This window comes from Aquarana catesbeiana, linkage group LG08, assembly GCF_042186555.1.
Source record: "Aquarana catesbeiana isolate 2022-GZ linkage group LG08, ASM4218655v1, whole genome shotgun sequence".
Taxonomy (NCBI): domain Eukaryota; kingdom Metazoa; phylum Chordata; class Amphibia; order Anura; family Ranidae; genus Aquarana; species Aquarana catesbeiana.
The window spans coordinates 131,217,283-131,361,461 of record NC_133331.1 but is presented as its reverse complement, the minus strand read 5'-3'; the positions used below and the strand labels follow the sequence as shown (position 1 = coordinate 131,361,461).

General features: G+C 43.1%; 2 protein-coding genes across 7 annotated transcripts; one reads left to right on the top strand and one right to left on the bottom strand.

Annotated features, from left to right (window-relative positions):
* The first annotated feature begins 50,205 nt into the window (after window positions 1-50,205).
* On the top strand, window positions 50,206-100,137 carry ANKRD1 (ankyrin repeat domain 1). 2 transcript variants are annotated; one of them, XM_073596399.1, is made up of 9 exons: window positions 50,206-50,479; window positions 51,879-52,055; window positions 53,292-53,429; window positions 53,513-53,620; window positions 55,839-55,937; window positions 56,520-56,618; window positions 59,511-59,609; window positions 61,479-61,577; window positions 100,049-100,137. In XM_073596399.1, exons 1-9 carry the CDS (start codon window positions 50,456-50,458, stop codon window positions 100,052-100,054), a joined length of 849 nt encoding a protein of 282 aa, XP_073452500.1. In that variant the 5' UTR covers window positions 50,206-50,455; the 3' UTR covers window positions 100,055-100,137. The 2 variants fall into 2 exon arrangements, with proteins under 2 accessions (XP_073452500.1, XP_073452499.1); XM_073596398.1 differs by lacking the exon at window positions 100,049-100,137 and adding an exon at window positions 65,915-68,422.
* Window positions 68,281-130,762, bottom strand: RPP30 (ribonuclease P/MRP subunit p30). 5 transcript variants are annotated; one of them, XM_073596401.1, is made up of 13 exons: window positions 130,612-130,691; window positions 125,386-125,494; window positions 122,179-122,261; window positions 118,850-118,905; window positions 113,262-113,318; window positions 108,183-108,257; window positions 101,442-101,513; window positions 100,454-100,543; window positions 99,716-99,832; window positions 96,190-96,219; window positions 95,782-95,819; window positions 79,636-79,715; window positions 68,281-69,159 (listed from the first exon to the last, which is right to left on the bottom strand). In XM_073596401.1, the coding sequence occupies exons 3-13, from the start codon at window positions 122,258-122,260 to the stop codon at window positions 69,050-69,052; spliced, it is 807 nt and encodes a 268-aa protein (XP_073452502.1). In that variant the 5' UTR covers window position 122,261; window positions 125,386-125,494; window positions 130,612-130,691; the 3' UTR covers window positions 68,281-69,049. The 5 variants fall into 5 exon arrangements, with proteins under 5 accessions (XP_073452502.1, XP_073452503.1, XP_073452506.1 ...); XM_073596402.1 differs by having other exon boundaries at window positions 125,408-125,494; XM_073596405.1 differs by lacking the exon at window positions 125,386-125,494 and having other exon boundaries at window positions 79,598-79,715; window positions 130,612-130,761.
* Window positions 130,763-144,179: the final 13,417 nt, after the last annotated feature.

The window sequence follows — 144,179 nt, the reverse complement described above, 5'->3', positions numbered from 1 at the left end:
CCCCGTACACACTGTTGGATTTTCCGATGGAAAATGTCCGATCGGAGTGTGTTGTCGGAAATTCCGATCGTGTGTGGGCTCCATCGGACATTTTCCATCGGATTTTCAGACACACAAAGTTTGAGAGCAGGCTATAAAATTTTCCGACAACAAAATCCGATCGCGTCAATTCCGACCGTGTGTGGCCTGTTCCGACGCACAAAGTGCCACGCATGCTCAGAAGAAATTCCGACACGGAACAGCTCGGTCTGGTAAACTTAGCGTTCGCAATGGATACAGCACTTTCGTCACTAGCAATGTGAAAAATGTTTTAATACAGCGCACTCTCTTCTTCTTTATAATGTGAGAAGAATTAAGTAGTTTTGCTGCTCATATTCACACACACTTCTCACAAACTTATTTCTTTATTATTTATCGGGATTCCTTTAATATATTTTGATTTGTCACATCTGACAAAAATATGTTTGTGTTGTTTTTTTTTTTTTTTTTTTTTTAAAGGCAGATTTATTTTTTATTTTAGGTTTGTATTTTTTCAAAGGCTGATCTTTGTGTTATTTTATTTTTAGTTTTACTCCAGAATATTTTTGTGTGTGTTTTGTGTGTCAAGTTACCACAACACCATTGATATCTTGTATTATTTAATCTCAAGGAGATTGTTTGGTGTTGGTGTCCCTTGTTAATTTCACATTGTATTTTTGAAATGTACCTGAATCCTCACAAACAAACTGTTCTTTTTGAAGGAAAACACACATAGGCAAGTAGAATTAAAACCAAAAATCCTTTATTAAGGGATCAGAACCAAACAAAGAGGGAGGCAACGCTGGATAAACAGGAGAAATTAGCGAAGCCTTGGACCCCCAGGGCAGACATCAATTCTTGAACATCAAATTGGTGGCCAGAGGAGTCCATATGTAAGGAAGTGCAGTCTGGTCCAGAAGTCCCAGAGATCTGGAAAGCAGCAGATGACATTTGTGTCCCCAGGCTGTGGTACCACAAGAGGCTGCATCTTTTGGCCGACCAGACTGAACCCATGGCCATCACTTTCTGGTCTTCCTTCCACGCTTCCTTCCTGGCTGTGGCTCTGCTGTTGGAGATGTGGCAGGAGGAGGAGTAGGACCTGGAGGAGGAGGAGGACTAGTAGGACCTGGAGGAGAAGGAGGAGGAGGAGGAGGACCTGGAGGAGGAGGAGGACCATGTGTGAGGTCACAAAGGTGGGTATCAGATGTTATTTGGGCCCTCAAACCCTTATTGAGAGCCTCCAAAATTAATGACTCACACATGAGTTGTTGGCCCTCCTCCATCCGCTGCATTTTACAGGCAATTATGCCAGCAAAGTCCTCCTCCACAGTGTGTGGTGCTCCCAGGGCCTCTGTAGCCTTCCAAAAGAGGCCTATGGCAGCCTCCTCTAGGGTACTCCTCTTCCTGCCACTTTCTCTTTGCAGGTGGATGGGAGGGACCGGCATATCAGGCAGCCTGCTCGGCCCGGCCACCTCCTGGCTGAGACTTCCCTGTGTATGAAAAAGGGACATGGTTTAATGTTTTGCATCATCAATCACAATCCTAAATGAGTACTCCAAACTAACATCTAGTTAACATCATTGATTGGACAACCTGAAATATTTAGAGGAATGCTATACCTGGCTCAATCTGGGCTCCTCCACATGTTGTTGCCTGGAAGGCCCAGGTTGGGCATCAGAAGCCTCAGCTGGGGAGGAAGGAAGCGTGGAAGGAAGACTGGAGAGTGATGACCTGGGTTCAGTCTGGCCTGCCAGAAAATGCAGCCTGTCATAGTACCACATCCTGGGGACATAGATGTCATCTGCTGCTCCGTATCTCTGCAAATCCTGGACTTTCTGGCGCTCCCTTACATATGTGCTCCTCAGGCCACCAATTAGGATCCTCAAATATGTGATGTCTGCCGTGGGGATCACCTGCTTCACAATTTCCAACAATTGGTCCAGCGCTGCCTTCCTCTTTGTTTGGTTCCTATAATGTGGGTGGTTGATCTCCCACAGACAAGGCAGCTCCCTGAACATGTCAATGAATATTGCCATGAAGTCTGTATCATTCAAGATATCCATTTTAACTGCAAGACACAACACAAGACAAACCCTAATGTCAGCCAAAACTCTCCTAATCTTGTTACAATATAGGCCTCAATCTAGAAGCAGTATAGGCCCAAGTTTGTCTCTTACCTTCGTTATTACGATCGGCGCCTCCAATGCTCCTTCCTCCGCTCACAGATAGTACGTAATACGCACGCGTGTTGCGCTTTATACACACTGCGCATGCGTGTAACTCCGCCTGCCCCTGACGTTCTTTCTAGTCTATTCCCCGCCCCTTTTTGTTCGGCGCAGTGGGTGAAGAGCACATGGCGGAGTCAGAGCAGGTGCGTGCTAACTATAGCAACGAGGAGGAGGAAAGCCCGGATCCGGAAATGTCCCGATACAGAAGGAGACGATTTAAGGCCACAAATATGTCCTTTGGTGAGATGTTGGAGATGGTGGACATCCTGAAGAAGGCCGACTCTGACGGAAAGTATGGACCTTACCCCAACCCCAATATCAGAAAGGCCAAGATCATGGCGAAAGTGGTCAAGAGTCTGCACCGGAATTTCGGGGTACGTCGATCGAAAGATTAAGAGAGCGGACCTGAAATTAAGAGAGCCCGAGCAGTACCGAAAGATCCGGAGAGTGCTGCAAAAAAGTAAGTAGTTGTGCTGTGTTCCTATTCTTTTTGTCTTTATTACGTTTGTGCTGCTCCATATGCTTTTCTTAAGTGTTGTACAGTTTAAAATTGCAACTTTAATGTTCATGGGCCCATTATTCGTTCCTATCAAACATTTTTCTTTCGACCTATAAAACACCATTGTTTAGGCCATTTGCATTTGCCCACATTTTTTAGGGCCTACTTGTATGAAAAATATTTGGTTGTGTAGATGGGTTTGTTACTAGAATTAAATGCAAACTAGATTCTGTGTAAGGAGAGGACACTCAGCAGCTGTTTTCACATCTGGACGCTGGAGCACTAGTGTGGGACACAAGAACACCCTTTTTATTGTACACCACTTCCAAGCAATGTTTCATCTTTATATTTCGGCCATCAAATATCTGTGTGCTAATTATACCATTTTTGTTTTACATAGGGGAGAAAAGACTCGGAGCACACCCCTCATCCGAGGAGACCAGAGACCCCCCACCTCTGGAAGAAGGGGAAATACCCCCAACCCAAGCTGAGCAGGAGGAGGAAGAAGATGTGGTGGAAATTGACACCACAACAGGTGAGTGTCTGCGACCACAGGCTCAGGTAAGAGATGGATGCCGGCAGATTTTTGATACCTGTTTTTGTTTGGTTTCTCTATTTTTAGGTGATCGTGATGTTGTGGATCGAGATCCTTTCACATCAGAAAGTGCCCAGATTCTGATCGGGGAGATCATGGGGTGTAATTTAGAATTGGAAAACCTCAAGAAAAAAATCAATGATGTTTGATCAATGAAAAAATAATAACATCATTGATGTTTTGGGGCGAATTTAAAACCCCACAAAATCACTTTGTTTTTTTGTGTGCTACAATCTTAAAAATGTTTTAGCGATGTTTAGAAAAGCCAAATTTGGAGGATGCACACAGTGTGCCAACATGTGCTATCTGCCATCACGGGAGATCAATGGACGCGTTTTGGGGGTGCAACCCCTTCCTCAATAATAAAGTAGCTGTGAGGAAGGGGTTGCTCCCCCAAAACACGTCCCTTGATCCCCCGTGATGGCAGCTAGCACATGTTGACATTCGTAAATTGGTGTGCATCTTCCAAATTTGGCTTTTCAAGGGGTGACTTCACCCCATCTGAACGCAATATCAAAAACAGTTCCTAAATACTCATGTCTGATATTGCCTTCAAGTTTTACCATATGTGAACTTTGTAAGTTCAAGATTTTTGTCTTTATTGTTGGTTTTATCCATGCCTGTTTTATTTTAAATGGACATTTCTATTTTTGATAATGCCACCCCAAAAATTGTTATACAACAAACATGTTGGTTTGTTTTAAAAACCTTTTCTAAATGCACATGTGATTGTGCAGGTATTAAAAAGATTGTTAATCAAGAATGTGTGGATTATTGTCTCAACATTGTACAACACTTTTGTGGTGATGTAATTGCTGTTTTCTGTGAAAATGGGGGTTATTTCCTAAGGGCAAATCCTCTTTGCACTACAAGTGCAGTTTCAGTGCAGTTTCAAGTGCACTTGTAGTGCAAAGTGTCTACGCCTTTAGTAAATAACACCCAACAGTGATTTGTATAAAAGGTTACACAATCACGCCATTTTCAGGACTCCCCACATTGCTGTCAGGGTCAGCTAAAACAAACACAAGCAGTAAATGTCACCAAACATTAGCTTTTTTTTTTTTTATTTGATAAAGGCTTCACAAATTGTCTGGCATATTGATGGCCCCCATACCCGCAAAGAACTCAAGGTATCTTAACCGGATATCACGGGCACTCAGGGAGGGCAAGCCAGGACGGCCACTTTCAAGCGCCGTCAGGGTTGTATCATGTAGAATTCCGGCCTCAGGCCCAACTGAGCCAGCATAGTTGGCAGAATGTTGGCGTAAAAAGTTATGTAGAACAAAGCACGCCAGGATTATATGATTAAGTTTATACTCCGCCATATGGATGGGTGTCAGAAATAGGCAGAACCAGCTGGCCATGATTCCAAATGTGTTCTCCACCACTTTTCTGGCTCTGGCCAGCCGGTAATTAAAAACCCTCTGTTCCGGGGTGAGGGTCCTCATCGGGAATGGCTGCATAAGATGGTCCCTCAGCGCAAATGCTTCATCCGCAACGAGGACGAATGGGAGTTCTTCCACATTGTCTTCTGGAGGTGGCAAGTCCAAGCTGCCATTCTGGAGACGCCTATAAAACTCCGTCTGGGCGATGACTCCACCATCGGACATCTGGCCATTCTTCCCCACGTCCACATACAAGAAGTCGTAATTAGCCGACACCACCGCCAACATCACAATACTATTGAACCCCTTATAGTTGAAATAGTATGACCCCGAGTTGGGTGGTGGGACGATGTGGACGTGTTTCCCATCAATTGCCCCTCCGCAGTTAGGAAAGTCCCACCGCTGGGCAAAGTGGGAGGCCACAGTCTGCCATTCCTGTGGCGTGAAAGGAAACTGTTGAGGAAAACAAAAAAAATTAGTATTTTTGCACATAAACATGGCAAGCAGATTAGACACAAACATTCTTGGCCAACATCCAGATAACATTTATTAAGGGGAATTTTACAACACCAAAGTATAAGATACACCTATCATATCCCCCCCCCTCTCATGGGCCATTTCTAACATTATAGGGGGGGGGATCTTGGACAGGTAACCCTCTCCACTTCATTGAGAGATGAATGCCTAAATACAGGGTATTACTTGGAACAGCCCCTTCTTAGTTACACTATTGGCAGCCCACTGGACAGGTAAGAAGTGTCATAATACAAAGATATACATACACACTGTACACATTTGAACACATTTGGACATTCTGCTATTACCTATCAAGATAATAATAGGATACAAAAACTTTAAACAGTACCATTTCAAAGTATACAGGCAGGCCCTTGCACTACATGCTTTGGGTAATTCATCCATACATCTGACCACAAAAGAGATGGGTATAGTGTGTATGGGTTTGGCAAAGTCAGCAGATAGGTGATTGAGGATAGATAGAGAATTGGGATCAGCTGACTTAGCAGCTGGGGGGAGGGAGGGTTAATAAAAATGATTTGGGGACACCACAAAAAAAATGCCTCTGGCACTCTGCCTGAATTGAAAGCACAAATCACATTTCAAAACATTTTAGGGGGTGTTTGGGGTAAAACACTACTATGGAGCTGATAAAATACATTGTTAAGTGACTACATGAGGTGAATATAGGGCAGGAGAGCATGCTGGGGAGGTTATTGAAGGCAAATATGTATGAAGGACAAAAAAATAATTGCAGAAAAATCCAGCATGCATGAGAACAAAGGGGACATTCCCAGCATATTACAATCATGGTAATTAGGGAATGAGGAAAGAAAAACAATATATTATCAAACATTCAATACAATAAAATGTGATATTAAAGGATAAAAATCTTACCTTCATATACTCCTTCTGTAGGACCTGGATGATGGCAGAACAGGTCTCTGGGATAATGATACCCAGAGCCTGGGTGGAGATTCCTGTCGAGAACTTGAGGTCCTGCAGGCTTCTCCCTGTCGCCAAGTACCGCAGGGTATCGACGAGCCTCTGCTCCGCAGTGTTGGCTTGCCTCATGCAGGTATCCTGCCTGCTGACATAGGGGGTCAGCAAAGCCAGCAGACGGTGAAATATGGGGTCCGTCATCCTGAGAAAGTTCCTGAAATCATCAGGATTATTCTCACGGATCTCACGGAGCAAAGGCATATGAGAGAACCGGTCACGCTGAAGCAACCAATTCTTGGTCCATGAACTCCTCCCCACCCTGTTCATGGACTGGACTTGTGCCAAGGTCAGGACCCCAACACCAAGCCCCCGCACAGCACGAACTCTACGAGGAGTACGTATAGGAAACATGGCTAGAAAATGGTCGGCTGCTCAGAATGAAGTAACAGAACGCACTGAAGAACAGCAAGGCCTGTGAAGAGCGACCTGAAAAACAGTAACGAACGAACAAGAACACAATGACTAATTAAAGTCACGCGGAACTTGCTTGCATGCACTGAAGAGCAGATACAAACCCACAAGCACAAACTGAACCGCAGAAAACGATCTGAAAGCCACGAGCCACGAAAAAGCGCGAATCGTCTCTCACCAAACTTTTACTAACACGAGATTAGCAAAAGGAGCCCAAAGGGTGTCGCGCTTGGTTCTGAACTGGCCTTTTCTAGTCTCGTCATACGTGGTTGACGTCACCGCGTTGTTGGCGATCGGAAATTCCGACAACTTTGTGCAACCGTGTGTACGCAAAACAAGTTTGAGCCAACATCCGTCGGAAAAAATCCTAGGATTTTGTTGTCGGAATGTTCGATCAATGTCCGACCGTGTGTACGGGGCATTACACATGTTTGCTGTGTCCCCCACATGGCTTCTCGCACACTGCAAACAGAACTTCTTATGGCTTTCTTTCAACAATGACTTTCTACTTGCCACCCTTTCATAAAGGCCAGATTTGTGGAGTGCACGATTAATAGTTTTCTTGTGGGCAGATTCTCCCACCTGAGCTGTGGATCTCTGCAGCTGCTTCAGAGTTACCATGGGCCTCTTGGCTGCTTCTCTGATTAATGCTCTCCTTGCCCGGCCTGTCCGTTTAGGTGGATGGCCATGTCTTGTAGGTTTGCAGTTTTGCCATATTCTTTCCATTTTTGGATGATGGATTGAACAGTGCTCCATGAGATGTTCAAAGCTTGGGGTATTTTTTTAAAACCTAACCCTGCTTTATCCCTGACCTGTCTGGAGTGTTCCTTGGCCTTCATGATGCTGTTTGTTCACTAAGGTTCTCTAAAAAAACTCTGAGGGCTTCACAGAACAGCTGTATATACTGAGATTAAATTACACACAGGTGGACTTTATTTACTAATTAGGTGTCTTCTGAAGGCAATTGGTTCTACTAGATTTTAGTTAGGGGAATCAGAGTAAAGGGTGCAAATACAAATGCACACCACGCTTTTCAGATATTTATTTGTAAAAATATTAGAATTTATCATTTTCCTTCCACTTCACAATTATGTGGCACTTTGTGTTGGTCTATCACATAAAATCCCATTAAAATACATTTAAGTTTTTGGTTGTAACATGACAAAATGTGGAAAATTTTCACGGGGTGTGAATACTTTTTCAAGGCACTGTAATGTAAAAGACAATACAGATGCTATCCATGTGTTCTCCCGGAGTCTAGACTTGGTGCAGATGCTGACGATGACATCTGTGCTAATGAACATTTGCCAAAGCTGATGGGAAAAATAATAATTGTCAGTATAGCTGACTTGGTAACAGTGTAGACCATGTGTAGAATCTGTCCATGCAGTTAAAGTGTATAAAAAAGCAATTTTTTGTTTGTTTTCACTGATATTGCTGTCAGTGTCCCAGCTGGGTAAATTCACGGCTCTATTTGTCCTCTGACCACTGTCACAGAGACAGAAGGTGAGGAGAAATTTACTACAGAAAACCAAAACAGTATGACATTAGTTACATGCTCTACTTACTTAATCTTAAGCCTAAATGCTCATGAACGTAAACACAGATGTGTCTAAAAATATGCTGAAGAATTAGGTGTTCATGGTACTGAATAATAGAGGTTTCAGGAATTATCTTGTGCCAGGCACCACTGGATAAAATTCTGGTAACCATCACCAATACTGCTCTGTGGACATTATTACAACATTTTCTCCCTTGTCCAACAGTTTTAGAACTGTCCCACCTATGGTTTAAATTTGTAATTGCTTGTCTCTGTTGACTTGTCAAGTTATCTTGTATTTATCAAAAAATTCCTATTTGGAAAATCAGTACAGACTTTCCTAGCAAAATGGCAGGATTTTGGGAGGGGAGGATGGAAGCATGGTTGACTTCCTTTGAACTTATTTGGTTTCTTTCGCCATGTTTGTTCCAAAATCTATATATACTCATTCTCCTCTGACAAGTTCCCCTCCTCATTTGGGTCCCTCAAGGCTCTGTATTCTCTTTTAAATAAATCCTTCCATTCCAAGATCATCCCTCCCAATGGTAGATTATACTTATTGCGTATGCATTTTAATAATTTTCTTACAAACAAGTTTTTAGAACTGTAAAATAATCCATATTGGTCTCAGGACAGGCAGTTGGTCCCTTGGATATGACCTGATATTCCTGTTCTATGAACTGTAGGGGAGTTAAATTGGTGATCTGGTGATATTGGTGATACTCTTTTTAATAGGCACCTTAAAGCGGAACTACACTGTATCTGAGCACCACAAACCAAAAACCCTATTTAATTCATTTTTGTTATTCAAAGCAAACTCACTCATCCTGGGCCGTATTTAACATGCGGTAAAAGGGGCAGCTGCCATGGGCCCAGTCATTGTTTTGGGGCTCAAACAGCTAAGCTGCCCCTTGAGCCTGTGCTGCCTGCAAATAGTGGATAAGTTAATTTGGCAATCACTCAGGAGATGAGGGTGGAATTGAATGCTAGACATGTGCAATTCATTTAGTTCCGAATAAATTTTTTAACGAATTTTGACAAATCCGTTAATTCGTAAATGTTTGATTAATGAAAACCCGCTTAACAAATTTTTCCAAATATTCGTAAATTCGAATATTCGAAAATTTGTAAATTTGAATAAAAATATGAATATTGGGGAATTCAAAAAAAAAACTCGTAAGTTTGAAAAAAATTGTAAATATGGAAATTCAAAAAAAATCATACATTTGAAAAAAATCGTAAATTCGAAAAAAATTGTAAATTCGGGAATTTAAAAAAAAATTGTAAATTCGAAAAAAATCGTAAATTCGGGAATTCGAAAAAAATCGGAAATTCTAAACCTCGAAAATTCTAATAAGTCTGAAATAATAACTAACTAATAACAACTTAACTATTACTAGCCATTAAATTATAGGTATTGGAATTTACTTTCAAATTTGGCTGTTAGTGAACGTAACGAATACGAATTTATCCGAAGTTACGAATTATCCAAAATAAAGAATGCCGCATCTAAACCAATGGAACTAACTAATTAATAATAAATATAATAATAATAAAAACGTTTTATTATTATTAATTTGTTCCGTTCGATTTGTTTAGATGCGACATTCGTTATTTTGTATAATTCGTAACTTCAGATAAATTCGTATTCGTTACGTTCACTAAGTACCATATTTGAAAGGAGATTCCAATACCTATAATTTATAATGTAAGTTCACCTTAGAAAACCTTAGAAAACTCTGTGAGGTGAACTTACTCAGGTCCCCCTTCTCGCCACTCCCCCCCCCCCCCCGGTCACGCTGACCTGGACGGCCGCAATATCCAGTGGTCCTGATGCGGTATATCTACGTCAGGAGTCTGGGGCTTAGAAATCCTCTCTGCAGCCATGCGTCGTCTGCATAGCTGACAGGACAGGCTATGCGGCTGCTGATTGGTCGGCGCTGCCCATGTGACGACACTGACCAATTAGAATGCTCCAAAACGTCCCCTTGACGGGGGAGATTTTGGACATTCAGCTCAGGGGATTTCTAAGCCCCGACCACCTGACGCGGATATAACGGGGCTCAGAACCGGAGATTGCGGTGGTCCAGGTCAACGGGGCGAGGAGGGGGACCTGAGTAAGTTCACCTTACAGAGTTTTCTGTAAAGGTGAACTTACCCTTTAATAGTTAATAATAGTTAAGTTATCATTAGTTGGTTATTATATAAGATTTTAGAATTTCCGGGTTTTCGAATTTACGAATTTCCAATTTTTTTCGAATTTCCATTTTTTTACGTATTTCGGGGTTTTTTTTCAAAATTTTTTCAAATTTCAGATCTTTTTAGAATTTTTTCCAATTTCCGATTATACAATTTTTTTCAAATATACAAATTTTTTCAAATTTAGGAATTTTTTCAAATTTACGAATTGCGATCCTAACGAATGACACAAAAAGGAAAAAAAAACAAAAAACGAATGAAACGAAAAACACATTTTACAGCAGTGCACATGTCTATTGAATATTGCTGGTGAATGGTTTAGTGTTATGTCTGCAGCCTGTGCGGTGATTGGCAGCTTGGTAAGGTAAACCTTGTCCTTGGAGAGCACCAGTCAGTCCCGGGCACAGTCACACCAACCCCTCTCCCTCACCATGTACAATAAGCTGCAGACCATAGGCCCACTGAAGAACTGCGCCGGAGGGTTTAACGAGGACACTCTTAAGGTGAGACCACGGGGGGAAGGGGGGGATCTAAGTGTCTGAGAAGGAAGAAGAGGGGGTCCTGTGAAATGATGGGGGTAGTATGGGGAAGGGGTCCTGTGTAATGATGGGTAGTATGGGGAAGGGGGTCCTGTGTAATGATGGGGATAGTATGGGGAAGGGGGTCCTGTATAATGATGGGGGTAGTATGAGGGAGGGGATCCTGTGTAATGATGGGGTTGTATGGGGAAGGAGATCCTGTGTAATATGACAGCTTAATTGCATAGGATAGTCAAGAAAATGTTTGCACAGTGTCCAATCAATATTAAAGACAGCCCTGCACCGACCCATCCATGTCTCCATGTTTAATTTTGCTGAGAAATTACTTTGACAAACAGCCCCTAGCATTTCTGACTGCAGCCATTTTGAGTAAGGGAAGATGACTCATGTACCATTTACTTCCTGGAATCCATCTGCCCTTATCTCAGGCATACAGTCAGGAGGGTGTGCTTAGCTCAGTAAACCCCTCCTTCCCTCCTGAGGAGTTCTGGGATATGTGACATTAAACAGGAAGTAACTGGATATGGAAGGCATTAAGGTAAGCAGAAAGTCTGGCCTATAGATTGAAATTGTATACCTCTACCTCTGATATTATTCTACCTTGAAGGTGAAAGCTCCCGTTATTTAGACAAAAGAGTGCATTGCCCATATCACCGCACATATCAATACGGAGTGTTGGTTATGTGTTTACAGTTTGGGACACTCACCGTAAAATCCATTTCTCTGAGTTCAGCAACAGACACAGCGCTCCATTAATCTTGACTATAGGGTTATATCGCCCTCTGCAGTAGTAGGACTAGGCAGAACGAAAAACAAAAACTTGGCTATGCCCATGGGCCATCCTCAGCTGGTATATAACCCCCTCCCTGCTATAGGCATTCAGTTTAGTAGCATGCAGTATTAGAAGTATCAAAACTCCATAGAGGGGTTGGTGCTGTGTCCGTCGATTAACTCAGAGAAATGGATTTTATGGGGAGTACAAAAATCCTATTTTCTCTTTAGTTCATTGACTGACACAGCGCTCCATTAATCTTGACCATAGGGACGTCCAAAAACAATGCCAAAGGGAAATGAGGGGTGGGGAAAATAACCCAAGGCTAAACACAAGTGCTCCAACTAGGTCACAGGAGCTCAACCAGGACACACGAGCCCCATCTGAAATAAAAATTTTAAGAAAAACACCCCTCAAGAGGAAACAGTCCCTCTTAAACAGCAGCCTGCAAAACCTTGCTATCAAAAGAAGCATCCGCCGATGCCAAAATATCTACTTTGTAGAATTTGGTGAAAGTATGCACTGACGACCAAGTGGCCCCTTGCAAACCTGAGATATTGACACTTGATGACGGAAGGCTCAAGAAGTACTAATCGCCCGAGTAGAATGTGCCATGAAAGGGAAAGGAGAAACCCGACCTTAATCAGAATAGGCCTGAGTCACCGTCTTTCTGATCCATCTGGAGATGGAAGCCAAAGAAGCGGCCAGCCCATTTCTTGGTCCTTGTGTAACCACAAAAAGCGAGTCTGACCTCCGAAAAGGACTCCGTGGCTGCCAGATACAACCGAATTGCTGGAACCACATTCAAGGCATGCAAAGCAAATTCCTTGGGATGAGCCGGCTTGGGACATAAGGAAGGCAACACAATGTCCTCATTCAAAAAGAAGTCTGAGACAACTTTAGGTAGGAACGATGGACAGGGATGAAGAACCACCTTATCTCTGTGGACCACCAAATACGTAGTACGACAGGATAATGCCGCCAACTCCAACACCCTACAGGCCGATGTAATAACCACCAAAAATGCCACCTTCTGGGACAACGTAGGCAGGGGAATCTCACCGAATATTCTAAAATGGAGGTTTCTGGGGAACCGAGAGCACTAAGTTTAAATCCCACAGCGGCAAAAGAGAGCGCACAGGCGGAGCCACATGTCAAATTCCCTGAATGAAGGTACGAACTAAAGAGTGTGTGGCTAGGGGTTGCCCTTGATGGTACCTTCTGCTCAATGCCCCATTGAAAGTACGCCAAGATCCGAGCCACAGAAAAGGAGAGAGGATGAGTGCCAATTGACTCACACCAAGAATTGTATGCTTTCCATGTACGATGGTATATCTTGCTAGAAGTCGAGTTCCTCGCCTTCAACATAGTAGGGATCACTGATCCAGACAAACCTCTATCCCTCAATACCTGTCTTTCAACAGCCAAGCCATCAAAACCAGTGACTGTAAAGCAGGATGGAAGCTCAACCCTTGGGACAACTGGTCCTCTCTAAGAGGTATCCCCCCGAGGGACATTTATGGCCACCAGAATGACCAGAAAACCTTCGCCCTCGATCCTTCACAACAACCGCAGAAGCAGCATGAGAAGAGGATGGTATTGGCCCCACGGTGGCACTAGGACGGAATTACCTTTTACCTATTACCTTTTGTACCACCACCCCCTCCTTTTAGAATGTAAGCTCTACGAGCAGGGCCCTCCTGTTCCTTCTGTATTGAACTGTACTGTAATTGTGCTGTCCCCCCCTCTACATTGTAAACCTGTGTAAACATGTGTAAACTGTTGGCGCTATATAAGTCATGTATAATAATAATAGGACGAATGCTGTGTCTACCAGAGGAACCCGTGACCTCACCACGAACCTCGGTATCTTCCTGTTGAACCAAAACTGCTGAAAGAGCCAGCCTGTGCAAATGGAACTACCTTAAAAGGTGGACACCACCAGGCCCAGAACCTGTATGCAAGTCGGGAGAGAAGACTGTCTGCGTGACAGCAGCCGGCGAATCGCGGCCTGTGGTTCCCGAATTCTGACCAGAAGAAGGACCTGCCTGGTCAACATTAAATCCAGAGTCAGACCTAGGTGATTCAATTTCCTGGACAGGGATAGGGGGGACTTTGGGTAGTTTGGACGTCACCCAAACCTTTGCAGGAATTATATCGGCACAAGGAGACTCAGGGCTTAAAAACTTTGAGATGGATGAAACCTGCCCCCAGTTCCTTGGTACCCCCAAAAGGATCCCCTTGATGCACATGAAGGAGGTCCACGAAGCCGGAAACCAGCGAAGATGTCCCCCAACCCCAGTTATGGGTGAGGGCAGACCTTCACCCTGAAAGGGTCTTGTCTGCGGGACCGGAGAAGCCAGCTCTAGGCTTAGCAGACCAAGGTTGTTTGGAACCTCCCGGGGAAGACTTGAAAGATCTATTTCCCTTATCTGCAGTCCCGAAACCACAAAATATTTTTTTATGGGCTGATAAGGAGGGCCCACGTTTGCGACGAGGCTCCTTTCCTAGACTGTGGCAGGAAAGGGCCGTGAGACCCTTGATGATGTCACTCAAAATAACCCCAAACAGGCGATCGCCTTGAAAGGGCAGATCGATGAGAGCTTTCTTGGAGGCTTGGTCTGCAGACCAATTCTTAAGTCACAGTAGGCGCCTAATCACTACCGCTGAAATAGAGAGCTTGGACAGAAAGGGAGCCGCATGCAAAGCTGTATCACAAATAAACTGCAGCCCCTGGACCAACTGGTCTGCCAGATGAATGTAAGCAGAGGGAACCTGCTCATTCCCCAGACCCTGGCACAAAAGCTTGGCCCATTCAGTTAGGGTCTGAGACACCAGGGCCGAAGCCAGGACCGGTCGCAATGCCGAACCTGCCATACTAAACATGCTGCGTGCCACCGACTCCGCTTTCCTATCACCCCGGTCTTTAAAGGACGGGGAATCCTCTACTGGGATCATGGTTGCTCTATTCAACCTGGAAACAGGAGGGTCCATTTTTTAAGTGATTCCTCAAAAGGGTAACGTACTGCAAACATTTGGGGACCACAAAAGGTTTCTTTGTTGCCCCCACTCCTTATAGACAAATTTGTCAAAATAGGGAAGATAAGGAAACACCTTAGCTGTACGAGTCGTCTTGTGTGTACCAAAAGGGACAGCCACGTCCGTGGCCAGATTAGCCACATCCTCCACTTTTAAAGTCTCACACACTGCAGTAACAAGTGCGTCCAGCAGCGTTTTCACATTCATTGCTGCGACCGTGGAGGAGTCATCCTCCCTATCGGATGGATCAGGGAATGTGGTATCAAGTCCCACTGGACGGGCCACGTCCACAGCGGCACCAGATTCAGAATCAGATGAGACAGACTGAGCAGGAGAAGGCAGAGGACGCTTCCTGCTAGGCCTTTGCCCACACACCACCGTCAATGCATTAATGGGAAGCTAGGGTTCCGAGGGACCTGACGCCTACATGAGGGGGTCAGTGGGGGAGATGTGATCCTGAGGCTTCATAAGGATAAGGGAGACCCTGCAGCAACAAAAACATTTTGGCATCACTATGGACCCTCCACACTCAGGACAATAGACCCTTGCTAGCAGAGAGAGCGACTCCCAAGGACTCACCACTACCAAGCCAGAGGAGCGCTGTATATTCAGAATCATCAGCTCGCCATGTGTGCCCATACAGTCCACTATATCCAGGAGAGGAGAAAGAGGAAAAGGAGAGGAGGAAGAGGAAAAGGAGAGGGAGAAGCCCAGGCACCATCCCGCAGCTCCGCCTGCCTGCAGCGTCATGCCAGACCAATGCAAAATGGCCACCGTGACGTCACAGACTACAAAAACATGGCCACCGGCCCAGAGACCATACCAAAGGAAAGTGACCACCCCCGTTGCCGGAGACAAAAGCTACAACAAAATGGCCACCATGCCCCCCTGAGGCTCCCTAGGGAAAAACAAATGGCAGAGAAGCTGGCAGCAGGGGACAGCCCTGCGCCCTCTGCACTGGGACTACACTACCCAACAGTCTCCCAGACAAAGGTACTGCACCCCACACAAACCCCCCAGGGAACATCCACAGAGAGGGGATGAATAAAAAGGGGGGAACCCCAGATTAACTGAGGGATCTAGGATGGGACAAGAACCTACAGGCAGGTCCACCCATCCCTGGAAAGTACCCGCGTCCACCCCACCCCACACAAAGGAGGAGAGGGGGGACTGTACTTACCACTCCATAGATGTCAGAAACCATGAATCAGAAGTACAGTTAAATTACACTTGTTTAATAATAATAAAAAAAGGTAAACAGAGTAAACGTAGTCAAAAATAGCCAGAGTTCAGGAACCAGAATGGATAGTCAGACAAGCCAAAATGTCAGGGAGCCAGAGATGAGCTTAGTAGAACAGCAAGCAGGATCTGGAGCCAGAAGGAATGTCAGCCAAGCAAGTCTTTAACAGGAACACAGGAGAGCGTCTCTCGAGACGTGACCAAGGCGAAGGCAGAGATCATCAGGACTGGACGTCTTAAGTAGGCAGGAGTGGCAAGCAGGATATCATCAACAGGTGAGTCACTGTGGAGAGATAGGAGCTGGCAATTAGCCGACAGCTGAGCGGCCAGCTTTGAGTGGCCAGCTGAGCCCAGCCCTGACAATAGATGTGGGTGTCGCTCCAGACAGAACCCCTTGCCACCGAAGTGGGAGGCTGTCAGACAGGGGGACGCTGTGACTCGGACCAGAGCCTGGTTGTATGCAACCCTGCGAGAGAGAGCGATATACAGTGGGGCAAAAAAGTATTTAGTCAGCCACCAATTGTGCAAGTTATCCCACTTAAAAAGATGAGAGAGGCCTGTAATTGTCATCAGAGGTATACCTCAACTATGAGAGACAAAATGTGGAAAGAAATCCAGACAATCACATTGTCTGATTTTTTAAAGAATTTATTTGCAAATTATGGTGGAAAATAATCTCCCTCGATCTGGGGCTCCACGCAAGATCTCACCCCGTGGGGTCAAAATGATCACAAGAACGGTGAGCAAAAATCCCAGAACCACATGGGGGACCTAGTGAATGACCTGCAGAGAGCTGGGACCAACGTAACAAAGGCTACCATCAGTAACACACGACGCTGTCAGGGACTCAGATCCTACAGTGCCAAACGTGTACCCCTGCTTAAGCCAGTACATGTCCGGGCCCGTCTGAGGTTTGCTAGAGAGCATTTGGATGATCCAGAAGAGGATTGGGAGAATGTCATATGGTCAGATGAAATCAAAGTAGAACTGTTTGGTAGAAACACAACTCGTCGTGTTTGGAGGAGAGAGAATGCTGAGCTGCAACCAAAGAACACCATACCTACTGTGAAGCATGGGGGTGACAACATCATGCTTTGGGGCTGTTTCTCTGCAAAGGGAACAGGACGACTGAGATTTTGAGTGCAAACTTCGTCCCATCAAAAAGGGCATTGAAGATGAATCGTGGCTGGGTCTTTCAGCATGACAATGTTCCCAAACACACCGCCCGGGCAACGGAGAAGTGGCTTTGTAAGAAACATTTCAAGGTCCTGGAGTGGCCTTGCCAGTCGCCAGATCTCAACCCCATAGAAAACCTTTGGAGGGAGTTGAAAGTCTGTGTTGCCCAGCGACAGCCCCAAAACATCACTGCTCTGGAGGAGATCTGCTTGGAGGAATGGGCCAACATACCAGCAACAGTGTGTGACAACCTTGTGAAGACCTACAGAAAACATTTGACCTCTGTCATTGCCAACAAAGGATATATAACAAAGTATTGAGATGAACTTTTGATATTGACCAAATACTTATTTTCCACCATAATTTGCAAATAAATTCTTTCAAAAATCAGACAATGTGATTGTCTGGATTTGTTTCCACATCTTGTCTCTCATAGTTGACGTATACCTATGATGACAACCACAGGCCTCTCTCATCTTTTTAAGTGGGAGAACTTGCACAAATGGTGGCTGACTAAATACTTTTTTGCCCCACTGTAATCCTATAGTCACTATTAATGGAGCTCTGTGTCCTTCGATGAACTAAAGAGAAAATTGACTACCGCCTGTGTAAGGGGACAGTAATTCCAATTCAATCCAGGACTAGTTATTGGAGCTCCAATATGGATGGTAATTGCTATACCAAAGAGACATTCAACTTTAAAATGGATAAGTCAGCTTGGAATGTGTTAGTACACTATAGTGCACCTGGTTTCTTACATAGTATCATTGTCAGTATGGTTGCAATTTTGTACCCCTGTGCAATATCTGGATCATACTGTATACATATACCGTATGTCTTGTCACATTGGGGGACCGGATAGGTCTTGCACAATTAAGTACAACGTTATATCATAAGGGCATGAAGGCAGGGAAGATTTGTTTGAATTGGTTTCAAATGTATAGTGTGCAACGTAAGTTAATTTGATCTAGGCTAATAATAAAATAATAATTTTAATCTAATTTGTATATAAGTAGCCAAAACATGGAAATGCTCACTTTTCGGAGATCGTTTGTAAAGTGTCAGATTTAGGGTCTGCATGGATCCATCTCGGCAGGGTCTGGATATTGGCTGACCAAGCCTGAATCAACCATGCCTTCAGAAGAAGGTCATCCAATATCCCACTGTCAAAGCAGAGCATGAACAGGAGCAAGCACCTTGGAAAACCCAAGGTGCAGTGGACAGGCCCAAGAAAGGGCAACACTTATGAAAGGAGTGAGAACCTCCAGCAAAACAATGCAAGAAATGTAGAAGTGCTAGAAAACATGGGGACATTCAGTAGGCATTCCACAAGTTTTACAGAGCTACAAAGTCCCCCATATGGTGACAAATTGACTGACCTAGCATGTCTGAAAGTGCTGGGGTTAGTAGTGAGGGGAGGCCTTCCCAGGACTCAGGTTAGCCTAGAACAGCTAATGTAATAAATATGGTATGCCTATAGACAAATCCTCAAGTACCAACTCATCCGAAGAGATACTGTACAACTTCACCTTGACTTCAGCTAAACAGAAGCTGCAGGAGTAGAGGATGAGTCAGACTGATCGCAATTCACACAAAGGTTGCCAACAAGGCAAGCTATTGCACCACAGAGATAGCCAACAGTATATATATATATATACACACACACACACACACACACACACACACACAAAATTGTGCTCATAAGTTTACATACACTAGCAGATTTTATGATTTTTTTGGCCATTTTTCAGAGAATATGAATGATAACACAAAAACTTTTCTTTCACTCATGGTTAGTGTTTGGCTGAAGCCATTTATTATCAATCAACTGTGTTTACTACTCTTTTTAAATCATAATGGCAACAGAAACTACCCAAATGACCCTGATCAAAAGTTTATCTACCCTGGTGATTTTGGCCTGATAACATGCACGTAAGTTGACACAAAGGGGTTTGAATGACTATTAAAGGTAACCATCCTTACATGTGATCTGTTTGCTTGTAATTAGTATGTGTGTATAAAAGGTCAACGAGTTTCTGGACTCCTGAAAGACGCTTGCATCTTTCAACCAGTGCTGCACTGACGTTTCTGGATTGTGAGTCACGGGGAAAGCAAAAGATTTGTCAAAGAATCTGCGGGAAAAAGTAGTTGAACTGTATAAAACAGGAAAGAGATATAATAAGATATCCAAGGAATTGAGAATGCCAATCAGCAGTGTTCAAACTCTAATCAAGAAGTGGAAAATGAGGGGTTCTGTTGAAACCAAACCACGGTCAGGTAGACCAACTAAAATTTCAGCCACAACTGCCAGGAAAATTGTTCGGGATTCAAAGAAAAATCCACAAATAACTTCAGGTGAAATGAAGGACTCTCTGAAAACATGTGGTGTGGCTTTTTCAAGATGCACAATAAGGAGGCCTTGAAGAAAGATGGGCTGCATGGTCGAGTCGCCAAAAGAAAGCCATTGCTATGCAAATGCCACAAAGTATCCGGCTTATAATACGCCAAACAGCACAGAGACAAGCCTCAAACCTTCTGGCACAAAGTCATCTGGAGTGATGAGACCAAAATTGAGCTTTTTTGGCCACAACCATAAACACTACATTTGGAGAGACGTCAACAAGGCCTGTGATGAAAGGTACACCATTCCTACTGTGAAACACGGAGGTGGATCGCTGATGTTTTGGGAATGTGTGAGCTACAAAGGCACAGGAAATTTGTTCAAAATTGTTGGAAAGATGAATGCAGTATGTCATCAAAAAATACTGGAGGACATTTGCATTCATCAGCCAGGAACCTGTGCATGGGACATACTTGGACATTCCAACATGACAATGATCCAAAACACAAGGCCAAGTCGACCTGTCATTGGCTACAGCAGAATAAAGTGAAGGTTCTGGAGTGGCCATCTCAGTCTCCTGACCTCAATATCATTGAGCCACTCTGGGGAGATCGCAAACGTGCAATTCATGCAAGACAGTCCAAGAATTTACAGGAACTGGAGGCTTTTTGTCAAGAGGAATGAGCAGCTTTACCATCTGAAAAGATAAAGAGCCTCATCCACAAATACCACCAAAGACTTCAAGCTGTCAATGATGTTAAAGGGGGCAATACATGTATTAAGAACTGGGGTATGTAAACTTTTGATCAGGGTCATTGGGTAGTTTCTGTTGCCATTATGATTTAAAAAGAGTAATGTTGATTAATCATAAAATGGCTTCAGCCAAACACTAACCATGAGTGAAAGAAAAGTTTTTGTGTTATCATTCATATTCTCTGAAAAATGGCCACGACAAGAAATCATAAATTTTGCCAGGGTATGTAAACTTATGAGCACAATTGTGTGTGTGTGTGTATATATATATATATATATATATATATATATATATATATTAGACCACACCAACAAGGTGGTGTCCAGCTGAGGGATAGATGACCGAGGCCCTTCATACAAAGACTGCCATGACCACGGCACCACAGACTGTACTACAACACCCCGTAAGCGAGTTGGCAACAAAAAGGTGACTCAAGGACCAATGGCAGAACTGAAGGTAAATGGCCTGGCACGGTTCATCGTAGGCCAGCATACAAACAGTATGCAAGTTACATAGTATCAACAAGGGTTACAGACACACCACCTTAGGCCATCACACAAAAAAGTAAGAAAGGCAGACATAATCTGCAAGGGTAGTTTATGGACCAACTACTGACTGGGGGGAGTGAAAGGCCATTTGTGGCTGAGGCACCCTGGGTGGTCATGCAAAACAGTATGTAGGTGAAACTGTACTCGCATGATACACTCACTGACCCTCCAAAACAAGAGGGTCAAGAGCCGTTGTGACTAGGTCACCATGGGCCACAAACAGTGTGCATGAGAGACATTGCCAGCAAGAGCTACTGATGGATCATCCATGAGGTAGATGGAATTAAAGATCACCTGTGACGACTTCACCATGGGCCACTGTGAGGACAGTATACCAGTGGGATGGAACCACCAAAGTCACTCACAGGGTATTTCAGAGCAGCAGGGGTTAATGGCCTTTAGTGACTCACTCACTTCTGTACAAATGATATACATAAAATAACTATATGAACATGAGATACTCACAGGCCCCTACAAAGTAGTAGGGGTAATGACCATGCGTAGCCAAGTCAGTACAGGCCGCTGTGCAAACAGCATATACAAATAGAGATAACTGACAAGGGTCACTTCATAAACCACAAAGAGCAGCAGGGTTAGTGGTCATGCAAGACTAGGTTACCATAGGCCACTGTACATAGTATAGTATAGTATAGGATAGGATAGTATAGTATTGTATACAGTGAGACGTTACCCACAAAGGTTACTCACAAACTGCTGCATAGCAGTACATTTGTCCCACTAACTATACCTCAGACGATGCTAGCTTATTCTTTTTTGGAAAGGGTGCATTAGCTTATCCTGTTACCATATACCAAGGTGCTTTGAGCAGTCATTACTCATGAATTAGTAAAAGTGTGCGTCATTTACTGGGCATAGGACATGCAACATGTGATGTTACAGTAGGTGTTCCTTTACATTCCTCTCTCCAGTGAACAGCCCCTGCTGCTTCCAACATTGGAACAGTCCCAAGACCAGCAGCTGTAGCCATACAGTATGTAGAGCATGTTAAACTATGTAACTCTAGAACAAAGTTTAAAGATTACACCTGTAGTAAGAAACATTTCATGTCTTCTCTATATATGTACAGCATTTCAGCAGGTAGGACATGTCAGTAAAAACCATTACTCACACTAGTGACCTACTGGGCTCTAAATAGCTAATGAATAGCCCAGATATGATGCAACAAGGCAATTATGACCAGCAGTGCCAAAACAAATGCATCTTTGTCCAAGGATATTTTAGGCCCTGGGACAATAGCATTTCATTATTTAAAATTGTTACGTTTTTACAGACACATGCTATTTTGTCCCTTCTTGTTGTTAGAACGTTTTAAAGTTGCCAAAGCAACTGAAAACACCTAAGACTGATTTTAAATTTTTAAATTAAATTTTATATATATATATATATATATATATATATATATATATATATATATATATATATATATATATATATATATATATATGTCACATGAATACTGTATTAATATATATATATATATATATATATATATATATATATATACACACACACACACACACACACACAGTTGTGCTCATAAGTTTACATACCCTGGCAGAATTTATGATTTCTTGGCCATTTTTCAGAGAATATGTATGAATAACACAAAAACTTTTCTTTCACTCATGGTTAGTGTTTGGCTGAAGCCATTTATTATCAATCAACTGTGTTTACTCTTTTTAAATCATAATGGCAACATAAACTACCCAAATGACTCTGATCAAAAGTTTACATACCCCAGTTCTTAATACTATATATTGCCCCCTTTAAAATCAATGACAGCTTGAAGTCTTTGGTGGTATTTGTGGATGAGGCTCTTTATCTTCTCAGATGGTAAAGATGCCCATTCCTCTTGGTAAAAAGCCTTAGTTCCTGTAAATTCTTGGGCTGTCTTGCATGATCTGCACGTTTCGAGATCTCCCCAGAGTGGCTCAATGATAGTGAGGTCAGGAGACTGAGATGGCCACTCCAGAACCTTCAATTTATTCTGCTGTAGCCAATGACAGGTCGACTTGGCCTTGTGTTTTGGATCATTGTCATGTTGGAATGTCCAAGTACGTCCCATGCGCAGTTTCCTGGCTGATGAATGCAAATGTTCCTCCAGTATTTTTTGATAACATACTGCATTCACTTTGCCAACAATTTTGTCCAAATTTCCTGTGCCTTTGTAGCTCACACATCCCCAAAACATGTGATCCACCTCTGTACCTTTCATCATAGGCCTTGTTGACTCCTCTCCAAACGTAGCGTTTATGGTTGTGGCCAAAAAGCTCAATTTTGGTCTCATCACTCAAATGACTTTGTGCCAAAAGGTTTGAGGCTTGTCTCTGTGCTCAATAAAACAAAGGTACGGTATATACTCCAGTATAAGCCGAGTTTTTCAGCACATTTTTTTGTGCTGAGAGTGCCCACCACGGCTTATACTCGAGTCAAGCACTTTTCTGGTGCAAAGAATGACATTTTCCGAACCAACTTTGGGGCCCCGTATCTCGGGGCCATTTGGTGCTAGGAACTCCTTTGGATATGTTGTAGTGCTAGTTCAACTGGATTTGCACACCAAATTTGGGGTTCCTAGCACCAAGTAGCCCCGAGATACGGGGCCCCAAATTTGGTTCGGAAAATGTAATTCTCTGCTGCAGAAAAGTGCTTGACATTTTCCAAACTGAATTTGGGGTCCCATATCTCGGGGCCACGTAGTGCTAGGAACCCCAAATTTAGTGTACAAACCCAGTGGAACTATCACTACAACATATCCAAAGCTGGGGTTCCTAGAACCAAGTGGCCCCAAGATATGGGGCTGCAAATTCGGTTCAGAAAATGTCATTCTCTGCTGCAGAAAACTGCTTGACATTTTCGGAAACGACTTTGGGGCCCCGTATCTTGAGGCCACTTGGTGCTAGGAACCCCTTTGGATATGTTGTAGTGCTAGTTCAACTGGGTTTGCACACCAAATTTGGGGTTCCTAGCACCAAGTGGCCCCGAGATATGGGGCCCCAAAGTCGGTCAACTGTGTCCATCTGCAGCAATGTCATTTCGGGACCCTTTGGGTCCAGAGACCCCAAATTTTGGCTGCAGCTAGGCGGCATCTAGGAACCCTCAACTACCGAGTTTGAAGTTCGAGGGACCTATGGCTGCAAATAGGCACAGTGAGGCATGCAAATGGGCACAGTGAGGCTGCAAATGGGCACAGTGAGGCTGCAAATGGGCATTGTTGACCCTCTTTTCCACTTACAGTAGCTGCACATTTCTCACCCTAGGCTTATACTCGAGTCAATAAGTTTTCCCAGTTGTTTGTGGTAAAATTAGGTGGGTCAGCTTATACTCGAGTATATACGGTAGGTGCAGCGCATAAAATTCAATATAAAGTAAGAAAAAGTTGAATCCAGATGGAAAATCTCCAATCACCGGACAGAAGGAAATAACAGGATCCCTCGTGAAGAAAGTGGGAAAGTGCTTCCAATGTTAAGTGACAATTCCTCCACCAAATAACCCCAGATACGCTTACCAGAAATGGTGGACCTCCCTATCACAGAAGGTCAGAAGTGCGTGTATCCCCACAGGGATGTTGCAAACCTCCCATAAGGCTTGAGTGGTCCTTGATCCCAGTATGTGGAGCTCCTGTCCAGCAGTGAAATCCAGTAACAGAAGAGGAGACTTCCAAAGGCCGGTGTAAATGATGGTAAAGAGCAGGGGTCTTCAAACTACGGCCCTCCAGTTGTTCAGGAACTACAATTCCCATCATGCCTAGTCATGTCTGTGAATGTCAGAGTTTTACAATGCCTCATGGGACGTGTAGTTCTGCAACAGCTGGAGGGCCGTAGTTTGAGGATCCCTGGTAAAGAGCATTCCAAAAAAAACAAAGGCAATACTCTACGTGTACTCCGTTTATTTAAGCAAAGATGAGAGTAAAAATACAGTGCTAGCTAGCGCAATCCATAAAACAGTAAAATGTAATATAAAATGATCCACAGTTCAGCAGCATAGAGGTGGCAGCAGGTGACGTCCGCAGAACAAGCTCCGCCCCCCATATGCGGCGTTACGTCCCAACTGGACTTCGTCAGCAAGGGGTGGAGCTAGGAGTCACTCAGCAGCTTATGTAGAGCCGCTGGTGTCTGCAAGGAAGGCCGTGAGACCGGAAGTTAAAATACTTCTAAAAACGGACAATTCACCTAGCGGGAACACCAGCGAAAATTAAATAAACAATAAATAAAAAAAAATAAAATATGAATAGGATACCTGGTTGGCAATACTAAATTACAATATAAACGGACAATACATACCCGTGGCCATCTCTATGAAAATCTAAAAGGCAAAACCACAATACACCAATATGGGACCAAAACAAGAAATGTATACAGACAAACAATATGCATGTGTATATGAAATATGATACCAGTATTATTTATCTGATATGAAACAGTTGAGGTCAAATTCAACATTTAACCCCCTCGGGACCCCAACCTTGGTTTCATGAATCCACAGGGATTCACGTTGACTCAACTGCCTAATATAATTACCTCCTCTCCAATGCTTATTTACTTTTTCTAGACCCCAGAATTGCAAGCATCTCGGGTCCTGGTTATGGAAAATTATAAAGTGCTTGGAGACATTGTGTGATACAAGACCCTTTTTAATGTTGTTAACATGTTCGCCTATCTGGACACCCATTGGTCGAGACATTCTCCCACATATTGGGTGCGCAATCGCATTGTAGCATGTAGACAACTCCTACTATATCACATGTAATGAGATTTTTTATTGTATATTTCTTGTTGGTGGCCGAGGCAATGAATTCTTTCCTCCTTTTGAGATTATGTTTACACTTGTACCTAATATTTGATCTCTTTTCAGAATTTCCCAATGTTTGGCGTATTGTAAGCAGGATATTTTGTGGCATTTGCGTAGTAATGGCTTTCTTCTGGCGACTGGACAATGCAGCCCATCTTTCTTCAAGTGCCTCCTTATCCTTAACTCAGAGAGTCCTGTATTTCACCTGAAGTTATTTGTGGGTTTTCCTTTGCATCCCGAACAATTTTCTTGGCAGTTGTGGCTGAAATTTAAGTTGGTCTAACTGACCGTGGTTTGGTTTCAACAGAACCCCTCATTTTCCACTTTTTTTTAAAATTGTTTATTTATAACAATTATAAGACATCGCATCATGGGATACAAAAGGTAAGACATTTCAACTTCTAAAAATACAGAACAATATATAAATAAACCAATAGAGCTTAACAAAGATACAAATATGGGTAAGTAAAAGCGACTTCCATCATTTGATCAGCTGAGCAAAATTTCCATACCGTATCATAAATCAAACTTAATTTAGAAAATTATGTGCTAAATTAGAACATAAAGATGAAGGATATTCAGATTCAGGTTACTGGGGGGGCTCATAAGGTTGCATGGTTATCGGATTCAAGAGGGTATACTGAATCATCCCAGGCCATATCTTATCAAATAAGGGTAAGTTACCACAATCTTTGCAGTCAGATGTTCCATCCTATGGATATCGGCTACAATAGAAAGAAAGTGGTGGAAGGTAGGAGGGGAGGTAGAGAGCCAATTCCTAGGAATGGCTCTTTTCGCTGCCAAATGTATAAAGGACCCATGTTTCTGTGATGCTTTATGCTGTGTACACACGACCGGACTTTTCGCCCGGACTGGTCCGACGGAACAAATCCGTCGGACAATCCGACCATGTGTGGGCTTCATCGGACATTTTCTGTCGAAAGTCAGACGGACTTTAGATTTGGAACATGTTTCAAATCTTTCCGACGGACTCGAGTACGGTCGAAAAATCCGTTCGTCTGTATGCTAGTCCGACGGACAAAAAAGGACGCAAGGGCAGCTATTGGCTACTGGCATTGAACTTCCTTATTCTAGCCCCTTCGTATGCCATCACATTCAAACCAACGGACTTTCGAACGACTTTAGTCCGTTCGTGTGTGGGCAAGTCCGGTCGTTCGAAAGTCCGTAGTAACTCCGTCGAAAGTCTGTCCGAAAGACCGTCGGACCTTTGATGCTGAAAAGTCTGCTCGTGTGTACGCGGCATTAGAGACACCCAGGATAGGAAGGCCTAAGAGGAAGTGTATAGGATTCAATTGAATGGGTTTAGAAAATAATTTTTGTAAAAGATTCTGAATCTCAGTCCAATAAGGGCTAATGACAGGGCACTCCCAAAAGATATGAAAATGAGAGCCCACAGACTTACCACACCTCCAGCATAGATTAGAAATAGTGGGGTTACGGGCGTGTAGTAAGTCAGGGGTTCTATACCAAAAAAATAGTATCTCAATGGCAGTTTCCTTCTGCGCTACACATCGTGAGATTTTTGATGACGATTCCCATATTTTTCCCCAATCTAATAATGATATTGGCCGGTGCAATATTTGGGACCATTTTTTCATGTAATTATATGTGGAATCCGTTAGAAGGGGAATCTCATGTAATATTTTATATATGGATGAGATCAATTTGGGTTCATAAGGGCCATTGCACATAAAATCTCAAAATCTGTGGGCTTCTCCAGAGATAGTGAGGGCGAGTTAGTAAGGAAAATATGTTTAAATTGTATGTATCAGAACAAGGATGCAGGGAGTTCATGTTTTGGTTCTAAATCTGGGAAGGACAGGCGTTTACATGTAACCAGGTGTACCAGATGTCGCAACTGAAAAATCCTCGCTTGAGTCCATGGAAGTGTTCGCAAGTAGGACAAGTAGGACAATGATCGGGGCTAGACAAAGGGATCTCAATTGGGGCATAAATTTAGTTGAGGAAGGCCATAACATATAGCAAGGATGTACTGGGACAGTGATCCCTATTTTAATTTCAGCCCATCTATTTGGAGCTTTCCTAGAAATCCAGAAAGTCAGTACCCTGAGGTGAGATGCATAATAGTACTTAAAGAGGAGTTCCACCCGAGGTCCAGTAAAAAAAAAAAAAAAAAAAATTAAAAGTCAGCAGCTACAAATACTGCAGCTGCTGACTTTTAATTGGACACTTACCTGTCCCAGGGTCGAGCGATGCGGGGGATCAAAGCTCCGCTCGTCTCCCCCTCCGTTCGGCGGTGCCGGCATTGCAACTGTGGGCGCCGGGCTGTGGCTTCACAGCCTGGCACCCACTGCGCATGTGCGAGCGGCGCTGCGCGCCGTGATTGGCCGCTCAGTCACCTGGGACCTGTAATGGGTCCCAGATGATTGACAGGAGGGAGGGAGCAGAGCTGAGCCCTTCCAGTGCCGAGGGGGAAGTGATGTCACCAGAAGAGGCAGACTACGGGGGACCACCTAGCAGCAGGCATTTAGAGGTAAGTAAAAAAAAAAAAAAAAATATCCAAATTTTTTTTTTATTTTTTAAAAAAAATTTTCATGTAGTTTTTTTTTTTGGGGTGGAACCCCACTTTAATGATATCTGGAGCAGCCAGACTATCTTTAGTTCTAAGAGCAAATACTACTGAACGAGCAATCCTATGGGAGGCATTATTCCATACGAAATTAAGGGATTTTCTCTGGAGGCTCTTCAGTTGTGACGTTGGCACCAGGATTGGCAAAGTTTTAAATAAGTACAGTAATTTGGGTAGAATCGACATTTTGAGAACATTGATTCTGCCAAGGAGAGAGATAGGGAGAGAGGACCAGAGGTTCAGGAGTCTTATTTCTGCAAACATAGGGGGAAAATTGGCTTGATAAAGAGAGGAATACGAGGGGGTGAGATGGATGCCTAGGTATTTTAGCGTAGATGAGCACTATCGATATCTAAACCTGCCTTGTAAGGAGCTGAGCAAGTCTGTGGTGATGTTGATAGGTAGGGCTTCCGTTTTGGAGTGGTTAATTTTAAAAATTGACAGAGAGCCAAAGGTGGATAAAGTGTCGTGTAGGAAAGGCAAAGAGATGTCAGGATGGGTGAGAGTCAGTAAGATGTCGTCAGCAAAAAGTGACAGTTTATAGTCCTGTTGTCGCAGCGGGACCCCCCGGATATCAGCAAAGGACACCCCTGTCTGGTGCCATACTAAGGGTGAACCGCTGCAACATATAGGAGGACATCTGAACCTGAGAGGTGGGGTGAGAATACAGGCCTTGTAGGGCCTGTACAAAGGGGCCCGAGAATCCATATCTAGCAAGGACCGCGAACATAAATGGCCAGCTTAAACGGTCGACAGCTTTTTGTGCATCTAAGCTTAAAACAATAGCGGGTTGTTTAGTTTTAGTCAATAAGTCTATCAGGTCTATGGATCTTCTCGTGTTGTCCCCTGCATGTCTTGTTGGGACAAACCCCACTTGGTCTTTATGGATCAAAGTTGTCAGTAGGGGTGAGAGTCTATTGGCTAATATTTCAGTAAAGATCTTATAGTCCAAATTTAATAAAGCAATGGGGCGGTAGTTGTCTGTCAGTGCGGGATCTTTACCCGGTTTAGGGATGACTGTTATATGTGCATGTAAAAATTGTGAGTATGGGATAGCACCCTTAAGGAGAGAGGAATATGGGGACTGTAAATAGGGGGTTAGAGTCGGGGAGAAGGTTTTGTAATAAATGTAAGGGAGACAATCCAGGCCTGGAGGTTTGTGAGCCAGCAAATTTTTGATCACCTCTGCTATCTCCTCTGTGGTGATTGGGGCGTTAAGCGTAGAGACTTGTTCAGTGGACAATTTGGGTAATTTAAGGGAGGACATGAAATCATCAAACTTCGACTGTGAGAATTGGGAAGTCAAGTCAGAGCTTAAGCAATTATACAGCTGTTTATAGAAGTCACCAAATACCTTAGATATATCTCAATATGTACCCTGTTTCCTTGAAAATAAGACCTAGCGTGATTGTCAGTGATGGCTGCAATATAAGCCCTACCCCCCAAATAAGCCCTATCCTGTTTCCCCGAAAATAAGCCCTACCCTGAAAATTAGACCTACAAGGACTTTAACTAGGGCTTATTTGGGGGGTAGGGCTTATATTGCAGCCATCACCGACAATCACGCTAGGTCTTATTTTCGGGGAAACAGGGTAGGGGTACCATCTAACTGCATCAAGTGGTCAGGTATGGACAATAAGGGACGTGGTTTTAGTGTATTGACTAGTATCCGTTGTGGCTTATTTGCAAATTCATAAAGTTTTTGCCTGGCCCACAACATAGATTTGGAAATTCTATTCATATCAGATGATTTAATACTATTCTGGATTGAGGTTACAGCTCTCAATCTTTCCACCAGTAAGTGCATCTCCGCAGTCTGCAATTGAGCAACAAGGTAAATTTTTAATTGGGCAGAATCTTGTTTCAGTCGAGAGCCTGTAGATATGCACTCACCTCTGAAAAAAGCCTTATGGGCTTCCCACAAGGTGGAAATTTCCGCAGATGACCCATCAATTAACTGAAAAAAATCAGTCAATTTCTATTGCAAGTGAGCTTGGGATACCGGATTTCTGATCAGGGATTCGTTAAGACTCCAGTGGCATGTCTTGGGGTTTGGAGCCGTCAAAACAAAGTCGAGTTCAATGGGCGCATGGTCCGACCAAGTGATGGGATTTATCTCCGAGGAGACTACATAAGGGAGAAGAGGGCCCGTAACGAAAAAATGATCTAATCTAGAATATAGCTTATGGGGGGGGGGAGTAAAACGTATAACTCCTCTGGGTGGGATGTCTTACCCTCTAGGTGTCAAAAAGGTTATGTGATCTAGTTAATTTATGAAAAGAAGCAGATAGCTTCTGAGTAGCGATCCGTGGGGTGTCTTGGAATAAGGCTCGCCTATCCTTGGTCGGGGACATGCATACATTGAATTTGCCTCCCAAAAATTATGAAAGGCTGAGAAAAGGAGTGCAACTTCTCAAAAACAGTTGTAAGGAAACTGATTTGTCCTACACTTGGAGCATATATGTTAGTCAAAGTGAAATTGGTGTTCAGGTGACTACAATTCAGGAGTACGAACCGACCATGGGGGTCTTAATAGGATGAAAGAACCCGGATCGGGCAGGTTCGTTTGATGAGGATTGCCACACCTGCCTTACCAGATGGGTCTGAGGCCATAGGAAAGTGTTTGGAAGCAAACTTGAATGATCCACCGGGTTTGAAGTGAGTCTACTGAATCATAATCACCTTTGCGTTGTCATTTTCCACTTCTTGATTAGAGTTTGAACACTGCTGATTGGCATTCTCAATTCCTTGGATATCTTTTTATATCCCTTTCCTGTTTTATACAGTTCAACTACCTTTTCCCACGGATCCTTTGACAATTCTTTTGCTTTCCCCATGACTCAGAATCCAGAAATGTCAGTGCAGCACTGGATGAAAGATGCAAAGTTCTATCAGGAGTCCAGAAACTCATTGACCTTTTATACACACATACTAATTACAAGCAAACAGATGTCAAATCACATGCCAAATCGGCAACAATGGCACCGTCCTAATCAGTACGACGAGGCACCAATTTCCAAAAGTAGTTTCTGTACTACTTTTGGCGATTTTGGTGTGTGATTTCCATTGACATCTGTGCAGAAACCTGAACAGATGTCTCTGAAATCGCCACCAAAATCGGGACTGACATGCGGGAATTAAATCGTGTGAATTCAGTTGAACTCGCACGATTTCATTCCCGCAGTCAGTGTGAACCAAGGCTTAATGTGAGATGCTACACAAGAGATTTTCAGAAGTGTGATAAAGTGATCAATTTCCCACAATGCTGCAGTTAAGGTATGTGGCAGAAATTATTTTAGAGATTGATTGCCACCTAGGAGATTACTCGTTCAACAATTGAAAAATTTAGGAAATTCAATCACCCAACAATCTCTTGCCTACAAGAGCGATTTGTGAAAGATTTTTTTTCAGTCCGAGGTTAAAAATCACCTGTGTGTGGCCCTAGCCTGAGATCAAAACAAAGCGACTAAATGGGAATATTCTCAAGTCAAGAAAGTTATTTGCCAATTTATTCACAGGAAAAATTAAGATTGTAAGACCAAAATATATCATGTATGGCCTGTTTAAGGTGGGAGGTCTCTGGCTCAGTAGTAACCCACACATTACTAACATTTTTAGAGCTGCAGCAGAGGCCTTGGACCACCTTAAAGGATAAGTCCACCTTTTGTAACATGTTACACCCATATTCAGGTGCATATACAGATGCACCAGCCCCCACACCTCTTCGATCCCCAATCTTGACAGTGAGTGGGGGATCTTCTCCCCCCACTCACTGTCACAATTAAAAAAAAAATGGTTGTGTGGGGCTCTGCCCACCCGACTGTGTCATTCATTCACAGTGTTCTGTGAATATGAAAACTACAAGTACAGACAGCCCTTGCGGCTGTTGGCTTGTAGTTTCCAATGAACTGCCAGGGCACTGTTGAGCGCTCTAGGTAGTTCATTGAGCTTCCTGCCAGTGTGTAACTATCTGCCCGTATTGAAGGTATGGCCAGACAGCTACACAGACAGTCTGCAGGACTGTGGCATTATGCATTATGCAATGTTTTACAGGTTCCTAACATAAAAAAAATAGTAAATGGATTATTTTACCTGTAAAAAAAAAAATGTGCATTTATTATAATTTTTTTTGTAAAGGTGAACTTATCCTTTAACTCCACACCTGATTGCGTCCTTGTTAGTAGGTCTGAGATTAAGAGTTGCATAAAGGTAGTCAGACATCAGAGGGTGGCTGGAAGCAAAGGCATGATTCCACTGAGGGGCACTAATGCCCACTAAGGGGCACATTGTCAGTAAAGAATTAAAAAACGAACATAACTCAACTATAAGTTGGTGCTTTCTTTTATTACCATGCACTGTCAATTATAACAAATAAAATCAGGGTGGGTGTGGGAGCCTCTCCTCTCTCAGGTAAGTAACCACTGATCACCACTGTAAGGAAGAAGGGGATACTTCTCCTTTGCAGCCCAAAGTAAGAGGGCCCTGGTCCTTTACACGGACTACTCTCATAGTACATACGTTGCAAAGTGAGCGAAGAAGTCCAGTTGCTACTTCCCATGACACACTTCAGCCATTATATGGAAAACAGCAGCATGGTGACCAGGAAAGACTGGAGACTATGAAGACAAATACAATTAAACTTTTTTTTTCTACTTAAAGTGGAGTTCCACCCACTTTTACAACTATTCAGCATCCCTCACTAAACTGTGCACTGTAAACAAATTGGATATTTTTTAATTTTTTTTCTCAGCACCTACTGTATATCTGCTGTATTCATTGTTCACTTCCTTCTCCCTGGCCGCGGCCCATCGCATCATTTCCTGTTTGCAATGCCTTCTGGGAAGGGGCGGCAACTTCTTCTGAAACTGCCGTTGCTATGGAAACCTGACCTGAAACCTATTACACTGCTTGTGCTGTACTGAGCATGTGCGAGATCTGCAAGGATGAGATCCAGGAAGAAATACAGTCTGGCTTCAGATGCCCACACTTAAGATGGCCACGGCCTGCTGTAAGTTTATAAAATAACAAACTACTGCTATAAACTAACAAAACAGACCTTAGTTTACACACTAACTTTACTAGAATACATTAAGCTTGTGTATTATAGGGGTATTTTTATTTAAAAAGTATAATTTCGGCTGGAACACCACTTTAAAAAAGATTAGTGTATGTTTAAAGTATAAAGCAAGCTGTACAGGTATCTGAGATCAGTCTTAATGTTTACTAGTTAGCGGAGGAGGGACACGGGAGATGAAATAGGGAGCTTAGTACTTGAAAGCACACTCAAGAAAAAATGTCACCAAGAGTGCTTGGGCATGCAGTTACTAAATCAATGTTCCTGTAGCGTTTACTAGTGTTCAGATTAATAAAATAACGCAATGCTAACATCAATGTGCGGCCATGATCACGTTGAAAATGTATTTTCAGTGTTCAGTGCTCTTAGTACTATATAACTTCACCAAATATGAAAATATTATGGATTTAAAAAACTATTTCTCTGCATTGCTTCAGTTATTTTTCAGCACTGTGGCATCATTGTATACATAGCTATTATGGATATCTGTTGTGCATCCAATCAACACTGAAGCTAAGGCCTCATGTACACTGCTGCTGGTAAACGGACGTTCAGAGGCAGTTGGCTGCTTTTTTCAGCTGCCCCTGAACTCATCCAATGTTATCTTATCAGTACATGAACACAGGAAATCAAAAAAATGAGTTCAGACGCTGAGTTTAGAGGCATTTCAAGCGCTAAACGCTTCTAAATGTGGTAACTCGCATTTAGCCGCGTTTTTCATTTTTGGCTATTTTTTAAAAAAATATTTTTTTTCAAACGCTGCTAAACGCGGCATGTAAACGCGGCAAAATGGACGTTCTAAACTTGGGTTACTATCTGTCAAGTTAAATCATTCAGGAGAGGTTGTAAAAATGTCCCGTGTACATTAAGCCTAATAGTGTTTACATCTGATCTTATGCCTTTTTTAAATTTCTTGTAATTTGTCAGCAACTGACTTTCATGGTTTCTATCAGTTCTTGGTCACTTACACACTGATGAACTAATAGATCCTTGTAGCAAGCCACTTAAAAAAAAAAAAAAAACAATACAGAAATAGCAGTTCCCATACAAGAATTTCCCTAGCTGAAGCAGTTGTAGGTTTGGTGAAAATAAAGGAAGGTTTACTTAAAGAGGAATGTGCATATATGGAAGGAGCACCATACCAAAAGATATGAGTCCAAATTCATTTATTGGTGATATGTTTGTAGCGGTACCCCGTAGGAGCTGCTGAGTGTTGTGGTTTGTCTGTCACCCTGCCCCAGCCAGGCACACACTTTTCACTCATTCAGAGACATGAAAGCAGTCCTTGCACTTGTTTTAATGTTTTATTGAGGGAGATTAAACTTGGATGGGTAATGGGAACTTATGAGATGCCCAAGTAATTAACAGTCAACGTTGGGACTACTATATTCATCACAGTATTGTGATGCTGGATTAGGATTCCTGGCCAGCAGTGTCTGCATCAGCAGTCAAAATAAGAAGCTTCTTATTTTGACTGCTGATGCAGACACTGCTGTTCAGGCATCAGCTTCCCTGCACAGATTCAAACTGGAAAGCATTACTTTCAGTCCACTCAAGGTTCTCATTTTAACTGAAGCCCTGATGAAGGGGGACCTTTTTTGACCCCGAAACATGTTGGATGTCTTTTAAAACCTCATCAAAAAACAAATTTGAACCTATACCTTTTTATATAGCGTTCCTTCCATATATCCACGTCTTTTCCTGGTAACCTGCTGGAGTACCCCCAGTAGGTGAGGTTTGCCTATTGTGAGCAGCCTCACCTGTGCCAGTAGGCTCTTGTTTTTTACCCTCTCACTACCTTGTTTAAACTCATATTAAAGTTCCAGTGCCTCTTGGATGCCCTTTTTTCATTGGAGTCTACTTAACCAATTCCCACCCGCCATAAAGCAAAATGATGGCTGGGAAGTGGTTGCACGTGTCCCTCGGACATAGCCCACCCCCGATCACAGTAAACAGCTAATTAAATTGGCTGTTCACCACCTGATTGTCTGTGTCCAATCACAGCCGGTCACTTTTGTCAGCAGTAGAGGAGGCACGCAATGCGTGTCCCTCGGACATAGCCCATCCACGATCCAGGTAAAAAGCCAATAAAATTCCATCTGGATCTGTCACACAAGCCTACCTCAAATATATTGAAGACATTGTCACTGCCCTGATTTACCAGCAAGGACCCGCCCCAGGAAGCATTCGCTCTGATAGTGTGAGTCGACTTCATGAGCAACATTTTCCCTATAATATTCACCCCACAGAATCAGGAAAAAGACGCCAAAAGAAATGTTGTGTGTGCAGCAGAGGAGGAGTTAGAAGAGGTCCCCTTATTTTTAACAGACTGCCATTTCCCCATTTCAAATACCTGTGTGGATCATTTGCCTGCTACCTTCCACATTAACGGACCCTGGCCTGTTTACCGACGATGTCTTTGCCTGCCGTTTTAAACTACGTTTTTGACTTACAATGTAGAGTAGAGAAAAACAGTTTTTCTGGTGTCCGGAGGCTTTAAAGAGATTTGGGTGGGAGAAGTCTCTACCCCTGTCCCTAGACTTGATGGTCCTTCCTGCTGCCTGGACCAATACTTTGGCTGTGTTGACCATATCTCTGCCTGCTGTCTCTACTGACTATGAACAGTATTTCTGCCTGGACGATTCCTTTTACTGCTGCTGACCACATCTCTGCCTGCTACCTGGACCAATACTTTGGCTGTGTTGACAGTATCTCTGCCTGTAACCTCTATGGACAGTAATCCTGCCTGCTGCCTGGACGGTTGCTTTTGCTGTCGCTGACCACATCCCTGCCAGCTGCCTGGACGGATGCTCTCCTTAGTGGACCACTGCACTACTAAAGCCACAGGTAATCTTTTGTTATTTTATATGTTCATGCTATGTGTTAGAAATATGAAGGGCCTTCAAAAATGTGATCGGTATTCAGAAAATTATATGAGTAATTTATGCTCCTAGAATGCCTGAAGGTGCTACTTGGATGTTGTGCCTCTGTATGTGGCCAGGCTATGTAAAAGTCTCACCCATTTGGTATCACTATACTCAGGAGTAGCAAAATATATTTTGGGGTGTAGTTGCAAGCATGCATATGCTGTGTGTGAGAAATAACTTGTTAATATTACAAGTTTGTGTAAAAAAAATCTTAATTTTTCCAAGAATCGTGGGAAAAAATTACAACTTAAAAAAACTCACCATGCCTCTTACTAAATACCTTGGACTGTCTACTTTCCAAAAAGGGGTCATTTGGGGGGGCATTTGTACTTTTCTGGCTTGTTAGTGTCTCAAGAAATGAAATAGACCATCATCAGTACATCAGGTATGATCAGGTGTGATCAATTTTCAGTGATTGCTTGTAGACTCTAGAACTTTCACACAAACTAAAAAATATACACTAATTTGGGCTATTTTTTATCAAAGATATGTAGCAGTATAAATTTTGGCCAAAATTTATGAAGAAAAATTACTTATTTGCAAAATTTTACAATAGAAATTAAAAAAAAAACAAAAAAAAACCCCTTTCCTAAGACGATTGATGTAGCAAGAGTTGGAGGAACAGGATGTGATGTGCCGTGCCGGGTTTAGGGGAGGAGCCTGACGGTGGGGAGGTGGAGGTGAGCTGAGGAGTGAAGACGATGGCGGGAGGGTCAGCGTGGGGTGAGAGCCTGCGCTGGTCCCGCTAACGGCCATACAGCACACAGCAGGGGTGGCCACCCGAAGAGGAGGTCGGAGGATACGTTCCGAGACAGAGAAAGTAACAGGTGGGAGGTCCTCGCATAGCTCCCAGCTTCCCTCGGGGAGGACTGACACTCTCTGCTGATACTCCCTCCAGAGCCCGGCTCCCGATCCCCGCTCACGCTCCGACTCCGCGTCCTTGCGGGTGCCCGCATCCCCTCCCACTCTCTCTCTCACTCACGGACTCTGAAGAATTCAGACCTAAGGGTCTGTTACCAGTTGCAGCATTGCAGGCAGAGAGCGGAGTGGAGATCACGCAGAAACCCACGGAGCCCCAAGTCGCAGTAGAGAGCGCCCCCGCTAGCCCGGTTGCACCTGTGATAAGCTGGGATTGACTGCCAGCACAAGTCAATCGAAGGTAGGACCAGCTGATGATGAACTATTGCTGAATTTAATTCATATACCATGTAGGTCGCTTGCTGGGAGTAGTATGCTTGCTGAAGGGTTCTAGAGGCAAAAAGCAAATGAGAGCTGCCGAGCGGGGGGGGGTGAAGAATATGAAAGGACGCTCACAAGGCTGGGGAAGCTAAAAAACCTAGAGACAGCTTAAATTCAAGTACTATTCAAAAATATTTAAAAGAAGTGCAATCTAAAAGCTCGATTATGGATAGTAGGCAACAAAGCACAAAAGACAAGAAAAAAGATACCACGAAACAAAAAGGAACGCTAGGGGGGACCCCCAGAGGTGAGATTTATCCGGGACCTGAACTAGATTTAAGCACAGAAGTAAATATGGATGCACCACCTTCAAAGGCAGAGATGCAAGACATGTTTGCTAAACTAGAGAATGTACTAAAAGCAGAGATACTTAATATAAGGGCAGACATGGGGAATCTCCTGAAACGGGTGGAAGTAGCGGAGGAGGCATCAGAACAACAAGCGGTCGTGATTGATGAGTTAAAAAGTCAAATTAAAAATTTAGTCAGGTCAGCGGGAGATGCTTCTCAAACTGGAGGAACAAGAAAATCAAAGCAGGAGACAGAATTTAAGGCTCAGAGCTATCCCAAGCAAAGAGGGGAAGACTTGTTTGCTACAATGAAAGAAATATTTAATCCACTTCTGGGAAGAAATATAGAAGAGGAACTAAAAATAGACCGGGTCCACAGGATAAGAAAACCCCCAAGCATAAGAGAGGATACACCTAGAGACGTCATTGTAAAGCTTCACCAATATGAAGACAAGGAAATGATTTGGAGAAAGCTGAGGGGTGTCCAATCAGTGAAATATAACAACAGTGAAATTCAAATCTTTTCGGATCTTTCTGCTAGAACGTTAGCAAGGAGAAGACAACTAAGGCCTTTGTTGGACGCATTGAGGGGGGCAAAATTGAAGTACAGCTGGTGTCACCCTTTTGCACTAACTGTAACGAAAGAGGGAAGAAGTTGTAGATTAAAGCAATTAGAGGACCTACAGGACTTTTGCAGCAACTTGAATATAGCGGTTCCTTTAATTCCGGGCGAGGTGATTTTTTGAGTGGGTGGGGGGGTTGGCGAGGGGGGGTGGAGGGGAGGCGGGTGGGGGGGAAGAAATGGTAAAAAGAGGCCTCAGCTCTCTTCCTCCCAAAGTAAGGGGGGGTGGAGGGAGGAACACCTTGCCCACTGTAAGAGCTCCACCCTACGGCACGGGGGGGGTCGCAGGCGGTGATGATGGCGATTTGGTCGCCGCAACCCCATGGTCAGGTATTGGCAAGGGGGGAGGGAGAGGGAGGGGTGGGGGGGTTGAGAGGGGGGTGGTATGAAGGGGGGGCGGGGTGTCCGCAGATTCCCTGAATTTTTTTCATTTTTTTCACTCCCAGTCAGGCTCCTGGGTCTAACTTGGGGTGAGGTTGAGGTGTGGAAGAGAGATACAGGAGCATTTCTAAAGATTAGTGGTGATGGAAGTTAGGTGCTTGTCCTATAGTGTGAAGGGGTTAAATTCACCGGGGAAAAGGCGAAAAGTTTTAAAAGAATTACAGAGGTATGGCGCAGACATTATTTTCTTGCAGGAGACTCATCTGGTGCAGGAGGAAAATATTAGGTTGGACTCAAGGAACTTTACGGCTTGGATTTACTGTGATACACCCATCAAAAGGGCAAAGGGAGTGGTTATCGGGTTCTCGAAACGGATTAAATTTACATTGATAGAGAAGAGGGTGGATATAGAGGGGCGTTTTTTGTTTTTAAAAGTTAAGTTAGGGGATAGGATCTATACATTGGCCAATGTTTACTGCCCGAACAGAGACCCGAGAAAATACCTCTCCCAGACCCTGGATAGCTTGGTTAAATTTAAAGAGGGGGGAGTGATTTTAGCAGGAGATTTTAATTTGTGTTTAGACCCAGCCTTGGATAGGTCATCTGGAACCCGGGAGGTAGATAAAAAGTTGTTGATGGGTTTAGGGAGAAAGCTCCATGATAGCCAACTAATAGACGTTTGGCAGGTGCAACATCCTAAGGAGAGGGACTACTCCTTCTTCTCCCCGGTCCACAGGACCTATTTAAGGCTGGATTACCTGATGGTTGACCATAGTTTATTGGACTCGATAGAAGAGTCGAAGATTGAGATTGTGACTCTGTCAGACCACGCTCCAGTAACGATGACAGTAAAGATCAAAGGCCTTTAAAGGGTCCCGTTTTCATGGCGGTTCAATGAAAAACTTCTTAAGAAAGATAATGTTGTTGAGAAAATCCAGCAGGAAATTGATGAGTTTTTCCTAAATAATGAGTCTAGTGAGATCGCGGGGGCAGTCATCTGGGAGACCTTTAAGGCATATATAAGGAGGGTCCTAATTTCTATTGGCTCGGGTGAGAAGAGAGAAAGGGGAAAAAAGAAAGAAAGTCTTATAGCTAAAATACACCAGCTAGAACAGCTCCATAAAGCCTCCAGGGGAAGTGAAGAATCTGTATTTAAAGAATTGACATTAAAAAGAGAAGAGCAAAGAGAGTTATTAGAAGAAGAGTCACTGAAAACTAGGAATGAATATCTAAAAAATTTCCATCAGAGGGGAAATAAGGTGGGGAAACACGGCATCAATCATAAGGAAAAAAAAGGATGAGAATTTTATAGAGAAGATTAAAAATAAAAAAGGTGAAATGAAACATACTACTAGAGAGATAGGAGAGGAATTCAGACAGTTTTTTTCATCTCTTTACTCAGTCGGACAGAGAGAAAAATGTGGCGGAAATAAGGAAGAGAAGATGAGAGAGTTCTTGAAAGGGGCGGGACTTCCTATTCTGTCAGAATTAGATACATTAGAGCTTGAAAGTCCGATAACGGAGGAGGAGGTATACTCGGCTCTAAAATCATCCCCCCCGGGTAAGAGTCCTGGGCCGGATGGTTTCACAACCAGCTTCTATAAAAAATTCAAAGACTCCCTGGTCCCCCGGATGTGCCAGGTTTGGAATGGCCTGGGGAGGCAGGGAGAATTGTGCAGGGATGCCTTACTGGCATCAGTGACACTTATTCCTAAGGAGGGGAAGGACCGCACCTCGTGCTCGAGTTATAGGCTGATTGCGCTTTTAAATGCGGACACTAAATTATACGCAAAAGTGTTGGCAGTACGGCTCAGGGAGAAAATGGCCTACCTGGTTCATCCGGACTAGGTGGGATTTGTTCCTGGGAGAGAGGGAAGAGATAACGGGGTGCGGTCTCTCCTGATAATGGAGGCATTTAAAGCAAGTGGTTCTCCTGGTCTACTTCTGTCGATAGACGCCGAAAAGGCATTCGACAGAGTAGACTGGGGATTCATGTTTTGCACACTTGAAGTAATGGGAGTGGGGCCAATAATGTTAAAATGGATAAAAAACACTGTATAACCAACCTACGGCATTTGTAAAGGTTAATAATTTACCTTCAGCACAATTCGTTATGGAAAACGTGACGAGACAAGGTTGCTCGCTGTCCCCGCTTCTGTTTGTCCTAACCCTAGAACCCCTACTCGCTATGATCTGAAAAAATCCGGACATTAGTGGCTGCCTAGTGGGTGAGGAGGAACATAAATTGGCTGCCTTTGCTGATGATGTTGGATGAAGGAAGTGGGTAGACTTGGTGAGGTGTTTCATTTCCCATGGAGAGATAATATAAGGTACCTGGGGGTCAATCTAACGGGTCATAGGGAGAAGCTGTATAAGTTGAACTTTATTCCTCTATTAAATGAAATTAGAGCAGAAATAAAAAGAATAAGATATAGCCCCGTCTCATGGCTTGGGCAAATTAATATAGTAAAGATGGTGTTAGCCCCTAAGGTGCTATATAAGATGCAGATGCTCCCGATTCCCTTACTGCAAAATTTTTTCAGAGTATTGACTAATCTAATAAACAGATATGTATGGGATAATAAGAAACCTAGGACAGCACATACAGTGTTGAGAAGAGAAAAAGCATGTGGCGGGCTGACCTTCCCCGACTTTAGGAATTACTACAAAGCGACTGTTATAGCACGGGCACTTGATTGGGAAAAAAATAGTGAAAATAAAAGGTGGGTTAATTTAGAAAATGGGTTAAGCAATACACGGTTAAACCATTTGATTTGGAATGCCCCATACCTTAGGAATCTAGGTAAGGACATGCATTATATAACACACCTCACATTTAAAATTTGGGATCAGATGCACTTTATTAATAAGTGGGAGTATAACTCTCCCCTAATTTTTTTTAAAAGAAAATATGTATTTCCCCCCGGGGATGGAGAAGGTGGGTGGAAATTGGATTTTGGATATGGAAGCACAATTAAGGGGTATAATTAAGAGAGGGAAAATTTGCACATTTCAAGAGTTAGTTGCACAAGGGGATTTATTGTTACTAAATGGGTGGTGATATGGCCAGCTCACGCACTTTGTTAATAGTCTACCTGGCCCCTTAAGGGAAGAAGCGGATTATAGATCGATAGAGAAGTTATTTTGCAGGGATACAGTAAAGAGGAAAATCTCTGAGATTTACAAAATTTTGATGAATGGAGCGGGGCTGGAGTCACCGCCATTTATCAAAAAGTGGGAAGAGGAATTGTGGGCATCTTGTGTTGGGGAAATGGTGAGGAGCATCCTTGGGGCGACGCACGGAACGGCAGTTGATATGAAAACGACGGAGAGTAATTACAAGTGTCTGGCCAGGTGGTATATGACCCCGGTCAAAGTTAGAAATTTGCACCGGATAGGTCTCCCAATTGTTGGAGAGGATGTGGGTTACCAGGAACCATGGCACATGTGTGGTGGGACTGCCCCAAAATTAAAACATTTTGGCGGGAAGTGACTGGATTAATAGAAGCGATAACAGGCAAGGTTATCCAGTCCGACCCCTGGGACTGTTTGTTCCATAGGTCGGAAGGAGGAAAAAAAAGGGTATAAAACCTCAATAGTCCCAGTATTGTTAAATTCAGCAAAGAACGTAATCCCAAAGAAATGGCAGGAATCGGAAGCGCCGAGGATTAGGGATTGGATTGCTAGAGTGAATGAAACCTATATTTTGGAGAGAGAAGAGTTAGGAGATTACTTAGAAAGAGACCAAGATGAACAAAGGGGTAAATGGGGTAGTTGGGTCGCCTTTAAAAAAACTGAGCGATATGTGGAAGCTATCATGCAGTAATGTAGGAATAGGAGCACGTTAACTCGTCAAGTTTTAATTGGATGGGAACAAATCTGCGGGGGCCGGAAGGGGGGAAGGGAGGGAGGGTAGGGGAGGGTCATTTGGGGGGCCTATTTAAATCAATTGTTATTTTGTGAAATGGTGTACTAAGTTATATGTTTCACTGTGACCCCCCCCCCCCAATGTTTGGGTTTTTTGTACTGAATTTTTGAAAAATAAAGATTTAAAAAAAAAGAAACTAAAAAAAAGTGTTTGTTTTTCAAAACGTTCGCTCTTTTTTCGCTTATATTGCAAAAAAGAAAAAACCCACTAGTGATTAAATAACACCAAAAGAAAGCTCTATTTGTGAAAAAAAAATTATAAACATTTTGCTTGGGTAGTGTTGCATGACTGAGTAATTGTCATTCAAAATGTGAGAGCGCTGAAAGCTAAAAAATTGGTCTGGGCAGGAAGGTGTGTAAGTGCCCTGTATTGAAGTGGTTAAAGAGGAACGTCACCCTCCCAAGTGATATTTTTTTTTACCCCACTTAGTGATCATTCTGCAGCATTTCTTCAGATACTTACAAGCTAAATGGATCCAGAGCTGGCCTCCTCTCTCACCCTGATGTCCTCACACTGGTCCTGTCCTGCATCTCCATATCTCTTCTTTATGTCATGGGCGCCAGCTGTCTCTTCCCGATTATTCAGCTAGCTTCCCAATGATCTGGTGCAGTGACTGTTTACATACTGTTCTATGAATGGAGGATAGTAATGTCTCCTATGATACTGATGTAACATATCATATTATGCAATATTTTTCCCTCACCTAGGTGAGAATGGCATCCTGGTACAGTGGCACCACAAAAAATAGGAAAAAAAATCAAATCAGTGTTTTTTGAGAGATGTAAAGGAAGGAACAATTTCCATTACAGGTTGAGTCATGCAACAAGTACAGTTGCTCAACAATATGTAAAGCGATTTAAATTCAAATAACATATATAACCTGCAACCAACTAAATGACATTAGTCATCTCAAGATGAGAGAGCTTTTCTACTGTTACCCAATGAAACAGAGTCCTTCTTTACTTTCACTCAAAGTAAAGAGTCCTTTTCCAATTTGCACCAATGTAATAGGGCCCTGGTTAACTACAATGACACCCTTCCCCCTACACACAGTACATAGTTTATGAAGAGTAGTAAGGGAAGAAGTCCAGTCACTACTTCCAATGACACACTTTGGCCATTAGATGGAAAACAGCTGGACCAGGAGCAGGTCATCTAATATCTATGCAGACCATTGAGAATACTATCACCATGGAGAAGGCAGGGCAGTGACCAGGAAAGACTGGGGACTATGAAGAGGAATGCTGAGAAACTTTTTTTTTACTTAAAGGATTAGTGTATATTTAAAGTATTAAGCAATCTGTATCTGAGATCAGTCTTCATGTTTATTAGTTAGCAGGGGAGGGCCACGGGAGATGAGATAGGGAGCTCAGTACTTGAAAGCACACTCAAGAGAATCTGTTACCTATAGTGCCTGGGCATGCAGTTGGTCTAGTGTTGTTGTTACTAGTGTTCAGATTAATATAACAACAAAGTACTAAGATCAGTGTGCAGCCAGGATCACGTTGAAAAATTATTTATTTTTTAAAATTATGAGTTCAGCCCTCTTAGTTCTATATAACTTCACAAAATACTTACAAAAATTATCATGGATTTAAATCTTTTTCTCTGCATTGCTTCAGTTATTTTTCAGCACTGTGACATCACTTTATACATTATGGATATCTGCTGTGCATCTAAGTGATTAAATTCAAATAAAATATATAACCTTCAACTATATAAATGAAATGGCACAAGATTGTAATAATAGCTCAGCATAAGGTAAATACATTTCAAAGTGTGCACGGCTTTAGTAAAAGGAGAGGAGGGAGGATTACAAGGCAGCAAACTTCCATTTTAGAGTGCAGGTTTGCTTCAAGAAAGACTCCTCATCGAGATATATTTATTTTGTGTAAGACCCTAATGGGGCGTACACACGGTCGGACTTTTCGGCTACAAAAGTCCGACAGCCCGTCCGACAAACTTTCGACAGACTTTTGGCGGATTTTCTAATGAACGGACTTGCCTACATACGATCACACAAAAGTCCGACGGATTCGTATGTGATGACGTACACCGGACTAAAATAAGGAAGTTGATAACCAGTAGCCAATAACTGCCCTAGCGTGGGTTTTTGTCCATCGGACTAGCATACAGACGAGCGGATTTCTGGGTCCGGCGGAGTTACGACGTAAAGATTTGAAGCATGTTCCAAATCTAAAGTCCGTCAGATTTGCGGCTGGAAAAGTCTGCTGAAAGTCCGGGGAAGCCCACACACGATCGGATTGTCCGCCGGACTTGGTCCGTCGGCCTTTTGTAGCTGAAAAGTCCGACCGTGTGTACGCGGCATTAGGTCTGCTAGTTGTTCTGTTAACTACTTGACCTGATCCTGATAAGGTACCAGCTCATGGGTGTGCGAACACCATCAAGAACACTAATGCCCCGTACACACCATCAGACATTCCGACAACAAAATCCATGGATTTTTTCAGACGGATGTTGGCTCAAACTTGTCTTGCATACACACGGTCACACAAATCTTGTTGGAAATTCCGAACGTCAAGAACGCGGTGACATACAACACGTACGACGAGCCAAGAAAAATGAAATCCAATAGCCAGTGCGGTACTTCTGCTTGATTCCGAGCATGCGTGGAACTTTGTGTGTCGGAATTGTGTACACACTCGGAATTTACGACAACGGATTTTGTTGTCGGAAAATTTGAAATCCAGCTCTCAAATTTTGTGTGACGGAAATTCCGATGGAAAATGTTCGATGGAGCCTACACATGGTCGGAATTTCCGACAACAAGCTCCCATCAAACATTTTCCGTCGGAAAATCTAACACTGTGTACGAGGCATTATATTTAGATTTAGAGGCAGCTGGTGCTCAAAATTTGGGGGGGGGGCGCAAAAAAAAATTGAAAAAGAAAACATCAACTCGGTGTCATCAAACGCTGCCACTGTGCCATCAATTGCAGCCACTATGCCATCAAATGCTGCCACTGTGCCCATCAAAGGCTGCCACTGTGCCAAATGCTGTCACTGTGTCCAACGCTGCCACTGTGCCCTCAAATGCTGCCACTGTGCCCATCAAACGCAGCCACTGTGCCCATCAAATGCTGCCACTGTGCCAAACGCTGCCACTGTGTCATCAAATGCTGCCAGTCTGCCCATCGAATGCTGCCAGTGTGCCCATCATTTGCTGCCAGTGTGCCCATCAAATGCTGCCAGTGTGCCCTTGAATGCCGCCATTGGGACCCCCGCCCACTCGCCGTCTGCCCGGCACCTACTCTGTCTTGGTAGGGCAGCGGGTGATGGCAACGAATGGGGTCCTTCATGCGTCTCCTGTCGTCCTCATCTCCTGTCCTCTCCTCCTGATAGGTGTCCAATAGCGGCGCCTGTCGTTTCAGCCAATCAGGTGACAGGTAACAGACCCGAGCACTTGATTGGCGGAGAAGCAGTTCAGTGTTAGGAAAGCGAATATTCATTCGTTTTCCTAACACAGCTGATGGCGCTCGCTGTTTACCTTTTTATACCGGTCTCCACATGATACATTTTGTTTAGATGGTACATTTATTAACTTAGAAACTACATATACGTTCCACTAGTTTTGTTGAACCATACCTAATGAAGTAGCCTGAGTAGAAACATACACAATGCATACTAGCATTTTTTTAAGCTCCTAGAAGCTAAATACAGTAGAACCTTGGTTAATGGGTAATACGGTTAACAAGCATTTTGAAAGGCGAGCAACTTTTTGAAAAAAAATCCTGACTCGGTTTGCGAGTGTTGTCTCGCAAAACAAGCAGAATTCAAGCTAATGTGGTGTGCAGTACTGCATTTGGCCAGAGGTGCAGGGGCGCCAGTGGCCCTCGGAACGGTTTGGAGCCGTTCGGAATAACTCAGAATCACTCAGAAATTCTCCATTCCAAAGTGTTTCCGAGTTCAGCCGAGCTGTCCCCGAGTATTTCCGAGGCTCTCTGGCACCCCCCCACCTCTGGCCACATGCGGTATTGCATGCAATAGAAGTCAATGCGGAACAAATTATCTTCGTTTCCATTGACTCATATGGGGAAACTTGCTTTGATATGTGAGTGCTTTGGATTACAAGCATTCTCCTGGAATGGATTATGCTTGTAATCCAAGGTTTCACTGTAGTGTTATCCTATGTGTCCATGCACACTAATTTAGGCTATTAGTATTTTTTGAGCTTCAGTGTCTATGAGCAGAAAAAAATAGTTTTTGTAGAGTTTCCTGGAGCGTTTCTGCAGCAGAAATGCTGCTAAATGCTCCTAAATGCTACTAATAGCGTTTGAGCTTTTTTTTTCCTTTTACAGTGGAACCTTGGATTACGAGCATAATCTGTTCCTGGAGAATGCATGTAATCCAAAGCACTCGCATATCAAAGGGATTTTCCCCATAGATGTCAATGGAAACAAAGATAATTTGTTCCACATTGACTTCTATTACATGCAATACCGCATGTGGCCAGAGGTGGGGGGGCGCCGGAGAGCCTCGGAAATACTCAGGGACAGCTCGGCAACCCTAGGAAAGGCTCGGAAACACTCGGGAACGGAGTATTTCCAAGTGTTTTAGAGTATTTCCGAGTGCTTCCGAATATTTCCAAACGGCTCCGAATCGTTCCGAGTGTCACCGGCGCCCTCACACCTCTGGCCAAATGCAGTACTGCATATCACATTAGCTTGAATTCTGCTCGTTTCGCCAGACAACACCCGCTAACCGAGTCAGGATTTAAAAAAAAAAAGTTGCTCGTCTTTCAAAACGCTCGTTAACCGTGTTACTCGTTAACCAAGGTTCCACTGTACTGCAAAAATGCCAATAAAATGCTAATGCTCCTAAACGCTCTTAAATGCTACTACAAAAAGCTATTACCTGCGGTTTTCATCCAGTGATTTTTCCAGCGTTATTTTAGCTTAAATAAACGCTAGTGTGCATATCATAGGTTTTGAGCAACTTTACAGATATAAGTGCACATATATCCTGTTTATCCGACAATATTTTAGGACAACATACTACACTATAGTGCTGCCTCTCACTTTTTTCCTCTACCCGGTGACCCCCCAAACAATTTTTTGAAGTCTACTCTACAGGGATAAATGCTATCCAGCTAGGGTTTACACCAGTGGCCCAAAAACTGCGGCCTGTGGGTCAGATGTGGCCCTTTTCTTGTCTATCAGTCCTTTGGGGCACTGTTACTTCAAACAATGCGGGTCATTATTCCTCCAACTGACACCAATGATAAGGCTCCATTCCTTTGACTAGCACCAACAGCAGGGCAGAATTCCTTCCACTGACACTGACAACGAAGCACTATTCCTCCCACTGACACCAATGATGGAGCACTAATACTTCCACTGACACCAATAATGGGGCACTATTCCTCCACTTATACCAATAATGGGGCACTATTCCTTCCACTGATACCAATGATGGGGCACTATTCTTCCCAGTGACACCAACAATGGGGCACTATTCCATCCAATGATGAAGTACTATCCTGCCCACTGACACCAACAATGGGGCACTATTCTTCCCACTGATACCAACAATGGGGCACTATTCCTTCTACTGACACCAACAAAGGGGCACCATTGCTCCCAATACCAATGATAGGACACTATTCCTCCTTCTGATCACAGGTGCTATGTAATTTCTTTACTCCCACTGAACACAAATCCTTGGAACTGTTTACTCCCACTGACACCGGAGCATTTTCTATTCCCACTGGCCACAGTTCAGGACCCTTAAGGTCTGAAGGATGGTAAATTGGCCCTTTGTTTAGAAAGTTTGGAGACCCCTGGTTTTCATATACTTCACTTTTCCTTTGTTTTCTGCAGTTCTTAAAAAAACACTCCTTTTGGTTTATGGCATACCAATGCCTTTATCAAACATACATATACAAGAGTAAAAATGTTTAACCGCTAAGCCACCGCCCACCGTCATATGACGGCTGGACGAGGCTTCTATTGTTCTGGGAGGACGTCATATGACGTCCTCGCCTTCCGAGCCACTAGGGGGCGTGCGCGCGCCGCCGGCGGCGCGCGCGCGTGCCCGCTGCGTCGCTCGGGACCCGGTGCGCGTGCCCGGCGGCCGCGATGTCCGCCGGGCACCCGCGATTGCCGGGTAACAGAGCAGGAGCGTGGATCTGTGCATGTAAACACAGATCCACGTCCTGTCAGAGAGGAGAGGAGACCGATGGCGTGTCCCTTGTACATAGGGACAGCGATCGGTCACCTCCCCCAGTCAGTCCCCTCCCCCCACAGTTAGAATCACCTCCTTAGGTAATACATTAACCCCTCGAGCGCCCCCTAGTGTTAACCCCTTCCCTGCCAGTCACATTTACACAGTAATCAATGCAATTTTATAGCATTGATCGCTGTATAAATGTGAATGGTCCCAAAAATGTGTCAAAAGTGTCCGATGTGTCCGCCGCAATATCGCAGTCACAATAAAAATTGCAGATCGCCGCCATTACTAGTAAAAAATAAATAAATAATAAAAATGCTATAAATCTATCCCCTATTTTGTAGACGCTATAACTTTTGCGCAAACCAATCAATATACGCTTAGCGCAATTTTTTTTTACCAAAAATATGTAGAAGAATACGTATCGGCCTAAACTGAGGAAAAAATTTGTTAAAAAAAAAAAAAAATTGGATATTTATTATAGCAAAAAGTAAAAAATATTGTGTTTTTTCAAAATTGTCCCTCTTCTTTTGTTTATAGCGCAATAAATAAAAACCGCAGAGGTGATCAAATACCACCAAAAGAAAGCTCTATTTGTGGGGAAAAAATGATAAAAATTTCATTAGGGTACAGTGTAACATGACCGCGCAATTGTCATTCAAAGTGCGACAGCGCTGAAAACTGAAAAATGGCTTGGGCAGGAAGGGGGTGAAAGTGCCCTGTATTGAGGTGGTTAAATAAGTTTGGCCATTCCTCCGTGTAGCAATTTTTTCTATCAACAGAAGACCCTTCTCTATTATTGTCCTAAAATATGCCTGTGTATAATTAGATTCACAACTTGTTTACTAGCCTTTAAATAAAAAACGGCATCTTTGTTGTATTTATACACAAATGGGTCGGTCACAGTGACATCATTGTCATTTTTAGTTTAGGAGACACAGGGCTTACTGTTACATTCTCAGGAAAATTCAGAACAACAAATATAGAATGCTACTGGAATTCCACCTATCTCCCCCACAGCCTTGTGTCAACCATGACATGAAATGAAACAGAAATCCCTGCCCCAAATCGGCAGTGACAGCTCATTTATTGCATGGGGACTTTAATTCAAGTCTCTTTCAAGCATCTTTTAGTCATCAGGCTGTCAGTTGACAAAACTAGTGCAAGACCAACAGACAGCTGTTATTACTGGTACAGATAGAATGACTTGCATTGCTGAGCTCTTTAGTCACTCCCAATGAAATGGTCATCTCGCATTTCATATGGACTGGGGTATGCAATGTGGTTAGTGTACGGGATTTTTTTTTTTTTTTCATCATAAGGCCCATTGCTACTCCTGCCCTCCCTTCCTGGAGTCTCACATGACACAAGATCTGGCTAGTTAGCATGTCTGGAATGAGAAAGCACCTATCTCTGTGTCTGAGCTAGGTCCATAGATGCTGGTTCCCAGGTTGGAACATTACCTCATTCAACCTTGCCAGAGACACAGTATATAAAGCACAACAGGGCAAGGCTTGGAGTAGAACTAACTTAACATAATTAAGGTTAACATCGGGAAAGGACATTGCAGGAGACCACAGGCAAAATGCTTCTGAAAGTAGAAGACCTGGTAGGTTTATTGTTCTATTTTCTATTAAAACTTAAAATCATTGCATCTGAGTACTTATGCTATGAACTAAACATTTCACTGCACTGATTTAAATTTTTTTTCCTGTTTAAAATTAAGGCTAATACTAGCTTAACACCCTTTTTATGTACTTTTTGAGGTTTTCTTCTTAACAAGAAAGGTATTTAAATACTTGTAAGTTCAGAATGAAGATCAAGAGGACAGTACACACACACACACACACACATTATATATATATATAAAAAACACACACACATACGTTATTTAGTGTTTGAAGTGTGATGATGTGACGATATACTACCTAATATCTCAACATGAAAGCAAACCCAAACCAAGGATGTTCCTTAGCCCATAATCCATCTCTGAGAGGACCATGAAACATATATTGTATGGAATTTATGAGCTGCTATTTACCACTCACACATTATCTACACTATAAAAATCACAGTAGCCTTTGCTTAAGTTACTAAAAAACTATGATTGCCAATGACTATTACTTGGATATTGGTCAACGTTTCTACTGCTGCTAGTGGATGTCCAAGATCCCTAGCTTCTTGGAAGGACGGGGCCTGTATTAAATAAGATTTTTTTTATATATCTTTTTCCCATTGAAGGTGGTTAGTTGTTTTAAATAACTGTACTGAACATGTTTATTACTTTCCTGCTCTACTACTAGAATTACATTGTAAAAGGGATTGTATTCAAATCAACAAGGTATCTTCAAATATCCTTGATGTAGAAGAGGAATAGCTATTTGTATAAAATGCAAAAATTTGTAAAAGAGAAAAACCTCTCTCAACGGACATGAGCTATTTCTCAGTCCTTCGCCCAAACAGATTATTGCGGTTTCCTTACTAGATTATATTTCTCCGTAATTTGCTTAGAGTTTGAAATACATTTTGTCTAACTGATCACAGCCAAGATTAGAGAAACTGGTTGAATGTAGTTAATTTACCTTTCTTCCCCAAATTAATTTAGGTGTAAATGGATCATTTGTATATGTCATCTGGGAAAAATTTTACATCTGTTCTTTAATGTATATTGCATTTTCAGCTGGCCAACAGATCGATCATAATAAAAAGTTTTTCTTTTTTTAACTTTTTATTTTTTTAATGGTAAACTACCATATACATGGGATAAGGTTTTATATGTTAATTCATATGAATCAACAGGTGACTGTAAAGAAGACCAAATTCATTTTGGTGTAAATAGATAATCATTTGTGTATGTCATCTGGGGAAAATTTTACATCTGTTCTTTAATGTATATTGAGTTTTCAGTTGGCCAACAAATCAAACAACATATAAAGGTTTTTTTTTTAATGGTAAACTACCATATAAGTGGGGTGAGGATTTTTATGTTTATTCATATGAATCAACAGGTGACTGGAAGGAGGACAGAAAAAGACACTGGAGATTTTGTAACAGGAAATTTTAGGCATGGAGAATATGAAACAGCCATAACACTAGAGAAACAAGACGATTTAAAGACAACTTCAAAATCACTGCTTGAACGTGAGGAGGAAAAACAAGCAGAGCAGAAAAAGCTCAAAGCTGAGGTATTGATAATCATATTACCTGTATAGTGTGTAATCTGTACAGTACAGGGATGTATTGTCACAGTTTTGCATTTATTTGTGTGTGCAAAGAATAGACTACTCGCTTTTCAAAAGGTTGTGGTAACTGGCCATTTGTTCAATATGATTAAATAAGCACAGTTTTACCAGCCATACTAGCTTAATGAATCTGGTTAATTGCTAAAATGTGATCAATGGCACCGCACTACCCTAACCAATCTTTTTAGAAACACTCATATCCAATTTGTCTAGTCATAATCATTTGTTAACCAAGCAGTCTAGATAAAAGCATTTATAACCAATCTGTCTGGCAATAAGAACTCATAAATGGCGCCCTATGGGTTTAGCCATAAAAACCACAGAACAAGCCCAGTACATATGCCTACATAAGCATAATAAAGGAATCTATTGACTGACAGGTAAATCCACAGTGAGAGACCTGCAACACAAAAATCACAGTACACTAGGATATAAGCTCTGGTCACAATTGGCAAATGTACAACCCCAATGGCACCAGTGCAAAGGTCTTTTGTTGAGTTTGCATGCTACAATGTCACCTTGAATATCTACAGTAACAAAATATTGCATCCTGTAGCAAAAAAAAGGACAGGGCATGCTGCACTAATAAGTGAATCATCGGAGGATATCCCCACTAATCCTTTAAGATGCAGTTGTTGACATTTTATCAAACCATAATGAGTATGAACTTTAGCTACATAAGCGGTCTCTCGATGAAACAAAACCAAGACCGAAGATGTAAAGACTTCTTACCACATATATATGTTATAGATTACTGTTAACAAAGATAGAGATTTTAAAAGCAAAGCAAACAAGCAGATGGGGTCTATTAATTTTAAAAACAAAAGATGTTGTAAGCTCTAACGAGCTATTGTATTGTAATTACTGTCTCCCCTAATGTTGTAAAGCACTGCACAAACTGTGGGCGCTATATAAATCCTGTATAATAGTAATAATAATGTAGCTACTTAGAATTTCAAATATCAGTAGTTTAAACAGAATAACTCAATTTGATGAACAAATTTGTTGTTGTGGCAGACTTCTCTTTGCACTATTGAATAAATATGCTGGATGTTAAAATATAGTATATCTAAATCTAAAACATTTTGTTTATTAATTTTGGCTAAAGAATGGTTAAAATCCCAGTCAGGTTTTCTTTTTGGCTAGTTGATGATAATGCAAAACTTGTTTTGTATTTAGCTCCTCAAAAAGAAGATAGATGAAAGACCAAAGCTAGACAACTTGGAAGACCTGCAAACTATAATAAAACTACGAAAACGAAAAAGATGCAAAAAAGTGAAAGTACCTGTGGTCAAGGAACCAGAACCAGAGCCAGTGGTAAGTTTTAAATAAACTGATAAATTAATGAATTATGTGGGAAAAATGTAACACTCACAAAAAGCACAATATATGGTTTTTAGATTGAACACGTGGACGAAGCAACATTTTTAAAAGCTGCACTAGAAAACAAGATGCCCATCATTGAAAAATTCCTGGCAGATGGTGGAGATCCAAATGCCTGTGATGAGGTAGGATGTTTTTTTTTTATCTTTATAGGTTACCTATAGCATATGCTAAAATGAAAAATATTTAAAGCAGGAACTGGCAAAGCTGAGGAATTCATCTGGCACTTAGCTAAAATGCCCATCATGCTTGGCATTGCAGCAATAAGCTGAGCATCCATTGTGGATGTTGCAGTTCAGCAACAGCTGAAATACAGGAGGTAGCTAGATTATTATAGTAAACATCTCAGATTCTCCCACACTACAAACTTATTTCTTAAGCTCATCTACCTTAATAAATCATCACTGTTCTAATAGAAACAAGCTCCATAATTTAGGAATATGACTACAGCCTATAATATTCCAGAATGGCCATGATCATGGCAAATATAATATGGGATTACAGCTAATTAATTAAATTAATACTGATATTGACAAACTTAGATAAAACAGGTTACCTTTATTGTGAACTTCTGCATGCTCTGGTGTTCTTTCACTTTGAAGGCAACGACTCTGTATTAGTATATAGGTTGCCAATGGTGTCTTCTTCTGAAAATACTAGCTGTCTGGCTGTCATGGTTATCCCTTGATGTCAACACTGAGTCACTGACTCAGGAGTAAAATGTTGATCGGGATTTTATACCTCATTTCCTCCATACTTGTTCCGAGCCAGTAGAGTAGGGGTCTCAAGCTGGCGGCCCTCCAGCTGTTGCAAAACTGCAAGTCCCATCATGCCTCTGCCTGTGGGAGTCATGCTTGTAAATGTCAACCTTACAATGCCTCCTGGGACTTGTAGTTGCGCAACAGCTGGAGGGCCGCCAGTTGGAGACCCCTGCAGTAGAGAAATTCAGATTTTAGGAGGTCACCAGTAGTAATATACAAATTCCTTTCAGTATAAATTTTATTTAAAACTGTGATCTATAACAAAGAAGATTCAAGCTCAGAGGTGCCTGCACATGATCCCACTAACTGAACACTGACCTTATTTATCTTTGTACGCATGCCCATGATCTAATTCTGTCAGTACAACCTGATATAATGCTAAGTTAAGGGAAAAGCACCAACACACATGAAAGATCTGACCGGATTTCTGTATCTTTCTGAAAAATTACTACACATTGTGGTTAATTCTGACATACTATCAAGGGGCTCAAGTATAAGATTTATGTAGGCTACAGCTTTTTAAGTATTTAAACGTGACACAAATTGGTAAACAGAAAATGGTCCGATGAGCAATAAAATCTTCCTTTTTAAAAGCATAAGTAATGTTTCTCCTTAGAAGCATTGGGCAATGGTCAGTCAGCATTCTGCTATTACTGTATTTGAGAGATATGCTGCTTGCCAATGTCACTACAATATGGCTTTCATACGCACCTCCCAGGGAGGAGAAATGGCTTAATAAATGATATAGTAGAGATATCCCGTAATGGTTCCGTTCCCTTTTACACTTTTTAAAATATAGATTTGTAGATGTTCAAAAGTTGGTGCACAGCAGCGTCAACTTCAGTCTCTCCAACCTGCTTAATATTTCAGGGAATCTGGCAGTGCAGCCCCCGCACCCGATTCCACAGACCTGGCAACTTGCCATGACCACTGAAAGTATGTCTTTTTTGGAAGTTGTGCTGCAGCAGGAGGAGCGAGACGCTATGACAAGCAGGAGCAAATCTATTAACTTTGGTGTAGGAGGGCATAGTAAAAGAACATCAGATAAAAGGAAACGTCCTGGATAATTCTGTAAATAGACAATAATGAGTAGTTGCGTGTTTATTAACAAGGTGAAATACTAGCAGCCATCCTCCAATTATGACTAATATTCTTATTGGAAATATGCAAATGATGAAAAGGAGACAAGATGGTAATACATAAGAAATCAAATGTCAGATTTGCATAAATACGTCTCAGAAGCTCTGTTCCAGAATAACTGCAAGGGAGAAGTGATGCTAATGGTAAAGATGCCATTCTCAGTGAAAAGAGCAAGGTACAGGAGTACCTGGGCCCTCAACCACTGGTGACAAAAGAAAAAACAATCAATTAAAAGGAAGCAGTGAATTTTTTTAAATAAAAAGTGGTTTAAGGAGCATTTTTTCCTAATATTTTGTGCCAGACTTTGAAAATTACACTAACCTTCTGAAAATAGAGCTCTATATCAAACCCTGAAACATCGTCCTTAGCAGACTGTCTGTCCATCATTAAAAAGCATAGTTTACTCTACTTGCTTTATAAACCTGGTTGTCTTTCTTAACAGTACAGACGCACGGCCCTGCACAGAGCATGTTCGGAAGGACACCTTGCCATTCTTGAGAAGTTAATTGAAGCTGGAGCAGACCTAGAATTCCATGACATGGTATGTGAATTATTTCCAATACATCAGTCATTAAAAATGAAAATAGCTGCAGCAGAGAAGCTAGCTTGCTGGAGAGGTCACTGGAAAATATTACTAAATTACAAAACTATAATTTTGTTGACAAATGGCTGCCAAATTTTGCAAGGCACTTAAGCCAAAAGGGAAAATAATAGACTCATGCCGATCTACCTTTGCCCCCTCCTGCTAAGTGCAATAAAAGCTTTTTCCCTTGGTCAAAATCTTCCATGTAGTTAATAATAAAAAATGAAAGGCCTTAATCACAAATTAATTTGATTTTATCAGGCAAAATATCCCCCAAGTAGGATTTAATTTTCCTTAACTTGACTAAACTAAAACCATTTACGTGCAATTTTGAATAATAATAATTAACAATTCTTTTATAAAAATGCAGTCTATACATAGTATACCTAGATATCCTGTATGAATGAAGTATATACAGATCACTGTTCTTGATTTTATTCTTGACCATTCTGAAATCTTCCATGTGTTCTGTATCCTTACCTATCTGAATTCAGTAGCAAGACCCAATTGGTCAAAGGGATATTTTTGTTCTGTTCACAGCTTGAATCCACAGCAATTCACTGGACCTGCCGAGGTGGAAGTGTTGAAGTTCTGAAATATATACTAAACAAAGGAGCAAACATCAACGCAAGAGACAAGGTAGATTATACTTCTTGAACACCATAGCTGAAATGTACCTCAAACTCAAAATGAAGTATTAGAATCACTTTGTGTGCAACCAGCAGCGATCAACACAGGTAATTGCTGGCTGTACAGAGAGTCGCGAATAGCTGTGGCCATCAGTGACCTGTCATAGCGAATGGGGCAGATGGCTGCACCTAGCCTCTGAGAGCGACAGCAGAAATCTGATTTCTACCACTACTATTTGCATCGGTGTGTATGTAACCTAAGAAAGAAAAGAACGGCTGCACACCACAGGAACGTTCCAGGTTTGAAGAAGCTCTGAGGTCAGTGTGATATGCATGCGTCACCTCCTGGGTTCGGGCACTCTGTTTTTGTTGGCCGTCATTTGCTATTTTTGGAATAAAATCGTTGGAACGTTCCTGTGGTGCTTTTCTTCCTATGGATCATCCGTGGTGAGCCGTGGCTTGCACCCAACACATGCGGACTGTAGTGATTGCTCACCTGGAGCGGAAACTTCCTTGTTTGAATCTGTATGTAATCTAAACTTTGAGAGTCTTTAAGTTGGAGCATATATAGCAGTGGATAAATTAAGGACCGGCATGCCTGGAGGGAGCCTATTCCTGCTTAAAAAACACAGGGGCACATTAGAAGCCCAGCAGGGACTCTAATAACAACAAGACAGCTATCTTTGATTACACAGGTGTAAACTTAAAAGATAAGTCCAGGAGGTGGCATTCACCTTGCTGGACTTACAGTAACTCACAGATTGATTTACTAAGGCATGTGTACTCAGAATCTGGTGCAGTTGTGCATGATAGCCAATCAGCTTCTAACCTTAGCTTGTTCAATTAAGCTTTGGCAATAAAACCTGGAAGCGGATTGGTTTTGTTGTGGAAGTGAGCCTGGTTTTGCACTCTCCAGCTGTAGTAAATAAGCCCCATAGTATGCCTGTACATTTATCAAAATGGCTGAATTCCTGGAGTTCAGCTTTATGTAGGAATATGGCTTCCTATTAAAAAAAAAAAAAAAAGAAAAGAAAAGAAAAAAAACTATTATAAGCTCTTTTGCATTTTCCATTCTCTCTAAGTCCCCCTGTAAATTTCCACACAAAGTTGGTTGAGCCTGTCAGTGAAGTCCACCTAATGTTGCAGAAACAATGCTGCACTGCTCCTGAATTCACAACAGAGCTGCCACACTCCCGCAGACAGTTTCTGCAGTGGAATGAGAAGACGCAGGGTATGTGGCTATCAGCATGGTCATCGCTGATTCACAAGCTTGTCAATCAGTACCTGACACACCTAGCCGAGACCACTTCTTTCTGGAATGACAGTGCTGCCTCTGTTATTGAAACCCCCACATTGTGAGTTGCAGTGTCAGGGAGGATGGTTTGGCTCACTCAGGAAAAATAAAGTTTGTGACATACCAACAGGATTTGGTACTTGTTTATACTGTCATACAGGAGTCCTTAGTTGCACTTAAACTGTTTGCCGTCCACCCTATAGCAGTTTTACTGCTACAGGTTGGCACCTGTGGCCTGGATCATGTATACACACACACACATGTGATCCCGCACTTCTGGGTAGGGGGCGTGCATGCCGCCGGCAGCTCGCTTCCACTGAGATTACACACAACAGCCCATAACCGGGTTCACAGTACCTGGTGTCCTCTGGCACCCGAAGATAGTCGGGCAAAGAGACAGAACTGCGATCGGCCTATGGAAACAGGACAGGTCACCATTCTGACTGGAAAAGGGATGGAGTTTGTGTCCCTGCAAAGAAGAAATTCCATCTCTTTCCCTAGTAAAAGCACCTCCCACCGTTCACATAAACACACACACACACACAGGCACACAGTTAACCCTTTGATCGCCCTAGATGTTTAACCCCTTCCCAGCCAGTGTCATTAGCACAGCAACAGTGTATATTTTTTAGCACTGATCACTGTATTAGTGTCACTGGTCCCCAAAAAGTGTCAGAATGTCTGCCGCAATATCGCTGTCCCGCTGGAAGTTGCTAATTGCCACCATTACTAGTAAAAAAATAAATAAATATATCCAATACTTTGAAGATACTATAACTTTTGCACAAAACAATCAATATACGCTTATTGGTGATTTTTTTGACTAAAAATATGTTGCAGAATACATATTAGCCTACATTTATGAAGAAATTTGATTTTTTCTATTTTTTTTATTTATATGTTTTATAGCAGGTCTAGCAAAGTCTTTTTTTGTTCATAGCGCAAAAAATAAAAACCGCAGAAGTGATTAAATACCACCAAAAGAAAGCTCTGTTTGTGGGAAAAAAAGGACATAAATTTTATTTAGGTACAGTGTCGCACAACTGCGCAATTGTCAGTTAAAGTAAACTCAATGCTGTATCAAAAAAATGGCCTGGTCATGAAGGGGGGTAAATCTTCCAAAGGTTAAGTGGTTAATTGCATGGGGACACAGCGATAAAATCCTGACAGCAATTCAGATTCATCACCACCGCATCCAAATCATAAAAAAAAAAAAAAACACGTACCAAAACAACAGAAAAAGAACAAACTTTTGCTGTTAGTCGGTTACAGTGCATCAAATTATTTTTAAAAACCTTCTATTTTACTTTAGGTCTTATCTATGACTGTTAACAAGTAGTGTGGACAAGGCCTTATTGCGGAAAGCAAGTTTTATTTTAGAGATAACAGCCTGTACAATATGCTAATATAAATAGGAAATATGTTCTCTGACAGAGTGTTACAGTTGAAATAGCAGATCTCTCAGAATGAAAGCTTATTGGTTTACATATGAAGTTATTTATATATTCACAAACTCATCAGCTACTGATATACTCAAGCAGCTATTTTTACCCAACTGCACAGACCCATGTACAGTTTAGTGAATGATCTCCATCTCCGTTTCTCTAGCTGTTCAGTACTCCTCTCCACGTAGCAGTCAGATGTGGAAAGTATGAGTGCGCAGAACATCTCATTGCATGTGAAGCTGATTTAAATGCCAAAGACCGGGTAAGAATGACTGTTGTATACTTAAAAAAAAAAAAATCTCAGACTTGTATGTTAACCAATTAGAAGCCTACATCAGGCAAAAATTGAAAACATATCTCTCCCAAAACTCCAACTGGTCTCCTAAGTTCCAAGAGCTTTACAGAGAGGGGATGCTACACTGTGGTAAACACGGTCCTGTCCCAACTTTTCTGAGAAGTGTTCCAGCCATCAATTTCAAAGCTACATTTATTTTTTTCTTACAATGGTACATTTTCTCATTTTAAACATTTGATATGTTTTCCATTTTCCATTGTGAGTAAAATATGGGTTTATGAGATTTGCAAAACAAACTGGAGATTTAACACAGCATCACAACTTTTTTGGAATTGGGGTTGTACAGAACACCCTAAAAAAGGGTTTCACAAACTTGTCTTTGAAAGTTACCCACAGTAGTAAATTACGCTAGATATTACATGCAAGCTTTTAAGTAAGGTTGCTTTTGAAACACATACCCTTGATGGAATGTGATGGCAGGTTTGGGAAACTTTGCCCTATAATTTATATCTGACCACCAACACACTGGGACTTCACCACGTTTTTGGACCCGAAATGTGCTTCCAGCTAACACAATACACTCCGGTCTGGAAAGCACCACAATGTAGAGCCCAGTGCCTGAAGGTCACATTCTAGGCTAGCCATGCATGTTGTCAGGCCTGGGTACAGCCTCCAAAGCCAGGCCAAGGAAATGCCAATTCAGACTGGGGCTATAGTGAAACTGGCTTAAAGTGGTAGTAAAGCCTGCTTTGTTATTTTTACCTACAGGTAAGCCTATAACAAGGTAACATGAATATCTCCTAAACCATCTAGGAGATATTCACCCTGCATGTAGCCAGTGACATCACTGGCGAATGCACTCAGAAGGTCCGGCATACCTTGCCAGAACTTCAGAGCTTAGTGCCAGAACTGAGGCTCCTGCGTGCATGCGCAGGAATGATGTCTTTGTGGCTCCGGACAATCACACAGCCGGACCATGCGAACTCGGAAGAAAAACCAGGGGAACTTGCCAGCCCTCTCATCGGTGACAGCGTGCCGTGGAAGGGCTTTGTTCTAAGGGAATTATTCCATAATTATGCAATTGCCTTACAAGTGTTTTTTTTTTTTCACCAGCTGCGGTTTACAACAGCTTTAAGCATCGTTGTAGTGAGGAATCTTAGTTAAAATCACTGAAAAGAAAAATTCCAGGAAGCAGGGAAGTCTAGTGTGAAAATAATTTTTTTTTTTACCAAATCTGAAGGAAAGGCATCCAAGCTCCTAGAGCACAAAAAATGGAGGCATTCTGGGTATAGGAGGAGTAATTGTTTGCCAGTATCCCAACCACCTGTAGGCGGCAGTATAACTAGAATGTTTCTGAATTCACATGTCTGTAAATTGATGAGAAATATATATAAATTGATTGCACAAGTTCCTATTACAAAAATAGTTTATAGTCTAACATGTATTTTTTAAAAGACTCTCAGATACAGTTCAAGGCCAATATTCAGATAGGTGCATGTATGTATAAGGATTGTTATAGGAAACTTAAAAAAAGAAGAGGAGAGCAAAAAAAAAACCCACCATGCAGATAATGCCCCATGGGAACACCCCCTCTAAAGATACCCACTGAACAGCCACGTTCTCTACACTGACAGCTTGATTTCCAACACCATTTGGCAATCGATAATTCCAATAATATGAAAAATAAAATACCATGTATATTTTTTTTATTAATAACTAATTTATAACTCATTCTGTCTTTTGAGAAAATAAAAAGCCAAACATTTTAAATACGCCACAAAACCAGTTCAATGCATTTGAATTCTGTAAAAATATGAACATATTTTTTTTCCACAGGAAGGGGATACACCAATGCACGATGGAGTCAGACTAAATCGTTACAAAATGATGAGACTCTTGATTATGTATGGGGCCAATTTCTCCATCAAAAATTGCGTAAGTTCCTGAATTCGTTTTTGCAAGCAATTACATTTGACGTTAGGCTAAATACAAACTTTTAAAAGAGATTGAGGCCGGTACTTTTAGCCTTGTGCGGTGCAGGACACCACATGATTCACATCACATTCCTGTGCAAATCACATGCGATGTCTGTGCGGTGACATTTGAGCCATTCATTTTGTATAGCTCAAATCGCACTGCATCCGCACCAAAATGGTGCAGGAACTTTTTTTTTGCAGCACCTGGATCAGATTGTTCACGCCCATGCAATCCGATTCTGGTACGGTGCTTTGCAAGAGGTTTAGGGGTGTCATTAATTTAACATTTGACACCCACAGCAGTTTGCATGAATACCATGCGATTTCAATGCAGTGTAGGAAACACACAGGATTTGCTGTGTTTCCCCAATTGCATTAGTGTGAACTTAGGCTTAGATAAGACTGTAAAAACATCCAATTTGATAAAGAACTTAAAAAGAAATCTTACATTTTTTTTTTGGTGGTATTTGATCACCACTGGGTTTTTTATACTTCGCTATAAAAACTAAACATTTGAGAAAAAAAATAATTTTCTACTTTCTTATAAAACATAGAGAGAGAGGGAGAGAGAGGGAGAGAGAGGGAGAGAGAGGGAGAGAGAGGGAGAGAGGGAGAGAGGGAGAGAGGGAGAGAGAGAGAGAGAGAGAGAGAGAGAGAGAGACCCTTAAAATGCCAGGACAGTCCAAATTCCCCCTTTTTGGAAAGTAGACAGTCCAAGGTATTTAGTAAGAGCCATGGTGAGTTTTTTGAAATTGCAATTTTTTGTAAAATAAAGACAGCAAACTTTCATGAATGGGTTACATCCTACATCGTTTACAAAGATGTCCATACCCACTAAATCATGAGGACTGGAAACATAACTTATACAGACAAAGAAAGGAAACATATTTCCTGCCTCAAGGGAGCTGGACTTTTAGAATTCCTGAAAAATACTGTGGCCACATACAGAAGCTAAAATAAAGAAACTAATGAAGGTTATTTTCACAGATAGAGTTGTCTGTTTTCAAAGCGGAGTTCCAGACGTTTCTGCGTTTATTAAAAGTCAGCAGCTACAAAAAGTGTTTCTGCTAACTTTTCACCACTTAAGCCCTGGACCATTTGGCTGGCCAAAGACCAGAGCACTTTTTGCGATTCGGTACTGCGACGCTTTAACTGACAACTGCGCGGTCGTGCGACATGGCTTCCAAACAGAATCGAGGTCCTTTTTTCCCCACAAATAGAGCTTTCTTTTGGTGGTATTTGATCACCTCTGCGGTTTTTATTTTTTTCGCTATTAACAAAAAAAGAGCGACAATTTTGGAAAAAAAAAAAAAAGCAATATTTTTTACTTTTTGCTATAATAAATATCCCCAAAAAATATATAAATTTTTTTTTCTTCCCTCAGTTTAAGCCGATACGTATTCTACATATTTTTGGTAAAAAAAAAAAAAAAAAATCGCAATAAGCGTTTATTGATTGGTTTGCGCAAAAGTTATAGCGTCTACAAAATAGGGGATAGTTTTATGGCATTTTTATTAATATTTTTTTTTTTTACTAGTAATGGTGGCGATCAGCGATTTTTATCGTGACTGCAACATTATGGCGGACAGATCGGACACTTGGCGCTATTTTGATATCATTCACATTTATACAGCGATCAGTGCGATTAAAAATGCATTGATTTTTGTGTAAATGTGGCTGGCAGTGAAGGGGTTAACCAGGATGGGGCACTGCAGGGGTCAAGTGTGTCCTAGGGATGTGTTCTAACTGTTGGGGGGGCGGGCAATGTGTGACGTGACACTGATCACTGCTCCTGATTACAGGGAGAGGTGGGTGATCAGTGTCCTGTCACTAGCCAGAAAGGGGAAATGCTTGTTTACATCAGCATTTCCCCGTTCTTCCTCTCCGCGAGATGATCACGGATATTCCTGTGGACATCGAGTCCGTGGGACCCACGATCACACTCACGAAGCTCGCAGCCGGCAGCGCGCACGCGACCACATGGCGGCAAATTTACAGGGACGTACCTGTACGCCCATTTGCCTGTCCGTGCCATTCTGTCGACATATATGTACATGCGGTGGTCGGCAAGTGGTTAATAAACACACACTCACCTGTCCCACGATCCAACGATGAGGCCACCCAAAGTCTCGGGTCTCTCCCTCTCCTTGGCACCAGCATCACTAGTGTGGGCACTTGGCTGTGACAGCTTGCGGCTTCACAGCCGGGTGCGCACTGTGCGTCCTGAATGGCCAGACAATCTTCTGGGACATGAAGAATGCAGGGAGAGAGGGGGAGAGAGGGAGAGAGAGGGAGACAGAACTTCTGCTCAAGTTGCCTAGGCGGCCCGAGCGGAAACCTGTCAAAACTAGGTACCCCCCCACCCACAAAAAAAAAAAAAATTACATGCCAAATGTGACATGCCAGGGAGTCAGGAGTCCTTAAAGTGGTTTAAGACTACAATTTGATGTAGCCATTTCAGATTTAAATAGTACTTAATGGAGGTCTTTAACCGCTTGCTGACCGTATAACAGATATATGGCGGCAAGGCGGCTTGGCTGCACCAGATGACGTACCTATTACGTGATCGGACACTTCTGAGTAGGCGGCATGCCCGCTGGTGGAGGCCACACTGTGATTAAACACAGCAGATACCAATTACTGCCGGCACCCGGCAATCATCATAAATTTACACACAGGACCTGGGCCTATGTAGACAAGGCAGAGCCCTGTCCTGTAGGCGGGGAAGTATTAGATTTTCTTTCCCCCCAAAGCCGGGAATAAAATCCAATACTTCCCCTAGTAAAAGCACTTGAACACAGTACACCAAAACACTGGCACACATTTAACCATTTGATTGCCCTAGAGGTTTAACTCCTTCCCAGCCACTGTCATTAGTACAGTGACAGTGCATATTTTTGGCACTGATCACTGTATTAGTGTCACTGGTTCCCAAAAGGTGTCAGTGCTAGAATGTCGCCGCAATATCACAGTCCCACTATAAATTGCTGATCACCGCCATTACTAGTAAATAAAGAAAAAAAATACCAGTATATATATCCTATAGTTTGTAGACGCTATAACTTTTGCGCAAACCAATCAATGCATACTTAAAAGAAGTCCAGCCTGAGCTCGTTTGGCTGGGCTTCTCCTAAGGCTCGGTTCACACAGGGGCGACTTGTCAGGCGACCTAGTCGCCTGACAAGTCGCCTCCCGTTCTGTGCTACGGAACCGTTCTAATAGGAGCGACGCAAGTCGCTCCGACTTAGAAAAAGGTTCCTGTACTACTTTGGGGGCGACTTGCATAGACTTCTATGCAGAAGTCGTTTTGCAAGTCGCCTCGGAAGTCGTTTGCAGGTCGCCTCGCTGAGGCGACCTGCAAGTCGTGCCGCCCCTGTGTGAACCGGCACTAAGGGTCACAGGAGTGCAATTCATTTTGCACTCACGTGACCCATTTTCAGAGAGTGATCTTAAGTCCGCTCGCTGCTGACATCACATAGATGAGTTCAGGCACCGCGTCATCCTGACACTCATAGGTGCCTGGACCGATAGCCGTCTGAGCCTCTCAGCTCCCCGCCCCTCCACAGCTCAGCACTCCAGTGAGTGTGGAGGAGCAGAGCAGGAGAGCTGCTGATTGACAGGCAGCAGCTCTCCGCTCGGGGAGGAGTGAGAACCTAGCCAATGGCGAAGTTCGATTCTTCGGTTCTCAGTGAAGAGGCGCTGTGTGGGGGAAGGGGGGGTAGGTGCAGCATCGACCTAGACAAGAATGAATCTGCAGTAACCACAATTCCCATCGTTCTCTTTTAAGTGGATTTTTTTTTTTGCATCCACCTAGGCAAGTATGAATCTGCAGTAACCACGATTCCCATAGTTCTCTTTTAAGTGGATTTTTTTTTTACTGAAAAACATGTAGCAGAGTACATATTGGCCTAAATTTATCAAGAAATTAGATTTTTTACATTTGTATTTTATTGGATATGTTTATAGCAGAAAAAAAGTATTTTTTTTTTTTTTTTTTTTACAAAATTGTTTTTGTTTATAGCGCAAAAAATAAGGCAGAGGTGATCAAATACCACCAAAAGAAAGCTCTATTTGTGGGGAAAAAAGGACATACATTTTGTTTAGGTACAGCGTTGCATTACCACGCAATTGTCCTTTAAAGTAACGTAGTGCTGTTTTGCAAAAAATTGGCCTGGACATAAAAGGGAGTTATTCTTCCAGAGGTCAAGTGGTTAAACACTAGAGCATCTAGTGGAAATATTGCAAGTAATTTAGACATCTGTGTCTGACTAAATCCTTTTTAAACTGTCCTGACAGGCGGGAAAGACACCAATGGAACTTGTCCTTCAGTGGCAAAACGGCGCCAAAGAGATATTCGGTGGGCTTCAGGAAAAGTCATACAAGAGCTCTCACATACAAAATTTCTGACAGAAAAACGGTTTGAAGAGCCATTAGCTATGGCACTTTTTTCTTTTTGCTTCAGGAAGCTTTGATAGGACTATTCCAGATTTTTTAACATTTCTTGCACTTTGAATTTTTTTTATTGTATTTATTTATTTATTGTTTGTTACTGCATAGGCATTGTGCTTTATATTAATTCCATAGGAAAGATATATTTATGTTGAATAAATGTGGCAGATAAACTGCCCAATGTTATTACTGTTGATAAGTCATATCAAGGACACCAATATTTGTATTTTAATCTTGTTGAATGTAAGTAGAAAAGCAACACACGCTGTGTATTAGCAGTTGTGTTGTGACCAACACGACAAGAAATACAATGGACAAAGCCAGAGAGGACCTCTTGGCTGTATGTTTGGAAGTACCAGGCTTTAGCAGTGGTGTGGGCTATCCCGTTTATTGATAAATAGTGGGAAAAGGCCCTTTACCAAGCAAAGCAACTAAACTATAGAATGGAGAGAACTAGGATGTTAGGGAAGGATGGGGGTTTGAGCTGCAGTGCCAGAACAGAAACATCACTTTGTTTCGACTTGAACTTGCCTATTAGGTTAGGTTGGAGCTTCAGCCTGAAAACTAGGTGTGTCTGTTAAAGCAGTGGGCATCATATATAGAATAACTTCCAGAGGAAAATGTAAGTAAAACCACAACAACCAGATTCCATTTTATCTTTGTTGCAATTTAGCAAAAGGAAAGCTAATCCTTTACTGGTTGCTGTGTTTAAAGGGTGTGAAACTTTATTTTTAATAGAATGGCACAAAACATGGCTTCCAAGTTAATATTTAGGGTGATAAAATGTAAAATGCCATACAGCCTTTGGAGTTTCACTACTGCAAACAATAGCTCTATTTTTCTTTTGATCTTTCTTTTATAAATATGCCTCACTGAATTTGGTATGGCACTGCACAAATAAGTTAACTCTGAACTAAACCGAAAAAAGCAAAATAATTAGCATGCTCAGAGCCCCCCTACAAGTAGCTTGCAATAAGGGTTGACATCTCCCTAGAGCTAGAACATGTTCTCTAAATTTAGGAAACCATTAAAAAAAAAAAAAAATTGTGCGTCTCCTGAAAGATAGAAGCACCCCAGGAGAACCTGGCAGCCTCAGCCCCAGAAAAGCTTGCTGCATTGTCAGATTGATCTCGCCTTTTCTTCCTACTTTTCTTATTTCAGAAATGAAAGTTGAAGAAATAAAAGAGGGCTAGCATGTTGACAAGTGACAGAACAGGGGTTGCAGCGGTTTGTGGATTCTCTGTGGCTCTAGTTCACAGATGTAGAATGGACAGCAAGCTACTTTAATATTAAGATTGCTTGGACCAGATGTCCTGTATGTAGGATCTTCCCATTATGTGAGGTTTTGAAGATCCTCCAGAGACTTCAGGTTTCTGAGCTTTAAATGAGAAGGATGAGAGAATGGGTGAGACACTAGATGGAAAGAGACAGAAATGCAATAGAAAAAGGGAAAGTTGTACTATAGATTGTTCTTTTATACATTTGTATTGTATTTTCTGTACATTTGGTATTGGGTACATTATGAAGAAAAAACAATGCTGCATATCTTTATATAATGTACCAATATAATGACATGGAATGAAACAAGGGTACGAATGCTGACCATCCTTTGTAATATTGCATATTTATTCTTCTTGATGTAGACTGTATCTCACGAATTAACTCTGCTCATATCACAGTCCCAATGTAATGATATAATGTGTGGGCACACTGTCCCGTTTGCATTGCACTGTTCAAGGCTGTGAGTCTGAGACGAGAGTCTACATGACTGGAGATCATGTGCTAATGAAGCGAAGACATGTATAAGCTGTTATGTAACATGAGAAAGATTTAATTCCTGGATGAGCAGTGGCGCTAGATCACCACCTAGTGGCAGTTATCTTGCAACAAATTCTGCTCTCCTGCATTTTAAAAGATGAATTCCTACTAAACACGGAAGCAAAAACAAATTTTGTGTCACTGTGGCTTCAAGTTCACTTGTCACATATCCCCAGTGGTCATTGGCCCTTAGTAGGCCAAACCAACATAGATGGGCCAGTAGCTTATTGAGGACCTATGATTTCACTGAGGAGGTCTGTGTACTTTAACAGGACACTAAGAACTATACAGAATTGAGATCTGCATTATAACTTTTTCCAAAGCTCTTAAATAATGTATCTTGACTCTGAGTTTTGGAAAGAGAGAAACCACGAAAATACACCAGGAGACAAACAGGATTTTTAAAAAAGGATTTCATATTGATATTACAACAGAAATAATACAAATATCAAATATTCCATTACTGTTTTATGGTTTCATAAGAAAAAAAAAGATCTATTCTGTACAAATGTTCAACAATAAACTTGTTAAACTGTTCTGAACTTCTCAGCTGTCATTCTTTAAACAATTACACTTCGTATCTGTCAGAATATATATGTTCCAAAAAAAAAAATTCAAATAAGAAGACTTTGAAAATTTAAAAGGTCGACTTTCACCCTTTGTAAAAAAAAAAAAAAAAAAAAAAAAATAATTTATAATTTTGCATTACATTGCAACCTTTAATGCATTGCACCCACCATCAGCAGATTATGTGTGGATCTTGCAGACCCTCCGTAAGCTGTCTGCCATACCTCTGATACAGGCAGGTAGTTACTTAATGGAAGGAAGAATCAAATGACTATGAGGATGCTCACCAGCACCCTCACAGTTCATTGAGAATTACAAGCCATCGGCTGCAGAGCACGACGGTACACTAGTCTAACTCATTCACAGGAAACTGTGAATAAATGAAGCGGCCGAGTGGGCAGGGCCCTGCATGGCTGTGCTGTTTTTAAATTGTGACAGTGTGTTCGGGGGTGCAGGGGGGGTGGGGATCCCCTGCCCACAGTCACAAAGCGGGGAGCACTGGCAGCAGGAGTTGGGTCACTAGGAGTATGTTAAATGTTACATCTTAAAATGAGGTGAACTTGGCCTTTAACACAGTGGAAACTACACACACAAATGTTATTCCTTTTTAGCTTTTTTGGAAACTGGCTCTTCTGCTGATCCTTCATCTTCTACAACTTGAGGTTTCTTCACTGTGTATGTAATGCCAAAAGCAGTCTTTCTGGTCTCTGCAGTTAAGAAAAACAAATAATTAAATAAGCAGTGTACTGTGCCTACTAGGTTGAAACATCTTTATGAAAATGTATTTAGCACAGCAGATTACTAGAAAATCAGGAAAAAAATCCCCATAACTGAATACAATCCCTCCTCCTCATCTGTTTGTGACATATTCCCTACAGGCTATAGTTAAATCTACAGTCAGGTCCATAAATACGAACAAGATGTGCTTTAACTGCAGACTTTCAGCTTTAATTTGAGGGTATTTACATCCAAATCAGGTGAACGGTGCAGGAATTACAACAGGTTGTATATGTGCCTCCCACTTTTAAAAGGACCAAAAGTAATGGGACAATTGGCTGCTCAGCTATTCCATGGCCAGGTGTGTGTTATTCCCTCATTATCCCATTTACAAGGAGCAGATAAAAGGTCCAGAGTTCATTTCAAGTGTGCTATTTGCATTTGGAATCTGTTGCTGTCAACTCTCAATATGAGATCCAAAGAGCTGTCACTATCAGTGAAGCAAGCCATCATTGGGCTGAAATAAACCCATCAGAGAGATAGCAAAAACGTTTGTAGCATCCTTAAAAAGAAAGAACGCACCGGGGAGCTCAGCAACACCAAAAGACCCAGAAGACCACGGAAAACAACTGTGGTGGATGACCGAAGAATTCTTTCCCTGGTGAAGAAAACACCCTTCACAACAGTTGGCCAGATCAAGAACACTCTCCAGGAGGTAGGTGTATGTGTGTCAAAGTCAACAATCAAGAGAAGACTTCACCAGAGTGAATACAGAGGGTTCACCACAAAATGTAAACCATTGGTGAGCCTCAAAAACAGGAAGGCCAGATTACAGTTTGCCAAACAACAGCTAAAAAAGCCTTCACAGTTCTGGAACAACATCCTATGGACAGATGAGACCAAGATCAACTTGTACCAGAGTGATGAGAAGAGAAATGTATGGAGAAGGAAAGGAACTGCTCATGATCCAAAGCATACCACCTCATCAGTGAAGCATGGTGGTGGTAGTGTCATGGCATGGGCATGTATGGCTGCCAATGGAACTGGTTCTCTTGTATTTATTGATGATGTGACTGCTGACAAAAGCACCAGGATGAATTCTGAAGTGTTTCGGGCAATATTATCTGCTCATATTCAGCAAAATGCTTCAGAACTCATTGGACGGCGCTTCACAGTGCAGATGGACAATGACCCGAAGCATACTGCGAAAGCAACCAAAGACTTTAAGGGAAAGAAGTGGAATGTTATGCAATGGCCAAGTCAATTACCTGACCTGAATCCGATTGAGCATGCATTTCACTTGCTGAAGACAAAACTGAAGGGAAAATTCCCCAAGAACAAGCAGGAACTGAAGACAATTGCAGTAGAGGCCTGGCAGAGCATCACCAGGGAGGAAACCCAGCGTCTGGTGATGTCTATGCGTTCAAGACTTCAGGCTGTAATTGACTTCAAAGGATTTGCAACCAAGTATTAAAAAGTGAAAGTTTGATGGATGATTGTTAATCTGTCCCATTACTTTTGGTCCCTTAAAAAGTGGGAGGCACATATACAAATTGTTGTAATTCCTACACCGTTCACCGGATTTGGATGTAAATACCATCAAATTAAAGCTGAAAGACTGCAGTTAAAGCACATCTTGTTCGTTTCATTTCAAATCCATTGTGGTGGTGTATAGAGCCAAAAAGATTAAAACTGTGTCGATGTCCCAATATTTACGGACCTGACTGTATATCTCTCTCATTAACAGAAAGATCAGCTTTTACCTGGCCAGTGCAACTGCACAGTAACCATATACTTGTATGCACAGGCTCATCACATGACCACTTTTTCTATTTGTGACCTAATTTAAAAGGTCCATGTGAGTACTATATGTTTAAATTAGACATATTTGTCTGAATCTCCCTACATCTACCTTCCTGAAGTTAAAGAGAATCAGGACAGGTGGTCTGATCTTTACATGAATGATCAAGCAGTAGGGTACATTCCAGGAAAATAAGAAACTGCCTAAGAAGCCACAGTCTACCTGCCAAGTATTTCATTTTCAGTAGCTAATTTTTCGCATGAGTCCCCCTGTCAGAGCACAAAGACACAGCAGGAGAGATCGCTGCACTAACATCGTTGCTTAGTACAGTGATCTCTCAGTTTTTTTTTCCCTTCAGCCCGCTGGGTTGAAAGAAAAAAAAAAAAAAAGAAAAAAACCCTGAATGTGTGTACCAGGCATAGGACTACTATATTTGCTGCTTAGTGCATTATTACTTGCATACAGAAGACTAAAATAATAAAAAACCTGAAACCAAATGAACTCTCAGCAATATAGCCAAAGACCAATCTGGCATTTTCGCAAACAGAACATTATCCCCAACAAATCTATTAACCCTAAATGTCCCCAGGAGAAGTATACCACACTTATCTGTTGGGGCTCTCATAAGTTTTAACAATAAAGCCTAACCATTTTGACTATAAACTGGGGAAACCGTGAAATGATCATACAACATAACACTCCCATAAGAAGGTTATTGGCAGCCAACAGAAAATAAAACTTGTCAAACAAATCCCCTATAGCAGGCACCACTAAATGGCGGACCCCAGTCTGGTTCCAGTAGACATACTACCCGGACCGCAGCCTTGCCAAATGGTTGCCGGTGTGTCCTCTTCCCACTGTGGCTCGCCTGCCTACTGCTGCTATGTTCACAGCATGGCAGGCGCGCATGGGTCTGTCCCTTCCATAATATCGCTGCACTGCCCCTCCCCACACTCTGCCTGTCTTATTCACACAAGATGTGAAGCGCGGCCGCTCTGGAGAAAGGGTGGGACTTTTTAAGTTAAGAAGCAGTTGGTTGATTGGTTGTCACGCAGTGGGGCAGTCCCAGCAATCAATCACTCACCTGTAACGTGAAAAGTCCCGCCCGTTGTCCAGAGTGGCTGTGCTTTCTGTCTTGTATGAATAGGTAAGGCTCTGTGGGGAGGGGGGAGTGCTGAGCAGGACAGGAGTCTATCGAGGGGGAGGGGTCAATCTGTGATTGGGGGGCCAGTCTGATGGGGGGGGGGGGGGGGGGGGAGTCAGTGATGGGGGCAGTCTGTGGTGGGGTGGAGGGGCAGTCTGTGATGGGGGGGAGGGGCAGTCTGTGATTGGGGGGAGGGGGGTCTGTGATGGGGTGCCAGTCTGGGATGGGGGGGGTCTGGGACGTGCACGGGAGGCTGCGATGTGGAGGATATCATGTGAAGTCAAAGCACCGATATGACACTCGGACCTCCGCTGGAAGAAAAATTTTCTGACCGGACTGAATTTTCATTCACTACCCCTGCCCTATAGTGTGTTAGCGAAGGAAAGAGTCTGGTGATGTAGTTAAAAATAACTGTTCGATCTGAAACACATGTTCATGAAAACAAATAATTTAGCTGGATATGGCCATCATGTGAGACTATAGTTACTTGGACAGCCATTTGAAAATGGCTCTCCTACGTTCAAATTCAAGCAATGTTCCCGTTCCAAGCCATCTCTTTAGATAAGCTCAATATTTGCATGTCAGACTGCCAAATCCTAGACCTTCAGGTCATTGTATCTGAATTTCCAAAATGATGGTGTTACAAAGAAAAAATGGCCTAAAAAAGGAGATTTGTTATTATAGCTATATGCTTTTATATGATGCAAAGAAGAGGAAGGATATGGCTTTTCAAACCTGGTTAATGGTGATATAATGGTGATATAATCTGCTAAGGATGTTTGGAAGCGACGCACCTCTCTTTGCCAAGTATTCATGAAAGACTAAATCAAGTTACTTTTGGGAATATTTAACTTTAGGTTCAATAAAAATTTTATTGTTTTCGTTTTTTAATACAAATGTAAACATAATAAAAGCATGAAAAAGAACCGGAGCCTAACGTTAGGCAATCCGGATAACCAAGTACAGGTGCGTACATGTGTAAATACAGTGTGATATATTCTGTTACTTATAAAAAGATTGCTGAACATAATGTTTATAAAGTAAACGTTTAAACAGTAATCCATCTTAAAGTGCTAATGCCCTGTCGTAAATTCTGGACGCCCCAATGGGGAACTACTGCGTCCAGGTTGAGGGAAATTATTGATAAGGCATTTACATTCGGTGTGGATAAGAATAAATGAAAAGGAAAAGGAATGTTCTTCCAGTTCTTTTAAGTCATGGGAGGACTTGTGGTAGGAGCTTCAGAATATTAATAATTCCTTGGTGTAGCCAAGAGAGGCCAGAGAGGATAGATTTGAGTGTTCTACAGATAGCAGAGTAAGGAAAGGAAGAATATAGTATAGGAGGATAAGGAAATCTGGGGAAGGAGGGGGGGGAGGGGGGTGGACAGTGGACCCCGACTCAATATCAGCATCTATTCCGGGCATTTGGAAAAGCTGTTGTACAGAAATTTAGAGTTTTAGAGTCTCAGGTCCCATTAGCTGCTGAGAGCCTATGTTTAAGTTTATCAGAAGCAGAGTAATGCCTCCAGATAAAAGAGAATTTTGATTGTGTATCTAGTACCTCAGCATGCATTTTTTCCATGTGCATTGCATTGTTCATTTCATTAACCCATTCCATCAGGGAGGGAGGAGTAGTCGTTTTCCAATGTCTCGGTATTAACTGTCTCCCTACACTGAGAAAGAATTTCAGAAGATTATGCTTTTGTGATTTAATGGTGCCAGGGAGTATTGAAAGGAGAGCAATGGCTGGAGATGGTGTGAGTGGTTTATCATATATTTCCGTATATATTTGAAAAATATGTGTCCAAAAAGGGAAAAGCACATCGCACTCCCACCAAATATGTATGTACGTACCTTTTGCTGAGTTACATCTCCAACATATATCAGAGGCTAGAGGGTACATTACCTTGAGAGAGGTTGGGACTCGATACCACCTTGACACCAGTTTGTAATTTTTTTCCCGAGTATAGCTCGAGATGGATGATTTATTAGTGAAAAGGAAGGCTTTCTCCCATTCGGCTTCTGTCATCTCTCTCCCGAGTTCCCCGGACCAAATTTTAGTATATTTAGGTAGGGATGTATATATATTGCCTAAAACTAGTTGATATATCAGTGATAAAGTGTGTCTAGGAGTTTCCGGGAGTGTGCAAAGTTGCTCGAATCCAGTCAGGGGTCTATGAATTTGTTTAGAGTTATGGAGTTGTTTACAAAAAGTATCCAGGTGTAGACGTGTAAGCCATGATATCTTGGGTGATAAAACGACTCGGTCTGTGGCATATGTGCCTAGAGTGTTGTGCACGAATTGTCTGGCTGTGGGCCAGGAGGTTCTATCGTAGTCGTCTATGTTTAGTACCGAGTTACCTTCGGGGAAGGCAGGATTATCAAATAAGGGAGTAAGAGGACTTGGTTCAGAAGTTAGAGAATAAATCTCTCGCTTACGATACCAGATTATCAAGGCATCTCTTGTGAGAGGGGAAAGCTCTGTTAAATTTTTGTGTGTCTGACCATAGCCCCATAAGAGAGCGCGAAGATCTATTGTGGACAGATCTTGTTCCACTAAGGTAGAGGCTTTGATCATCGGACGGGGAAACCACTCCAGGATACGTGAGATCACACATGTCGATGTGTGATAGAGTTCAAAATCTGGTAGGTCTGTCCCTCCTTTAGCGGAGGGGGAGCAGAGAAGCTTATGTTTCAATCTAGGGTGGCTTCCCCGCCAGACAAATTTAATTGCCATGGATCTTAGGGTGCAGAAAAAAGCTGCGGGGAGGACGATTGGGAGGGCCTGGTATAAATAAAGTAATTTGGGGAGAATATCCATTTTTAGTACATTCATGCGACCGAACCAAGACAGTGGCAAGTCCATACGGGTGTCGGTTAGGCGTCTCAGTTTCGTCAATAATGGGCTAAAGTTAAGTGCGTATATTTCTGATGGACGTTTCGGGATAGCTGTTCCTAGATATGATATGGAGCTTGTCTGCCATTGAAAGGAAAAGTTGGTTTTGAGAGAGGCAAGGATGGACTGAGATAAGGACAAGTTCAGAGCCTCCGTTTTGGTGATGTTCAGTTTATAGTTGCTAAAGGAGCCAAACCGTTCAATCTCAGCTAATATAGATGGGATAGTAATATGTGGTTGGGTTACGTATAGTAGTAGGTCATCTGCATAAAGGGAGAGTTTACAGTGGGAAGAAGGAGTTTCTACACCGTGTATATTGGGGTTAACTCTAATAGCTTGGGCAAGGTGTTCAATTACCAAGGCAAACAAGAGTGAGGACAGGGGACAGCCTTGTCTAGTGCCATTGGTGATCGTGAAATTCTCAGATTGAGTGCCATTTACTAAAACTGTAGCTGAAGGTTTGGAGTATAGGAACATTATGCGTGCTAGCATTTTTGGGCCTAGACCTAATTGAGAGAGGGTTGCTGATAAGAAGGGCCAACTGACCCTGTCAAAGGCTTTTTCTGCATCGCATGAAAGTAGACAGGTTGGTATATGGTTACGTTGAATGTACGTCATAAGGTGTATAGTTTTAGTGGTATTGTCCCTAGCTTCACGTCCAGGGACAAATCCCACTTGATCTTTGTGGATCGTGTTGGGCAGCAAGGGGGATAATCGATTTGCAAGAATTTTGGCATATAATTTCAAATCTATATTTAAAAGCGAAATCGGTCTATAATTGGGGCATAAAGAGGGGTCTTTACCTGGTTTTGGGATCACCACTATTTGGGCTTGGAGCAAAGTAGAGGAGGGGGTAAGATTTCCGTCAATGGCGTTGAATGCTTTTGCTAAAAGAGGAGCTAATTGGTGAGTAAACGTTTTGTAGAAACGTGAGGAAAACCCATCGGGGCCAGGGCTCTTTCCATTTTTAAGATTTTTGATGGCGGAGAGAAAGTCTGTTTCGGTGAGGGCAGACTCCAACTCTTCCGTATCGGAAGTTGGGAAAGATGGGAGAGCCGTTTCCTGTATATATGAAGGGAGGTCTTGTAAGTGGGGTGAGGGCGATGGGTATTGTGGGGTAAGATTATATAAGGTGGAGTAATAGTGACGGAATTCTTCAGCTATAGCCGAATTATTCAGAATTTTACCTTTAGTTGAGGAGTTAATGAATTGAATCGGTTTACGGGTTTGTCGGGGCTGGAGTGTGTGTGCTAAATGTCTACCACATTTGTTGGCCTGAGCATAATGAACAAATCGTCCTTTGTCCCTTGCCACCAAGGAACGTTCAGAGAAAATTTGCAATAGGTCTCTCCTAGCATTGGTGAGTTCTAATAGAACCGTGGTGTCGGGATTTTTTTTGTGCGTTTCTTCTAAAGTGGCTATGCTAGTTAAAAGGCGTGTAATGTCATCTGTGCGCGCACGTTTAAGTCGAGCGCCATGTTGGATAAATTTACCTCTAAGCACACATGTAAGTGCCTCCCATTTCGTCAGTGGGTTGGTGGTGTCTTGGGCGTGATCAGCTATGAAATGTTTAATGGTCTGTATAATATCTTGTGAGCAGACTGTGTCTGATAGGAGGTTGTCATTCAACCTCCAGGACGACCGTTTCCTATGCAAGGGGATGTTACCTAATGTCATGTGTATGGGAGCATGGTCAGACCATAGAGTGAGGCCTATCGAGGAGAGGGGTGAGTAATCCAATAAGGATTGGGATATGAAGAAGTAGTCTAATCTGCTATAAGAAAGGTGTGCTGGGGAATAATAAGTGTAATCCTTAGTGGAGGGGTGCAGTGTTCTCCACACGTCCACCAGGGAGAGGTCAGCTAAGTGCGTATTTTGGTCAGTGAGGCCGGGGAGAGCGATGACTTACCGGAAGAAGCGTCGAGGCGGGGTATCAAGGTAGCATTGAGATCACCTCCAAGGATGACATTAGTTGTACTGAATCTCTTCAAGCGAGAAACCACGGAGGAAAGAAAACGGTGCTGTTCCTGATTTGGAGAATAAACATTAATTATGGTGTAAATCATGTTCATGTATGACAATTTAAGAAATATATATCTGCCTAATGGATCAATATAAGAGTCAAGAACGTCTGGTGTGAATGTGGCATGGAAAGCAATGGAGACACCCTTCGACTTTGCTACAGGGTTAGTGCTATGGAACCAGGTGGAATATTGTTTATGGGGCAAGTGTGGAATCGCGTCTGATCTAAAATGGGTTTCCTGTAAGAGAAGGATTTGGGTTCGTAATTTATGAAAATGATAGAGTATATGTCTTCTCTTCTCTGGGGTGTTGAAGCCCCTGCAATTTAAGGAGGAGACTTTAAGGGAGATAGGGGTCGCCATTGCTAGTTCGGTTTAGGGGGGCAACTAGAGGGGGTGTGGTCGAGGCCCACTGTCCTAGGGGTAAAGGGAGGGTGGGAGAAAGAGGGACGTAAGTAGAAGAGATAGGGGAAAGAAAGAGAATAGAAACAGAGACAGTAGAGATCAGAGGCCAAGGTGGCCGTACTAACAATGTTGAAATCAACATAACAGCTGAAACCGCTGAGGGAGCTGTAAACCCTAAGGGTGGGGGTCGCGGTCAGAGCATAGGGAGGCCCGCACACGCCGGGCATTTTCCAATAAATGTTATCTAAGTATTATGAGGCTCAGTTTCTGCATTGCCTAGTCTGTGGGGGAGAGAGTAAACTATTAAAAGATGTGTAAGATGGCATCCAACATCATAAAGTTATAGGCCTGCAGTGATACGTATACAACTTCTTAATTTAGACATCGTTCTGCAATAAGGCTGGGGAGCAAAGGAGCATCAAGGGGGGGGGGGCGAAAATCTATGGCAGTAAAAGGGACCGTCAGTATAAGCATTTAAATTACTTCTGTAGGAAATGAAAAAAAATAAAAGAAAAAGAAACCCATGCCTCCCACTGCAAAAAGGTGAGATTCGTGTACAGAAGATTAAGATAGAAACAACAATGTAAGACAAAGTCCCAACTAGGTTACAAACTGTAAATAGGAATATCTTCACTGGTTCGGAACCTGTGGAGGAAAGGTATGGTTAAGACAAGAATAGAGAACGGTTATTCATCCGTCGGATGCTCTGGATGCATGCGATTTAGGACGTTTGTTCTTCTTGGTTTTCGTTTGCCAACCGGAGGTGGTCTGGAAGCCTGGGGTAGCAGCATGAAGAGGCCAATCTGGTATGGGGATTTGTGGCAGTTCAAAAGTTCCCAGGAATTTTGGGAGGTCTCCAAGGGTGCGAAATGTCGCTGACTTTCCGTCGTGGGATGCAAAAAGATTGAAGGGAAAGCCCCAACGATATTTTATTTGTTTTGCTTGAAGAGCGCTTGTGAGAGGTTTCAAGGCCCTCCTCATGTCTAGTGTCAATTTGGAGACGTCGGGGAGTAGTACTATTGGAGTCCTATTGAAATAAATGGCGTCTTGGGATCTTGCTGCTTTCATAATTGCGTCTTTAATCGCATAAAAGTGAACTCTACAGATTACATCTCTTGGGTGTTCCAGGTTAGGGTTCTTGGGACCGAGAGCTCTGTGAACCCGATCCAACTCTATGGGAGCGTCTTTCTCCTTGTGGAGCAGATCATTAAATATGGCGATGACAGCAGGGGATAGGTCTGTGGTTTCCACTGACTCTGGTAGGCCTCGGATGCGTATATTGTTGCGTCTGGCTCTATTTTCCTGGTCATCTTGGTGGTAAATCAGTTGTTGGATCTGTAGTGTATGGTCATGTAAAATAGCTTCATGAGCTTGAAGTGTGGAGGTATTTTCTTCTACCTCATGTTCTACTTCTTCCAGCCTGCTTGTTACATCTTTACGGAGCTCAGTAATCTCCTGTTTGTATGATCTTTCTAGCCTCTGCACATATGTTTCAAAGTCATGCTTGGTGGGGAGGGCCTTAATGTAGGCTTCCATGTCCCAGCCACCATAGGATCTGTGCGAGTCTGGGGATTGGCAGGCCGAGCGGACCGAGCCGTTATCTGAATCTGGAGGGGACCTGGCACGCTGTCTTGTTTTCATCTGTGATGTGGAGCGCTGTGAAGCAGCTCCCTGTGAGGCCGCGTGTGTGCCTGAGGTCCGGGCCGTCGCCATCTTGGATGAGGGGGGGTCGCGCTGTGTCTGACTCAGACGGGTGAAAAAGCGATCTATATCGCCCTCGTTATGTGGCTCGGGAGTGCGGTGTCTCTCTCCCCCTCCTTTCCTCCCCATTACCGACCTGTTTGTAGGTTCTTGCAAGCGCTGTGAGCCTTGTTTGAGCCGACGTGTGCGGGAGCTCCAGGCAGACACGTCCTGCTACTCCATGCGCTAGGCCACGCCCCCCCGAATATTTAACTTTAATAAGCAGATTTCAAGTTAAACCTTCTCTGTAAAAACTATTCTATTTTTCTCCCTTTTCTTTGTATTAGGCTTTACAGCTCTAATGCACAACAATTCAATACTGACACTCGTTAGCATTTTGCATAGTGAATGTGCTAATAAATTTGGTTGTGTGAAACAAAAACAAAAAAAAAAAACAAAAAAAAAAAGGACGCCCTTACCTGTAATGAAAGAGGTCCTCTTTAGTATAGAGACTTACCGCCATGCAGTAGTGCAGATCGGCAATTGATAGACAGAGCAGCCTTTGCAGATCCTTCAGATAATCCAAACAGTAAACCTCTGATATTATGTTTAGTATTTCTAACACAGAATGGGATATACCTAACATACTATTACCAAATGTTTTCATGGAATTTGATAAAAATCACTGGTATGTATGAGCAAATATAATTCGAAATCTCCAAAAACATTTAACATTACATAATGGAACATTGATAATGCAGATATAATCACTAGTTAGTGTAGGACCACACAGTCATGGTGGCTTTATTAAAACTTTGTGGTTTAACCTCAGGCTAGAGCAGATGTATACCTTCCAAGATTGATTAACACAGTATGAAACCCAAAAGCAAACAATCATATTGCAGCTCACCAATTCTTACTTGTGATGGCTGCATTAGTTTTGTTCTTTTTAGGCTCTTATATTTTCATGTGGTGATCCTGCCAGCAAGTCTATTGCAGATACAAAACTTTCACACTGATAGAGGGTGCTTTACAATGATCAGTTGCAGTTATTTATGTAAAACCTTTATCCCCAAAAAGGGAAAAAACTGTTACTGTAACTGCCTATAAAGTATGAGTGGAGTTCAGCTTCAATTTGTTAGAGTATCTAAATCTGGTAGTACATCCAACACTCCTCTCCCCCCAGACTGACAGGTGTCTGTTGCCTCTCCATCCAGAGTGGGGGCACTCTAATACAGGAGGTGTGTTACTGGCCAGATCACCAAGTGAAAACAGAGGGAAAAAAAGTCCAAACACCCCCCCCCCCCCCCCACCACCAAAAAAAAAAAAAAAAAAAACATGAATGCAGCCACCACATCTAATGATGGGTGATCTGCATAATATTACATTATTCAGTTTTGGATTTAACCACTTGCCGCAAAATCACGTACCTGTACGTCATTGACTTTAAGTGGTTGTACTGTTTTTTTTTTTTTTTTAGAGCCAATGGTTGGCTTTCTTGTAATAGCAACCGCTGGCTGACCAGTGAGCTGAACAAAGCCAGAATCAGCTTTTCATTGGGTCTAGGATGTAGTAATCCAGAAGCGAAGTCACAACGCCACTTCCAGTTTACTCAGCAGTCAACGGCGCCAGTTTAAAAAAAATCCAAAGTACTCGTAAATGCCGATCTTGGCATTTTAAATACTTTCTAGTCCAGAGGAGGAGTTTGGGGTCTTTTACTCCAGATAACCGCCATAAAGAGTACCTGTCACTGTCGATTACTGTCACAAGGGATGTTTACATTCCTTGTGACAGCAATAAAAGTGATCAGGAAACTTTTTTTAATGCGATACTGTAAAAATTAAAATAAATAAATTAAAAAAACTTTTATTAAAAGCGCCCCATCCCTTCGTGCTTGCGCGCCAAAGCAAATGCATACGCAAGTCGCGCCCGCAAATGTAAACAGTGTGCAAACCACACTTGAGGTATCACCGTGATCGTTAGAGCAAGAGCAATAATTCTAGGCCAAGACTTCTCTGTAACTCTAAAAATGTAACCGTCAAATTTTTTTAAAGCGTCGCCTATGGAGATTTAAGTACCGTAGATTGTCGCTATTCCACGAGCGTGCACAATTTTAAAGCGTGATATGTTAGGTATCTATTTGCTCGGCGTAACATCATCTTTCACATTATATAAAAAAATGGTTGTTTTTTTTTTTTTAATTCATTTTAAGTGTATTTTTTCCCAAAAAATTGAGTTTGAAAGCGCTGCGCAAATACAGTGTGACATAAAATATTGCAACAACCTCCATTTTATTCTCCAGGGTCTCAGCAAAAAAATTAGATTTTTTTCTACATCTTACCTGTAAAATCCTTTTCTTTGAGTACATCACGGGACACAGAGCAGCCATAATGATGACTATGTGGGTTATATGCCACCTATAGGTGAATGGACACTGGCAGATAGTCAACCCCTATATAACCTCTCCTACACAGGAAGTACAGCAGTTTTGTAGCAAAGCAATAAATACCTCAAAAAAGATGGGGGGGGAACTCTTTGTCCCATGATGTACTCCAAGAAAAGGATTTTACAGGTAAGCTGTAGGAAAAATCACATTTTCTTTAACATACATGACAGGACACAGAGCAGGCATAATAATAACTATGTGAGGTGTCCTAAAGCAATGCACTTGAGGGGAGGGAGAAACAATCACAGAAACTGCCACCTGAGAAGGACTTCTTCTGCCGCCTGAAACATACTGTGGACAAAGCAGTATCCTCCGTAGTTTTGTCATCCATCTGGTAAAATTCTGTGAATGTATGAACAAAAGACCATGTAGTGGCCTTAAAATCCCGAGCCACTGACACCTGATGACAGATGGCCCAAGATGCCCCCACACACCTGGTAGCGAGTGCTTTTACCAAAAAAAGGGGTGGGGTGACCTTGCCTTTTCAAGCCATAGGCTTGAATAATTAACTGGCGGATCAAATAAAAATAGTTAACTTGGATGCCTCCTGCCCATTCTGGGCTCTACTGGCAGCACAAACCAGGATTGTTGACCTGTACAGACAACTCAAGTAATTCTGACCACCTGAACTACCTCCAGAGTATGCAGTGATCTTACTCCTGCCAACTGAGGATCAGAAACGAATGCAAGACATTGTCTTTATTCAACTGAAAACTAGACACCACTTTAGGTAATAAAGATGGATGAGGACGTAACATCACCTTATGCTGCGAGAACAAGAACGGCTTTTTGCATGAAAGAGCCACCAACTCTGACACTCCACTGACACTCCACTTAGTGAAGTGATAGCGACCAAAGAAGCCACCTTCCGAGTTAAAAGGACTAACAGTCTCCCAATTGGTTCAAAAAGTGGCCTCTGCAAGGACAGTCAAGAGCAAATTCAAGTCCCAAGGACATAAGAGTGGCCTGACAGTTGGGACTGTCTAGGTTACACGCTGTATGAAGTATGCATCCAGGAGTAAGAAAGAACCTCTGGAAAAAAAAATGGATAGGTACGAACTTTGACCCATAACAGTACTTAAGGCCAATCTCCTCTCCCCTACTGATTGGGGAAAGAAAAAAACTCTTCCACTAACATATCTGCAGATGCCATTTCCTGGCTTCACCCCAGGCATAAAATATTTTCAAGTCCTGTAATTGAAGTTCCCTAAAGCTGGCTTCCAGGGGCTCAACAGTGAGGAAATACAGGACTGAAGACCATCAGGTCCCACTGGACTAGGAGTGTCCAAGGAGCGACCCCAGTAAGACCCGCTATATCAGTCTACCAAGCCCTCCGGGGCTAATTTGGCTAACACTATTATCAGTGTTATCACCTCCCGAATTCTTCCCAAAAGAGGTGGCAGAAGTCGAAACAGAGGGAAAGCGGCAAATATGGGAGAACTGGAACCTAAGGTGTTACCAGCGCACCTAACCCTATTGCCAGTGGAGCGCTCATCCCGGATACAACCTGTGCGAACTTGTAGAACTTGGAATTTAGTAGATCTATTAGAACCACCTACAGAATTCCCCCTGCCAATAATCTATACCTGGAATATGCACTGTTGATAGAGACAGCACTTGTACTGTCCCAGACAGAATGAGGTTCACCTCCCCGACCATGACTCCTGGTGCCGCACTGGTGGTTGATATACAGTGGGGACAGAAAGTATTCAGACCCCCTTCAATTTTTCACTCTTTGTTATATTGCAGCCATTTGCTAAAATCATTTAAAGTTCATTTTTTCCTCAATGTACACACAGCACCCCATATTGACAGAAAAACGCAGAATTGTTGACATTTTTGCAGATTTATTAAAAAAGAAAAACTGAAATATCACACGGTCCTAAGTATTCTGACCCTTTGCTGTGACACTCATATATTTAACTCATGTGCTGTCCATTTCTTCTGATCATCCTTGAGATGGTTCTACACCTTCATTTGAGCCCAGCTGTGTTTGATTATACTGATTGGACTTGATTAGGAAAGCCACACACCTGTCTATATAAGACCTTATAGCTGACAAAGCATGTCAGAGCAAATGAGAATCATGAGGTCAAAGGAACTGCCTGAAGAGCTCAGAGACAGAACTGTGGCAAGGCACAGATCTGGCCAAGGTTACAAAAAAAATCTGCTGCACTTATGGTTCCTAAGAGCACAGTGGGCTCCATAATCTTTAAATGGAAGACATTTGGGACGACCAGAGCTGGCTGTCCTCCCAAACTGAGCTATCGGGGGAGAAGAGCCTTGGTGAGAGAGGTAAAGAAGAACCCAAAGAACACTGTGGCTGAGCTCCAGAGATGCAGTCAGGATATGGAAGAAAGTTGTAGAAAGTGAACCATCACTGCAGCCCTCCACTAGTCGGGGCTTTATGGCAGAGTGGCCCGATGGAAGCCTCTCCTCAGTGCAAGACACATGAAAGCCCGAATGGAGTTTGCTAAAAAACACCTGAAAGACTCCAAGATGGTGAGAAATAAGATTCTCTGGTCTGATGAGACCAAGATAGAACTTTTTGGCCTTAATTCTAAGCGGTATGTGTGGAGAAAACCAGACACTGCTCATCACCTGTTCAATACAGTCCCAACAGTGAAGCATGGTAGTGGTGGCAGCATCATGCTGTGGGGGCATTTTTCAGCTGTAGGGACAGGACGACTGGTTGCAATCGAGGAAAAGATGATGGGAAAGATGCGGCCAAGTACAGGGATATCCTGAACGAAAACCTTCTCCAGAGTGCTCAGTACCTCAGACTGGGCCGAAGGTTTACCTTCCAACAAGACAATGACCCTAAGCACACAGCTAAAATAAGGAAGGAGTAGCTTCACAACAATTCAGTGACTGTTCTTGAATGGCCCAGCCAGAGCCCTGACTTAAACCCAATTGAGCATCTCTGGAGAGACCTAAAAACCAACGTTTACCATCCAACCTGACAGAACTGGAGAGGATCTGCAAAGAGGAATGGCAGAGGATCCCCACATCCAGGTGTGAAAAACTTGTTGCATCTTTCCCAAAAAGACTCATGGCTGTATTAGATAAAAAGGGTGCTTCTACTAAATACTGAGCAAAGGGTCTGAATACTTAGGACCATGTGATATTTCAGTTTCTTTTTTAATAAATCTGCAAAAATGTCAACAATTCTGTGTTTTTCTGTCAATATGGGGTGCTGTGTGTACATTAATGAGGAAGAAAATGAACTTAAATGATTTTAGCAAATGGCTGCAATATAATAAAGAGTGAAAAATTTAGGGGGGTCTGAATACTTGCAGAGGCATTTCCAAATTGAATCTACGAATAGTTTGTCTCATAATCCAGAGCAAGGCGTACTGGCCAAAATTTCCAAGATATTTATGGGCAGTATTCTTTCCTGTGGGAACCAAGTCCACTGAACTGTAGCCACCCTCAAACCAAGTGGAGAAACTGGCATCAGTTGTTATTATCTTTTAATTCCTGAAAGGAAGAATTCAACCTTTCTAAATTCCAAACCATCAACCTTTAGCTGTGCAACAACCCCGGAACAGAGCCCTCCGGCGATCGAGAGAGAGAGATCGAGATCGAGAGAGAGATCGAGAGAGAGATCGAGAGAGAGAGAGAGAGAGAGATCGAGAGAGAGAGAGAGAGAGAGAGAGAGAGAGAGAGAGAGAGAGAGAGAGAGAGAGAGAGAGAGAGAGAGAGAGAGATTGAGAGATTCTACCAAGACCTGGAGTAGGACTATACATAAGGAACGTGCTTTGACCTAGACACAGCTTCCTCCTGCAAAATGTATCGAAGGAAAATCTGGACCAACTGCTTCCTGAGCAAAGGTTATTGAGGTATACTGAGATTGACACCCCCTGCGTCTTTAGCAAGCCCAGCACCGGAGCTAGGAGCTTTGTGAACCTCAGAAGTTGTGGCTAGCCTGAAGGATGGTCACAAAAAAGAAAACGGATGACTTTTCACTGCAATTACAGAAATCTTGGATGAGGCTGGAAACAACCTGGCACATAAAGATGTGTGTTTACTGATGATTATGGGCCCCGCAATCTACCTCTTGCAGAGAGGTCATCACTGAACAGACCAAGCCTATCTGAAAAAGAAGGATGCCCAGCGGATGGAGAGCTTAGGATAGACCTCATGTCCCTATTCAATTTTGAAACAGCTACCATTTAATTGTTTTACAATAATGAGCCCATAACTTCTGCTCCAAGAGCCAACGTAAGGCAATGACCTGACTAAAGAAGGAGCGAACCACCTCAGAGACTGCTCTAAAATCTTATGGTTTGAGATATTCTCAAACACAGCAACCTCAGATGCCTCCCTCACTTAGGAGAAAAACCTGGGCAGTCTCCCATCCAAGTACTAACCAGGCTTGATCCGAGATCAGGTGCCACAGTGGCTCAGATAACCCTGAAGCCATTGGTCCAACAGGAGATGTGAACATTGCCAGACCACTGAACCTGAGGGCGGTGTACCTGCCTCACCCTTCTGGAGTCATTTAGCTAGTCTAACAGGTACATAATAAAGTGACTATATTAGACAAAAACTAATATGCAGTTCCACAAGGATGCAGGCCCAGACAACGTTGGTCTACAGCTATACAACCCCATAGGTATGCAAGTATGCAGGTACCCAGGTATGCAAACATGCAGGTATACATGTATTCTTGCTGTTCGTGCATTTATGTATGCAGTATAATGCAAATAAATACATATCTATACAGTTTAATGTAATAAGCACATACTGTATTTTTCGGACTATAAGACACACTTTTTCCCCCAGAAATATGGGGGAAAATGTCCCTGCGTCTTATGGTGCGAATATATTACAGGCACCGCCCCCTGCCACTGCTCGCATCGCCTCCCGCCGCCACCATCGGAAGGGAGGCAGGAGACCAGGGGACAGACTTCCAAACCCCCCATGGGTGCCGGGCGATCTTCCGGCTGGTTCCCGAGACAGAAAACAGCATTCGGCCGCTCGGGCTGCTCTGTCTTCTGTTAGGTGGAAGGGAAAACATCAGGTAAGGCTGCGTTTGTGGCAATGATCACTCAGCGTTTCCATGGCAACGGTCACTCTGCATTTCCATGGCAACGGTCACTCTGCATTTCCATGGCAACGGTCACTCTGCATTTCCATGGGCACTGGAAAATATTTTAGTACACCATTTGGTTCAGAATATTTCGTGTTTTCCTCCTTTAAATCCTAGGTGCGTCTTATGGAGCGAAAAATACGGTACAGTTCAAGTTTATGTAAACATGCATTTTTATGCTAGTAAGCATGTATTCAACATGTGTTTATGCAAGTAAGCAATCAAGTGCCTATGCATCATGTGTCTATGCATCAAGTGACCATGTATATAAGCAAACATGCAACATGTGTCTTTCCCCTTCCCGACCAGCCGCCGCAGGTTGGGTCTTCTGGGCAAAACGATGTTACCTTACATCGCTTCGTCTTTTGGCCACTAGGGGGCACGCGCTCGTCGCCAATGCGAGTGCCCGGTGGGCGCGATGACCGCCAGGCACCCGCGATCGCTCGTGACAGAACGAGAATCGGGATCTGTGTGTGTAAACACACAGATCCCGGTTCTCTCAGGGGAGAGGAGACAGATTGTGTGTTCATACTATGTATGAACATTGATCTCTGTCTCCTAGTCAGTCCCACTCCCCCCACAGTTAGAACACACACTAGAGAACACAATAAACCCCTTGATTGCCCCCTAGTGTTAACCCCTTCCCTGCCAGTGACATTTATACAGTAATCAGTGCGTTTTTATAGCACTGATCGCTGTATAAATTGTCACTGGTCCCAAAAATGTGTCAAAAGTGTCCGATGTGTCCAACGCAATATCGCAGTCCCGATAAAAATCACTAATCACCATCATTACAAGTAAAAAAAAAAAAAAAATAATAAAAATGCCAAAAATCTATCCCCTATTTTGTAGATGCTATAACTTTTGTGCAAACCAATCAATATAGGCTTATTGTGTTTTTTTTTTTAGAATACATATTGGCCTAAACTGAGGAAAAAAAATTGTTTTTGTTTTTTAAAAATTGGGATATTTATTATAGCAAAAAGTAAACGATATTGTGTTTTTTTCAAAATTGTCGGTCCTCTTTTGTTTATACCGCAAAAAATAAAAACCGTAGTGGTGATCAAATACCACCAAAAGAAAGCTCTATTTGTGGGAAAAAAAAGGACGTCAATTTTGTTTGGGTACAGCGTTGCACGACCGCGCAATTGTTAGTTAAAGCGACGCAGTGCCGTATTGCAAAAATTGGCCTGGTCATTGAGCAGCCAAATCTTCCAGGGCTGAAGTGGCTATGCAAACATGTGCCTTATGCAACTCTGCCTTTCAGCAAATATGAGCGCTTTTAGCAAGCATGAGCGCTTTTAGCAAGCTTGAGCTTTAAGCAAGCATGAGCTTTTAGCAAGCATGAGCTTAAGCCAATTTGCAATTATGCACCTGTTCAACTGCACCAGGCCCAATACTAGTTTTGCACCAAATGCACATTATTCTGGAGACACAACACTTTAAAGTGCACTGCTACCCATACAGGGGTGTATGGACTTACAGTTGTACAGGCCCCCCCCCAGATTAAGCAGCAAGTATGCAGTATATAATCATGAATTGTCTGGCCACACAGTTCACCTATAGTAAGTACTCACACGTAATTAGTATCCATGGGCTGTTATATCTCAAGAGTCCCTGTTGAACCTGCCATCCACATGGCGAATATGGCCGCCCCTCCACTTCCTACCTATATAGAAATAGGCCCATGCGCTCTCTAGTGGCTGGAGGAGAAACGGCAGCCCATACTCCTAATAAGTACACAGAGCATGTTTTTTTTTTTTGCCACTCAGCTTACTTTAAATAGTGAGACAACCATCAACTTTTCCATTCATGTACGTCTCTCTTTTCCTTCACATCACTGTGGCTAATTTTCATATCACACTATAAAATTTGGAATAAACAAGGAAGGGGTAGAAACGATACAGATCTCCCATAATGTAGCATTCTTCCTGTCTCAATATAAGGCCCTCCCTTCTTTCTCTTTACCCACCCCTGTATATAAAAAACCAAGAGAAAAGAAGGAAAAAGATAAATTAGGAAAAGGAAAAGCAAAACAAAAAAACCAACCTTTGTTATATTATCTCGATAACTCCTCTCCCTTTATAGTTTACACTATTTCATCCCCCCCCCCCATCCCCCCCCCGTCCCTTATTCCCCTGGTGTACATACTCTTCCCAAATATAACTCTACTAATACCTAATTTTCTCAGCGTAACTCCATGTTTTTTTAAACTCTCTCCAACTCTTCCATTTAACTTTCCTTCCCTCCCCCCCTTCTTCCTTGCAACCATGAAACCTCTCCATGGTATAGGTTTCTTCCACGGCATTTATCCACTCCCATATCTGTGGGGATTCTTTTTCTCTCCAATTTTTGGGTATTAGTTTTTTTGCTGCATTAATTAAATGAGGCACCAACGAGGCTTTATATTGTTTCTCACTTTCCTTAATGCCGTGGAAGAGCACCGACCATGGCTCTTTTTTCACCTCCTTTCCCGTAATTTTTTGGACCATACTCAAAATTTTTTCCCAATATTTTTGAATCTTCGGGCATTTCCACCATGTGTGTGCCATAGTACCTATTTCCCCACATCCTCTCCAGCAGTCTGCCGATGATTCTTTTCGGAATTTACTGGCCCTCTCTGGTGTTATATACCACCTCACTAAACACTTATAATTCATTTTGGTTGTTTTTACATCTATCGCCGAGCTGTGGGTAAGGTTCATAATCTTTTTTATCGTGCTAAAATCAACCAGTGTCCCCAGATCCTTTTCCCATTGTTTGATATAACTGGGCTTCTCTATTTCATCTTCATCTAGTAATAATTTATATAATTTTGATATGGTGTTTGTGTTTTCTAACGTGCATAATTTTTCCAATCCCGTCAGATCTTCTCCTGATCTTATAGGTTGTGGTAGTTTTCTAATAAACCTTTCTAACTGTGCATATCGCCATCCATTAATCACCCATGTTTCTGTATCCTGTTGCAGCTCGTGCATTGTTTTAATTTTCCCCTTTTTCATTATCTCTCTTAATTCCACCTTATCTTTCTTTATCCATTTCCCCCCTATACTTACTTTCCCCGGTGCGAAAAACTCATTATCATTTACTCTTATAAGTGGTGAGTTGTAAGTCTTATTTAACTGTTTATAAGTTCTATCCCACATCCTAATTACCACCCGTGTTAACCCATGTGTATTTTCATCTATCGTTCTGTGTTGGGGGGGGTTCCAAATAATTGCTCCTAGCTGTGCCTTACTATAAAATTTTTCCAGATTTACCCATCTTTTTTCTTGATTATCCCTTACCCATTCTATCGCTCGTGACAAGATTATTGTGTTATAGTATGTTACAATATCCGGAGCCGCCAATCCCCCATTCTTTTTTCCTTTTCTTAGTATCTTTAAAGATACCCTCGGTTTTTTATTTTTCCAGATTACATTTGTTAGTATCGTTTTTAGTTTTCTAAGGTAATATATTGGTAGATCTATAGGTAACATTTGGAATTTATAGGTAATTTTTGGAAGCAGGGTCATTTTTATGGCGTTTATCCGGCCTATCCAAGAAATTGGTCTAATTTGTATTTTTTTACCCTCTTTCCTGATTTCATCCAGTAGGGGGATGTAGTTCCCTTTGTATATTTTATCCAGAGAGTTAGCTAGTTTTACGCCCAAATATTTTATTTCTTTTTTCCATATAAATTGAAATTTCTTCCTCAAATTTTCCTCATCTGCTTTTCTTAGGTTTATGTTTAGGATTTCAGATTTTCCCATATTTATCTTAAAATTTGAAAGCTCTCCATATTGTTCTATCGTTCTAATTAATTTTGGCAGGGTACATTCTGGTTCAATTATATAGAAGAGCACGTCGTCGGCAAATGCCGATAACTTGTGCTCTTCATTGCCCACTTTTGGTCCTTTAATATCGGGGTCATTTCTTAGTGTTGCAAGGAAGGGCTCTAATGAAAGGATGAAAAGAAGTGGAGACAGGGGGCACCCTTGTCTTGTCCCTCTCCTCATTTCAAAAGTTTCTGAGAGTACCCCGTTGATCCTGATTGCTGCTCTCGGTTGTCTATACAACGTTTTTATTCTTTCCATCATCCTTGGGCCTACTCCCATTTTTTCTAGTGTTTGGAACATGAACCCCCAGTCTACTCTGTCAAACGCCTTTTCAGCGTCGCAAGACAAGAGCAGACCGGGGGCCCCGTCCTCTTTTATTTTTTGTAGAAGGAGCAGTGTTCGCACCCCATGGTCCTTCCCCTCTCTTCCAGCCACAAACCCTGTTTGGTCAGGATGGACCAATGAATTCATTAGCCCCTTCATCCTCTTTGCCAATATTTTTGCGTAGATCTTTGTATCTGTGTTTAGTAGCGATATGGGTCTGTAGCTGGAGCAGAGGGTCGTATCTTTTCCTTCCTTTGGGATCACCGTGATCAGGGCCGTCTGTGCCTCTCTGCTCAGTTTAAAGTCTTTTCCTAACCCATTCATATACTGACACATCTTCGGTATTAAGATATCCCTAAATTTTTTGTAGTAAATTGCAGTAAATCCGTCTGGCCCTGGACTTTTTCCTTGTGCTGCCTCCAATATTGCTTCCTTTACTTCTTCTTCCGAAATTGCTTCCTCCAGGGCTTCCCTATCTCTCTCCTGAATCTCGGGTATCCCCGCACTCTTTAAGAATTCCCTCATCTTTTTTTTTTCCTTTGACCTCTCTTGCTCCCCCTTATGCACTCCTGCATACAACTCTTTGTAATAGTTTCTGAATGCCTCTCCTATTTCTTTTGTTTCATAAACCATTGAGCCCTGCTTAGTCTGTATCCTGCCTATGAAATTTCGAGTTTTTTTTTCCCTTAGCATTCTGGCCAGATGTTTCCCTGTTTTATCCCCCCACTGATATCTCTCTTTCTCAATTAGAAAGTATTTTTCTTTTGTTTTCTGATCTACCAGTCTTTTCAAATCATCTCTTTTATCTACCAACTTTTGATATATTTCTTTATGGAGTCCTCTCATTTTTTTGTGTTCTTGTTCGATGTTAAATATTTCAGTCGTAAGTTTACCCATTCTGTTGTTCCTTTCTTTTTTTTTCCTGGCTCCCTCTTTTATTAGTATTCCCCTTATGTACACTTTATGGGCCTCCCACACCACTGCCCCCGAGACATCTCCAGTTTCGTTTATCCTAAAATACTGTTTGAGTTCCTCTTCCACCCTTTAGAACCACCCCCTCATCGGACAGCAGATCCTCATTTATTCTCCATAGGGGGGTTTTTCTCTGCGTTTGGGAGATTCGCAATTCCATTACTACAGGGGCGTGGTCTGACAGTGTAACGATTCCTATTTTTGCTTCAGTGGCCCTCTCTAACCACCTGTGTTCCAGTAGTATGTAATCCAGTCTGGAATACGTCCGGTGTACAGGGGAGTAAAACGTATAGTCTCTTGTTCTACCATTCAAAATTCGCCATATATCCACCAGTTGGTTCTCGTGTAATTGCTGTCTAAACCTTCTAAGCTGCCCGTTTGTCCCCTGCACACCGGACGCACTATCCATCGCTGGCTCTAGACACACGTTAAGATCCCCCATCACTATCAGACCCCCTTTCCTGAAATTTGTTAGTTTCTCCAGTGTACTTATCAGGAATTTTACTGTGTTTTTATTAGGGGCATAAATACTTGCAATAGTGCATTCCAACTCTCCTAAAGATCCCTTTAAAAAAAGGAATCTTCCTTCCGTATCCTGCATTCTTCCATCTAGTTTAAATTGTACTTCTTTTGCCATTCCTATTGCCACTCCTCTTGCTCTATTAGATATTGTATCTCCATAGTACCATGTCGGGAAATTTTTAGACCATAATCTACTGTTCGATTCATATGTCAGATGGGTTTCTTGTAATGACACTATTCCTGCTCCCTGCTCTTTCAGTTCTCTTAATAAGTTGTATCTTTTAGAGGGTGAATTCAGGCCTTTAACGTTATATGTCAAAAATTTAAGAGTTGTCATGTTTGTCCCATACCTGATAGCTACGCTTCTCTGGCTTAATTTGAGTTATATATGTTTTCTCCCTTTGCACCTTGTGTTCTCCCCCCTCCTTCCCTCCCCTCACCTCTCCCCCCCTCCCCCCAATTGGCCCCTCAGGGCCCCTAAGGTCATCCAGGATCTCCATCTGAGCCCTTTCTGAACCCCTTGATCGAAAGGTGGAGCTCCAGGTATTCAGCTTCCTCCCACTCCTTGAAATAGCTATTGGAGTGGGGTGGCCTGCCTATTCCATTCTTATCTTGACTTGATTTTCTTCTCTATTATTATCCCATCCCCCCCTCTCCCCCCCGGCTGGGGACTTAGTAAGTCCCCTAATCTTCTGGTGTCCAGCCTGGTAATTCCGGAACCTGTATGTCCAGCCTTTTACAAAATTCTTCTAATTCCTCCGGGAATCGTAATTTATCCGACCTCCCTTCCTTATATCCTTTCAGACAGGCCGGGAATCCCCATGTATATTTGATGTTTTGTGCTTTCATTAATTCCAATAGGGGTTTCAGCAATCTTCTTCTTATTAGGGTTTCTTGCGCGAGGTCTGCATAGAACTGGATTTCCACTCCCTCGACCCTAATTGGTGGTTTTCCTTTCAGTTTCTTCCAAATTTCCCATTTGTCTTCATAGAACCTGAATCTAACGATAATGTCCCTTGGTCTTTCTGTCCTTGCTTCCCTGACGTAACCCACTCGGTGTATCCTTTCTATCTTTAAACAGTCCTCCCCTTCTCTATTAATCAAGGGCCGGAAAATTGTGGTGATCAATTTCTTCAGATCTTCATCCTCTTTTTCTGGGACTGAGCGGATCCTGATGTTCTTCCGTCTATTTCTGTTCTCCTGGTCTTCCAGCTTGTATAGTAGCATCTTTTGATTTTTCTGTGTTTCTTTCACTTGCTGTCTTAAGCTTTCAATTTCTTGCTTTTGTTTTTCAGTAGTTTTTTCCGTATACTCCACTCTTTCTAATATGTGTCCCAGGTCTCCTCTCAGATTTTGGATATCCATTTTTATCGAGTTTTCCATTTTCCAGAGCAGGTCACTCATCTCTCCCTTGGTTAATGTGGAGGTCCCTATTGCTTCCCCATCGATTCCGCTTACGTCCTGGTCCCCCTCTGTTGATAGATCATCTCTAGAGTGTTCTGGGGTGTCTCCTGTTTTTTTGTCAGATCCCTTTTTTTTTTCTGTTTTGTTTTGGCTTTGTCTACCCAACTCCATACTCCTAGGGCTTGCTCCTTGTGTCATATATTGTTTTAAGGTACTGACTGTTGGTTTATCTTTTGGGGATTTGGGGGCATTCCCCCTTGTTACTTTCGTTGTGTTTTTATTCATTTTATCTCCCTTTCTTGGCCCCCTAATTCGCTTCCCCAGCCTGGTTTTCTTAATTTCCCTTCACTTCCGTGCAGGGAAGCCCTAGGACTTAAAAAGTCTATTTAGAGGGGTTTTTGCAGGTTGTGGGGTAGAAAACAGAAAAAACAGGGAGGAGGGGCAAGGGGAGGGGGAGTGGCATGGGGGTTCCACAACTTAATTAGTTAACTCTCTCCCTTCTGGCTTTCTCCCTACCAGCATCCCCCCTTCCCCTTCTCCTTTGGGGGATATATGATGTAGTGTCCTTGTTACTGTTATTACTAATTGTTCCTCTATTTGTGCCCCTTGGTTTAAATTCTAGTGTTGGGGGGTCCTACCAGGTTGCCGTCCTTTTCCAGCTCCGGCTTGTCCGCTTTGAGTTAATCCACCCCCGTTTAAGTGTGGGCTATTTTATTCTCGCACGCACTTGGTATATATAGGGGGCAACCCCACAAACAGAAAGAAACCTTTAGTAGTCCGTATGGTTGATTGCACGTCTCCCTTATTATTGCACAGACCTCCTTTCCCAGTAACAGTCAAATGTTCAAAAAATGATCAAAAAGCAATACCGACCGTTCAGAGCACCATTAAGGACACCAACCTATAGACAGTTGTATACTTATCTCCGTAATTGTTACCTTATTTTTGCTCTTCCTTGGGATATTTCTTCCCCTCTCATGGGGTAGCGATACTTACAGCCTTTTAAGGTTATTTCATTCAGCCGGGTGGGGGGGCATGCTGTAATCCCGGAAGGCCGGGGGGTGGGGGGGGTTCAGTGTCTCGCCGTGCAAAAGTCAGTCCTGAGTGCGCTGTTCCCGCTGTGTCAGATGATCTCCAGCATGTCTCCCGTTCCGTCTAATCAAGCAACGGCGGCTGCTATCTTTCCTCCTGCGGGGGGACGGTGCCTCTCATCACGCCGCCTGTATACCGGCTGTCCGCGGCTTCAGCGTCTCTGCGTCCTTCTCTGATCTCGGCGGCCAGCTGACATTCCGGAGCTCCTCCCTCCGTGACGGACGTTACGTCCTCACGTCTTCTCCTCCCATCAGTCTACCAAAACTCACCCCACAGAGCATGTTTTTAACAGCAAACTGCCCCTAGGGGCTACTGAGAGATGACCAGACAATCAGATCTCTTTTTTTTTTTTAAAGAGAAACTGCAAAAAAATGCAGACTTACCATTCCTGCTGCAGGACTCTGAGCATAACAGGAGTCCAATCTTCACCCATCATGGCGGGCTTTGTCATAAAAAGACCTTCAGGGACTGGGTCCCTTAATCTGGGGTCCACTTCCCTGGACCTGTATAGCACCCTGCAGGAAAGCACCTTGGTCAGAACAAACACTGCACATGGTTCCATTACGCAGGGTCCAGCGCCGTAAAGATGCATTACAGGCAAACCTCAAGGAATCTTCTCTCCTTCCAATGAGGCTCGGGTACCATCCATTTTGGTTGACAGCTTTTTCGAATGGATCCGAATAAAGTCTATGTTTCTAAATAGAACTGTCCAGACCTCCAAGTATGCTCCAAGAACACATGTATCACATGAGTGACCACTACCTTACAGACACTGGCAAAAAAAACTGTGTGGGGGGGTTCCAAAAAAATATGTTTGGGGGTTCCAAGTAATTTTCTAGCAAAAAATACTGATTTTATCTTATAAGCAACAAATGTCAGAAATAGGCCTGGTCTTCAAGTGGTTAATACTGCGTTAGTTTTATGGAATTTGCTGGGCACAAAACCCTTGATACTGTAATCCATTTACATTCACAGCTCTTAAAAGGATACAATGTGGCAACATCATATGGACCTCTCAATTCAAGCGGCTGCAAGTTAAAAGGAAAGTAAATAAAAACTCAAAACTAGTTTTTGAAAGCGATAAAAAGAAAAAAACATTCACTTTTTGGGAAAAGTTTATATGGCTAAGGCTCCAGAATTAACATCAGAAACTTGGCAAAATATGGGTGGAGCTCCGATTTAAATTTGACAATAGCTTGATCTACATGCACACTTATGCACACACACAATCACTAGGTTATCGCTTCGATTATGTTTTATATATTCACCACAACTGAAAAATAGGGACAAAGCAGCTAAATAATATAAAATGTAATTTCAACCCTTGTCTACTTTTGCTTAAGATGTTTCTATTGCTGGGAATTAAGAAAAAAAAAAAAAAAAGGAGGAACAACTTACCCTTTCTGCACCACTTGAAATAATAATGTTCTAAATGAAAAAAATACAAAATGATCAATGTGCAGAAAATAAAAAGCAGATTAAATCAAATCAAATCTACCACTAAGGATAAAGACGGGAACTTATGTGAGTCTTATGGAAAAGCTAAATATATTATTATATATTATTAAATGGAGGATCCATTGGAATGACTGAACACAATTCAAACATGTATATGGTTTTCCTTAGAATGGGTAGGGGTTGCTAATGTGTGACCCACTGTCTTCAACAAACCATACACTATACAAACTGACTGTACAATCTAACTGCAATCTCCTTCAGATTTACCACAAAACTATGTAAAATCAAGAGCCTACCTAAATAACCCATTAAAGTGGTTGTTAACACACTTTCACATTTTAATACTATCCGTTTTGTTTCCTAATACTGTGCCTCCTGTCTTTGTGTTTTATGTTAAAAAACCCTCCTTTACCGTATTTCATTGCGGCTCCCGGCTCTCATGTCCCTGGCTGGGTCTTCTCTCTGCCCGTCTTGCAGAAGCAGGGGACAGGGCCAAGGTTTGCCTACTGACGTCAGGGGGACGAGAGGAGGAGAGAGGAGACACGGCCGGTCACGTGACCAAAGGGAGTCCCCGTGAGATACAGCAAAGGAGGATTTTTTTTTTAATAAAACACAGAGACAGCAGGGCACAGTATTTGGAAACAAAATGGATAATATTAACCGTTTGCCGACCAGCCGTCGTCATTATACTGCGGCGTGTCGGAACGATCCCGCGAGCCGTCGTAGCTATATGTTGGCTCCTTTAAGTGGGATAGCAGGCGCACGCACACCCACTGCACTGCGGGGGTGCCGATGCGCATGGCCGATGGTCGCGATTACCGCCAGCCACGAGAGGCAGAACAGGGACGTGTGTGTAAACACACAAATCCCTGTTCTGTGAGGACAGACAGATCGTGAGTTCATAATAGCTAGGAAGCACAATCTGTCATTTCCTCTAGGTCAGTCCTCTCCCCCTACAGTTAGAAACACACAGGGAACACAGTTAACCCCTTGCTCGCCCCTAGTGTTAGCCTCATCCCTGGCAGTGACATTTATACAGTAATTAGTGCATTTTTATAGCATTGATCGCTGTATTAAATGCCAACGGTCCCAAAAATGTGTCAAAAGTGTCCGATGTGTCCGCCATAATGTCGCAGTCCCAAAAAAAAAAAAAAATAGCAGATCGTCACCATTACTAGTAAAAAAAAAAAAATCATAAAAATGCTATAAAATCTATCCCCTATTTTGTAGACGCTATAACTTTTGCGCAAACCAATCAATGTACGCTTATTGCGATTTTTATTACCAAAAATGGATGGCATTAAAGGAAGCCATCCATTGTTTACAACTGTCATGTGATCTGCTGTGATTGGTCACAGCGGTCACGTGGTTCAGGCAGCGAGCCAGTACACCGATCAGTCATCGGCTGTGTCTGGTGGATATGACGTCCACTCATAAGGAGAATGCACATAATTAATTAAAACATAAATCATTAGTGTTAGGCAGGAATTCCACTTTAAGTGTCCCAAAACACTTTTAGTCCACAAAATGACAACAAAACAGTCAGCTTTTTTATTGTAGACAATGACATCTAAAAACAGACCACAGGCCTACACTGTATCCCTGCTGTGTTGTACCATTAATGGTATATTCCGCCAGCATTGGCATACTGTGAAGTTCATCTGCAGCAGGCAGTGTCAGCATGACTACAAGAACATAACTGACTAATGTGTTTCAACTAAATACATTTGCTTTTTGGTGATTTTAAAGACCTGTTATGCAATCATGCATTTATAATTTTAGCCCCCACAAATTATATACAAGAATTAAGCAGATTTAATATTTTTCTTTAGGTCAACATTGTTTATGCTACAACACTTCAGGCGCAGTAAGACTGAGAACCAAAACTGTGGCAAGGTTATACAAGGCAGCACAGCGCAATTAAAACTGAAACATGTGCAGCGATGTATTCCTAAAGTGGTATTAAAGCGTTTGTTACCCCATTTCATATTCCTGATATGTGCCTGCTGTACCATGTACTTGCATGATAAAGTATCCTGTTCTCTTTGTATTACTGCCTTTATGTGAAATCCCTGGTGTTCCTGCTAATCCCTCTGCCTTCCTATTAAAAACGGACCACACCGTGGTTAGTTCTTTAGCTATGCTGGGAACTCCATGTGCTTTCTTCCAATAATCAGACTTGTGCTGACACACCCCTGCTGCACAGGCATTCACTGGGAAGCTCAATGTGCTGCTGCTCCCCCCCCCCCCCCCAGCTCTTATGCAGCTGAGAACAGAGGGAATGTAATCACTTAGGAAAACAAGGAGAAAAAAGTGTATTTATAATGTTTTTTTAGATCTATAGAAAAATGTTTGCCTTTCATTTCTATTTTAAACAGAATGGATTGTTTACAATCACTTTAAAAGCAAACCTGTATTATATTATATCTTACCAATTCTTAGATGTGATGGCTGCATTATTTTTCTTTTTAGGCTTTGTTTCCTTTATTTTCATCAGGTGATTTGGCCAGTAAGTCTGTTTTTCAAAAAATTAAGCTCTCCTACATGTGTATCAGTTAACTCTGCTGAGACAAAGAATTTAGCACTAACAGGGGTGTTTACAATGCCCAGCTGTAACTGCAGTGTGAGTTGGAGTTTGGCTTTAATTTGTTAGTGTATTAAAATCTTCTAGTCCATCTAACACTCCCCTCCCCCACATTAAAATGGAGTTCCAGTCATTTTTGTGTTTATTAAAAGTCAGTAGCTACAAAAAGTGCGGCTGCTGAATATTAACAAACAAACCCTCACCTGTCCTATGATCCAGTGATGCGACCGCCCAAACCCTCGGTTCTCTCCCCCGCCTCTCCCAGACGCCAGCATCACAAGTGTGGACACCCGGCTGTGACAGCTTGCAGCTTCACAGTCAAGTTAGCGCTGCGCCTCCTCAGTGGCCGGGCAATCTCCTAGCAAATGTGATGTGTCCAAGAAGATTGCAGGGAGGAAGGGAGAGAGCAGAACTTCTGCTCGAGTCGCCTAGGTGGCCTGAGTAGAAGTGGGAGCTGGGTACCTGTCAAAACTAAGTACCCCCCCCCCCAAAAAAAAAATGGCATGCCAAATGTGGCATGTAAGGGGGTGAGGAGTCCTTAAAATGGAACTTTCACTTTTGGGTGGAACAATGCTTCTGTCCAAAAGGTGTCTCTGTTACTCATTCATGTGGGGGCACTCGAATACAAGAGGTGTGGTACTGGCCTGGTTATCAGGGGAAAAAACTAATGCAGCCACCACAAGGATAGGCAAGCTGCAATATATTACATTTTTGATTTTGGGTTTGATACCACTTTAACTATCCCAATATTGTTAAAAATATGAATCAACCTTTATTGTGGGAAAATGTAACATAAAAATGTGCATCTTAGTATTCAATCCCTTAAAATTATATAAAAACAATAATACAAGGTTAAACTTGTAGCACAGCACAAATACTGACCTTTCCTTTGCAGGTCTGCATTAAATTGAGTGCATTTGAAATAGTATATCTTCTTAATGTAGAATCTTTGATGGCTGGAGTGTAAATTAGTTCAAAAAAGATGCCACGCTCGATTGCCTAGAAAGAGGAGGATAATAAAATTGTTGTATTGAATACTAATGAAACTGGAAGCTATTAAAAATCAATGGACAACCAACACAAATGTCCCTATTTTGGAAGGGATGGGACAGAATTCAACCCTTATTAGGCATCCTCTGCTGTCTAAGACCCCAGTGCATAGATTTACCCCATCCCAGAATGTATGCGATAACCAATACTTGCCTTTCTTTTCAGATATAGTCGTCACCAACCTAAGTGAATTCAACTTCCGAGAAAAAATAAAGGCGAGTAAAAGAAAAGAAAACCAAAAACCACAGAGGAAGGAGCTGACAGACGTCTGTCTTTTCAGCTGATGAACCCGACTTACATTATTTCCTTTTGCACTCACAGTGCTGAGTTTAAACAGATGATTCGCAGGAAATGAGGTAGTGAGGACACTAGAGCTCAGCATCACTCTACAAAGATTCGCACTGTCCAAACTAAAGTTGGAAAGCTCCAAGTACCCAAAATACCTATACAGCCAAATCTGTTTTCTGCTACTGAAAACAGTATGAAGTCTAAAAATGGGATATGAGCACTAATTATAAATGCATTTGATAATTTTTATAAAATCAACTTGCTCTGCCTGTAAGGACTTACAGCACTTATAGGTGGTCTTCGGAAAAAGAAGGGAGCTTTTTCTGTTACATTGATGCAGATGACATCCACGTCAATGCTTGTACAAGCAGCCTAGAAGGAAAATGAAGGTATTTAAATAATTTTGCAAAGAAAAAAGATTTCTGAATACTATTCATAACTGACATACTACTGTACTTATTTTTAATGTTTATTATGCATGCAAAAGTCACAGATATCAGTGGAAATATACAAACTTGGAAAAATTATTTTTGGTTCAGAACCAAGATTGGTAAAATAAAAATACAGATTGGCCATAACCCTGACCCCTAGCAAAAGTTTACTTACTCTTTTACAATAATTTCATGGTTGTGTTGCTGTGAAAACCATCGTCAGAATGCTTGCACTGCCTCTCAGAACATAGTTGGACCTATCGCGGCCACTGGCATATAATCGCTCATGACTGACTGTGTCCAGGGTCAATTATCGCAGGTAATCGCTCCATGAGCAATTACATTTGTGTGCCTGTGAGTAGCTGCAAGAGCTCTCAACCTACCATTGCTTCAATGGGGCTTACCCCCGCAGCTAACATCCCCATGTGAATTTATAGAGAAACCACAGCCATTTTTTTCAAGTTTTGGATATAATGCTCTTGCACCTCATGGTCAAGGACTCTATATCAAATCCCTTACAATGGGAACAACAAACAAATGGGAACAATAACCTTCTAATGGAAGCAGACAACCAATAGGAACAATCACCTTCCAATGAAAGCAGAAAAAAAAACCACAAACTTTTGTGTAGTGTATTGGAAAGAGTGAGAATGTTTGACAATTTTTTGGGCCATTTGTAATTTATTGAGGAGGTTTTTTTTTATCTCCCTCACTGTTGTGCAACAAAGAACCAATAGGAGAATCTGAACAAAAACACACAAAAAAAGAAACCAAAACATAACATAAAAAAAACAAAAAAAAAAAAAAACACACACAAGGAGATTTTCAGGATTACTTACATGAAATAACTTCTCAGTCTTGGGATACACAGCCACAATATCATAAGGTCTTGTTAATGTTGAAGTTGACCTCTGAGAAAAATACATAATGAGAAAATGCGGGATATACTTTGACTTTCAACACTGTATTGACAAAACTCCCTACCTAATATTGCATTCTTCAGTATACTGAGTGCAATTCCAATATGCTAAATTTACTAATTGCCACATCATGTTTGCAGAATATAATGAAACGTTATCGTTACCAAATTCAGTGACATTTTATTTGTCACATTGCTTTCCATCGTTATTTCAATTATCATGAGTGTATATGTGTCTTGCAGATGCTTTTTATTTATTTATTTTTTATTTTTTTGCTCTAACTCTGAAAAAATCCTAAAAACGTAAAAAAAAAAAGCTGAAAAACGTGGCTATTCTGCATTTATCAGCGTTTTTGAGCCATAGTGGGAGTATAATTTTGTTTAAAAAAAAAAGCTAAAAAAACGCTACTGTAAAAAACACTGAAAATCTAATGCTACAGCTTTCTAAAACTAATGCCTCTGGCTTTATATTTTTTAAACAGACCTGCTTTTAATGTGACTAAACCTTTTTTTTTTTTTTTTAATAATAAACATGGTATACTTAAAGAGGAGCTCCAGTCTCCCCCAAAAATATTAAAAGTCAGCAGATAAACTACTATTGCAATAGACATTTAATATAAGGACACTTACCTGTCCAGGGATACAGCGATGCCCTCACCCAAGCCGATCATCCAATCAGCTTCGGGTGCAGGCGCTGGAATCATAGGTAAGGGAAACTGGCAGTGAAGCCTTTCCGGCTTCACAGGAAGTAAAGAAAGGACTCTCTGGAGTGGCACATCCATGCGGTCCCTAAACTAGATGTATGAATGGCAACCTCAGCCTGGACTCCAACCAGACCACACCCCCAGCGCGTTTCACTCCTCCTCTCGGAGCTTAGTCATGGGGAACACATTCATAGCCAGTTTACTACCGCACTGCACTTTGTGAATGGTCCTGCAGTCTTCTGGGACCTGTGATGTGTTCCAGAAGGCTGGGGGGGGGGGGGGCTGAACTTCCACACAGATTGCTACGGGTTACGTGGGTACCTGTCAAAACCAGGAACCTGCTCCCCCCCAAAGTGCCAAATGTGGCAGTTGGGTGAGGGGGTATGCAAACAAGCAGAGTTTCCCCTTTTGGGTAATCCTTCTTTCTGGGGTGTTCCAGGCTCCAACTCTTCAGCGAGTGCCCCTATGTCCGCTTCCAATGGGGGCACTCATGCGGGCTTAAATCCAAGCCATGCTGCCTGTATAGGATTTGATTGACAGGAGCAAGTGCCTATGCTGCTAACAATCTGCCCTGTGAGGAGAGAGAGAGCGAGCCCCTGCTCCCGGGCACGCAGCTGGACGGAGATCGGGCTCAGGTTTTTTTTTGTGGGGGGGTGGGGATCCTGTGGCGCAGAGGGTTTTTACCTTAATGCAGAGAATGCATTAGTGTAAAAAAACCTTAAGCTCTTAGAATCACTTGAATGCACATCATGTTAACACCACCTGTTTGTTTTGTGGTAAAGGTAGTAGGTAGGCATGATTTTATAGCCACAGTGTATTATTAAGTAGCAATAAATGCTCAACATGTAAAAAAAAATAGGATTTTTATTACAGCTTACCTGTAAAATCCTTTTCTTGGAGTACATCATGGGACACAGAGCCTTAAATAATTACTTAAATAGGTTATAGACTACCTTCAGGTGTTGACACTGGTAAACCCAATCAAGGAAGTTTACTCTCTATAAAACCCCTCCTCCTTCCAGGAGAACATCAGTTTTTGTAGCAAAGCAATATACTTAATCCCAAAAGAGGGGCGGGACCTCTGTCCCATGATGTATTCCAAGAAAAGGATTTTACAGGTAAGCTGTAATAAAAATCCTATTTTCTTTATCGTACATCATGGGACACAGAGCCTTAAGTAATTACTTAATGGGATGTCCCATAGTAATGCTACTTGAGGGGAGGGAGAAACAACCCGCAGGGTACCCACAGACTTGAGGATTTATACTGCTGCCTGTAGCACACTGTGCCGAAGGCGATATCCTCACACCTCCTTACATCCACCTGATAAAATCTTGTGAATGTATGCACTGAAGACCAAGTTGCGGCCTTACAGATCTGAGCCATGGAGGCCTGGTGACCTACTGCCCAAGAAGCATTAACCGCCCTGGTAGAGTGCGCCTTAACTTGAAAGGGGGGAATCTCATCCCTTGGATCATCAGTTTAAATTATCACTTGTAGAATTCACTTAGCGACAGTCGATTTTGATGCTGTCTGTCCTTTCTTAGGACCCTCTGGCAGAATAAATAAGACATTAGTCTTATGAATCTGAGCAGTTGTCTAAAAATAGATTTTCACTGCTCTCACCACATTAAGACAATGTAGTGACTCTTCTTCCCTGGAACATGGTTTTGTAAAAACGATGGCAGGACAATATCTTGGTTCAGGTGAAATCTGAAACCACCTTTGATAAAAAAAGTCTGGACGAGGGCGTAACACCACTCTGTCCCCATGTCAAATCAAATATGGCCCTTTACAAGAAAGAGCAGCCAATTCCCGAAACCCTCCTTGCTGAGGATATAGCAACCAAAAATACCAACTTCCTTGTCAGAAGGACTAGGGGAATATGTTGTATTGGTTCAAATAGCTGTTGATTGTAACACAGACAAAACTATGTTCAAGTCTCAAGGGTTCAAGGGAGGTTTGACGGGCGTAATAAGCCACGTCACCCCTGTATAAAACCCCGGACTACAGAATGAGTAGCAAGTGGTCTTTTGAAATAAGACCGATAAAGCTGAGACTTGGCCTTTAATAGTACTCAAGGCCAATTTCATTCCTACCCCTAATTGTAGAAAGGCAAGAATTCTGCCTATGATAGATCTCTGAGGGTGCCAACCCTTGGATTCACACCAGAAATCCATAGTTCTGGAAGCTGGCTCTGTAGTTCTGGAAGCTGGCTTCCTTGCACTAATCAGGGTAGAGATAACTGACCCGGAAAGCCCACGTTTCTTCAGAATGTGGTTTTAATAGCCAAGCCGTTAAATTTAGAGACTGTAAGGTAGGATGGAATATCGGTCTCTGTGAGAGCAGATCTGGGCGTAGTGGGAGGGACCATGGGCCCTCCACTGCCATCTTTACGATTTCTGCATACCATGACCTTCTGGGCCATGCTGGTGCCACCAGAATTACCGACTTTCTTTCCAGCTTGATCCTGCAAAGACGTCAAAGCAGCAACTGAATAGGGGGGAAAGCATAGATCAGTGAGAACTGATCCCATGGGGTCACCAACGCATCCATTCTGCATGAGAATGGATCCCTTGTTCTGTCCACAAAGTTGACTAACTTCATGTTGAACCTGGCACTAGAAGATCTAAATCCGGAGTCACTCATCTTTGGCAAACAGTCCGAAATATGTCGGGGTGAAGAGACCATTCTGCTGGGAATAACTGCTGGCGACTCAAGTAGTCCGCCTGCCAATTGTCTACTCCCGAAATGAAGACTGCCGATAGGCACGGAACATTCCTTTCTGTCCAAGTTAGAATATGGTTCACCTCTCTCTGCGCTGAGAGAACTTTGTTGCCCCCTTGGTGATTGATATAGGCCACAGCTGTGGCATTGTCGGATTGAATCCTGACAAGACAATCCCGTAACCTGAAAGTCCAGGTCTTTAGAGCCAGACGTACTGCCCGAATCTCTAGGATATTGATGGAGAAGGTTCTTTACCACTGTGGATCTGGATCTGAATCTGTCTGATCACTCTTTGAGATATTAATCGGTCTAGTGCTTGAAACAGAGATTGTCCTCTCTCTGGATCTTTGGGAACGCTTGACCTCAGGAAGCGAGACGGTACCAGCGTTACCGAGGAGATGACCCATCTGTCCTGATCTTTTCAGACTTCTGAAAATGGCAAAAGTCTTCCCCCTACCTTGGTGAGGGGGGTTGCCTCTCCATAATGAAGCTTTAGGATTCTGGCTTGCAGGTTTCCGACCCCAGGACTTCTTTTGAGCCTGGGTCTGACTCTGAGATCTTCCTCTAGAGTGTGATGGCAGAAGCTGTCACCCCTGCCTAGAGGCGGAAGCCCCTGGCGTAGGGGAAAGAGCCCATTTAAATGAAGGGCGTTTATACTTTCTTTTGACTGGCAAAAGAGTACTTTTCCCACTAGAAATTGTTTGTATATATTTGTCCAATTTTTCTCCAAATAGTCGCTCCCCATGAAAAGGGAGCCCAGTTAGGAGATCTTTACATGGTGCTTCAGCTGACCAATTTTTTTTAAACACAGGATTCTATGCATATGCACAAGAATAAGCGTAAGGCAGGACGCCTGGTGAATAAAATCTTTAATAGCGTCTATGGCAAAGCATAATGCTTTTGGTAGTTCAGCCAAATCCCGAGCTTGTTGTGCAGAAAGCTCGCTAAGGGCCTGTTTAAATTGGTCTTTTAGGGATTGACAGATGCTTATTGCAGCCACTGCAGACTGAGTAATGGCACCTGCCATGGAAAAAGTAGATCTTAATAGGGATTCCAACTCCTTATCTGTTGGATCCTTTAAGCATCTGTGCATTGTCTACTGGACAAGTTAGACCTTCTTTCACATTGGAAATCGCAGCGTCAACTGCTGGTATTTTCCATCTTTTGGAGAATTTCTCCTCCAGGGGATAGAGAATTGCAATTTTCTTAGGAGGGAGATCCCAAAAAAAAAAAAAAAAAAAAAAAAAAAAAGCTGTTCTAGTAATGCATGCGCAGGAAACGCATGCAAAGTTTGAAAGGGTTTTAAGGAACCCAAGGAAGAAACCGAACTTTCAGGAGACTCAGTTAGGGGTAGCATGAAAGTAAAAGAACCATCTCCGTAAGAGACTGTATCAGCGATTCCTCAGCTTTGAGAGGCTGAAAAAGGCTCATCTACCGTTGTTTCCTCCGCAGAGGAATCATCATTGGGTTGTTTTTCCTCCTGATCGATTGAGGGTAACGCCTCATGGATCTAGCACGCTTCCTATCCATTTGAATGGAGGATGCGATTAAAGCCGCTAATCTGTCTTCCAGACCCTGCAGAGAGGAGCAAAAGACATCTTCAGTCACGTATACAGGGGCTGAGATGTGAGCAGCAGTTGCATCATCAATTTGTTCCAAATGTCTCACTCTGGCTTGCCATAACTGGTAATTCAGGCGAGGATGACAGCATGGAAATGCGACTCGGGATCCTAGCGCCTGTGGGGGAAACCTTTATGTGGTGTCTTTTTTGGTAGGCATAGTCCCAAGTACAAAAACAGAGGCACTATACAAATTGCACTTAAATCGCTGAAAATAGTCATGACATTTTAAGCCGCTATAAAATTCAGCCTAGTGCTGGAAAAAAGGTGTCGTTCCTGTATCAGGAATGCCAGTTTGCAACCCTCACATGTCCCACAGCTCTTGTGTCCTTGTGTTGCAGGCTGCTTGTTTTCTTCTCGTCAGCCGAGGAGAGACTGTCACAGATGTGTTGTATTTGTTTTTAGCCTGTCGTGTGTCCTCGTGGACGTTCACAGCATCGGGCTTAGGCCCCGCCCCCTCAGAGAAAACACTTTTGCAGCTTTCTCTTACCAACGGTAGCGGAGTCTCCCTCTACACGCTGCTGCAATCAGACATGGACTGAGCTTACAGTGAAGACAACAGTGTAAGGTATGTGCATAGACTCCCTCTAGTGGAGATTTAAGGCATGACAACATTTTTTCCCTAATGGAAAAAAATACATAGATGTTTTTAATACCCGAGTTTCATCCCTTACCTTATCAGGATTTGCTGAATTAACAAACAATTCAACCTTCACCCATCACGGCGGGCTGCCTAAAACAGGGTTCCAACTGCCCTGGACCTGTAAAGCACCCCATCAGGAAGTTTAGGTAATGTAGCAAGACCTAAGCCCTGTGTTCCTGGGGTCCAGCCCTACAAAGAGGCGTTACAGGCAAGACCTCGTGCTTCGGATAAGAGGCCCCAGGTACCATCCCTTTAGGCCTCAATGGCACTTTGGATGGATCTGGTCTATGGAGGCTATTTAAATCCAGCATGGATCCCTCCTGGAGCTCCTCAGAGTACATCTTCACTCGTGACCAACACCTTTAGACACTGGCGAAAAAACTGATGTGCTCCCGGAAGGAGGAGGGGTTATATAGGGAGTAAACTTCCTTGGGTTTACCAGTGTCAACACCTGAACCCATTAAGTAATTACTATAACCCATTAAGTAATTACTTAAGGCTCTGTGTCCCATGATGTACGATAAAGAAAAATAATTTGTGGCCAAGGTTTTTTTTAGCTATACTTGTAACTGTGCGTCACAGGAGTGAACGTACTTTTGCTTTTCTGTGACCTAGAATCAGCCAACAGTGGTCTAAAGCTGGTGTTACAGAGCTGCTTTAGACTCTGGAAGGATCCCAACTATATTGTCAGGATACACCCAACTGCCTGATTGACAGCTGGCTCTGGCTCTCAGCACGTGGTGGAGCAGAGTTGAAAGTGGCGATTGATGGTCATGGCTTTCCACTCTGAGAAGACGGAAGGCTGAGCAATCTGCAGTCATGTGATCACTCCATTCTCGGGCTTTGAGCCGGTGGGGGGCAGCTGCATCATAAGACCAATGCTGGACAATGGGGGTGATTATGTATGTTTGTTTTTTATATAAACCAAACATCTCATTTTAATGCCAGATACCAAAAGAGTAACATACCAGAGTATTGTAATGTGATGGGTCAGATGCGATAATGGTCAGTCGAGTTAAAATTTTGATTGGTGTTGATTTACCCTGTAAAAAAAAGAATATATGTTTAATAGCTACAGTTCTTTATCATATCTTATAGCTTATTTTAGTTGGTAAGCCAAAGCACTAAAATTAAAAATTTGAATTAACATTGCTCAATTTTTCACTGGTATTCAATAAACAAGGCTTGCTTAGTTGATCATCTGCCAGATAAAGGGTCACAGTTTCGAGACCACTGATCTACCGTAAAGGGCAGATGGTGTTAACCACTTAAAGACCAGCCTCGTTTTGGATTTTAGGTGTTTACATGTTTAAAACAGGTTTTTTTGCTAGAAAATTACTTAGAACCCCCAAACATTATATATTGTTTTTTTTCTAACACCCTAGAGAATAAAATGGCGGTCATTGCAATACTTTTTTTTGCACCGTATTTGCGCAGCGGTCTTATAAGCGCACTTTTTTTGGAAAAAATTCACTTTTTTGAATAAAAAAATAAGACAACAGTAAAGTTAGCCCAATTTTTTTTTATATTGTGAAAGATAATGTTACACCAAGTAAATTGATACCCAACATGTCACGCTTCAAAATTGCGCCCGCTCGTGGAATAGCGTCAAACTTTTACCCTTAAAAATCTCCATAGGCGACGTTTAAAAAAATTCTACAGGTTGCATGTTTTGTGTTACAGAGGAGGTCTAGGGCTAGAATTATTGCTCTCGCTCTACCAGTCGTGGCGATACCTCACATGTGTGGTTTGACCACCGTTTTCATATGCGGGCGCTACTCGCGTATGCGTTCGCTTCTGCGCGCGAGCTCGTCGGGACAGGGCGCTTTAAAAATTTTTTTTTTTATTATTTATTTTACTTTATTTTATTTATTTTTTCACTGTTTTAAAAAAAATTAAAAATTTGGATCACTTTTATTCCTATTACAAGGAATGTAAACATCTCTTGTAATAGAAAAAAGCATGACAGGTCCTCTTAAATATGAGATCTGGGGTCAAAAAGTCCTCAGATCTCATATTTAGACTAAAAGGCAAAAAAAAAGAAAAAAAAAAAAAAAAAAAAAAAGTCGTTTAAAAAAATGACACAAAAAAAATTGTGCCTTTAAGAGAAGTAGGCGGAGCCGACGTAATGACGTCGCTCCGGCCGTCACATGGTATAGAGACGGGTGGGGGCCATCTTGGCCTCACTCGTCTCAGTACCTCAGCGGTGACAGGTTCCGATCTCCTCCGCCGCTACCGACGGCTCCGGTAAGCGGCGGAGGGCGCGGGAGAGCGGCGGTGGCACCTCTCCCGCCGCCGATAGCGGTGATCTTGCGGCGAACCCGCGCAGGGACCACCATTATCGTGTACAGAAACGCCGGCCCTAAAGATGGATACCTCGGTTGTGGCAGCAGCTGCTGCCGTTACCGAGATATCCATCTTTAAAAAAATGACGTATATATACAGTGGCCGGTCGTGAAGTGGTTAAAGTGGTTGTTAAGCCACTCTTACCTGTATTCACAATCAACACTGCCTATTGTAGTATCCCCCTCTGTGTGCGATTTATAAAAATAAATGCTGCAAATACTCCATTTCACAGCCAAGATTGCAATCACATGACTGGCCAGCTTTCTCCTTTCCTCCTCTGAGAGATGCAGCGGGCAGGGCTGAGATTCCCCTGCTGATGACAGTCTGGAGGGAAGGAGAAGAAGAGGACAGAGCTTGCCGGTTATGTGATCGCAATCTCAGCTCTTGAAATTAGGTATTTACAGCATTTATATTTATAAATCATTCACAGAGGGGGACACTGCAATAAGCGGCAGTGCTGATGGTGTATGGTTAGTGTTATGAGAGCAGTAGGAGGGGGGAGGGGCGGCTCACACACAGACAGAGAGGGGAGGGGGAGGACACAGGAGCAGAGAGAAGAGCAGATAGCAGGCTGATGATGACAGAGGCACGTAAACTGACCACGGTGTCTGGTCTCAGCAGCCATGATACACCGTGAACACTTTACAGAGAAGTGGGGAGAAACTGGCAGGATCAACCAGGTTTTTTTTTAAGTGTTACAGGGGGCCAAATTACACAGGCAAGCACTGTATCAAATAGTCTCAAACTACCTGTTTGTCTCAACAATTGCTGCCTTATACAATTCTCAGCTACCTGGTTACAGCAGACAGCCTGCCAAGTGATATCCACAAGAAACATCAGGTGTACAGTAATTACAAGTAAAAAGCCAGTGACTGCCAATAGTGTGATGGACAACTTTAACTCTCATTTTTAAAGAGAAAACAACAAGGAATAGAATAGACCTGCTCAAATAATTCCAGATGCAGAAAAGAGTTGGTAGAAATTATTTTGGGGATACTGTAAAGCAAAGGAGGCCAAAAAATAAAATTCTAAAGAAACACTAATCTCTCATTTAGAACAGTAAAACAGGGGCAAAAGTTGCAAGAAGTGAAATGTGGAAGGAAGACCAAGGCATTTACATAAGTATCATTCACAAACTTAAAAAAAAAAAAAAAAAAAAACTATAGAGATGATTATACTGGAACGTGTTTGGTAGAGAGGTGCTCACATAAAAGAAGTCTCCCAGCTCTGCATAAAATGCAATGGGATTGCAATGTGAGGTGTCGATAGTCCAAGACTGGCCATAGACAGGGCAACAAAAACAGGCAATACACTGATTTTGCGAACTTGCAATTACTGGCCATACAATACCGCAATACTGTAATACCGCAAGAGAGCATCAATCAAAGACAGTTTGCTTATCTATTAGAGGAAATATTTGTTTAGAGAAGCAAGACATGTTTCCATGTTAATATACAAAATACTACTTCTTGTTTTTAGCCTTGACATTTAAATACAACTGCCATGCCAAGCGCCTTTAAAATGAGCTCCAGGAAATCTCTCTGGAAAGGACATCAGGAAGCATTTGAAATTACACTTACTGCTAGGATGTCCTTTCTGAGTTGCAGCTCTTTAAAAAAAAAATCACTATGTCCAAGTGGAGTAAGGCCTCTTTCACACAGGGCGAATTTCCTTCTGATCAGCATGGGATCAGCGCTGTGTGCTGTACTGCAGTACTATTTATTTAGAATGGCACCTAAACATACGTACCTTGAATTGTGGTGCCCTGCATTTGCTTAAAAATATGCTCGGTGAAATGGCTGCCTTAAAGCAACATGTGCTAACGTGTATGCAGTAGCACAGAGCGATGAAAGAGCATTGTGTGAAGGGTGCCTTAATATTTTGATCTGCACCGCTGGCCATGTGAGGTGTACAATATGCGGACGTTGTAAAGGGTTTCAGTAGCAGGCAGTATGCGCTATGTTTTAAACTTTCATTTTAAAAAAATCCCCCGAGATCCCCCACTTTCCTGGCTCAGGAAGATTCCCCCCCTCAGTAAGTACCATCCCCTCCACTTTACATGGTGATGTCAGTGTAAACGAGGTCTAAGAGTCAGAAAGATAGCCAGGTAACTAGCACTTTAACAGCATTGACATCCTCCATCCTTTTCGGTTTGCTTTTAAAGTAGAAGTCCACCCTAAAACTAAAATCCCTGCATATATAGACACCCACGATCTCACACTAACCTATCTAGCCCTGTAAAGAAAAAATCAGTACAGATACCTTTTCTGAAGCCGCTCCGACCCGATCCCACGCTGAGCTGTCAGCCGTGGCTTTGCTGTGGAGACGGGTGCAGAGGACACATCTGACAATGTAAGCCCCATAGTAACTATGGGTGATGTCACTCCCCATTCATTTTAAAGCCGTTGTCGGTTGAGTCCTCTGCAGAGCTTCCAGCGCTGGAGATCGGGTCGGATCGGCTTAAAAAAATGTATGCTGATTTTTTTCTTTACAGGGCTAGATAGGTTAGTGTTAGATCGTGGGTGTCTATAGATGCAGGGATTTTAGTTTTAGGGTGGACTTCCACTTTAAGGAAGTTGTGAAGATGGGTGGTTTCATAGTGTTCTCACTCTATCGTACAAGCATGGGTGAAGTCATCTCTACCTGAAGTCATCTCAGACCTGGAGTGTTTTTTTAAATTGATTAATCTTCCAATGGGAGAACAAACAGACATTATATTTCATGTTCAGGTGATGCAGTTCAGTAGAGACCAGAAAAGCAGTGCCTGTCAATTCACAAATCAATTGTATTAGATGAGTAGGAATGGTTTCACCTTTAATAAGATTATTGCTGAACTACAGTCAGATATAAAGGGCACACATTACTGCAGATCTGTATTCATGATTACATTTTTAAATGTATTGTCTAAATGTAAGCAGTGTAGGGCAGACCATAGATTATGCAATTTTCTTTGCATAATTGCTTGATTCCCCCATTTACACAGTCAGTGTTGATGGGAGAATCCCTCCCGCAGCACTATTGTGTTCTGCCAGCGGGGAGCCTCCGCTGCGGACAGAACACAATGATTAGCGCTGCTGGCTATATAACAGGCTGGTTGTACACAAGTTGATCGATCATGAACATCCAGGGTAACCATACATGAATCGAACTATAACTGGTCCCTTCGGACAATGCCAATTTTCGATCCATGTATGGCTGGCTTAAGTACCTGCATGTGACTTGGAATCAGTCTCTTGCAGTTTCTACAACAGAGCTGCATGGGAAAGGAAGAAGCAGCTCAACTAGCCAAGCATGCTGATAGGAAGAGAAACTAGAGTGACAGAGAAATTAAATCATCAACGTACGTCTTCTCCCTTCAGTGTCCACCTACAGGCTGAGGCAGGGGCACAACAGCCTGGGGTTAAAGGAAGTGGGTTGAATGATATTGGCCGTCATTCAACTCGGAAGACTGAGGACATCTTGTGGAGGGGAAAAAAAAAAAAATACGTAGGAGAAATCCCAGAAATAAGGTGATTACCGCAGCAAAAAATGCTTTTTTATATTTTCTCTTTTAAAGGACAATTTTATTTCCATTTGTATCTTTGCTGGAGCTCTGTTTTAATATATACTGAATACTTTTTTTATAGTTGAAATGTCTTTTGTAGAAATGCACATTATTAAGCTTCTATAGTAATCATTATTTTAAACCACCATTTCATTACCTGCACAGTAGGGGGCGATGGAAATAAATCTGCAGGGCATAGGGGTTTCCCAATTTCCTATGAAAAAAATACAATTTTTCATTCAAAGCAGAAAACATTAGTAAGATCTATCGGTTGATGAAATACAGCTATTTTTAAAAAGGGCAATATACTAAGTGCCACTCTCTGGACTATTTAAAAGTTATTAGAATTTTAAAGCTGCTTCTCCACAGCACAGTGAGATTTGTCAGCCTAGTTTGGAAGTATGTTACTGGCAGGCTCATCTAATAAAAATAAAAGAAATAAGCTTACAAAAAAAAAAATCATAAATGCAGACACAACATTAAGAACAGGTAAGGTGCAATATACATAAACATTTTTGTTTTTTAGTTTAGATACATTAAGTAGGATTGGGGCAGTTTCTCAACCGTTTTTCAGTTGCTGTACCCTACAAAAGTATGCAAAATCTCAAAGCACCCCAATTTAAAATGTAAAAAATGAAAATCAATCAATTAATCAATACAAAACGTAAGCCTGGAACAATGTACACAACCATCTTTATGAAATTACCACCATAGCATCTATGACACTGTACGTCATGGCCCTAGAGCGTCTTTGCTTCTTATAATGCTGGAGGCCAGTCCACTCGCATCATGGCAACTCATGATGCTAATCAAGGGCATACTGAGTTATACTCAAGGCATACCAGATGAGAAACACTGGATTAGTGGATGGGGTGGGGTGGGGTGGGGGCTCTTAAAAGAGAAGAGTGAGAAAAAAGTGAAGAGTGACAGTCTCTTTAAAAAGCAGGGTTTCAAAGTAATCGTTTTTTTGCAGTAAACTGTGGAAAAATATTGCCCCAGACTATTGCATGATACATTCTTTTCAAGTGACCCTACAGTGGGAATTATTGTGGCTAGAGAAATGTACCTACAAAAGAACAACATAAATACTCACCACACCTTTTGCCGAATGATGCTCTGTTGTTGTTGAGGAATTGTTTCTCCAAGTTAGCAGGAGAGGTAGTTGTTATATTTCTCTTGCTGCATTTGTATTTTTTTTTTTTTTTACAGAGTTTTATGATGTAAAAAACCCCTTACTTTTTCCCCATCATAAATAGGTGAATGTTTAGAACCTCTGTCGGGTGTTAAAATCTATTTGGGAAGTTATTTTTACTAACTTGCTTCTCTGTTTGACAAACACCACCTAGACGGGTTATAAGAGCCGGTTCACACGGGGGCGACTTGTCAGGCGACCTAGCCGCCTGACAAGTCGCCTCCCGTTCTGTACAATGGAACCGTTCTGCGTCGCTCCGACTTAGAAGAAAGGTTCCTGTACTACTTTGGGGGCGACTTGCATAGACTTCTATACAGAAGTCGTCTTGCAAGTCGCCGCGGCAGTCGTGTGCAGGTCACCTCGGTGAGGCGACCTGCAAGTCGTGCTGCTTCTAATGTGAACCGGCGCTAAGGGTAATCTTCCCCTCAGTGGTGACACAGATGCCAATTAAAACTTGCCACACATTGCCAATTTATTTTTTTGACACTCATCACTTACACAGGGAGTAGATGGAGATCTCCCCAAATGACAGTAGTAGTATTAACATTTTTGGGCTGGAGCTGGGCTGTCTACACATGCTGTGATGCAAGAAAGGGAATTTTAACATTACATTATCATCATTGCAAGGTGCTGAGGAAAATAGGTTAGCCTTTGCAAAAGAAGATTGTGGCTTTATAGTGCCACATAATGATCTGAAGAATTAGCTCAGTCGATCTATAGTGGGAACAGTGCATGTGCTTTGTATACAAGGAGTTCTGAGTGACACTTTACTAGAAGCCTGTATAGCATGTGCTCTGTATCTATTAAAGGTGAAGGTTGCAAGATGACACCCTCATATGATGACCACAAGAGGCCTCTTCCATTTAAGTTTAGCATAGTGAATGGTACCGTGCTTCATGTACACCCTATGTTACACCATATGGGTGTAACATGGTCCAAAAGGTGGACTTAGCCTTTAACATGTTTTCTTTATTTATGGATTCTGCCACATATACAAAGTGGTGAAACTTCAAGGCAGCAAAAACTGCCAGAGCAGTATGTCACTATTAAAATGACACACCATTCTCTACTATCACGATGCACCTAATGTAATTTAACCACTTAAGGACCAGGCCTTTTTTTCAAGCTTGTTGTTTACAAGTTAAAATCATTTTCTTTTTGCTAGAAAATTACTTAGAACCCCCAAACACACACACATACATATATATATATTTTATTTCTATTTTTTTCAGACACCCCAGAGAATAAAATGGCGGTCGTTGCAATACTTTATGTCACACTGTATTTGCGCAGTTACAAGTTACAACTTACAAGTGCAATTTTTTTTTTTTTAAATACACTTTTGTGAATTAAAAAATAAGACAATAGTAAAGTTAGCCCAATTTTTTTCTATATTGTGAAAGATAATGTTACGCTGAGTAAATTGATACCCAACATGTCATGCTTCACACTGTCTTTTTTAAAAATGTTTGGGTCACTTTTATTCCTATTACAAGGAATGTAAACATCCCTTGTAATTAAAAAAAAAAAAAAAAAAAAGCAAGACAGGACCTCTTTAATGTGAGATCTGGCATTCAAAAAAACGTCAGATCTCACATTTACACTTAAAAGCAATAAAAAAAAAATAAAAAAAAATTCCCCTTTAAGACCATTGGGTGGAAATGACGTTTGATGCTTCCTTCATCCAATGGTATGGAGCTGAGTGGGGGCCATCTTTCCCTCACTCAACTCTATGTCTCTCAGAGGAAAGGACCCGATCGTCTCCGCCGCTACCGACGGCTCCGGTAAGCGGCAGACACCACCGGGGAGCAGCGGGAGGTCCCTCTCCTGCCCCCGATAAAAGTGATCTTGCGGCGAATCTGCCGCAGAGACCACTTTTATCTGAAAGAGGACTGGCCGCTGTTTAAAAAGATACCAGGGTTATGGCAGCTATCTGCTGCCATAACCCCGTTATTTAACATCCAACAGCTGACGTATAAAGACAGCGGGTGGTCCGTAAGTGGTTAGAAGCATTGTAAACCTGCCTACCTGTACCTTGCGTTTTTCACCAGCATAAGATGTGCATGGATCATGTAGTTTCATAGTGTAATTTTCTTTCCTTTATGCACAGAAGATAGTAGAGTAAATGGCACTACACAGATTAATACATGGACTGTCTGTAGTCTAATAACGGACACTTCCTGTGAATAAACTATATATCCCACAATTCCTGGGTCTCTGTCTGTTCCTGTTGCAGTAAATAGATCAGACTCAAACACGAGCAGGCAGAGCATTCGAAGACACAGAGACTTCATCGATGCAGCTGCAAGATGTTTTGTTTGATACAGAAGTATTCCCAAATTTGTTATGTGACACAAAGTAAATGGCAACACACGAATTGGACCGCGTGTGACCTGAAACCAAAAATTGTGTTGTCCTGTTGGTGAATAGGAACAAGCTAGGTGAATACATGGACATAGGGGATCAATCAGCCATGGCACTACAAACTGCAGCAACAACATGTGAGTTCATCATTACAAGGTAAGGCAAACAAAACAACACAGGAAATAAAAATACACTAATACCTACAAACATTTGAAAGTGTACAATATATTTAAAGTAAAGCTAAACTCTAACTGGATTGCCAATTTAAAATGTTGAATAGATATCACCGTCTACTCTCTGTTATACTTCACTGGGCTACGCACACCACAGCCCATGAAGAAAATGCACCCTGTAGTTCGATAAACAATTGCCATGTTTTTTTTTTCTTTTTGAAAATACTATTCTTTTCACCCTTTTCTATATCTCAGTGCTGCTCATCTCCAACCACTTTCTGTCTACTTGCACTTACTCCAGTGGCTGCTGCATGATTTTACTCAGGTTGGGCCTTCCAATATTGAAAATAGTAGAACATGCATGTGCATTGAATGCTAGCACTGACATCTACTATATATAATCTCTGCTAGAAGCGCATATGACAGGGTAACAGCACAAAAGAGTAGTTAAGACAGGGCTTTGTCACACCATAACAAGAGCAAGGACTATAATGGCAGGATTACCAGATATTATTTTAAAGAAAGCTGTAGAGTTAGAAGGACTGAAAAGTACTTGTGAATTGCATGTTAAAGATTATATGAGGGGTTGGTGATTGGCTTTACATCTACTTTAACCACTTGGCGACCGCCGCATGTACATATACGTCGGCAGAATTGCATGGACAGGTAAATGGGCGTACAGGTACGTCCCTTTAAATTTGCCGCCGTGTGGTCGCGTGCGTGCCGACCCTGCCGCGGGCTCTGCGAGTGTGATAGCGGATCCTGCGGACTCGATGTCCGCGGAGATACCTGCGATCATTTCACGGAGAGGAAGAATGGGGAAATGCTGATGTAAACAAGCATTTCCCCGTTCTGCCTAGTGACACTGACACTGATCACAGCTCCCTGTAATCGGAAGAGGTGATCAGTGTCGTGTCACACATAGCCCATCCCCCCCACAGTTAGAACACATCCATAGGACACAACCCCTGCAGCGCCCCCTCCTGGTTAACCCCTTCCCTGCCAGTCACATTTACAAAATAATCAGTGCATTTTTAAATCGCACTGATTGCTGTATAAATGTGAATGGTCCCAAAATAGCGCCAAAAGTGTCCGATGTGTCCGCCATAATGTCGCAGTCATGATAAAAAACGCTGATCGCCGCTATTACTAGTAAAAAAAAAAATTAAAAATGCCATAAAACTATCCCCTATTTTGTAGATGCTATAAATTTTGCGCAAACCAATCAATAGACGCTTAATGCGTTTTTTTTTGTTTTTTTCTTACCAAAAATATGTTGAAGAATACGTATCGGCCTAAACTGAGAAAAAAAAAAGGTTTTTTATATATTTTTTGGGGATATTTATTATAGCAAAAAGTACAAAATATTGCTTCTTTTTTCAAAATTGTCGCTTTGTTTTTGTTTATAGCGCAAAAAAAAAAAAACGCAGAGGTGATCAAATACCACCAAAAGAAAGCTCTATTTGTGGGGAAAAAAAGATGTCAATTTTGTTTGGGAGCCACGTTGCACGACTGCGCCATTGTTAGTTAAAACGACGCAGTGCCAAATCGCAAAAAGTGTGCTGGTCTTTGGCCAGCCAAATGGTCCGGGGCTTAAGTGGTTAACAGCCACTCTTATTTAGAATTTAAAGCTCCACTCTGTAGTGCAGGGAGGCCTTATTCTTGCAGTAGGGATTCCCTGCACTTCATTGGCTACATGCACTTTACTTACCTTATTTCTCACTCTGGCAGGCTTCTACGCCATGTACCTGGTCCCCCGAAGCAGCTTTCCTTCGCTGCTCCAAAAGTCACAGGCTTTATGAAATCATTGCGCAAAATACAAGACCAGCAGTCCTGCACTGTGTGCGAAGCAGGCGAGGGCCCACCCATAACAGGGAGAGAGCGCTGGCTGCAGAGGGACCAAGGTGATTACAACGTAGTCCTCATCCTAGACTTAACAAGCATTTAACCTTTAGGATGGGGAGGTTGTTTTGCCTTAAGTATATGCATATAGAAATACACAGATCTAAAACTTACCGTTTTCTTCTTTTCAAATGCAGCTACATGATTGATAGCCACAGCAGAGTAGCCAACTACATAGGGGAAATATAAATCATTAATCTGTTTGGAAATGCAGTAAATTACATTAAATTAGAAAGCAATTATTTGAATTGCTTCCTGGTATTTAAACAAACACAAAGCAGCAACTTCTATAGTTTTAGAAGTCAGCAAGGAAGTCTGTGGGTACAGACCACAAAACAAAGTCTAGGGACATCAGATTGGACAAAGACTATTACCATATATTGCATTTACCTCTCTGTATGCAATATATCATCACGTGAAAAAAATACTTCTAACATTACTCTAAATACAACCCTAATTCCAAAAAGATGAAATTGGGGTTGTAAAATATGAATGTTAGTAACAGTACAAAAATAAATAAATAAAAAAAAACAAGACTTTTTTTATATAAAAGTTTTGTATGGCATTGACCATTAGAATATATGGTGTAACCGGTCCTGATTGACCTCTGTACTTTTTTGACAAATGTTTGTGAACAATTTTTGCATTCATAAAAGCTATGTGATTTTATAGAATCATTGGATTAATGTGTTGGCACCTTAAAAGTCAATTTTTTTTTCTTATGTTTTGTTTTGTATACATTTGGGGATGAAGATGCCATTGGTTTTCCCACTACCCACCTTCTGTACATGTTAGGAACATAGTGTTGTCTAGATTTAATTAATCACAGGCACTAATGGCTCAAATAATCACATAAATGTAAGTGACAAAAAATAAACACTATCTGGCTGCTGCACATTGATTTAATTTCTTCTATGTTTGAACTATTTAAACTGTTTTAATGATTCAAGAATTAAAAGCATCATCCTTCAGCAGTAAAGCGATTTTATTCCAATGTGCAGTAGCATAAAACTAATTAGTATTCACTCTGCTGAAGTAAGCTCAATACAGTATAAAATAAATTTTTATTGGTTGGTTTATACTTTAGTGCAGTTCAACTGTCAAGGGAAAATGATGGAGCCTACTACTGCTGACCTTTCCTTAGGGGTCATTGAACTAGAACGAGTTAATCTACAAGTATAATGTCGCTTTAAAGCGATTATAAAGGTTTGAATTGTATTTAAAAAATGAAATAAATAAAAAAAATAAAAAAAAGGGATACTTACCTGGTCCGTGCAATGGTTTTTCCCAGAGCAGACCTGATTCTTCTCTTCTGGGGACCCCTGCTGACACTCCTGGCTCCTCCCCCTGCGAGTGCCCTCATAGCAAGCCATTTTTTTAACACATGTAAGGTGCATTACTGCAATGTGTGTAGTGAATTATGGTGCATATGTTTTTTTTTTTTTTTTTTAACATAAGTATTGTCACTAAACAAGACAAACCCCCAGGTGACAGTATATTACCAAGGCCTCTAAACAGACCCCTAAAGTTTCCACTTTGTGATAGAGAAAAAAGATTGGAGACACCGGGTCCTCAATCTCCTTCTCCCCAGCATTCAACAATGAACACAGAAAAAAAACAATGAACGCAGAAATGAGCAATGAATGCAGTACTGAGCTCTTACTTGTTTATTCACAAACAGAAGAACAGTAAACATGAGATCAGGTTTTAAGTCCCCATTCATTGTGAGCAGAAAAGCTAGGGGGCTGGAGGGAGAGCAGCGGTGCAAGAGGGCAAATAAAAGGAATCAGATGGCCACGAGAAATAGCTGAGACAACAGGTAGTGGAGAGCACATAGTAGTAGTAGTAAAGCAGTGAGCAGTAGAAAGCACACAGTAGTAAAAAAGATGTGAAGATGTAAAAAGTTGTGAAAAATTTAAAGAAATTAAAAAGGAAAAAGGTTGCAAAAAAAAAAAGACTTAAATTGACTGGAAATTTTAGAGCAGATAATGTATTTTTAAAGGGGGGTTGTAAAGGTAAATTAAAAAAAAAAAAAAAAAAAAAAAATAACAAACATGTTATACTTACCTTCACTGTGTAGCTCGTTCTGCACAGAGTGGCCCCGAACCTGCTCTTCTGGGGTCCCTCGGTGGCTGTTTCAGCTCCTCCCCGCAAGAACTAACCACCTTAATGCGAGCTTCCTCGCATGGTGGTTAGTTCTTGCGGGCGCGCTCCCGTGATACAGCCGGTGGCTATAGCCGCTCACTGTATCACTCGGCCCCGCCCCCCAGCGCGCCGCGTCATTGGATGTGATTGACAGCAGCGCGAGCCAATGGCTGCGCTGCTTCCAATCCATCCACTGTAGCCAATCAGCGGCCAGGCTGAGCGGAGGAATGGATGTCGCGAGCGAGCAGCTGACTTTCGAGGGGTCAGGTAAGTAAAAGGGGGGGCTGGGGGCGGTGGTATTGTCAGAAGTTTTTTCACCTTAATGCATAGAATGCATTAAGGTGAAAAAATTTTTACCTTTACAACCCCTTTAAGTTCACCGATCCATAACATTATGCATGTCTTTTTCACAGTGCCATCTAACCTGCAATTTTCTGTAAAATTATTTCATCATTTTGTTTTTACTATCCATGTGCCCTGCTGTCATTTTAGAGATCTATGCAGATGATGCAAAATATGAAAGTGGAGCCATAAAAAAGGAAATCACTGGAGACCGCACTTATTTCCAGAAAGGTCTGTTTGTACAGTTGCACAGCAAAACCTACAACAAAAAAAAAAAAGACACCAGGGCAAGTTTACAGTCTGAAGCTGCCACAAATGTTATTTTATTCTACAAACCCATTTAGTTTTACCAAAAACTACAAAACTTGAAGGCCTACCTAAGTGATATATTCGATATGTTATCAATCAGGCAGGTCTTTGCACTACATAGTTGTCTGGAGATCTAAAGCACATTGTATCATGTACAGTCATCTTCAAAGATTGTAATGCCTGGCCAAATTAATGTAAAGACTCAAGGTTTTTTTATTATCATGCATTCTATGCATGAAGGTAAGAAAAACCTTCTGTGTGCAGCAGCCCCCCCAAGCCCCACCTAATACTTACTGTAGCCCCATCTCGATCCAGCGATGTGCACAAGAGCAGCGGGTCTCCCAGGTCTTTTCCTCCTCATTGGCTGAGACAGCAGCATGAGCCACTGTGAGCCAATGAGGAGAGAGCAGGGACAGGGTGAGCTGTGCACAGTGTTTGAATGGACACACAGAGCAGTGGCTTGGGAGCAAGCCAGTTCGGGTGCGGCGCTCAACAAGAAGGAGGGGCTAAGGGTTCCTGCAGGGGACCTGAGAAGAGGAGGATCAGGGCTGCTTTGTGCATAAACACTGCACAGAGTAGGTAAGTATGACCTATTTTTTTAATCTGCCTTTAATATCACTTTAAACACGTGTAACAGCGATACTTACGATGTGCTGCCATCTCAATAATACTTTGTAGCTTCTTTACATCTGTGCAGTTCATAATATTGAGATCCATAAACGTGGCCATTCTGAAATAAGGAATATATATGCAAAATAAATAATCAAACATTGAACAGGTTTTTTTCAATTACAAACTGATTTTCTACACAGCGTCAACAGTATCAGAGCCTAAAGTATACCTAAAACAGAAAGGTTAGTATAGTAATATCATCAAGACAATCATAAAATTGATTGCATTGAACTAAGGATTGTTCAGTTGTCTCTAGTATGAAGGAGATAATGCTTTCAGTGTACATGTTAACCACTTCAGCTCCGGAAGGTTTACCCCCTTCATGACCAGGCCATTTTTTGCGATATGGCATTGCGACTGACAATCATGCGATGCTGTACCCAAATAAAATTGATGTCCTTTTTCTCCCACAAATAGAGCTTTCTTTTGGGGGTGTTTGATCACCTATGCGGTTTTTAGTGTTTACGCTATAAACAAAAAAAGGCCAACAATTTTGAAAGAAAAAAAATTTTTTTTTTTTACTTTCTGCTATAAAACACATCCAATAAAAAAAATCTAATTTTTTCATCAATTTAGGCCAAAATGTATTATGCTACATATTTTTGGTAAACAAAAACCCAATAAGCGTATATTGATTGGTTCGCGCAAAAGTTAGTGCGTCTGCAAACTATGGAATAGATTTATGGAATTTTTATTTATTTTTTTTACTAGTGATCAGTAATAATTCAGTAAAAGGCGATCAGCGACTTATAGCGGGACTGCGACATTGCGGCAGAAGAAAATCAGACAATAAGTGACACTTTTTGGGGACCAGTGACACTACAGTGATCAGTGCTAAAAAATATGCACGGTCACTGTACTAATGACACTAGCAGGGAAGGGATTACCATCAGGGGAGAACAAAGGGTGAAATGTGTTCCTAGGGAGTGCTTGGTTACTGTGGGAAGGCAGAGATCAGTGTTCCTGCTTAGCAGAAACACAGGATCTCTACCTTCCCTAATGACAGAACGGCGATCTGCCTTGTTTACATAGGCAGACCACTGTTCTGCCTCTCTCAGGAACGGTCGGCAGTGGGTCGCCGGCGGTGCGTGTGCATGCCCCAGACCCGGAAGTGCAAAATCATGTACCTGATTTTGCACAGGAGAGCCACCTTGCTGCCATATATATATATATATATATATATATATATATATATATATATATATATATATATATATATATATATATATATATATATATATATATATATATATATATATACTGTATACGGTGGACAAGCTGTTAAAGTGGTTATAAACCTCAGATATGGAATATGAACGAAGCATACCCCTCTATAGTGTGTAGCACTAAGGCTCCATTCACATCTCGGCATTCCAGAACTGCGGGTGTGACGTCATTACTTCTGACACCCCAATTTGCGGTATGATTTTACCGCGATAGATCGCAACGCTGTCACCCAAAAGAAGATCCTGTTCCTTTTTACCATGATTGCAGTGCGATTAGTCACTCTGAAAAATGTCACCGCAATTGTTGTGCCATTAGAAATAATGGCATCACAACCGCGTTCCACGTTTTGCCGCGATTCTGGAACCGTGGGCAGAATCGCATTTGATTCTGGAATGCCCAGGTGTAAATGGAGCCTAAATGCAATACTGCCTGCTGCTTCATTCCTCTGCTATCAGCATGAGTCCCTTGTGACAAGGTAACAGGAGAGGGATCTCCAGCCAACAGCCTCAGCTCTGTTCCTGTGTGAAGGGGGGTGTGTCCCTTCCCTCCAATCAGCTGTCAGAGCTTTCCTCACTTAGCTCTGCAGAGTGTAACCTTAGCAGCCCGTCCCCTTTTTTCTGACAGCTCAGACAAGCTTGATTCATTGTGGACTTTGAACAGATGTAGAGAAGAGAACACTGCAGATAAATAGGTACAACTTATGTAGGAGGATTTGTTTCATCTCTGTGTATCACCTGAGGCCAGTCACTTCACTAGGTATACGTAAGGGTTTACAGCCACTTTAAATAAAACGTCAAGAGTTGGAAGATAAAGTGCCAGTTGGGCAAGCCATGTGTGTGTGCACAGTCACCGCAGATGTGCCATTATCCAGCTCTGGTTCATAACAAAGAGAGTAGTAGCACATAGGAACCAATCAGAAAATGCATCAAGGAATATGACTGTTACAGGTAACTTGTCCAGCTATCCTAAAGCAGCCACACTTTGCTTGATAACATATACTGGAGAGATTACTTGATGTCCTTTAAAACCAGGGTGGATATAAATCAATGATTTAAAACGGAGTTCCGCTTAAAAAATAAAATTAAAAAAGTCAGCAGCTACAAATACTGCAGCTGCTGACTTTTAATAATCGGACACTTACCTGTCCCAGGGTTCAGCGATGCGGGGGAACGAAGCCGCGCTTGTCTCCCCCTTCGCTCGGAGGCGCCGGCATTGTAACTGTGGGTGCCCGGCTGTGGCTTCACAGCCAGGCACGCACTGCGCATGCGCGAGCCGCGCTGTGACTGGCCGGGCAATCATCTGGGACCTGTGACATGTCCCAGATGATTGCCAAGAGGGAGGTGGGAGAGATGATCTTCCTTCCGGCGCCATGGTGCCCCAGGAGGAAGTGGGAGCTGGAACCCTTTTGGGTGGAACTCCGCTTTAAAAAAAATAATTTTTTTTATTTCAATCGATTTTTTTTTTTATTTTTATCAAATTTATTTTAATAAAATGCTTTTGGAGTAAAAATCTAAAGACAGTTTTCAATTTAAGATACATTAATAATTTAGTTTATTCAGCATTAAATGGAGCTTAGTTATGTAGCATGAGGCTGTATATTCTGCAATATTTTTATTTTTGGTCAACTCAAAATCAAAGCTCTGCAAGCTGAGATAAAATGCACTGCAATGATGCATTCACACAATTTCACAGTGACTATGAGATAAACAAAGTTCACGATATTCCTTTATCCCATTGTTTTGCAAATCTATGTACACTACCAACTGTATGATTGAATTGGTTCTGATATCACTGTTTTACTAACCTGACAGCTTATTATTCTAAATAGGAAACCTACATTTTGTTTGCAAATATTAAAAGATTCCAACTACCAGCAAGAATAAGTCCTTACATTTAAAGGGCACCTGTCATTTCAGATCCATCATGGCAGCGCCTGTTAGTGGGCATTCACTTACCTGCTACCGCCACATCCCTCACCTTGTTGTGTTACTGCTGCATCACCAGCCGTCCCATTAAAGTGAATTGGACTGTTGGTGAGTCAACACCAGGTCAGAGGAGGAGCCGCTGCAGGACAGAAATAAGAGTTGCTCTTTAAAAATTATAATTTAAGTCGAGTTGATTTAAATCAAGCCTTTTTACTAGTGATTTAAATCAAATCCATCCTGTTTAAAACCCAAGAGAACCACGCAAGGCTATTTACAAACAAGGAAGCTCCTGCACCCTTTTAGTTCGGCTCAATTGGTGTGATGCTCCCTTAAGGCTACTTTCACACTGAGGCGCTTTACAGAAACTACAGCGCTAAAAATAATGCCTGTAAAGAGCCTCTCCTGTCTCTCCAGTGCGAAAGCCCGAGTGCTTTCACACTGGAGCGGTGCGCTTGCAGGACGGTAAAAAAGGTCCTGCAAGCAGCATCTTTGCAGCGCTGTAGGAGCGGTGTATACACCGCTCCTAAAGCGCCCCTGCCCATTGAAATCAATGCGGCAGCACCGCCAAACCGCCGCTGCAGCGGCCCTTTGCCGGCGGTTTTAACCCTTTTTCTGTCGCTAGCGGGGGTTAAAAGCGCCCCGCTAGCGGCCAAATAGCGCCGCTAAAATGCTTTACCGACGACGCATGCCCGAGTGTGAAAGTAGCCTTAGGGTTTACTTTAATCCTGCAGAAACACACCAGTGTCATGTAATATCACAAGTGGACTCAACATACCAATAAAGCCCATTTCCATGTGTAAAGCTTTGTGAGTTCCAAGCCAGCAACATTTAAAATCTTTCCTTCTGTCTTGCACCTCTAGGGTGAATAAAGATACCTATGTGATATGCCATGTCTCTGCAACTCTGCCCTGACTTATGCCATGCTTTGCAAGAACCTCCTATCAAGACGGGGATAAACGTTCACCAATGATCGCTTCCACACATCATTGGAAACAGCCCCCTCCCACCATACTTCCTGGGCTCCGCAGGCCCGGGACTGGCATGGTGGGTGCAGCCGGGCAGAGGGGATACAGCCCAGCGAGCATCAGTTCTCTGTATTGTTCTTTCTCTTACTGACTCAGAAGCGAAGTGTAAAATGTCACTTCTGGGTTTCCATACAAGTTGGAGAAGCACCTGATGCAGAGTAATCTGCACTGCCATAGATTCATTGGAGATTAGGTGAGACATCAGGTTTAGACACCTGGTATCTGTGCAAATGTGCAAAAGTTGATGCACACGTCAGGGGTGCCCCTGCACAAAAACTTTGATTGCGCTATGCATGTTACGTATCTACCTGCATGCCAGACTTCTATTATCTATTCTAATAATTATAGGATCATTATTCATGGTAATGCTAAACTGAAGACCTCTAGGGGCTTTTAAAGTGATATTAAAGATAAAAATTAAGAGACCGCAGCAAAAGCCATTGGCTCCTGCTGCTATCAATCACACCTAGTGAGGAGGGATTGGGGGGCGGTGGCAGCCCCCCTCTGTGTGCACTCAGCAAGGGGGAGGAGCCAGGAGCGCTGGCAGGGAACTTGAGAAGAGGAGGATCAGGGCTGCTCTGGGCAAAACCACTGCACAGAGCAGGTAAGTATAACATGTTTGATTCTATCCATTGTGTATAATTGTGTTGCTAGCTGTGATTGGTCAATGTGATCACACGGTACAGACAGAGCCAATCACAAGAAAACACACTGAATGAATCAGTTTAATTCAGTAAAATGCTTGCTTACAGCAATGTAATTCACTGCTATAAGCCATAATGATGTGTAAAAAAAATCTTAATCACCTCCCAAGAGAAGTACAATGTTACTATGGTAACATTATATTGCTCCAGTCACAGCGTTAAGAAAAAAAAAAAAAAAAAAAAAAAAAAAAAATCGGATAAAAAATAATTTAACCACTTCCGCCCCGGAAGATTTTACCCCCTTCCTGACCAGAGCACTTTTTACAATTTGGCACTGTGTCGCTTTAACTGACAATTGCGTGGCCATGCAATGCTGTACCCAAACAAAATTTGCATCCTTTTTTTCCCACAAATAGAGCTTTCTTTTGGTGGTATTTGATCACCTCTGCGGTTTTTATTTTTTGCGATATAAACAAAAAAATGAGCGACAATTTAAAAAAAAAAAAACAATATTTTTTACTTTTTGCTATAATAATTATCCCCAATTTAAAAAAAAAAGAAAAAAAAAGAAAACCACATTTCCTCATCAGTTTAGGCCAATATATATTCTTCTACATATTTTTGGTAAAAAAAAAAAAAAAAAAAAAAAAAATCGCAATAAGCGTGTATTGATTGCTTTGCGCTAAAGTTATAGCGTCTACAAACTATGGGAAAGATTTATGGCATTTTTATTATTTATTTTTTTACTAGGAATGGTGGTGATCTATAAATATACATCACTGGTATGGAAGAAGTTAACACTAGGGGGCGATCAAGGGGTTTAAATGCGTGTTCCCTAGATGTGTTCTAACTGTATGGGGACTGACTGGAGGAGGAGACATATCGTTGTTCCTGCTTAGTGGGAACAAACGATATGTCTCCTCTCCCCTGACAGAACAGGGATTTGTGTGTTCACACACAAATCCCTGTGCTGGCTCTCGTGCACGCGATCGCGCCCACCAGCCACGTGCATCGGGTCCCCGCCGGGCAGCGAGCGCCCTCTGGCGGCTATTAAAGGGGAAGACGTATACTTATGGGGTTTTGCTCAGTGGTGCTATTCTGCAGCAGTATATCTACGTAACAGAATATATTTTGGCCGAAATGTATGAAAAACAATTATTTATTTATTTGCAAACTTTTAAAACAGAAATGAAGAAAAAACATCTTTTTTTCTTCAAAATGTTCAGTCTTTTTTTGTTTATTTAGCAAAGAATAAAAAAACCCAGTGGTGAAATAAACACCACCAAAAGAAAGCTCTAGTTGTTTGAACAAAATTCAAAAAAATTCTGTTTTAGTATAGTGTTGCATGACCGCCCAATTGTTCACCTTTTGTAACATGTTACACCCATATTCAGGGTGTAACATCTAACAAATGCAGTGACCCCTGCATTAACCCCCCAACTTATTCTGTGAATGGGAAAACTACAAGTCCCAACAGCCCTTGCAGCTGTTGGCTTGTAGTTCTCAATGAACTACCAGGGCGCTGTTGATCAAGGTGCTCTTGATCTAGGTTGCTCTAGGTCATGGGTGCTTCCTGTGGCCCTTCAGCTGTTGTGGAACTACAAGTCCCTCATGCCTCTGCCTTTGGGAGTCATGCTTGTAAATTGGAAGCCTTGCAATGTCTCATTGGACTTGTATTTCTGCAACAGTGGAAAGACCGCAGGTTGAGCATCCATGTTCTTGGTAGTGCATCAAGCTTCCTGTCAGAGTGTAACTGCTTGCCGGTATCGGAGATATGGGCAGACAGCTATACAGACCACCTACAGAACTACTGATCGTGGGCTTTACAGGTCCCGTCCCCCCCCCCCCCCCAAAAAAAAGTGCATTTATTATTTTTTTCATAAATGGAAGTTTATCCTTTAAGGATACAGGCTACTACAGCCAGGAAGTTGTTATGACTATTATGAATTTTCCTTGAAAGTCTTGGGGACCTCTGGGTTAGCTGAAGAATGTAACATGCTGAGAACTTGTCCAACAGTGTCCATCAAAGAGGACCTCCCCCTAATAAACTGTCCATACTAAATAAATGTATTTAACTTCTTCCCGCCCGATGGCTTCAGCGTGGGCCTAAATTGCCGGGAGGGCATCCTTGTAAGTCCTCCCGTGCATGTGCCCCCTGCGGGGCGTGGGCGGTGCACTCTGATCAGCGAGTCAAAGAGCCAAATGTCCACTTTTGGGTGAAGATCCACTTTCCCCCTTCCTGCCCAAGCCAATTTCCAGCGCTGTCACACTTTGAATGACAATTGCGTGGTCATGCCACACTGTACCCAAATTAAACGTTTATCATTTTTTCCCACACAAAAAAAAAAAACTCTCTTTTGGTGGTATTTAATCACCACTGGGTTTTTTTAATTTTTGCTAAACAAACGAAAAAAGACCAAATATTTTGAAAAGAAAAAAAAAAAAAAAACACATTTCGCATAGTTTGTTATGAAATTTTGTAAACAGGTAATTTTTCTCCTTCACTGATCTGTGCCGATATGTGGCACTGATGGGGCTGCACTGAAGGACACTGATTGGCAGGACTGGTGGGACTTCCCTGATTATCAGTGCCGATGTCCCTTTAACACAAGCCATTTATCGGCTCTCTTTTTCTGTTTACGCTGTCAGTGTGAGGAAAGAAAAGCTGATAACTGGCTTGTGTTCATTGGACACAGCTGATCACGTGGTAAAGGGCCACTGTGATTGGCCCTTTATCCTGATTTGTGATCAGCTGAGTTTGAAGGACTCAGTGATCACAGATAGCACCGCAGTGGGTGTACGTCCAAGTATGCCCTCCTGACAAATTAAGCCCGTGTTGTAGCAATCTTTCGGCTATAGTAGGGGAATGAAGGGGATAAGTAATCCAGAAACATGCTTCTTGGTACATTGCCCCTTTCCACCTGCATTCTGCATCCCATTTAGAAGGGAGCGCCATCTGCTCATGTACACTGGCCTCTAGAACGCCATATTTACATGTATACAGCATCTAGTTTTGTGAACATCTAAACACAGCACTATAGGAACCAATAGGGCCGAACACACAGCTATGTCTACAGATGGAAATGTGCACCACGTTTAGGGCATTTAAAAAACAAAAACAAGTTTTGTTGTCCTACATATCTACTGGTTTTATGTATGTACATGTACACAGCCTGTAGAGGATGTATGTGTCTAAGCACTAAAGCATGGCAGTCCTCTGGGCACCCTCTGCCTGTAATGTTCTGTGCAGACAACACACACACACATATATATATATATATATATATATATATATATATATATATATATATATATATATATATATGGTAGTGAGTGACCCCCCTTGTCACACCCAGGTCCTAAGGAAGCCACAGTGTACAGCCAACCACGTGCAGTATTTTTAGCCAATGAGAGCCCAGTCTTCCTACAGTATCACCCCCAGAGAACTCCTCACCTACCACCCACTGGTTCACACACTTCCTTCTCAATACACTCCATCAAACTCCCTCCCCGCCATTCCTCCTCAGTAGCAGCCCCTAAATATCTCCCGTGTATCGCCTCTCCAGCGCCCGCGTACACATATCTACCTGGTGCACACTGTCTCCCATGTGTTAATAGCTCAATCCAGCTCTGTCCCGCCTCCTTCCAGAATCCAACCAATCACCACGCAGAGGTAGACATCCGGGCTTCATCAAGCCTCATAGCTTTCCCTGGGCGGAAGAGAAGTGCGCCGTATCGATAGCTAAGGGAAAGCTGCTTTTGGCCCGGCCATAGGGGGCGGTGTTGTAGTGTGCAACACGAGGAACACGTGGCTGATCAGCTGTCGGCATGCAGTGTGGATGACAGTCCGTGTTCCCTGGGTTCCTGATTGCTGACATAGAAATGAATGGGTTGCCCTTTGCATGGAGTTGTATGTGCAGATTTGGCATCCCTTTGATGGAGTACATGCATGTTCCGTGTGTTAGAAGCTCTATACCCCGACAATGCACACAATTAGATGTGCAGCAATAACTCACGGTGGAGCTGCTGATTTAAAGCGGGCTGTTACCGTCACCTTTTTACCTGTAGTTTCACCAACACCAGATTTAGTGTCCACGTTGAACTTCTCATCTAACAATGTAGGCACCAGTCACTTTAGTACTTTTCCAATGCTTTAATGGGAGATAACTGGAAGAAGTAGCAGGAAAGAGGTAGAAGGAGAGTTGCAGGGAAGTTCAAATACCTTTTCTCGGTGTAGCACTAAGGAATTGAAATCTCAGGGATGAATGTGTCTACAGTTCAGGATTAAATCTTTCCTCGCCCGGATAGGTCTCTCACTAACCTAGCAGCCAGTGCGCAGCACGAACAGAAAGTCTCTGCCACAGACTTGAGTGAAACAAACTGTACGATCCTCTGCCACAGGATGTAGTAGTTTTCAGTGAACAGCAACACAGTACCAGAACCTTTAAGCCGACCCGGCAGTACTATGTGGTAGGTTAACTTAAGACGCGTCCTCCAATTGAGTCACCAGGCCCCTCTCCAGACCAGCGCTCTGCATGATCCTTCCATGACTGGTGCTCCCCTGGATTCTTCTCAATTGTCCAGCTTGTTCCTGCAGGACAGACAGCACAGGACCATCTCCGCAGCAGTTGTAGTAGGCCCCAGACAGACTTCTGGGCCCACCCACACGCTGCAGCATCGCAGTCCTCCGGCCCGGAGGACCACAAGGTAGGACTCCTAACACATACCTGTTGGCCAGGAGGGCCAGCAGGTGGAACGAAAAGACCCAGGAAAATGGTGTCTGTCCCTTAAATACCCCTTCCCAGAATGCACCGCAGGGGACAACCTCTGCCGAGTAACTTCTGAGAAAGAAGAGCACTCAATATACATCAGTCTGTTGCTTTCCAGCTCCGGTCTGTAGTGACACCGACATCTTCAGGCGACGGAATGGAACAGCACCTAACACAACCAAAGTTGGAACAGAAGCTAATTTAGCTAGAGATTAAATCTGAACTATGTACAGAAAAGATGACCCACTAAATATACATATAAGTGGTAGATTAAAAATCTACCAGCACTACATACTCCCCCCACTACAATAGACGTTGTCCTCAACGTCTGCCAAAATATAACTCTCAAGCCTGAGAGTAGGTATTTGAACTTAATGAACTTGGATGAGAAAGAAGAAAGGCAGTAAGAAATGTTACAGCTTCAAACATTTATACAACAACATATTATTCCAGCAAAATAGGTCACATTAATCATGTCACAAAAACCCCACTATCTACCTAGCTGATAGGAGATCTAGTTGTTCCTGGAAAAAACAAAGTTTAAACACACACAAAAATGTACAGTAGCATCACTAAACAGTTTAGGAGCAAAGCCTCATTCCCTGGAGAATGACACTTTTTTCCCCACATATTTTCCTTCTAAAGAAAATGAACTAAGGTAACTTGAACAAAGTCCATCCCTATCTCTGGGCGTATTATATCCTTACAGTAAAAGAAAATCCAGCTAGCAAAGAAAAGTCTCTGGATATAGAAGCGCTGAGGTGAATAAAGTCTCTTGACCACGGAGTTCTCTAAACCCTGACACTATCTGGCTATATACCCCAATGTTCTCTTTTATTTTAGTAGAACAGAAGACAACAGTCTCTTTGCATAATCACCAATAAAGCCGGGGATCTGGTAATGTCAGTTTCTTCCCTTGTTTATCCACGGTGGTGATAAAATAGACAATGTCATCTTTTCCGGGTCTGCAAATGACCACCTTGTCAGCATAGATGTGCCGACCATAGTTCCAATGCAGCAAACAACCATTGAAACGTTCATCCATGGTATTAGAATATCCAGCTCTCCGGAAAGGTTTTGGTACAGACAAATAGTCCCAAACAGCTTCACGGTACCACTGTTCCCGGTTGGCCTCAATTTCCTGCATAATTTCCTGAGTAACATAGGGAAATTCCAGACCATATTCTGTGGCAACACGTTTGGTGAGCACTCTCTGTAAACGGGCAAGTCTAGGTAAAGCTCTATTTTTCCCAAAACCAGGAGGCACACAAGAATTTTGTGATTTGTGCACCATAGATCCAATGGGCATCGGCTCAAACTCAAGCAAACTAGCAAACTAGCAGACAATGTCTCTTTGGTAGTACTGTGGCGGCTCCACACAAGGTGATGTCTTCCCAGAATCCATGGCTGTCCACTCTGAGAAAGTAAGGGCAGAAGCAACATCTTCACCCTGGGCCCACAATAGTTCCTGTTACATTGTCTCAAACAAATCATCATCACCGGAGAGATTTGACATAGAATCTATCTCCGAGTCTCTCAACTCTTCCGCTGGCAAATATTTACAAAGAGTCCCAGATATGTTCCCCTTTGATCTCTCACCCGTTCCTGACGTGGACTTCTCCGGATCCATATATTTCTCCGGCTCCGGTTCGGGTAGTCTCTAGGGCAAGCCTTGACCACGGCCGCGGGAAGCCTTCACATACCCCACCTTCCTTGGGACAGGTGCAGCGGGGATAGGCATAGTAGAAGCAGAAATAAGATTGATGTCCACTGATGAAGCGGTAACAGTAACATCTCCCTCGGGAACACTCACGGTAGCAGACAAGACCACGGCCTGCTGCTCTCCAGCAGCGATGGCAGTAGTTTCCACTGTAGCGGTACCTGTAGCCCAGTCCCCACGATAAGCACGGGGTGACATTGTAGGTTGCTCCACTGCGAACAAATATTCTCCGCAACTGCAAACACCGAACAAATGGACGGAGATGTATGGCCAGTCCTTCACACTTGTGGCAAAGCATGCCCAGCCCTTCGATATCTCTGACAGTGTATAGTACGAACCGCCCCTGCGGCTTCAAACGAATGCCGGTATCTGTCAGCAGGGTTCCGGTTAGCATAGCACCCGCAGCGGTGCTTGTGGGAAACATCTTGGATCCCATAGTCGACGGTATTAACGGAAAAGAAGACATGGCTGCACTCTGATCCTCTCAACACGATCACGAGGCCTCTCCTCCTTTGGCGCCAAAGCACACATACCCGCGTCCCACGCAGCAACAAGTAGATGTGGCTCCTCCCACTTGTTCCTCTGATTACGTAGCTCCCGGGCTTTTACTCCTCACCCACAGCCTACGCAGTCAGAAATGTAGTCCTGCAATTTAACCCCTTCTTTTCCTGGAATAAAGTGACAAGGTCCAGAAACCTCTTTTAACATAGACTCTTAGTGAAATACTTCTCAGGGCTGCTTAGGGCAATGGCAAACAATCCCGGACAAGCGCCCACATGAAGCAATAGCTCACGGTGGAGCTGCAGATTTAAAGCGGGCTGTTTCCGTCACCTTTTTACCTGTAGTTTCACCAATACCAGAGTTAGAGTCCACATTGAACTTATCATCTAATAATGTAGGCACCAGTCACTTTAGTACTTTTCCAATGCTTTAATGGGAGATAACTGGAAGAAGTAGCAGGAAAGAGGTAGAAGAAGAGTTGCAGGGAAGTTCAAATACCTTTTCTTGGTATAGCAATAAGGAATTGAAATCTCAGGGATGAATGTATCTTTGGTTCAGGATTAAATCTTTGCTCGCCCGGATAGGTCTCTCTCACTAACCTAGCAGCCGGAGCGCAGCATGAACAGAAAGTCTCTGCTACAGACTTAAGTGAAACAAACTGTACGATCCTCTGCCACAGGATGTAGTAGTTTTCAGTGAACAGCAACACGGTACCAGAACCTTTAAGCCGACCCGGCAGTACTATGTGGTAGGTTAACTTAAGATGCGTCCTCCAATTGAGTCACCAGGCCCCTCTCCAGACCAGCGCTCCGCATGATCCTTCCATTACGGGTCCTCCACTGGATTCTTCTCAATTGTCCAGCTTCTTCCCGCAGGACAGACAGCACAGGACCATCTCCACAGCTGTTGTAGTAGGCCCCAGACAGACTTCTGGGCCCACCCACACGCTGCAGCATCGCAGTCCTCCGGCCCGGAGGACCACAAGGTAGGACTCCTAACACATACCTGTAGGCCAGGAGGGCCAGCAGGTGGAACGAAAAGACCCAGGAAAATGGCGTCTGTCCCTTAAATACCCCTTCCCAGAATGCACCGCAGGGAACAACCTCTGCCGAGTAACTTCTGAGAAAGAAGAGCACTCAATACACCTCAGTCTGTTGCTTTCCAGCTCCGGTCTGTAGTGACACCGACATCTGCAGGCGACGGAATGGAACAGCACCTAACACAACCAAAGTTGGAACAGAAGCTAATTTAGCTAGAGATTAAATCTGAACTATGTACAGAAAAGATGACCCACTAAATTTACATATAAGCGGTAGATTAAAAATCTACCAGCGCTACAGATGTAAAGCATGCAATGATGACATCAAATACAGCAAACATAGATGAGCACATTCACACTGTATATTATCATATGCGGTACACTGATCCAGGTTTTAAAGCCCTATGAAAGTCTTTTTTTTTTAACCACTTGCCTACCGGGCACTTTCACCCCCTTCCTGCCCAGGCCAATTTTCAGCTTTCAGCGCTGTCACACTTTGAATGACTATTGTACGGTCATGCCACACTACCCAAATAAAAGTTTTATCATTTTTTTTACACAAATAGAGCTTTCTTTTGGTGGTATTTACTCGGCTGCTGACCAGCTGCTGTCATTATATTGCGGCTGGTTGGCTCTCCTGGGCGAATCATCGTAGCTGTACGCCGGCCACTTTAAGAGCGATAGGGGGCAAGCGTGACGCCGGAGCCAGGAAAATGCTTCCTTGTTTAACCACTTGCTGCCCGCCCACCAGCATATGACGGCGGGACGGTGCAGCTGTTATCCTGGGCCGCCGTCATATGACATGACGGCCTTCCAGGGGGCGCGCGCGCCGCGTCACTCAGGTCACGGTGCGCGTGCCCAGCGGCCCCGATGTCCGCCAGGCACCCGCGATTGCCCGGTAACTGAGCAGGACCGTGGATCTGTGTATGTAAACATGTCCTGTCAGAGGAGAGGAGACCGATGGTGTGTTTCTTGTACAGAGGAACACCGATCGGTCTCCTCCCCTTGTGAGTCCCCTCCCCCCACAGTTAGAATCACTCCTTAGGAACATAATTAACCCCTACAGTGCCCCCTCCTGGTTAACTCCTTCATGGCCAGTCAAATTTATACAGTAATCAATGCATTTTAATAGCACGGATCGCTGTATAAATGTGAATGGTCCCAAAAATGTGTCAAAAGTGTCAGATGTGTCCGCCGCAATATCGCAGTCACGATAAAAGTCGCAGATCGCCACCATTACTAGTAAAAAAATGAAATAAAAATGCTATAAATCTATCCCCTTTTTTCTGTAGACGCTATAACTTTTGCGCAAACCAATAAATATACGCTTATTGCAATATTTTTTACCAAAAATATGTAGAAGAATACGCATCGGCCTAAACTGAGGAAAAAAATTAGTTTTTAAAAAAAAAAATTTGGATATTTATTATAGCAAAAAGTAAAAAATATTGTTTTTTTCAAACTTGTCACTCTTGTTTTGTTTATAGCGCAAGGAATAAAAACCACAGAGGTGATCAAATACCACCAAAAGAAAGCTCTATTTGTGGGGAAAAAATGATAAAAATGTCATTTGGGTACAGTGTTGCATGACCGCGCAATTGCTATTCAAAGTGCGACAGCGCTGAAAGCTGAAAATTGGCCTGGGCAGGAAGGGGGTGAAAATGCCCTGTATTGAAGTGGTTAATACATTGCCCCTTTCCACTGGGGTTCTGCATCCCATTTAGAAGGGAACGCCATCTTCCCATCCACACTGGCCTCTAGAACGCCATATTTACATGTATACAGCATCTAGTTTTGTAAACATCTAAACACAGCACTATAGGAATCAATAGGGCCGAACACACAGCTATGTCTGGAAATGTGCACCACATTTAGGGCATTTAAAAAAACAAAACAAGTTTTGTTGTTGTTGTCGTACATATCTACTGATTTTATGTATGTACATGTAAATGTGCACAGCCTGTAGAAGATGTATGTGTCTAAGCACTAAATTACACTGATGAGGAGGCACTGGTGGGCACTGGTAGGCAGCACTGATAGGTGACACTGATGAGGAGGCACTGGTGGGCACTGGTAGGCAGCACTGATAGGTGACACTGATGAGGAGGCACTGGTAGGCAGCACTGATAGGTGACACTGATGAGGAGGCACTGGTGGGCACTGGTAGGCAGCACCGATAGGTGACACTGATGAGGAGGCACTGGTAGGCAGCACTGATAGGTGACACTTATGAGGAGGCACTGGTGGGCACTGGTAGGCAGCACTGATAGGTGACACTGATGAGGAGGCACTGGTGGGTACTGGTAGGCAGCACCGATAGGTGACACTGATGAGGAGGCACTGGTGGGCACTGGTAGGCAGCACCGATAGGTGACACTGATGAGGAGGGACTGGTGGGCACTGGTAGGCAGCACCGATAGGTGACACTGATGAGGAGGCACTGGTGGGCACTGGTAGGCAGCACCGATAGGTGACACTGATGAGGAGGCACTGGTGGGCACTGGTAGACAGCACCGATAGGTGACACTGATGAGGAGGCACTGGTGGGCACTGGTAGACAGCACCGATAGGTGACACTGATGAGGAGGCACTGGTGGGCACTGGTAGGCAGCACCGATAGGTGACACTGATGAGGAGGCACTGGTAGGCAGCACTGATAGGTGACACTGATGAGGAGGCACTGGTGGGCACTGGTAGGCAGCACTGATAGGTGACACTGATGAGGAGGCACTGGTGGGTACTGGTAGGCAGCACCGATAGGTGACACTGATGAGGAGGCACTGGTGGGCACTGGTAGGCAGCACCGATAGGTGACACTGATGAGGAGGCACTGGTGGGCACTGGTAGGCAGCACCGATAGGTGACACTGATGAGGAGGCACTGGTGGGCACTGGTAGGCAGCACCGATAGGTGACACTGATGAGGAGGCTCTGGTGGGCACTGGTAGGCAGCACCGATAGGTGACACTGATGAGGAGGCACTGGTGGGCACTGGTAGGCACCACCGATAGGTGACACTGATGAGGAGGCACTGGTGGGCACTGGTAGGCAGCACTGATAGGTGACACTGATGAGGAGGCACTGGTGGGCACTGTTGGGACAGTGCCCTGATTATCAGTGTAGCTGTCCCTTTCACACAAGCTGGTTATCAGCTCTCTTCTCCTCATGCTGGGAATGTCGATAACCGGCTTGTGTTTATACATTGTGATCAGCTGTGATTGGACACTAAAGACATAGTCATCACAGAGCGTGCTGCAGTGGGCGCGATCACAGGAGGATGTCATATGACGCCCTCCCAGAACTGGCTGGTCATGCTGTAGCCACCATTCAGGAAGTTGTTAAAATACATGAGCCCCCAGGCGGATTATACCATAATGTACCACATATTAGCACATTATGAGGGACGTACCTGTCACAAAGTGCCTTCCAGTGCTGAGCTATAATCACCTGTCCTATGGGCCTCTGGCTCTTCCATCTTCATCTGGTCTGCCTTATGTGTTCAAGCTGTCCACTTGAAACGTCGGGCGTGAGGATGTCACATCACCACAGTGTACAGCAGGTGCCATAAAGGTACGCTGAGCTGAGCATGCAAGGCTCATTGTCCATGACTGCTCACAGGCAGAGGGAGGCATTTTTGACAAAAGAGACCCATAGCAAGCTTTGAAGCACGTCAACTTTTCTTGCCTGTGGGGACTTTCTCCCCACCCCCTTCAAATGCGTAGATGTGCCCCAGGGCTCAGGTCCCAAAAGAACATTGCAACATATCTGCACATGCACCCGTTTCCTCGGTCATCTGCCCACATGCGGGTTTTCTCACACATGCGCAAAGAGTGCTACCAGGGAAGTCCGAAACCTCCCCCATCTTTGCGCATTCACCGAAAATTGCCTGTACAGGCAAAGATGTACCAACAGGTTCAGGACCTGAAGGCTGGGCAGAGTCAGTGTGCATAGCTACGCATGCTCCATATTTGTGGTCCCCAAGGGGGGGTGGAGCCACCTGAGAGGTGGACTGAAGTTCTGCTTTAAATGCTTGTTTCCGTTTAGGGGACTGGAAATAACAGTTTTACTAATCTGCTTTTGAAGTGGCTCTAAAGTCAGAAGGTTTTTTTGCCTTCATGCATAGTTCCCAACTGTCCCTGATTTTTAAGGGTCTGTCTCTGATTTGGAACAAAGTCCTTTTGTCCCTCTTTGCCCCGCATTTGTCCCTCATTTTGGTTTGATCCATATAGTTGTATATAAAATACACGTTTAATCTTTCAAAAAGTGTTTCCCAGTGCTAAAACTCTAATCCAATTTCTAAATTGCTGCATTTGTAAATTTCAAAAGCCAAAAAGTTTTGAGGTATGCTTCATGCATTCTATGCATGCAGCTCCCCCCCCCCAATACTTACCTGATCCAGTTTTCAATCCTGTGATGTGGACAAGAAGCTCTCTCAGCTCTCTTGCTCCTCATTGGCTCAGACACAGCAGCGGGAGCCCTTTTCATTCAAAGCCGGGAGGGGGGATAGGGTTGCCACCTGTTCAGGATTCACCCGGACAGTGCGGGTTTTGAATCGTGTTCGGGTTTCAGGCAGACTGAAACCTGGACACAGTATTCAGACCAGGCCGTGGCTTCCTAAGTAGCCAAGATATTCACACACAAATCTGTTACCATCCGGTAGCAGGTTCAGCTTCACTGGGGGGGTGGGGCAATGATGTCAGTGAGAGCAATTTGGCCACACCCACTGTTCACTGTGGCACGCTATGCTCACCACATTACTACTCTTCTTGGGGCACCCAAAGGTGTTCCAGGCCACTAAAGAGTTGCAACTTGAATATTAGCACACAATACCGTATCAGCATGGTCACCTGCAGCATGATGTAAAAATTGGCTCCGCCCAATGCACTTCTCCTCAGAAGGTGTCAACTGGGATTGGAGACCAACTCTGTAAGTGCAATATTTCATTAAAAGTCTTTGTTTTTAAATGATAATGCACTATGAGTCCTCCCTATTACTTTTAACTCATGAGCCGGGAGCATAAGGTCGTTTTGAGTCCCAGAGAGCAGTCCATAAGGAATTGCGGCCTTTCAGCTTAGATATTCCATATGCACACTTGATCCTTAATTTTGGAGCTAGTGGTCCAGTAAGCAGCCATTTCTCATCCTAAGAGCAGGGTGGTGATGCACTCAGCACTTTAAATGGCATTTTTTCCACACGGGACACAGGGAGGACCCATCCACATAGGACCCAGGGGGCCCATCCACATAGGACCCAGGGGGGACCCATCCACACTGGACACAGGGGGGGGGGGCATTCACCCAGGACACAGGGGGGACCCATCCACACAGGGCACAGGGGGGACCCATCCACACAGGACACAGGGGGGGGCATCCACACAGGAAACGGGGGTACCCATCCACACAGGACACAGGGGGAACCCATCCACACAGGACACGGGGGGCCATCCACACAGGACATGGGGGTCCCATCCACACAGGACACAGAGAGGCCCACCCACACAGGACACAGGGGGGACCCATCCACACAGGACACAGGGGGGACCCATCCACACAGGACACAGGGGGGACCCATCCACACAGGACATGGGGGTCCCATCCACACAGGACACATAGGGGCCCATCCACACAGGACACAGGGGAGACCCATCCACACAGGACACAGGGGGGGCTATCCACACAGGAAACAAGGGGCCTATCCTCACAGGATACAGGGGGCCCATCCACACAGGACCCAGGGGAGCACATCCACACAGGACCCAGGGGAGCACATCCACACAGGACACAGGGGGGGCTATCCTCACAGGATACAGGGGACCCATCCACACAGGACACAGGGGGGACCCATCCACACAGAACACAGGGGGGACCCATCCACACAGAACACAGGGGGGACCCATCCACACAGGATACAGAGGGGCCCATACACATAGGACACAGAGGGGCCCTTCCACACAGCACCCAAGGGGCCCATCCACACAGGACACAGGGGGCCCATCCACACAGAACTCAGGGGGGACCCATCCACACAGGATAAAGGGGGGACCCATCCACACAGGACACAGGGGGGACCCATCCGCACAGGACACAAGGGGGGGGACCCATCCACACAGAATACAGGGGGGCCCATCCACACAGGACCCAGGGGGGCCCATCCACACAGGACACAGGGGGGACCCATCCACACAGGACACAGGGGGGATCCATCCACACAGGAAACGGGGGGGGGGACCCATCCACACAGGACACAGGGGGAACCCATCCACACAGGACACAGGGGGGACCCATCCACACAGGACACAGGGGGGATCCATCCACACAGGAAACGGGGGGGGGCCCATCCACACAGGGGGAACCCATCCACATAGGACACAGGGGGGCCCATCCACACAGGACACAGGGGGGATCCATCCACACAGGAAACGGGGGGGGGGGCATTCACCCAGGACACAGGGGGGACCCATCCACACAGGGCACAGGGGGGACCCATCCACACAGGACACAGGGGGGGGCATCCACACAGGAAACGGGGGTACCCATCCACACAGGACACAGGGGGAACCCATCCACACAGGACACGGGGGGCCATCCACACAGGACATGGGGGTCCCATCCACACAGGACACAGAGAGGCCCACCCACACAGGACACAGGGGGGACCCATCCACACAGGACACAGGGGGGACCCATCCACACAGGACACAGGGGGGACCCATCCACACAGGACATGGGGGTCCCATCCACACAGGACACATAGGGGCCCATCCACACAGGACACAGGGGAGACCCATCCACACAGGACACAGGGGGGCCTATCCACACAGGAAACAAGGGGCCTATCCTCACAGGATACAGGGGGCCCATCCACACAGGACCCAGGGGAGCACATCCACACAGGACCCAGGGGAGCACATCCACACAGGACACAGGGGGGCTATCCTCACAGGATACAGGGGACCCATCCACACAGGACACAGGGGGGACCCATCCACACAGGACCCAGGGGAGCACATCCACACAGGATAAAGGGGGGACCCATCCACACAGGACACAGGGGGGACCCATCTGCACAGGACACAAGGGGGGGGACCCATCCACACAGAATACAGGGGGGCCCATCCACACAGGACCCAGGGGGGCCCATCCACACAGGACACAGGGGGGACCCATCCACACAGGACACAGGGGGGATCCATCCACACAGGAAACGGGGGGGGGGACCCATCCACACAGGACACAGGGGGAACCCATCCACACAGGACACAGGGGGGACCCATCCACACAGGACACAGGGGGGATCCATCCACACAAGAAACGGGGGGGGGGGCCCATCCACACAGGACACAGGGGGGAACCCATCCACATAGGACACAGGGGGGCCCATCCACACAAGACCCAGGGGGGCCCATCCACACAGGATACAGGTGGCCTTTCCACACAGGAAACAGGGGGCCTATTCTCACAGGATAAATGGGCCCATCCACACAGGGCACAGGGGGGACCCATGCACACAGGACCCAGGGGGGCCTATCTACACAGGAAACAGGGGCCCATCCACACAGGACCCAGGGGGCCCATCCACATAGGACACATGGGGACCCATCCACACAGGACCCAGGGGGGACCCATCCACACAGGACCCAGGGGGCCCATCCACACAGGACCCACCCAGGGGGCCCAACCACACAGTACATAGGGGGCCCATCCACACAGGACACAGGGGGGACCCATCCACACAGGACACAGGGGGGACCCATCCACACAGGACCCAGGGGGGCCATCCACACAGGACACAGGGGGCCTATCCTCACAAGACCCAGGGGGGACCCATCCACACAGGACACAGGGGGTCCATCCACACAGGACACAGGGGGCCATCCACACAGGACAAAGGGGACCCATCCACACAGGAACCAGGGGGCCCATCCACACAGGAACCAGGGGGGCCCATCCACACAGGACACAGGGGGGCTCATCCACATAGGACACAGGGGGGCTCATCCACACAGGACACAGGGGGGCCCATCCACACAGGACACAGGGGGGCCCATCCACACAGGACTCAGGGGGCCTATTTACATGGGGGGCCCATCCACACAGGACACAGAGGGCCCATCCACACAGGGTGGCCCATCCACACAGGACACAGGGGGCCCATCCACACAGGACCCAGGGGGGCCCATTTACACAGGACACAGGGGGCCCATCAACACAGGACACAGGGGACCCATCCCCACAGGACACAGGGGGGGTCCAGCCCCACAGGACACAGTGGAGGCCCAGCCCCATCCACACAGGACACAGGGGGCCCATACAACCAGGACACAGGGGGCCCCGTCCACATAGGACACAGGGGGGCCATCCACACAGGACACAGGAGGCCCCGTCCACACAGGACACATGGGAGGTCCAGGGCACCTATACATTATAGCTGTGCTGGGCTTTGAATGCAGAGCACAGGAGAAGAGACCTGGACAAAGGGGGGGGGGGGGGGGGGTGAGTGTCCATGTTACTCAAATTAAAAATACCCTCCCCTAAAACTCCCCTTTTCTTTTGTTTCTTTCCTTCCTGCATCTTCTTGGTCTCTGTCTCCCTCTCATCCTAGTCCTCTCGGAGTGTTGTATGTTGCGGAGTGTTGTCTAGGATTCTGATATCCTTTTCTTTAGGGGTTTCCTTGTGCTGGTCTTCCATTTCCCCTATACTGGTTCCTGCCACCCCAACCATTAGCTGCTCATTTTTTAATGGTTCATACCTGTTATATACCGGTACTTTATATTTTGGGGTCTTATAATCATCTCTGAGCCTGTCATTATATTCTTTATATGTTTTTTCAGGTGACCTAATTCCTCCTCTCTTTTGAACCCTCTGCCACTTATTTTTGTTCTGCTCCATGTCTCTCTTGGACTGGTTTGGTTGATTATGTTATGTGTCTCTTTCCACTGATATAGTACAAATGATATGAAATAAGGTTTTTATTTTTTTATATGATTTTGTACATTCATTAGATAGTGACATAGGAAAAAACATCATCATTTATTTGAGATTTGCAAATTTGCACATTTTGGATTTGCACAATTATATGCATTATATAGGGTTTTATTTTATTTATGTGGTTTTGCATATCGATGAGA

Excerpts from the sequence above, each read along its gene's own strand:
- RPP30 (XM_073596400.1), bottom strand. The coding sequence starts at position 122,260 with ATGGCCACGTTTATGGATCTCAATATTATGAACTGCACAGATGTAAAG. Across the intron at positions 100,544-101,441 it reads AGACTGAGAAGTTATTTCAT|GCTGCTTGTACAAGCATTGA; the intron begins GTAAGTAATCCT and ends TTTTCCTTCTAG. Across the intron at positions 95,820-96,189 it reads TTTCAAGTGGTGCAGAAAGG|CCGCTTGAATTGAGAGGTCC; the intron begins GTAAGTTGTTCC and ends TTTAACTTGCAG.
- ANKRD1 (XM_073596398.1), top strand. The coding sequence starts at position 50,456 with ATGCTTCTGAAAGTAGAAGACCTG. Across the intron at positions 53,430-53,512 it reads AACCAGAACCAGAGCCAGTG|ATTGAACACGTGGACGAAGC; the intron begins GTAAGTTTTAAA and ends TATGGTTTTTAG. Across the intron at positions 61,578-65,914 it reads ATTTCTCCATCAAAAATTGC|GCGGGAAAGACACCAATGGA; the intron begins GTAAGTTCCTGA and ends CTGTCCTGACAG.